This window comes from Durio zibethinus, chromosome 28 (assembly GCF_047325235.1).
Source record: "Durio zibethinus cultivar Kanyao isolate XHJ-2024 chromosome 28, ASM4732523v1, whole genome shotgun sequence".
Classification (NCBI taxonomy): domain Eukaryota; kingdom Viridiplantae; phylum Streptophyta; class Magnoliopsida; order Malvales; family Malvaceae; genus Durio; species Durio zibethinus.
Window position 1 is genome coordinate 6,864,844 of NC_143189.1, and position 144,179 is coordinate 7,009,022.

General features: G+C 30.4%; 4 protein-coding genes, 1 long non-coding RNA gene and 6 pseudogenes across 11 annotated transcripts; 7 read left to right on the plus strand and 4 right to left on the minus strand.

Moving 5' to 3' along the window:
* The first annotated feature begins 43,042 nt into the window (after positions 1-43,042).
* On the plus strand, positions 43,043-45,149 carry LOC111281339 (uncharacterized). The gene is made up of 2 exons (XM_022869070.2): positions 43,043-43,684; positions 43,798-45,149. The coding sequence occupies exons 1-2, from the start codon at positions 43,172-43,174 to the stop codon at positions 43,954-43,956; spliced, it is 672 nt and encodes a 223-aa protein (XP_022724805.2). The 5' UTR covers positions 43,043-43,171; the 3' UTR covers positions 43,957-45,149.
* Positions 45,150-46,411: 1,262 nt separating this feature from the next.
* Positions 46,412-47,355, plus strand: LOC149510694 (uncharacterized). The gene is made up of 2 exons (XR_016335121.1): positions 46,412-46,920; positions 47,009-47,355. It is a non-coding gene; the product is annotated as an uncharacterized LOC149510694 (long non-coding RNA).
* Positions 47,356-50,070: 2,715 nt separating this feature from the next.
* Positions 50,071-51,933, plus strand: LOC111280597 (uncharacterized; annotated as a pseudogene).
* Positions 51,934-52,253: 320 nt separating this feature from the next.
* LOC111280598 (sulfite exporter TauE/SafE family protein 3-like) lies at positions 52,254-67,249 on the minus strand. 3 transcript variants are annotated; one of them, XR_016335170.1, is made up of 5 exons: positions 66,972-67,249; positions 61,631-61,974; positions 61,184-61,343; positions 53,479-53,792; positions 52,259-52,389 (listed from the first exon to the last, which is right to left on the minus strand). XR_016335170.1 is itself a non-coding variant. In XM_089757353.1 (4 exons), exons 2-4 carry the CDS (start codon positions 61,841-61,843, stop codon positions 52,379-52,381), a joined length of 384 nt encoding a protein of 127 aa, XP_089613479.1. In that variant the 5' UTR covers positions 61,844-61,974; positions 66,972-67,245; the 3' UTR covers positions 52,254-52,378. The 3 variants fall into 3 exon arrangements, 2 of the variants coding, with proteins under 2 accessions (XP_089613479.1, XP_089613478.1); XM_089757353.1 differs by lacking the exon at positions 53,479-53,792 and having other exon boundaries at positions 52,254-52,389; positions 66,972-67,245; XM_089757352.1 differs by lacking the exon at positions 52,259-52,389 and having other exon boundaries at positions 53,401-53,792.
* Positions 67,250-71,256: 4,007 nt separating this feature from the next.
* LOC111280258 (uncharacterized) lies at positions 71,257-79,419 on the plus strand (annotated as a pseudogene). Its single transcript, XR_016335168.1, has 15 exons — positions 71,257-71,498; positions 72,842-73,232; positions 73,952-74,129; positions 74,257-74,396; positions 74,475-75,717; positions 75,811-75,914; positions 76,103-76,247; positions 76,527-76,595; positions 76,735-76,780; positions 76,887-77,260; positions 77,448-77,527; positions 77,649-77,784; positions 78,333-78,522; positions 78,643-78,725; positions 79,039-79,419. The product of XR_016335168.1 is annotated as an uncharacterized LOC111280258 (transcript).
* A 909-nt stretch (positions 79,420-80,328) lies between these two features.
* Positions 80,329-81,740, minus strand: LOC111280698 (large ribosomal subunit protein eL37x-like). The gene is made up of 4 exons (XM_022868105.2): positions 81,607-81,740; positions 81,399-81,534; positions 80,720-80,821; positions 80,329-80,583 (listed from the first exon to the last, which is right to left on the minus strand). Exons 1-4 carry the CDS (start codon positions 81,607-81,609, stop codon positions 80,540-80,542), a joined length of 285 nt encoding a protein of 94 aa, XP_022723840.1. The 5' UTR covers positions 81,610-81,740; the 3' UTR covers positions 80,329-80,539.
* Positions 81,741-89,460: 7,720 nt separating this feature from the next.
* LOC111281100 (kinesin-like protein KIN-13B) lies at positions 89,461-95,839 on the minus strand (annotated as a pseudogene). Its single transcript, XR_016335020.1, has 13 exons — positions 95,295-95,839; position 94,848; positions 94,466-94,702; positions 93,865-94,052; positions 93,625-93,726; positions 92,736-92,813; positions 92,540-92,621; positions 92,034-92,192; positions 91,654-91,956; positions 90,914-91,132; positions 90,439-90,792; positions 90,289-90,354; positions 89,461-90,052 (listed from the first exon to the last, which is right to left on the minus strand). The product of XR_016335020.1 is annotated as a kinesin-like protein KIN-13B (transcript).
* Positions 95,840-101,701: 5,862 nt separating this feature from the next.
* LOC111281001 (pyridoxal 5'-phosphate synthase-like subunit PDX1.2 pseudogene) lies at positions 101,702-102,966 on the plus strand (annotated as a pseudogene).
* Positions 102,967-104,350: 1,384 nt separating this feature from the next.
* LOC111281307 (mitochondrial arginine transporter BAC2-like) lies at positions 104,351-106,898 on the minus strand. Its single transcript, XM_022869029.2, has 2 exons — positions 106,407-106,898; positions 104,351-105,139 (listed from the first exon to the last, which is right to left on the minus strand). The coding sequence occupies exons 1-2, from the start codon at positions 106,638-106,640 to the stop codon at positions 104,435-104,437; spliced, it is 939 nt and encodes a 312-aa protein (XP_022724764.2). The 5' UTR covers positions 106,641-106,898; the 3' UTR covers positions 104,351-104,434.
* Positions 106,899-128,661: 21,763 nt separating this feature from the next.
* LOC111281214 (uncharacterized) lies at positions 128,662-130,408 on the plus strand (annotated as a pseudogene). The gene is made up of 2 exons (XR_016335106.1): positions 128,662-128,808; positions 129,925-130,408. The product of XR_016335106.1 is annotated as an uncharacterized LOC111281214 (transcript).
* Positions 130,409-138,920: 8,512 nt separating this feature from the next.
* On the plus strand, positions 138,921-142,363 carry LOC111281042 (uncharacterized; annotated as a pseudogene). Its single transcript, XR_016335201.1, has 6 exons — positions 138,921-139,106; positions 139,254-139,386; positions 140,494-140,597; positions 140,900-141,044; positions 141,145-141,285; positions 141,737-142,363. The product of XR_016335201.1 is annotated as an uncharacterized LOC111281042 (transcript).
* The last annotated feature ends 1,816 nt before the right edge of the window (positions 142,364-144,179 follow it).

Here is a 144,179-nt window from a genome sequence, read left to right on the forward strand (position 1 = left end):
TCTTATTAAACTTTATTTTGGAAAAAAATGAATGCTTTCGATTTTTCTATGAAATTTTATCTCGATGCATTTGTTTGAATAGCAGTCATCCATAATTAATTTTTTAAAAATCATAAAATGAAAAGCACTTTGGCAAAAAAGGAAGAAAATGAAAAAAAAATGATTCACAATAAAGTATCATATAAACATTTTTTAGATCCTTAAAATTTTTTTGGAAAAAAATAAGCCTTTTCAAAGGGAAATATACGTTTTCTAAATGGCAAGAATCTCGAAGTAATTGGTGATTACTATGAAAAAAAAAAAAAACTTATCCAATACCTTAACACTTTTCCTTGGCCATTCTTATGTTTTAACCCTTTTGAATAATTTCACTCACCAGTAATAATCCTTCAAAGGGGCATGAGTTTCAACTTACGAACCTTGTCATCATTTGATATATTAAAACCATAACATTTTTTTGGGCAATGAACGAAAGAGGCCAATTTTGAAGCAAGATATTCTTTTAAATTTTTAATTGGTAATTCAATGTGTGTCAATTTTTGCCAATATAGTTGAAACATCTAAATTCTTTCGATGACCATAGACACCATAAATGCCTAAAACTTTTCTTAAGTAGCACTTGTTTCATGTCTTAAGACACATTGACCAAAAAAAATAAAATTCTTTCTCACCTAAGATAATTTGTTTCATACATTAATACATTTTCCCTTCATTTTACCAAAATGCCAGATAGTCTGGAACCAAAATGAGCCTTGTTATGAACTATGTGATTAAATTGGGATATCTCATACAATCTAATTTTTACCATCATAAAAACCTGAAGTAAAAAAAGAAAACAAAATGGGGCATCAGTTATGTAAAAACAATTGATGACAATAACACAAAAATAAAGGAAAAACACACAAAAAAAAAACTTTTCATCTACTTTTTCAAATAACTTGCTCTTCTAACTAAATGATCATGTTTGAAATGATGAATGACCATTTTTTTCTATCTTTCGCATATAAAAAATTTATTCGTTTACTATCCATTTAAGCCTATTAAATTTTTGTTCCAAAATAAACCATGGCCAAGGATCGTCTTTTACACTATAGGGTAAAATAAAGATATTTTCAAGAAATCAACTTCAAATAAAGTGTTTTAGAAAAATTATCTCTTTTGTAAGCCCAATAGAAACCCTTGTTACGCCTTCATTAAAATATACCTATCAATAGAAAATTTGAATTATCAATCACACAATCCACAAATATTTCAAATAGTAATCATTAAGCCTTCTGTGAAATGTGCCCACCTATGAAAAGATTGAATTGCCAATCATAACATCCATAAGCATTCCAAATAGTAATCATCAATTTACAAGAGATTTGAAAGTTATGTAGTTTAGTTTTTCTAATTGATTATGAAAACACTTTATATAAGATAATTTTTTGATTACTTTAGAAAAGTTTGAAGATTAGTTGAGCTTTTTTATACAAGATATTGAGATCATTTTTGGTGCAGAGTGAACCTTGAAATTTTGAACAAAGATTTTTTGAAAAAAAAAAGAAAAAAAAAGTCTTTGAATTTGCATCAATTACAAAATACATTTAATTTGCATGTTGCAAAACCAAAAAAGAGTCTTTTGTATTTGCATCACTTGCATTCACATTTGTATCATGAGAAGGTTGTTTGATATGCATACTACAAAAAAAACAAAAATAAAAAAAAGGCATTCGCATTTGCATCATTAGTATTTGTACTTACATGTGCATCATGAAAAAGCCACTTGCATTCACATTTGCATCACAAAAAAAGAACATTCGCATTTGCATTAATTGCATCTACATCATAAAAAAATGCATTCGTATTTGCATCACTTGCATTCGTACTTTAATGTATGTAATAAAAAAACATTTACATTCACATCTGTATCACAAAAATGACATTCATATTTGCATCACTTGTATTCACACTTGCATGTGCATCATGAGAAAAATATTTACATTCACATCTGCATCACAAAAAAAAGACATTCATATTTGCATCACTCACATTCGTACTTGCATGTGTATCATGAGAAAGACATTTGCATTCACATTATCATAAAAAAAAAAGACATTTGTATTTGCATCGCTTACATTTGCATTATAGGAAAGACATTCACATTTGCATCACTTGCATTTACACTTGTACAAGACATTTACATTTGCACCACATGGCATTTACATCCTAAGGAAAGGTATTTGTAGGGGCATTTACATGAGAGGAACATTATCATTTGAATTGTGAAAAAGTTAAATGTATTCACATCAAGCATTCACATTCTTGCATTTACAATGACATTTGCATTGGCATCCACATTTTCATAGCATCATTTGATTAGAATAAATGTTTATATCATGATTGCATTTATCAAGTTTGTAAATATTAGAAAAAAAAAGAAGAAAAAAAAAGTCTATCATGAAAATATGAGAAAAAAATAGTTTGAAAGAAGATCAAAATATCAAAAAAGTTTGAAAAGTTGAAAGGAAAATTATCTACAGAAAGCGAAAAGATTGTTGAAAAAAATGAGAAGAAGAGATTTAATACAAGATAAGACTTGAGTCCAGATGATTTTGAAGACTTCCAAGCACAATCTTTAAGACCTCTGGGTAAAACATTTTAAATTTTTAAAGTTTTAATGCCTCTAATGTATGAGAAATTCAAAGATGTTGAAATCTTTAAGACCTCCAAGCACAATTTTTAAGACCTCTGAGTGAGACATTTTAAATTTTCAAGTTTCAATGCCTCTAATGTTTGAGGAGCATTCAAAGATTTTGAAATCCTTAAAATTTACGGGCACAATTTTTAAGACCTTCGGGCAAAAAATTTTAAATTTTTAAAAGTTTCAATGCCTCTAATGTATGAGGAGCATTCAAAGATTTTGAAATCCTTAAGACCTCTAGACACAATTTTTAAGACTTATGAGCAAAATATTTTAAATTTTTAAAGTTTTAATACCTCTAATGTATGAGGAGCATTCAAAGATTTTGATATTTGTAAGATCTTCAAGCATAATCTCTAAGACCTTTGAGCAAAATCCTTAAGACCTCTATGCAAAAATTCTAAATTTTTAAGGTTTCAATACCTCTAATGTATGAGAAGCATTTAAAGATTTAAAGATTTATAAGACTTTCTAAGCATGATTTCTTGTTTTATTTTCAAAAGTTATTGAGTTTTTGTTTAAATTTATTTTCAAATGGTCAAGTTTATTAATTTACAAAAATTAAAAAAAAAACACAAAAACATAAAAAAAACAAGGGTTTTTTCACTCGGAAGCATTATCCAAACAAAATTATCGTCTATGTCTTTGCATTACTTCTGATCCTTAGAAATATACAAAGAAGAGCAACTATAGACATTGAATTTTATCCAAAATATTTTCAACATGATTGACCTAGGGCTCATTTATAAACATAGGCTAGACAATTTAAGACCCATAAAGAATTCACAAATTTGCCTATTAGGAAATCCAAAGCTAACTTGGGTCAAATATGATCAAATAAAGTCAAAATTATAGAAAAAATTGGTCAAAATGGATAAAGCCTAGGTCAATTCTAAAAATTCAAAACCTAATTGAAACCAATGTAGTTTAAAATTAAATTTGGGATTTTTTGAAATACTAAAATTTTCATTATACCTTAATAAGGGTAAAATTACCAAAATACCCTTCTTAGGGTATTTTTGTAATTGGACTTTTTCAAACTCAAATTTTTGTGAAACTTTTTAGATCTCAATTTTATAAAATTTCATAATTTTTGGTTCATTTGAAATCACAACAGTACCCTAGAAAGTGTAAAATTACAAAAATACCCTTATAAAGGTATTTATGTAATTTAGCCTTTTTGAGCTCATATTTTCATGAAACTTTATAGATCTTAATTTCATAATATTTTATGATTTTTGGTGTTTTAAAATACCAAAAAATGATCATGAAAACATTGATTTTTAAAAAAATAGCCTAAATATTAAAAACTTTGTACTATGGGTAAAATGGTATTTTTATGGGTTTAGAAGCTAAAAATCCAACATTTGCAAGGAATAATGTGAAAAATTGGATCTCCTTTGAATTTTGATCCAATGGTTAAAGCTTGCTCCTTGAAAAAAAAAAGAAAGAAACTTTAGCCTTTGGATATAACTTAATCCGATGGCCTACATTCATCAAGAAACGAAGTTTTTTTTTTTTTTTGAAACAAAAAGGCAAGTATGGTGAACATCCAATGGGGAACAAGCTAATGGGTTGAAGTGGAGGAATGACACCTGCAATAAATGACAAGAGACATGGTTAATGGAACAAGAAAAAGAAACAAACTTTGAAGTCTTAAGAAGGAAGGCTATGAAGCTTTAAAAAAAAGTTTTTTAGAGTTTAAGAGGAAGAGTCAAAAACCACAAAAAAAGAGAGAGTTTTTAGGATAGGAATAGGAAAAAAAAGAGACTATAATAGAAAAAAGACAAAAAAAAAAAAGAGGTGGCTAGTTGAGGATGGCATGAATAAAAAAAATAAAGCAAAAATATATATAATAAGCATACAAGCAACAAGCAAAACAAAAGAAGAGGAAGAAGAAGAGGCAAAGCTATTTGTACAAAGCAAAAATGAGAAAGGTAATGGACCAAGTTTACTTCTCAGCATTTTTTTTTTTAATTTTGTATTTGTTGTTGTTTGCATAGGTATGCTTAATGTGTATTGTTTGTTTGTCCTATTAGGTTTATTAGTTGGTGTGCTTGCTTTCTTACTTTGCCACTCCATTGTATGGAAATTATAAGAGTATGACTAGGAAAAGTTATTAGAGCCAAGTTTCATTTTATTTTTGTTTGTCAAAAAGAATCCAACGCGACTTATGTTCATGGCCATTTGGTTAACATGGAGAAAGTTTTAAATAGTAAAAATTAAAACCTAAAAATAGAAGATAATGATGTTTTGTATAGGGAGAAATTCTAGCTTGTTTTTCTTTCCTTTCTCATGCTAACAGCTAGCAAATGGTGGGCAACTTTAAACCCTTTCTTGTTTATTATTATTATTATTATTTTAGTTGCTAAGCTTTCTTTTATTACATGTGGAAGAAAAGTTCAAAGTTTGAGTTTGTTTCTCTTCCAACTTCTTATTTCACATGGGGGGAATTATTGCAGAAGCTTTCAAGCTTCAATCTTCCCATGTCCATCCTAGTATGTGGTCTGTGTTGATTTGTTGGGTGGACTTTATTTGTAAAAGTGTAAAAGGCTATGGGTTGTATGATTGTAGGTTGAAAAAAAATACCAAACAAAGAAAGCCATTGATAACTATTAAAAGCTATGGCATGGGGATCATGACTGTGGGTTTGCACATTTTCTCTTTGGCTTACTTTGGGTTGAGCTAGAATGGGAGAGTGTTAGTTAAAAAAATAATAATAAACTTGCATTGAAAAGCCAAGATGTAGGGCCTTTTTTTTTTTTCACTTACATTTGCCTTGTTTTCAATTGCATTTCATGGTGCTAGCAGTGAAAAGATGGGGTTCTTTGATATAAAAAATAATGTATAAACATACAAAAAAGCCCAAAATGTGGGGACCATGGATGAAGCTATTGGAGTTTATGTTTCTTTTTTTGATCTTGACATGAATAACAAAAGAGGTAGAATACTAGTTTAGGCAATCACTTTAATTGGAATATTGTGGCAAAATAATTTTTAAAGTATAAAACCTAAGCTTGTTTTCAATAAAGTTTACTTTTTTATGTGTTTGATTTTAATTATACTCATGCAATTTCTTTATGATTGCCTAAATTTAATTACAAGCTTACTTTTATGCATTGCTTTTTTTTTTTGGATTCTCATGCCCGTTTTAATTTAATCTTTCATGCCTAAATTTATATTTGGTATATTTTATTTATACTAGCAATAATACTAATAATAATAATTGTAGACACCCCATTTTGTGTAAGAATATTTTTTCGGTATAAGGCTTTAATCGTAATTAAGAGATTTTTAGGATTTAATTTAAGAATCAATTGGCATTAAAAATAGTGTAGAGAGATTGTCAGGATTTAATTCCATAATCAATTCACATTAAATTGATAGGGAGAGATTTTGGGATTTAATTTTAAAATCAATTCTCATTAAAATGAAAATCAAATAAAATCATAGATTAAGGGGGAATTGATTGAGCATGAATTCCTATATAAATTTGTGATCAAAGCAAAGCGGAAGAAAAAAAATATGCAGAAACTCTTGAGAGAATAAGAGAGAAATTTGTTTAGTAACCAAGTAGTTTTAAGTTCTAGGTTTGGTTTGTTTAGATTTTTTAGAATTGGGATTTGGCCTTTTTGGGTTTGAATTCTTGTAGGGTTTTGCATTCTAGGGATTCTTAGGTTTAGCTTTCTAGACAATTTGTTGGGTTTTTGAAAATTCTCTGTCAGCTTTTGGGATTTATTCGTCAATTTTTAGAAATCAGTTAGAGAAAAGACAAAAGAATAACCATTTTAGAAAGAGAGATATACCCAAACACTTTTGAAGAAAAGCTTGAAATTTGAGGCATCTAATTCTATATATTTTACTATGCACAACTCGACCCGATCGCAGGTATTCTCTTTTCCTTTTCCATTTCATTTTCTATTTTGATTCTATTTTTCTTATTTTGTTTATTTTTATTTGCTTGTATTATTTCTTATTTTAAATAAAAAATACATTACTTATTATTATGATTTTTTTTGTACTTATTTATGAAATAAATAAAAAAACCTTTTTCAAATAAGTTTAAAAGAATAAATAAAAAAATCTTTTTTTCAAATAAAAATCCTTGCAAAGTAACTTCATTAATTCTATCAAACTATTAGAGAATTTTCATAGACTTAATTTTTAGAATGAAACCACCAAATTAATAGGAAATTTCATAAATCAATTTTTTTTAAAAATAAAAAAATAAAAAAAAATTTAATCCTCTAAACTATTGGAGGATTACTTCATAAATTAAGTCTTACCAAACTATTAGGAGACTTAATGAAATTCTTAAAAATTTTTACAAATCTTTTGGTAATAAAATCTCATCAAACTATTGAGAGATCTACTTTAAAGTAAGTATTACCAAACTATTGGGAGACTTTACTGAGTTTCTTGAATAAAATATTATAATAAATCCGACGACGAAGCCTCTTCAAAGTGGGACACTAGTCTTCATGAATATTCCTGAGATGAAAAAATTATCTTAAATTGTTACCAAACTATTGAGATAATTTTAAGATTGATTTTCAATATTAATTAATTTGATAAATTACAAATACGATCAAGGCTTGGATGATTTGAAATGAAACAGGTATCATCCTTCGGATGGGTATTATAGGGTTGCTATAACCTTTCCTATACGTAACTGACTCTTGAACTTAATATCTGGTTTCGTGGATCAGAATATGTTTCGGGTGGCCAATCACACCTAAACAAAAAGAGATTGGTGGTGACTCCTCTAATCCATATTTAGTGGTAAGTCTACGATCTATATGTTATAACAGTTTGGCGACTCCATTGAAGACATCGAGAGTCAGGCCAGTGAACGATTTCTTATTATCCAAGCCTTGCCTAATAAAATTTGGATTTTTTTCTCTTTTTTATTTATTTTTTATTGCTTATATTTGTTAGTTATTCATTTATTTACTGTTTATATCTGTCATTCATTTGCATGTACATAATATAAGCCCTTTACCTGGACTCTACCTTTAGGAGGGAGTGAAGTACCTATGCCCTCGTGAGATTTCATGTCTCCGCATGGGCCTGCGAAGCACTCTTACTCAGATTCAACCCTATAATGGGTGAAGATCGGGGTGCCTTACTAGTCTATGACAGACTATGATATAAGGAACAATTTGGAAACCTTTAGAAATGATCTGAATTGCATATAGTTAACTTTAAGAGCCTAACCATAGATAGAGCCATGTCTTTTCACCCTTTATAGTTAACCTAAAATTTAGGGCATGTTGTTATTTTACTTGCTTTATAGTGTTTATTCTTTATTTTTTATTGAGGTTACTAACTGATCTTTTTGTTTTCTTTTTATTTCTTTTTTTTTGTGCATATTCCTAAACATGAATACAGATTACATATTATGCTTACCAACCCTTTTTTTTATTATGTATGCATACATTCATGTATCATTGTATTTATCCTTGTGCATAATCTGATAGGTCCATAAACATCATTTTAAATTTGCACCATAATTAGAGGAAATCAAGGTTTGAGGATAGTTCAACACTAATACTACACTTAGGCCAGAGCTAAAAAGATGAAGCAAGATAATGCGGATCAATTTGAGAGGTTAAAAAAGGCCCAAGAGATACTTGAAGGAAAATTAAGCAAGATTTCGGATGCTCTTGAAAAGATAAACAAAGGAAAAGAGGTGAAAAAAGATGGTTCGCATGAAGTTACTGAATCACTATACCCACCAAGTTTTGGTCCATATCATACCCCAACCACTTTAAGTCTTTAACCACAGTAGGCCATATTTTTGAATTACAGAATGCCTCACACACCTAATCAAGGGAATGTGTAAAGCTATACCAATGTTGTTTTAGCTGAAAAGACAAATGAGCCCATTAAAATGGATGAGACTAAAGAAGAAGTGAAATTACATATGACTACATCTTTGGAAGATTTAAAGGCTGATCAAGCCATGAGTATGATTGAGGAAAGATTACAAGCTATAGAAGGCATTGATTTCTATGAATCCATGGATGCTACTAACTTTTGTCTGGTTTCAGATGCTATAATTTCTCTAAAATTTAAAGTACAAGTATGATAGTACTAAGTGCTCTGTTACACATATCATAATGTACTATCTTAAGATGGTAGCACATTTTAGCAATGAAAAACTATGAATGCATGTATTCTAAGACAGCTTAACTAGGTTTGCTGTAAGGTGGTATGTTCAATCAGATAGAACTTACATTAAGTCATGAAAGATTTAACTCGATCTTTTATCAACCAATACTATCACATCACATATATGGCCTCTAATCACCTTTCATTATAAGGTATGAAGAAAAAAACATATAAGTCTTTCAAAGAATATGCCTAAAGGTAGTGAGATATAGCTATTCAGGTCTAGCCACCCTTAATTGAAAATGAAATGACGGTTTTGTTTGTAAGTATTTTGAAATCACATTATTATGAAAAAATTATAGGGAATACAACAAAGAACTTTAGTGAGATATAGCTATTCAGGTCTAGCCACCCTTAATTGAAAATGAAATGACGGTTTTGTTTGTAAGTATTTTGAAATCACATTATTATGAAAAAATGATAGGGAATACAACAAAGAACTTTATTGATATGGTGATCTCAAGAGAAATTATTGAAAATACCATCAAGAGTCATAAGCTTAAGGAAAAAAACATCGATAGTGCCAAAAAAGGTAGGATGCCTAAGAGAGAAGAGGATGAAGCTTAAGCGATGAGTTTTGAGGGGTAGCAATCCATAAGTTACACTCCATATCCATTATATGTTCATCTTGTTTACTATCCAATAGTCAATAATGTTATGCAAGTTCCTTACTAACCTATTTCCCAACCATGAACAACATCGCTCTAAACCCTTATCAATCAGCTTTTCAAGCACCTGTAGATGGGCTCAATCTTGTTACTACACTAGTTTTAAGGCCTAACAATCAAGCAAGTAATTTAACAAGATTCAGGGGCAATCAAGTGAGAGCTCGTATTGATCATATTTTCATAACCTGTACTGAGCTATTCCTAAAATTTGTCAAGAATGATCTAGTATTCCAAATGGTACAATGTTAATGCTACATGTGACTACCATAATGGGAATGTTGGTCACTATATAAAAACTTACCCTACTTTCAAACATAAGGTGCGAAGTTTGATTCAAGTAGGCTCGATAAGCTTCAATGAATCAGGATAGCTAAATATTCACTAAGACTCTTTGCCCAATCATCCAAGAGCATGATTTGGGGAAGGCTGATTGAAATTGATTATCATCTTATGATTTTTTAAGAATATAAATTTTTTTTTATGTGCTTGGATTTTATTTTATTTTTTTCATTTAATAACAGTTACGATTTGATGCCCTTTCATGACATTTTTTATATGAATAGCTATTATTTGCTTTTACCATCTCATATCCTTTTTTGTACCCATTTTTTAACTCTGAATAATGAATGTTTAGACAATTGTGATGATAATTCAGGATTTTACTTTGGAAACACCATTCACGATGTTTTGATTGATAAATTTAAGATTGTTAGGACTACTGAATAAGAATACAAATCTGGTAAAGAATTTTGAAAGTGATATAATATATGATCTTTGCAATTATTCATTCACAAGTCTGCTCTTAGTCAATGAATGTTTTTCATTGAAAATATTCATGTTCGAAATGAGAAATGGCCATCTTTCTTCTATCCTTCCAACAAAAAAAGAAAAAAAATCCTTTGCTACCCCATTTGAGCCAATTGAAATTTTTTTTAAAAAAATTCTAACCAATGATCACCCTCACATCGGGGGACAAAGTCAAAAAATCTGTTGACCTTTAATAATTTTATGAACAAAGCCCTTTTATTAAAAAAAAAAATTAATGGGGCAAAATGTTAATATACTCAACCAAAAAAAATAAAAAAAATGAAAAAAAAATTGATGGGGCAAAATGTCAAAATGCTCCACATGAAATAATGATCCTTGGTTTAATTACCCTTTTAAATACAATTTAGGCCTATTTTATCTATTTCTTTGGTACCCTTTACCCTAGCCTATGTTATGTCCCTTAAAAGTCTATTTTGATTAAATGTGAATACTTGATTTGAAAAATCATGAATTGAATTAGGGCAGGTTTGCCATTAGATTGTGTGAAGCTTTGATCAAAGTGTCATTGATGAATAAAGGGAGAATGAGAAATGAAAGAATGAGAAAAAGGCATGCAAAAAAAAAAAAAAAAAAAGGAAAAGCAAACAAAAAATTGTAAAAAAAAAAACAAAAAAAGAGAAGCCAAGAGAAAGAAAAAGATAAAAAAGAGGAAAAAAGAAAGACTTAGACTGAAAACTCAAAAAGACGATTTAAGTGAAGATGAAAACTTGAAAAAAAAAAAACTTTATGTGAAGATTCCATGAATAAGGATAATGATTGGCTCAAAGATGAAAGATATTAATGGAATGTCTTTTTTAAATATGATCCTAAGTTTAAGTTCAAAATTGTCTGAGCAATCATTATTTTGGATGTTAACGTCCTATTTGAATAAATCATAGCATGTTGCCTTTATTCACGATTGGGTTATTCTTAACCCTACCTTTTGTTCTTCCAATACTCATGATATTTTTTTCTTACCCTTCACTAAATGAACATTCCTCGAAGGAACCAAAAAAATTTATCATGTCGTCACTGATTTGAATGATGGCAAATAAATGGATGATATTTTTCATAAAGAGTTTTCCATTCTTTTGAAAGAAATTCAGGATGAGACAAATGAAAAGACGGATGAGAAAATGATTTACAAAATAGCAACACAAGATGACTTGATGATAAATTCAGTAATAGATTGGTTGACATAACTTGTGGGTTATAACCGAATGAGAAGAAGGACATAGATCAGTTAACAGAAATTGTCTTGAAATTATAGAGAAGCTAAGAAAGACTAGTGAAGTCTTGAAAACCTTGTCATCACAATTAAAATTTTATGACATCAACTCTACATACATTCTATTTGCATAGGGTATGCATTTGCATTATTCTGTTATCACTCATCCGATCTTGGCTTAGTCTAGATCATTTCTTATGACTCGTGATTTCATCCCGATCATTCATTTTTAACCTCGACTTGGTCCTAGTCGTCTTCTTTTTTGACTCATGGTTTCGTCTCAGTCACTCAATCTTGGCTCAATCAAATCATTATTATGACTTGTGGTTTCATTTTGGTCATTTATTTTTGACCTCGACTTGATCTTGGTCACCTCATTTTTTGACTCGTGATTTCATCATGACCATTTATTTTCGACCTTGACTCGGTTCTGGTCACTTCATTTTTTGACTCGTGATTTTATCTCGATCATTCAATTTTGGCTCAATCTAGATCATTTTTTTAACCTTTGTGAAACTTGGAATCTTGTAAATCTTTCTTTCTTGGGAATCTGAAAATCCTTACATTTTTATGAATCAAAACCTTTGTGAAACTTGAAATCTTGTGAAATTGTCTTTGTGAATCTAGAACCTTTACAAAACTTGAAATCTTGCGAATTTGTCTTTATCGAGAATCTAAAAGTCTCTATGAATTTGAAATCTTTGCAAATTTAGAACCTTCACAAAACTTGAAATCTTGCGAATCTATCTTTCTTGCAAATCTCAAAGTCTTTGTGAACTTGGAATCTTTACGAATCTAGAACCTTTGCAAAACTTAAAATCTTGCGAATCTATCTTTCTTATGAATTTGAAAGTCTTTGTGAACCTAGAATCTTTACGAATCTAGAACCTCTATGAATTTTCCGTTCTTGCAAATCTGAAAACCTTTATGAATCTTGAATCTTTACGATTTCGTTAAACTTGGAATATTGGGCCTTTCAACTTATATTATGAAACCCCACAAATTTTTTGAATGTCCAAATTATGAATCTTTGGATTTAAAGTTGAAATTGTGAACTTTATTTTTTTGGCCTGTGGTTCAATCCTAGTCACTCATTTTGATCTCAGCTTAGTTCAGATCATTTTATTTTTCTAACTCGCGGTTCAATCCCGATCACCTATTTTGATCTCGATTTAGTCTAAATTATTTTATTTCTCGTTGTGCAATTTAATTCGATCATTCTAGCATACTTTGATCACTTTTTAAATCTCAACTTTTAGACCCGAACAAAATGGATGTCTTTTGTCTTTGTGCAATTATTGTTCTACAAAAAATGCATAAAAATAGGTAGTTGTAGACACCCCATTTTGTCTGAGAATATTTTTTTAGAATTAGGCTTCAACCGCAATTGAGATATTTTTGAAATTTAATTCCAGAATCAATTGGCATTAGAAATGATGTGGAGAGATTGTCAGGATTTAATTTCATAATCAATTCACATTAAATTGATAGGGATAGATTTTAGGATTTGATTTCAGAATCAATTCTCATTAAAACAGAAATCAAATAAAATCATAGATTTAAGGGGAATTGATTGAGCATGAATTCCTATATAAATCTGTGATCAAAGTAAAGGGGAAAAAAAGATTATGCAGAAACTCTTGAAAGAAAAATAGAGAAATTTGTTTAGCAACCAAGTGGTTTTAAGTTATGGGTTTGGTTTGTTTAGATTTTCTAGAATTGTGATTCGGTGTTTTTGGGTTTGAATTTCTATAGGGATTTGCATTCTTGGGATTCCTGAGTTTGGCTTTCTAGATAATTTATTGGGTTTTTGAAAATTCTCTATCAGCTTTTGAGATTTATTTGTCAATTTTTGGAAATCAATTAAAGAGAAGACAGAAAAATAACCATTTTAGAAAGAGAGACACACCCAAACACTTCTAAAAAAAAGCCTGAAATTTGAGGTATCCAAATCTATGTGTTTTACTATGCACAACCCGACCTAATCGCAGGTATTGTCTTTCTTTTTTTCACTCCATTTTCTATTTTGATTCTATTTTTCTTGTTTTGTTTATTTTTATTTACTTTTATTATTTCTTATTTTAAATAAAAAAAATACATTACTTATGATTATGATTTTTTTTGTACTTATTTATGAAATAAATAAAAAAACTTTTTTCAAATAAGTTTAAAAGAATAAATAAAAAAATATTTTTTTCAAATAGAAATACTTGCAAAGTAAATTCATGAATTCTACCAAATTATTGAAGAATTTTCATAGACTTAATTTTTAGAATGGAATCTACCAAACTATAGGGAAATTTCATAAATCAATTTTCAAATAAAAAATAAAAAAATAAAAAAAAATTTATCTTCTAAACTATTAAAGGATTGCTTCATAAATTAAGTCATACCAAACTATTATGAGACTTAATGAAATATTTAAAAATTTTTACAAATCTTTGGGTAATAAAATCTCACCAAACTATTGGGAGATATACTTCAAAGTAAGTCTTACCAAACTATTGAGAGACTTTACTGAGTTTTTTGAATAAAATATTATAATAAATCTGATGACAGAGCCTCTTCAGAGTAGGACACTAGTCCTCATGAATACTCTTGAGGTGAGAGAATTATCTTAAATTGCTACCAAACTATTGAGACAATTTTAAGATTGATTTTCAATATTAAATTAATTTGATAAATTATAAATACGATCAAGGCTTGGATAATTTGAAATTAAATTGGTACCATCATTTGAATGGGCGTTGTGGGGGTGTTATAACCTTTCCCATGTGTAACCGACTCCCGAACTTAATATTTGGTTTTGTGGATCAGAATATGTTTCAGGTGGCCAATCACACCTAAACAAAAAAAGATTAGTGGCAACTCCTCTAATCCATGTTTAGCGGTAGGTCCACAGATCTATATATTATGACAACAACAACAATGATAATAATAATAATTTTAAAGAAAGTAAGAAATATATGTGAAACATATAAGAATATAAAAAAAGTTTCATTTTTAGAAGAATTATGAAAAAGAACTTGCCTCGAAAGTTTAGCTAGCTGTTGAAGACTTTTAGAGAGGTTTGTAAATTCTTAAAAATTTAAACCTAAATCTACTCGTTTTAAATTTATAAGGATTTCTATGAAAACCTTTTATGAAGTAATTTGTTCTCGAATGTCGCCTAAATGTTGGGGTATTTAGGAAATTTTATTCTATTAAGAATTTTTATACATTTTCACAACTCAAAATAATTTTGTTAAATAAATAAATGTAAAATATAAAAAATAATAGGATGAAATTTTAAATATAAAAATTCGCACCCAAATTTTGCCTAGATGTTGAAGAGTCAAAGTGGCCTCTTTATATTTAAACTCGATTCCTAAATTCGTACTTGATTATCATTTTTGCATATGTTTCATTTTCAAATTAGTGTCCTCATTTATGCTGCGTATAAGTGTTTGCTCTAGTTATGGTCGTTAATATTAATTATATTATTATATTCCATTTTCACTGTACAAAAGGTTTTTTTTCCTAAAATTGTTGATTTTGAATAAATGAAATTAAAATAGCATTTTATGAAATATAATTGACTGGTACTCTACCTAGATGTTAGAAAGTCATCGATAATTATCATTTACAAAGAATGTTATTTTAGTATTTTTAGAAAGAATGTTATGGTAAATATTAAATGGAAAGACTATCTTCAACTTCCACCTTTATTGTCGAGAACTTTGAAGATATTGTTTTAATTTGAAGATTCTCATAACATTCCTAAATAAAGATTTTTTAAAAAACTAATTTTATTTTTTACAAACAAAGGGAATTATGATTAAATTTCATATAGAAAACCATTTTTATTCAAAATTACAATAGTGCATAATTAATTGGTACCAATTTTGTAGGCATTGTGGGGTGTTAATCATTCCCCACATGTAAACAACTCCCAAACCCAATCTTGTTTTCGCAGACCAAAATTATCTTTTTAATAATGCTTTAAATCTGTTTTATTATTTTATTAAAAAAGATTGATAGCCACTCTCCGTATTTTATCATGATTTTTAAATATTTTACATCTAGCGATCGAGTTTCTGGATCAATACATTACGACAAGGAGTAAAGCAAACACTTAGCACATAATGTATCTAAATTGGAATTCTAACTTAGATGGTCAAAGAATTTGGTTGGATTCACTTTCAAATTTCTCTATGTTATCATAATGCTATATGATTCTAAATGCCATAATCTTATTGATATTGGCAGTAATCACTTAAGGTAAAATGTAAATTGAAATAGTTGACGAATAAATAAATTGGAAGTAATGGTCATTTAATATTATGTTAAAACACGTTAAAGAAAGATAACAATAAAATTGCATTTATTTTATTATTTTCAAATTATAAAAAGTCTTTCTTTGACTAATATATCATGCTAATCAAATACTTTTTATATAGGATGCTATTCAAATAATGAATCGGTAATAAATATGTTTCAATACATTATTTTTTAATTAATGGCAATTGATATGCATCATTTAATAAGTTAACATGTTCAAAAATTATGCATCTTTCTCAGTTTTACTTAAGCTCCAAAATGATATGGAAATAAGATAATTGATTTAAAAAGAACCATTCAATTGGATATGCAAATATGAAAAGAAGATATTTGAAATGAAATTGGTTTTTAAAATAAATTTTAAAATTTAAATATAAATTAATTACAGACACATTTCAATTTTTTAAAAAATGTCTATATGTCAAAATATTATATTATCCACATAGGACATTTTTTTTTTGTTAAAAGTTTTGGTTTTTATATATTTGTATATACTTGATGATTTGTATATTCAAGTACTGTAAAATATTAAATTTTGTGTATTTATATCGTGTTTTACACAAAAATTACATATCACAATTCATATTGACACGTAACATAAAATATATTTTTTTAGTTTTGTTAAATATATATTTATATATATGTATAGTCATTACTAAAATTTTAAGTCATTTCATTTTTGTATCTTATTTTTGTATTGTATTCATATTATGTCACCGTATCATATTTTAGATTATCAGATATATATTTATATAAGATAAAACATATTATAATTATGTATTATTTTAAAAATTATTTTTTTATCACTATATGCAATCGTGCATTACCCAAGATTAAAACTAGTTATAAATTTATAACTAATTCATCAATAATTCACTAAAAAGTTATTAATGATTAACTAATTTACTACTAAATTATCAATGTAATTTACTATTGTATTATTAGTGATTTACTACTAAATTATCAATGATTTACTATTATATTTTTATATATGTACTATTATGTTGTCATTGATTTATTACTTAATTTTTGATTATTTACTATAAAATTATCATCTTTTTACCACTAAATTATCTATAATTTACTACTAAATTATTACTTATTTATATTAAATCATGCATGATTTATTATTAAGTTATTACTGATTAACTATTATGTTATCGATAATTTATTATTAAAATTTTAACGATTAACTACTAAATTATCAATTATTTTCTACTAATTTATCATTGACTTATTGCTAAGTTATTTATTATTTACTACATCAATTAATTACTATTAAATTGAAATTGATTTATTATTAATTTATTACAATTTACTATTAAGTTATCATTGATTTATTACTAAGTTATCAATAATTAACTACTAAATTATCACTTATTTTTTGTTAAGTTATCATTGATTTAGTACTATGCTATTATGCATTTACAACTATATATAATTGATTTATCATTAAGATATTATGTATATATTATTATATTATTGCTGATTTATTATTACTATTAAATTATTATTTATTTACTATTAAGTTATCACTAATTTAATATTAAGCTATCGATAATTACTATTAAGTTATACCAATTACATTTAAGTTTTTAATAATTAATTACTAAGTTATTAATTATCTATTAATATGTTATTATTGATTTGTGTATAGATAAAAAAAAGTAATCACAATGTATGCTGGATGGTATAATTTGCAAGGTAAAGTGAGAAAAAAAAAAGTTCAAGTTTAAATGACTTAAAATATGAGTAAACACTTTTACTTTACTACCCATAATTTAACACATCATAATAAGTTAAAATCATAACTTTTTATACTAATGCAAGTATTAAAACTAAATTAAATAAATATGTACAATATATATTAAGTCAAAATTTCTAAGATATTTTTCTAATTTTTTAGTTCATGATAATATAGTGCATATTAAAATAAGTTTTATTGATGATTTGATTGAATTATCAGTGTATATATTCTCATAACTATTAGCGAAGTACAATTGTATATAAAATATTGAAATTTTTAAAATGTTATGTTATCCATGGAAGTAATAAACTTTGCACTATATTACTATTTTTAGGTATACAATTTTAGGTCAAAATTTTGTTATATATATGATAAAAGTAATGAGAACTAATTTACTAAATAAAATTTATAAAATTAAGCAGACAATAATTTTAAAATACTGAATTCACATTAATTACCTTCGTATTCTCTATAAAAAATTTCTTTTATTCAATGAAAAATGATATATTTTTAATTGTTAATTCATTTTTGTCATCATGTAAAGATTCATGGACCTACCATTATACATGGATTAGAAGAGTCGCCACCAATTTTTTTTGTTTAGCTGCGATTAGCCACCTAATCAAATTTATCCCATTTAAAGAGGAATCCCAAGATTGACTTAGGTATATTTAAATAGTATATTTTTATCTAAAAAACTAGATTTTAGGTTCAAGAGTGCGATTACACATGAGAAATGTTATAGCACCCTCACAGTACTTATTCAAAGGATGATACTAGTTTGATTTTAGATTATCCAAGCCTTGAACATGTTTGTAATTTACCAAAATATTTAATATTGAAAATTAGTCTTAAAATTACCCAAATAGTTTGGCAGTAATTTAAAATAATTCTTTCACCTCATGAGTATTCATAAAGACTAATGTCTCACCCTGAAGAGGCTCAATCGTCAAATTTATTAATGTAATTTATTCAGAAAAATTAGTAAAATCTCTCAATAGTTTGGTAAGACTTACTTTAAGGTAAATCTCCCAATAGTTTAGTGAGATTTTATTTGAAAAGTATTTATAAAATTTTATTCTCTTGAGAAAATATATTAAATCTCCCAATAGTTTTGTAAGACTTAATTTAAAAAGCAATCCTCCAATAGTTTGGTAGGATAAAAATTATTTTTTTTATTTTTTGAAATTTGTTTATGGAATTTCTCAATAGTTTAGTAGATTCAATTTAAACTTAAATCCATGAAAATTCTCCAATAGTTTGATAGGATTCATGAATTTATTTGAAAATATTTATTTGTTATTTTTTTATATATTGTTTTCCAAAAATAAAATAATAGAAGGAATTTTTTAAAAATATTTAATAACGAATAAATTACTTAATAAAAATAAAAAAAATCAGTAAAATAAAATAAAATAAAATAATTAATAATAATAAAAACTTAAAATATAAAATAAATAAAAATAAAATCAAAAAATAAAAATAAAATGAAAAAAAAAAAACCTACAATCGAGTCGGTTTGAAGTGTGAATCTTTATGTGGGTCGTTGGGTTCAAGCAAAAGCTTCAAACTTCAATCGGAAAGTTCATGCACTAGTCCAATTGTGGAATAACTCTTACACAACTAACGGCTCGAGTTTGCATCAAGTTTTATGGATTTGCTACAAGAGTTGCTTGCCTTTTTGTTTTTTTTTCTATATGCTTTACTTTTTCTTAAACCAAGAACAAAACCACCTTTATTAATTTGCTTTTACTGCACAGACAAAAACTTGCTGGCCCCGCTAGCTCTTTCCAGAGCAACTTAAACTCCTTTGCTTTCAGATATTTTTTTTCAATTATTGATTGTTGACCTTTTTATTTACTGAATGGATCTACTTTTAGGAATTGAAAAATTGCTGAAAATTACTAAACGTTTATTCTACGTTGATTCTTGCTTCTAGCTTCTTTGATCCTTTTTCGATTGTTTCCCTATTGCTTGCTCCACTATTGTCCTCAATTGTCTATATCCTTCCTCTACTTTGATCATAGATTTATATAGAAATTCATGCTTAATCAATTCTCCTTAAATCTATAATTTTAATTGATTTGATTTTAGAATTAAATCCCAAAAATCTCTCTCTATCATTTTTAATGTGAATCGATTCTAGGATTAAATCCCAAAAATCTCTCAACATCATTTTAATGTGAATTGATTTTAGAATTAAATCTGAAAAATCTCTCAACATCATTTTAACCAGATTTCAATTTTGAAAAAATTTTTAGACAAAATGAGGTATCTACAGTTGTCCATCTTTGTGTATTTTCTATGGAACAAGAATTGCGCAAAGACAACAGACATTCATTTTGTTCAAGTTTGAAAGCCTAGGTTTAAAAAGTGATCTAAGTGTACCAAAATAGGAAAATGATCGAAACTAAACTATGAAATAAGAAATAAAATGATTTAAACTAAGTTAAGATCAAAACGGGTGACTCGGATTGAACCGTTAATCAAAAAAATAAAATGATCTGGACTGAGTCGAGATCAAAACAAGTAATTGAGACTGAACCGTAGGTTTGAAAAACTAACCTAGATTGAGTCGAGGTTGAATGACCAGGATTGAACCACAAGTTTGAAAAAAGATCTAGACGAAGCTGAGATCGGATGATCGAGATTAAACCGTAAGTCTGAAAAATTACTTAGACCAAGTCGATGTCAAACGATCGGGATTAAACTGCGAGTCAAGAAAATAATTTGGATGAAGCTAAAATCAGATGATCGAGATTAAACAGCAAGTCTGGATTGACCCAAATTGAATCGAGGTTAAACGATCGAGATTGAATCACAATCTAAAAAATGATCTGGATGAAATCGAGATCAGATGACCAGGATTGAATCACAAGTCATAAAGATAATCTGAATTGAGCCAAGATTAAAATAAGTGATGAATGGTAATGCAAGATGCAAATGCATGCCCTATCTAGGATGTAAATGAAACATTAATCGTGGTACTAAGGCTCTAACAGCTTTTTTTTGTATTCTGCATATTTCTTGCAAAGATATTACAAATCATCCTTTGTTGCTCATTATAAGCGTTTATCTTTGTCCCAAGAGAAGCTTTCAAAATTAGAAACTTTATCTTATTTTGAGGATTTCACCCTTGACTCTCATCCCTTTCAATTCTCTCAAAGTAATGCATAATCTCTTATGGCATTACTCAATTATTAATCATTATTTCAATTTCAAAATATAAGAGGCAAATTATGCACTTTTTTTATTCATGGCAAGGCAAAAAAAAAAAGACGAATATTGAAAGTGGGACATAAAGAAGACGGAATGTATATTATATATTTGAAGATGAAGCAAGTTACAAATGATGGCAAAAAAATAAGATAAAGGTGCATAAGGATAGCTTTTTAGGGTAACGATGCCTCAAGAAAAATAATCAAATAATCATGACAATAAATCTTGTAATTCTTTTAAAAACTCAACCATATAATGCCCTAGCACTTTAGATTCTTCAAAATTCACTAATTTTGGTGCACCTCTCAAGCGATGCCGTATGTTTCTTATCCAAGTCACCTTTGCATGTTTTTAACTTAGACAAACTCCATTCAATTCAAGCCGTCTTTTTGGATTTTCAACTTGAACTCTTTTTTTTTTCTTTTTTTTTGGCTCAAGCCATCCTTTTGGGTTTTAAACTTGAACTCTTTTTCCTTTTTCAAGCAAAGTATTTCTTCACAGCATCCGAATTTATGGGATTAGGAAGATCATCTCTATCCATCTTTGACAAAATTAAGGTTTCTTCTAAACAAGCCCTTTTTACCACATATGGTTCTTTCTAATTTGGAGTCCATTTCTTTTATCATCATGTTGACTTGGAAGAATTCTTTTTAGTACTAATTTTTCTTTTCGAAATTGATGAAGTTGAACCATTTTATCATGGGCCCTCATCAATTTTTTTTAGTATAATTGGCCATGACAGAGCACTGTTAATCTTTTTTCTTCAATGAAGTTTAACTATTCATAGTACTCTTGGACCCATTCAGCTTCATCAAACTCCACTTTTCATAAGACTCTCAAAGATGAGATTTTCACTTCTACTAGTAATATAGCTTTTATTCTATAAACCAAAGAAAATAGAGTTGCCTCGATGAAGGTACATATGGATGTTCTGTAGGCATGCAGAGCAAAAGGTAATTTTTTATACTAGTCCTTATATATCTGAGTCATCTTTTCCAGAATCTTTTTAACATTCTTATTAGCAGCCTTAACTGCTTCATTCATTTTTAGGTGATAAGGAGCCAATTATGGTGTTTGATCTTGATATACATATAGGGATTTCTGTATCATCTTACTATTCAAGTTTTTCATATTTGTAAGATAATTCTTTTCGAGAATCCATATCTGTATATTATTTTTCTCTTAATGAACTTGCAGACTATTGATCAAGTTTCAGTTGTGAAGGAAATGGCTTCCACGAATTTAGTAAAGTAATCAATAATCACAAAAGTGAATCTATTCCCATTGGATGCCTTCGGGGTGATGAGGCCAATGACATGCATTCCTAACATAAAAAATGGCTAAGATGGTGCCATAACATGTAAAGCGGTGGGTAAAGTATGAATCTTGTTAGCATAGATCTGGCATTTATGATATTTTCAAGCATAATTGATGCAATCTTTTCCTATTGTCAGCCAATAATAACTGACTCTTATAATCTATCTTACCATCATATGCCTATTTGTGTGTGCTTTATATATGTCATCATGCTCATCACTAATGATCTTATTAGCCTCAGAAGCACCTATACAACACAATAACACTTTATCTCTATTTCTCTTATACAAAACTTTTTCATCTAAAAAGAATCACATAACCAATCTCCTCAGGACTCTCTTATCACTCTCTATTGCTTAATGCAGGTACTACTGATCATTTAAATATCATATAATATCATAATACTAGGGATTTCCATCTTTTTTTTCCTTCAGAATGGCGTAATGCATCGGTATTTTCTTGACATCTAACTTGATGGGTTAAATTTCAACAATATTACCAATCTATACCATGACAGCCAAGGTGGCCAAAACATCCGCGATATGATTTTTTTTAAGAGGCAAGTGTTCAAACTGGATTGTCTCAAATTGTTTGCATAACTCTAAGATGTATTTATGATAAATGATGAGTTTTGAATCCTTTGTCTCTCATTCACCTTTTAATTGATAAATGACCAAGGCTGAATCCCCAAATACCTGTAATACCTAATTTTTTTTTGTCAAAAATAGCATGTAATCCCATGACATAAACCTTGTATTCAGCCACCTTGTTGGTGCAATTGAAGTTCAATCTTGCTGTAATAAGGTAATAATGTTCTTTAGAGATATTTGAACTGTTCCTATCTCATGCCTTATAATGTTGTAGCCCCATCAAAATACATTTTTCATGTTTTATCATCATCATTATCCTCTTTTAACCTTGAGATGGCCATTAATTCTTTATCTAAAAAATCAAGTTTTATGGGCTCATAATCTTTAATGGCTTGATTCACAAGAAATTTGGTAATGACACTTCTTTTGATCACCTTTTGGCTTATATAGACTATGTCATATTTTGAAAGCATCACTTTCCATCTTATAGTTTGGGTCTAGTTTGGCTATAAGCCAAGTTGTATGGTAGAGCATATATTGCCTAAGCCTTTTAGCTATTCAAGCCAAAGCATAGCACATATTTTATAATGATGAATACTTGAACTCATAGTCTGTAAATGTTTTACTCAAGTAGTAGATAGCTTTTTCCTTCTTGCTAGATTTGTTCTGCTGTTCCAGCACACATCCCATTGATTTCTCATGCACCACTATGTATAGAATCAATAGCTTTCTTGAAACATGTGGTGCTAAAATTAAAGGGCTTGATAGGTATTGTTTAACCTTATCAAAAGCTTTTTGACATTCCTCATTCCATTCACCAGGATTGTTCTTTCAGAGGAGCTTAAAGATGAGATCACATTTGAGAGTAAGTTATGATATGAATCATAAAATGTAGTTCAATTTACCTAACAAACCTTAAACTTTTTTTGGCATGTTTGGAGGAGATAAGTTCTGAATGGTTCGAATTTTATCATGGTCAACTTTTATGACTATAAATCCTAATAGTTTTCTTGACTTAGTTTTGAACGTGCATTTGGATAGATTTAGCTTGAGCTAAAATTTTCTTAACCTTTCAAATAATTTCCTGAAGTTAGCTACATGGTCTTTTTCTTTTCAAGATTTTGTAATCATGTCATCCACATATACCTCGATCTCTTTGTGCATCATATCATAGAAAAGTGTCACCATAGCCCTTTGATAAGTTGCACAAGCATTTTTTAGTCTAAAAGGCATGACCTTGTAACAAAAAGTTTCCTATATAGTGATGAATATGGTCTTTTCAATATCATCTTGGGCCATTTTTATCTAATTATAGCTAGAGAATCCATCCATAAAAGAGAACACCAAATGTTGGGTAATATTATCCACTAATGTATCTATGTAAGGCAAAGAAAAATTATCTTTCAAGTTAACTCTATTTAGATTTCGATAGTATATACACATTCATACTTTTTCATCCTTTTTTGGGACAGCACTATATTAGCCATCCGTTCAAGATAGTTGGCCACTTGCAAAAGCCCGTGTCAAATTACTTCTTTACTTTTGCTTTAATTTTCAATAACATATCTAGTTTTATTTTTCTCAATATTTGTTAGATCGACTTACATTCAAACTTTAGAGGTGATCTATGTTTTACTATCTTACTGTTAAACCCAGACATGTCTTGGTAGAACCAAGCAAACACATCTACAAATTCTCAAAGAAAATCCTATAATCGTTATCAATCAATTGTCGAAAGTGAGGTACCAACCTTGACTTTTTTTGGTTCTCGATATCATATAGATTGATAATTTTAATAACTTTCTAATGAGGCTCGATAGGTTTATTCTCTTGCTCAATTAATCTAATTAAATCTGAAGGTAAAATATATTTTTTAAAATGCTCTTCAATGTCGAGTTCATCAGTATTAATTAAGTTTTCAAAATTAAATTCTTGATCATTGTCATGATTACCTTCATATTCATTTGGGGATATAAAAAATAAATGAAATAGGAAATATTGGCAAGATGCTTTGATGAGAGAATGGATTGAATAAAATAAATGGATAAAATACGTGCTAATATTTTTTATTAAAATAATAAAAAATAAAAAGACCAAACATAAGAGATCATCATAATGCTTTTAGAAATAAGCAATTAGGAACTGTAATTATATTGAAAGAAAAGTAAAAATAGCAGGCATTTGGATGATGCTCTAACTTTTCAACTCAAAGTCTAATGGGCACAGGTAAACCAATGCTTCTTCATTTTGGCTATCTTTGCCTACCATATAAATGGTCAATTTGGCAAAAGTTTTTTCCCACTTGGTTCTTCACCTGTATTCTCTTCAGTTTTTGGGTATACGTATCATCTAAGAATAAAGGTCTCACTTAAATAAAGAACTACCATCAACCCATTTTGTACCATCTTACTGTTATCTTGCACTTCTTCCATCTCATAACCTAAACCCAATCTTATGTCGTTGTCTTCGATCCTCAGTGGCTCTTTAATCTTTTGTAGGCTTTTGCCAAATGAAACCCAATATTTTAACCCTTATTGATCATTTGATTAATCATAATCCTGCTAAACTTAAGCCCTTCACCTAATATGTTGATAGGTTCAAAAGATTGATAAGAGCATTCTAATGACTCTTCTATAGCTTCTATACATAGGGCATTTATAGGCTAAGTCACCAATAAGTCTTTTTCTCCAGCCACAATCACCAGTTGCCTTTTCACATTAAATTTGATTTTTTAATGCATTGAGAAAAGAACAGCACTTACCTTGTGAATCCATAGTTTTCCCAATAAGCAACTGTACGACGGAGATATATCCATGACCTAAAATTTTATGTTAAAAACAAATAGCCCAATTTGTATGGGTAATTCAATGTCTCTTAATATTTCACATCTGGTTCCATTAAATACCCAAACCACTATATAACTATTTTGGATGTAAGATCTATTGAAGGATAATCTTGTTAAGGTAGACATGTGCATGACATTGATAGCTGATCAATTATCAATAAGGACTTTGGCTATTATATGGCTTTTACATTTAACGACGATATGCAAAGCCTTGGTGCTTCCTCTACTTTTGGGCGAAATCTCATCATCACTAAAAAATATGGATGTGGTACCACAAGTTCCTTGTAAAGTGATTCACATATTCTATGAACACATTGTGTGCCACATAAGCTTGATTTAATAACTTTAATAAGGCATTATGATGTGGTTATGAGTTTAACAGAAGTGATAGCAAAAAGATTCTGGTTGACATCTTGTTCAATTGATCTACAATAGAGTATTTACTATGCTTTACTAGCTTTAAAAACTTGCAGACCTTTTTTTTTTGCATCGACTTTAGGACGTCTTTCTCTAGAATCACTTCTGGCTCAGTCTATTTTTTCATCCCCCTTATTGTTTTCTCTAAAGTCTTAGGAATACAACACATTTCACTTCTGGTCATGCTTCCTACACTTATTATGTTGACAGTTTTAGATTTTGGCATAACTTTTTCTTGCCTCTGGATTGTTACCTTACAACCATATTTTCATGGTACAACCTTTTTATCTTTGTAGAAAAACGGACTTAGGACCTTGAAGGTGACTAGTTTGGGAACAAACTTAATCCCAACTGATTTTAGTTTCTCATTGTAGTGGATGGTAATGGGTTTTGGTACCCATTTGTCTATCATGGCCACTTCAGCATTTTTTAAGGCCTCTGACTCCTCATATGACTCTATCTAGTAGGAATCCATCAATTACTGTACCTCATTATGAAACTATAGGCATGCCTTAATGGAATGGCTCAAAACCTTATTATGATACTTGTATCTTTGGTTCAGGACACCTCACTCATGATAGGTATATAAGGCTATTGGCTATATTAATTCAACCTCATATAGTTGCTCGAATGACATGTTGATCTCTTCCACTTTTCTTTTTATATACCTTTTATCTTTATTCAAGGCATTGATTACATGATTAGGTAGTGGATTCTCGTTGACAATAGGTGCTAAGTTCTACTGGTATCAAAGCTTATCAGCCCTTTCTTAACTAAGTTTTACACCCTATGCTTTAAAGAGTTATAATTTTCAATAGAATTGTCAGCCACTCCATAATGGTAGTCACAATAGGTAAAAAAATTATACCATTTACGATAAAGATGTTCAAGCTATTTATTAAGAATAGGGGCAATCAAGTGGTTTTTGTAGAGCTCTTAGTATAGCTGAGTATAGCTTATAAGAATGGGATCTAATGTTAGTATTTCTCAAGTTCGTGATTCCCAAACACTACTTGTTATGTTGGCTAAGTAATTAGGGGATCTTGGTATGGTTGGATAAGAAGGTCATGAAGTTGGATGATAAGGTGAAGTAGAAGCATAATTTACAGTGTAGTGATATATATGATAGGTTGGTTGAGGGTAATTTTTAAATTGTTATCCTTTAACACTCACAACTTAAGCTTTATTTTCTTTTTTCTTGGATACTTTTTTAGCAACAGATGATTTACCCCGTCATGTGCTACTATCTTACAACAGTACATTGTGACATATGTAATAGAGCATTTAGTACTATCATATTTTTCAAAATTTGACATTTTAAAGTTAGGTGGAATCATCACTTTTGGTACCAAATAAAGCCCTATGGCATCCATGGATCCATAAAAATTGATACATTTCATAGCTCGTAATCTTTCCTTAATCATGCTCATGGCTTGATAGATTTTAGAGTCTTCTAAGGGTGTAGCTATTTGCAACTTTACTTTTTCTTTTGTCTCATCCAAATTAGGGATTTGGATGGGTTCAACCACCTTCTTAATGAAAACAAGATTATTATAACTCTATACATTCTCTTGACTGGGTGCATAAAAATTTCTAGGTAATTGTAGTTCGAGAACATGGCTTGTTGTGACTAAAAGCTTGAAGTGGTTTGGGTCTAATGTGGACCAAAACCGGAAGGATACAGGGACTTAGTAACTTTATGTGCAACATCCTCTTTTATTACTTTCCCTTTGTTTATTTTCTCTATAGCTTCCAAAATCTTGCTCAATTTCCCCTCAATTATCTCTTAGGCCTTTTCTAACCTTTTGAAACGTATGTTTTATTCTACTCCATCTTCTTAGCTCTAGCCCGAGTGTTATATGAATGTGTAACTATTCTTGTACCTTAGTACTACAATTTAAAATTAGTAATGATGATATGATAATGAATGAACGAGATGCAATGCATGAAAAAAAAATATTGGCCTTTTTAGAGATTTTAACAAAAGTGAACTTTCATTTATTGCACAAGAGTCTGTTTTATATCAAATACAATGCTTTCCCTCTATAAAAATACCTAACTGGCTCATTTAATCCTTAACTTTCTCAATGAAGTTCAATAATCGCTATCCATATTCCTCTACGACTATGACCAAAGCTTTCAATGACTCTACATCTTTTGCCATTTCTTCTACCTTAACCACTGCTTCATCTATCTGAGTTGTAAGATGCTCTATATACCTTTATCTTTCCAGTCATTCTCTTTTGTCAAACGACACCTGATAGGATAATTCCTTATGTTTTTTTATAAGTGCCATGATATGATTTCTCTGTTCATTCAGCTTATGTTTCAATGTTTGTATGTATTCTTTGAGCATTTCATTTTCATGCTAAACTTTGACATAATCATCTTCCATTTTGGAGTATTCTTTTTTTAGCTTTTCATTCTCATAAGCCAAATCTGTGTTGTTTATTTCTTTGGCTTACACTTGTATGTGCAACCTCTTGTATTCTCACAGTAGCTCCATAAACTCCTTAAGGGCATCATCTCATTCTCTAATAACCTTTAGAGATTTGTTGCATTCTTTGGAAATCTTGTGAAGTTGAACTTCTAATTTTTTTCTGTTTATTTTTCCACTGTCTTTTTTCTTCTCGAAGTCTTAGGATTTTTTGATTCAATTTCTTTTTCTCCACTTCACGTTCTTTCCTTATAAGTTTTGACTCCAAAGGTGCCTTACCCATTTCTTGGTTTACTGTCTGGTAATCATCCTTAATCATAGTTGTGATTCTTTAGCTTTTTTTGCTCTCTAAATTAGATATCCCTGAGTGGCTTTATCAGTAAATATTCTAAGGCTCAACCTCTTAGGCTTTTTTTAGGCTTTGATTATGCTATCAATCCACTAAAAAGTTTTAGTCTCCCTATAAGAACAAGTAAACTGGCTAAGTTTGTATGTTATAAGAATAAACTGTTTAGTTCTATACTGTTTCCTTACTATCAATGGTGCATAGCTTGTTGATCCTTATAGACCTAAGAGTGGAACCCCTATTTTATCTTTACATTGATACAACAAAGGTTCTTAATTCATCCATGGAGCTAACCATTTTACTTGACAAGCTATGAGCCTTTATAGTAAACACTCACATTCTTTTTGGGTATTTACTTCTAGCCAATTACTCTGACAGAATTTCTTAACTGGAATTCGACTACTAAAATAAAACTTAGAGAAAGCACTCTTCTTGCATTCAAAATGGCTCTTCATTTATAGATACAATAGTGGAATGCAACCCATAAAACATGTTTTGCCATTCTGTCTACAAAAGCTTAGAGACCTAATGGTTTCTACCAATATAGCTGGTGAAAGATTACACCTATTTTTCAATCTATTCAAATAGATCCACCACTTTTATCTTGACGTAGCCTAAGACCTTGGAAAAAATAACCATCCTATATATGGCTAGAACAAACACCCTTATTCCCTAATTATCATTTGGATGTTTGATGATGAAATCTCAAAAAATCTCTCATGGAATACCTTTATGCTCTCATTTTTCTTAGATTTATGAATCTATGAGCTACTTTTTCACTCTTAAAATTGAACTAGCTTCTTGTGATTCCCTGATTTATGCTTCTTCACATACACTCTATTTGGAGACCAAAGATGCATACCCATTAAAGTTAAATACTCTTCTATTGTTGGCACCAAGTCAACCTCATTGAAGATGAAACAACAATAGGAAGGATCCTAAAATCGTATTATTACCTTAAGGAGTGAGTTATCAACCTTCATTGATAAAAGATATCAATATGCTAGAACTTCTGACAAAAAGCTTGATGTCTCTAAGGAGCCATACTATTCTATATATTTGATAGGCTTTTCAAGTCATTCTATTTGAGGAGCAAACACACTTCTTTTGGTAATGTAGAGATGTAACCAAGTAGTAAACAATCTTTTTCTTCTTGTTGCCCTTTTTCTGACTTTATCTTCACTTATGTGGGCAAATCAAATTTGAAAAGTATAGATAAAGTGCAAACCTAACATTATGTGGATTCCATGAAAGCTTTTATTGAAAATACTTTTAGGGTAGGAATAATATGCAATCAGCATATATGTTTATGAATATGAACAAAAGGAAAAGCAATAAAAGAAGACAAAAAAATTAGTTAGTCACCTCAATAAAAAATACAAAATAAACACCATAAAGCAAGTAAAATAACAACATGACCATAAATTTTGTATTAACTATAAAGGGTGAAAAGATATTGCTCTACCTATGGTTAGGCTCTTAAAGTTAATTATATATGGTTTGGATTATTCTAAAAGGTCCTTAATCGTTCCTTACATCATTATCCATTATAAATTAGTAAGGTATCCCGATCTTCACCCATCATAGGCTACAAGCGGAAAAAGTTCAATTTGAGTGAAAGTCTTTCGTAGGCTCATGCGAAAACATGAAATCTCACGAAGGTATAAGTATTTCACCCCTTTTAAAGGTAGAGCTTGGGTGGATAGCCTTATGTTATGCATATGCAGATGAATGACATTTATATACAATAAATAGATGAATAGCTAAACAAATATAAGTAATGAAAAAAAGTAAATAGGAAAGAAGAAAAATAATCCTAAATTTATTAAGCAAGGCTTGGATATTAAGAAATCATTTACTGGCTTAACTTTGATGTCTCCAGCGAGTCGCCAAACTGTCATCACTTATAGATCCATGGACCTACTGCTAGACATGGATTAAAGGAGTTACCACCAATCTTTTTGGTTTAGGTGCAATTGGTCACCTAATCAAATTTATCCCATTTAAAGAGGAATCTTAAGATTGACTTAGGTATCTTTAAATAGTAAATTCTGATCCACGAAATGAAATTTTAGGTTTGAAAGTACGATTACTTATGAGAAAAGGTATAGCACCTCACAGCACCATCTAAAGGATGGTACCAATTTGATTTCAGATTATTCAAGCCTTAAACATGTTTGTAATTTACCAAATATTTAATATTGAAAATTAGTCTTAAAATTGTCCAATTATTTTGGTAGCAATTTAAGATAATTCTCTCACTTTAAGAGTATTTATGGAGATTAATGTCCTTCCTTGAAAAGACTCCGTTGTCAGATTTATTGATGCATTTTATTCAAAAAGATCAGTAAAGTCTCCCTATAGTTTGGTCATATTTACTTTTAAGCAGATCTTACAATAGTTTGATAAGATTTTATTTGACAAGTATTTATAAAATTTTATTCTCTTGAGAAAGTGTATTAAATCTTCTAATAGTTTGATAATACTTAATTTAAAAAGCAATCCTCCAATAGTTTTACAAGATAAAAATTATTTATTTATTTTTTAAAATTTATTTATGAAATTTTTCAATAGTTTGGTGGATTTCATTTAAACTTAAATCCAAAAAAGTTCTCCAATAGTTTGGTAGGATTCATAAATTTATTTGTTATTTTTTTATATATTATTTTCAAAAAATAAAATAATACAAGGAATTTTTACAAAATATTTAATAAATAATAAATCACTGAAAAAATAATAAAATAGTAAAATAAAATAAAATAAATAATAATAAAAACTTAAAATATAAAATAAATCAAATCAAATCAAAAAATAAAAATAAAATAAAATAAAAACCTACAATCAGGTTGACTTGAAGTGTGAATCTTCATGCGGGTTGCTGGGTTCAAGTAGAAACTTCAAACTTCAATTGGAAAGTTCATCCACTAGTCCAAATGTGGAATAACTCTTACAAAACTAACGGCCTAAGTTTGTGTCAGGTTTTATGGATTTGCTACTGAAAGTTGCTTGCCTTGTTCTTTTTCTGTATACTTTACTTTTCATTAAACTAATAACAAAACCACCTTTATTAATTTATTTTTACTGCATAAACAAAAACTTGTTGGCCTCGCTAGCTCTTTCTATAAACTTCTTTACTTTTAGATTTTTTTTCAATTCTTGATCGTTGACCTTTGTATTTGCCAAATGGATCTATTTTTAACAACTGAGAAATTGTTGAAAATTACTAATTGCTTTTTCTACGTTGATTCTTGCTTTTAGCTTCTTTAATCCTTTCTCAATTGCTTCCCTATTGCTTGCTCCACTACTGTCATTAGTTATCTATATCCTCTCCCTACTTTGATCACATATTTATATAGAAATTCATGCTCAATCAATTCTCCTTAAATCTATGATTTTATTTGATTTGATTCTGAAATTAAATCCTAAAAATCTCTCCCCATCATTTTTCATGTGAATTGATTCTAGGATTAAATCTCAAAAATCTTTGAATATTATTTTAACCAGATTTCAATTCTAAAAATAATTTTGGACAAAATGGGATATTTACAATTCTTATTGCCATCTTTCAAAAAATTTTTTTTGATATTTTGATACTAATTAACTTCTCTATTAAAAAAAAGTAAAGAATATTTTGCATTCTTCATAAAAAATTTCTTCTACAATACAAAAAGATGGTATATTTTTAATTGTTGCTTCATTCTTACTACTATCATTCATATTAGCTTTTTTTATATTTTAATGCCAGTTAACTTCTCTATTTGGAAAAAGTAAAGAATATTATAAGAGGTCATAACATTCCAAAGAATATTTAATTTTTGTTGTCTTCATGAATGAGTTTAAACAATAATGTGATCTCTTTTAAATGAAATGTTAAATTGTTTTCCTCAACCCATATAGCAGCAATTTGATTAACAAATGAACGATTATAAACTCATTGATCTAAATTAACATTTTCACAATATGAATTTCAAAATTCTAAAAAAAACAAAAATCCTTTAACTTCTACAAAACTTAGGCATAAGGATTTTTTTCTCAAATTATCATTAGTATATCTCCATCACTTTTGTACTTAAATAAAGTAAAGTTAAATTAATATGGATTAACCAACTCAAATTGAGTATAGATAAAATTTTTTCTCATTTTAAATTTTAATTTAATTAAAAATAATATAATGCATATAATTATAAAAATGAACTAATTTGACTCGATTTCAATTGATTTTAAGAAGTAATAACTTAATAGTTATTTAAAATTTGAAATGATTAAATATAGCCAAAATATTATTTGAAATATTAACTCAATCAAAATCCAATATTAGTTATTATTCTTCTGTAACAATTTAAAAGTTCTTTATTTATGTTTTTTCCCTTCACTTTCACTGTTTTATTTTTATTGTTTTGTGATTGAATTAGTTAATTAATTTAAAGAGTATTTCTAAAGTGAAATTTTAATTATAAGCAATTGAGCATAATTTTTTTATTTGAATTTAGGATGATTTGATCCAACTTTTTAAACAAGGAGAAGCATGTACCAATTATTAAATCAAAATTATTCAGGTGTACAAGTGAATAATTGAGCACACTATGAATAAAAGTAAATGATAAAACTTGAATCAACCTAATTGGTCAGTCATCTTAAGTTTAAAATTCAACATGAAATTATAAAAAATCAAAATTCAAATGGATTGAAATACTAAATACATAATTAAATAAAGATTATCAAATAAATTTTGTTAACGAATGCCTTTAAATCACTTTTAAGTTTAGTTAAATTATAATTTATAATAATTTTTTTTCTTTTATGTGTAAAGTAATAATTAATTTGATAAATTTCAATTCTTTTGAACAAATATTACCTAATATAACAACCTTAAAATTTTTGATACAACAATGAATATTCTTGAACTAATAATAAAGAGAAAGTGAATGAGCATACAATATATTTCCAAATAAAAGAGTTTCATATTAATCTTTAAAAAATTTGAAATTAATACACGTATATATTTTTCATTGAAATATTATATATCACTAAATTTTTTTGTCATATGAAAAAGATAAAGTTATGTATAACTAATCAATTTTTCATCTCATTTTTTTGTTTAGAATAATCTTCCATTAGTGCTTCCACCAATTGAATATAATTGTACATTCTATCCATTAAAAACTTAATTTTTTATTCAAAAAATGTTATTCTACATAAATTTTTATTATATAAAAATATTAAAACAAATAATTTTAAAAAATAATATAAAAATAAATTCATAACCTTGGTACTTGTTATGTTTTCTTAAGAAAATTCCAATTTTAAGAATAACAAACTTGTTATATAATACCTATATAATTTATAATAATTTCATTTTCAGCATTAACAAAATAAATTTTCATGAATGAATGTAATTTTGATATAAACACATTCAAAAAGATAATTTCAATGAATTTTATCACACCATTAATGAAATCATCAAAAATAATTTATTTTATTTTATTTGATAATTTTTTACTTTGAATAATTCACATTGTCTCATTCAATTATCTAGATGACAAAAAAAGCAAGTAATTTAATATAATTGAGAAAAATTAAATAATATTGAAATATAAATTAATCATATATATATATATACATATTAAGATAAAAGTTAGCAGACAATTAACTTAATTATTGATTCAATCAATGTGAATAATTTTTATGGCCATTTGATCGGATTCAGTCCTGAGCTACTAGTAGCTTGATTTCCTCCTAAATCATCTAATTGTATAAGGGAAAAATTCAATTAAAGTATTCAATGAATCATATACTGGTAATTATTGGCGGAATTGATGTAATTGACTTGCATTTGATTTGATATTAGTTTTTGTTAATAAAAATAGCAATTATAAAATTTTAGAGAAAAAAATATTAAAAAAATTAATTATAAAGGTTAGACTAAACTGTAAGAATAATATAGTAAAAAATTATTCAAGAAACTAAAAGATTAATTTGTTATCAATAATCAAATAATCAACTTATAAAATATATAAATAAAAAATCATTAACATATATATATTTAAAATATTAAAACAAAAAATTGAAAGACCAAAAATAAAAAAAAATAAATATGCTTCAATAACTTAATTATAGTTATCTTTAATAAATTTATCTATCGACATAAACTATATAAATAATTATTTTTGCAACAACTAAATAAACAAATTTCATATAATTGTTTTATTTTTATGCATATTATGCTTTGCTCTCATTCTATTTGTATTTTCATTTGCTGTGAAAAATCATTTTACTTATAAAAAAAGGGGGTCTAATAATAAAAAAATTCATTTAAATTAAAATTTATAAAAAATTACTAATGGTATTTTAGTCAAATCACTTTTAACATTTTGGAAATTAAAATTTTATTAAGGGAATTTTAGTTACTCATTTTTAGCATTTTTTAGTCTAATTATTCAAACGAGTCTAATGATAAAAAATTTCATTTAAATTAAAATTTATAAAACATTTACTAAGTATATTTTAGTCAATCACTTTCAATACTTTCAATAATCGAATTTGTCATATTTAAAAAGGAATCTTAATATTGACTTAGGTATCTTTGAATAATAGATTCTTATCTACAAAATCAAATTTTAGGTTTGGAAGTGCAGTTACGTATGAGGAAATGTATAGCACCCTCACAGCACCATCTAAAGGATGGTAGCAATTTGATTTCAAATTATTCAAGCGTCAAACATGTTTGTAATTTACCAAAATATTTGATATTAAAAATTAGTCTTAAAATTATCCCAATAGTTTGGTAGCAATTTAAGATAATTGTCTCACCTTAAGAGTATTCATGGAGATTAGTGTCCCTCCTTGAAAAGACTCCGTTGTCAGATTTATTGATGCATTTTATTCAAAAGATCAATAAAATCTCCTTATATTTTGGTCGGATTTACTTTTAAGCAGATCTTCTAATAGTTTGATGAGATTTTATTTGGTAAGTATTTATAAAATTTTATTCTCTTGAGAAAATATATTAACTCTTCCAATAGTTTGGTAAGACTTAATTTAAAAAGCAATCCTCCAATAATTTGGCTGGATAAAAATTATTTATTTATTTTTTAAATTTATTTATGGAATTTTTCAATAGTTTTGTGGATTCCATTTAAACTTAAATCTATAAAAATTCTGCAATAGTTTGGTATGATTCATGAATTTATTTGAAAATATTTATTTGTTATTTTTTTTATATATTGTTTTCAAAAAATAAAATAATACAAGAAATTTTTACAAAATATTTAATAAATAATAAATCACTCAAAAAATCAAAAAAATAGTAAAATAAAATAAATAATAATAATAATAATAATAATAATAATAATTGAAAATATAAAATAAATCAAATCAAATCAAAAAATAAAAATAAAAATAAAATCGAAAAAAAAAACCTACAATCAGGGCAGCTTGAAGTGTGAATCTTCACGCGGGTTGTTGGGTTCAAGTAGAAACTTCAAACTTCAATTGGAAAGTTTATCCACTAGTCCAAAGGTGGAATAACTCTTACATAACTAACGGCCTAAGTTTGTGTCAGGTTTTATGGATTTGCTACTAGGAGTTGCTTGTCTTCTTGTTCTTTTTCTGTATACTTTACTTTTCATTAAACTAAAAACAAAACCACCTTTATTAATTTGCTTTTACTACATAGACAAAAACTTGTTGGCCTCGCTATCTCTTTCTATAGCAGCTTAAACTCCTTTACTTTTAGTTATTTTTTTCAATTCTTGATCGTTGACCTTTGTATTTGCCAAATGGATCTATTTTTAGCAACTGAGAAATTGCTGAAAATTACTAATTGCTTCTTCTACGTTGATTCTTTCTTTTAGCTATTTGATCCTTTTTCAATTGCTTCCCTATTGCTTGCTCCACTACTGTCGTCAGTTATCTATATCCTCCCCCTACTTTGATCACAGATTTATATAGAAATTCATGCTCAATCAATTTTCCTTAAATCTATGATTTTATTTGATTTGATTCTAGAATTAAATCCTAAAAATCTCTCCCCATCATTTTAATGTGAATTGATTCTGGGATTAAATCTAAAAAATCTTTGAATATTATTTTAACTAGAATTCAATTCCAAAAAAATTTTCGCACAAAATAAGGTATCTACATTTCTTATTGCCATCTTTCAAACAATATTTTTCAAATTTTGATACTAATTAACTTCTTTATTAAGAAAAAGTAAAGAATATTTTGCATTCTTCATAAAAAATTCCTTTTACTATACAAAAAGATGGTATATTTTTAATTGTTGCTTCATTCTTACTACTATCATTCATATTAGCTTTTTTTATATTTTAATGCCAGTTATCTTCTCTATTTGGAAAAGGTAAAGAATATTATAAAAGATTATAACATTCCAAAGAATATTTAATTTTTGTTGTCTTCATGAATGAGTTTAAACAATAATGTGATCTCTTTTAAATGAAATGTTGAATTGTTTCCCTCAACCCATATATCAGCAACTTGATTAACAAATGAACGATTATAAACTCATTGATCTAAATTAATATTTTCACAATATTAATTTCAAAATTCTAAAAAAAAACAAAAATCTTTTAACTTCTGCAAAACTTAGGCATAAGGATCTTTTTCTAAAATTATCATTAGTAGATCTCCATCACTTTTGTACTTAAATAAAGTATAGTTAAATTAATATGGATTAACCAACTCAAATTGAGTATAGATAAAATTTTTACTCATTTTAAATTTTAATTTAATTAAAAATAATATAATGTATATAATTATAAAAATGAACTAATTTGACTCGATTTCAATTGATTTTAAGAAGTAATAACTTAATAGTTATTTAAAATTTGAAATGATTAAATATAGCCAAAATCCTATTTGAAATATTAACTCAATCAAAATCCAATATTAGTTATTATTCTTCTGTAGCAATTTAAAAGTTCTTTATTTATGTTTTTTCCCTTCACCTTCAATGTTTTATTTTTATTGTTTTGTGATTGAATTAGTTAATTAATTTAAAAAGTATTTCTAAAGTGAAATTTTAATTATAAGCAATTGAGCATAATTTTTTTATTTGAATTTAGGATGATTTGATCCAACTTTTTAAACAAGGTGAAGCATGTACCAATTATTAAATCAAAATTATTCAGGTGCATAAGTGAATAATTGAGTACACTATGAATAAAAATAAATGATAAAACTTGAATCAACCTAATTGGTCACTCATCTTAAGTTTAAAGTTCTACTTGAAATTATAAAAAATCAAAATTCAAATGGATTGAAATACTAAATACATAATTAAATAAAGATTATCAAATAAATTTTGTTAACGAATGCCTTTAAATCACTTTTAAGTTTAGTTAAATTATAATTTATAATAATTTTTTTATTTTATATGTAAAGTAATAATTAATTTGATAAATTTCAATTCTTTTGAACAAATATTACCTAATATAACAACCTTAAAATTTTTTATACAACAATGAATATTCTTGAACTAATATAAAAGAGAAAATGAATGAGTATACAATATATTTCCAAATAAAAAAGTTTCATATTAATCTTTAAAAAATTTGAAATTAATACACGTATATATTTTTCATTGAAATATTATATATCACTAACCTTTTTTGTCATATGAAAAAGATAAAGTTATGTATAACTAATCAATTTTTCATCTCATTTTTTTGTTTAGAATAATCTTCCATTAGTGCTTCCACCAATTGAATATAATTGTACATTCTATCCACTAAAAGCTTAATTTTTTATTCAAAAAATGTTATTCTACATAAATTTTTATTATATAAAAATATTAAAACATATAATTTTAAAAAATAATATAAAAAATAAATTCATAACCTTGGTACTTGTCATGTTTACTTAAGAAAATTACAATTTTAAGAATAACAAACTTGTTATATAATACCTATATAATTTATAATAATTTCATTTTCAGCATTAACAAAATAAATTTTCATGAATGAACGTAATTTTGATATAAACACATTCAAAAAGATAATTTCAATGAATTTTATCACACCATTAATGAAATCATAAAAAATAATTTATTTTATTTTATTTGATAATTTTTTACTTTGAATAATTCACATTATCTCATTCAATTATTTGGATGACAAAAAAAGCAAGTAATTTAATATAATTGAGAAAAATTAAATAATATTGAAATATAAATTAATCATATATATATATATATACATATTAAGATAAAAGCTAGCAGACAATTAACTTAATTATTGATTCAATCAATGTGAATAATTTTTATGGCAATTTGATGGGATTCAATCCTGAGCTCCTAGTAGCTTGATTACCTCATAAATCATCTAATTGTATAAGTGAAAAATTCAATTAAAGTGTTCAATGAATCATACACTGGTAATTATTGGTGGAATGGATGTAATTGATTTGCATTTGATTTGATATTACTTTTTGTTAATAAAAATGACAATTATAAAATTTTAGAGAAAAGAATATTAAAAAAATTAATTATAAAGGTTAGACTAAACTGTAAGAATAATATAGTAAAAAATTATTCAAGGAACTAAAAGATTAATTTGTTACCAATAATCAAATAATCAACTTATAAAATATATAAATAATAAATCATTAACATATATATATATTTAATATATTAAAACAAAAAATTGAAAGACCAAAAATAAAAAAAATAAATATGCTTCAATAACTTAATTATAGTTATCTTTAATAAATTTATTTATTGACATAAACTATATAAATAATTATTTTTGCAACAATTAAATAAACAAATTTCATATAATTGTTTTATTTTTATGCATATTATGCTTTGCTCTCATTCTATTTGTATTTTCATTTGCTGTGAAAAATCATTTTACTTATAAAAAAAGGGTCTAATAATAAAAAAAATCATTTAAATTTAAATTTATAAAAAATTACTAATGGTATTTTAGTCAAATCACTTTTAACATTTTGGAAATTAAAATTTTATTAAGGGAATTTTAGTTAGTCATTTTTAGCACTTTTTAGTCTAATTATTCAAAAGAGTCTAATAATAAAAAAATTCATTTAAATTAAAATTTATAAAACATTTACTAGTCAATCACTTTTAATACTTTTAGAATTAAAATTTTTTAAAATTTTAAACAGTTTAATTTCACATAAATTCTATTTTTAGTTTATATAAATTAAACTTAAATAAATTAATAAAAATTATATATTTAAGGATAAATTTGTTAATTTAAAAATTTATAAAAGTATTTATGTCGATCACTATTAACACTTAAATGAATCATATAGTGGTAATTGTTAGTGGAGGGAATGTAATTGATTTGCATTTGATTTAATATTAGTTTTTGTTTATGAGAATAACAATTATTAAATTTTTGAAGAAAAATATAAAAGAGTTAATTGTTGAGGTTAGACTAAACTGTAAGAATGATATATTAAATAATTATTTTAAGAAACTAAAAGGATTAATTATGTTATCAATGATCAAATAATCAATTTGTAAAATATATAAATAATAAAATCATTAAGATATATATATTTAATATATTAAAACAAAAAATTAAAAGACAAAAAATAAAAAAAAAACAAATATGCTACAATAACTTAATTATGGTTATCTTTAATAAATTTATCTATCGACGTAAACTACATATGTGATTATTTTTGCAACAACTAAACAAAAAACTCTATATAATTGTTTTATTTTTATGCACATTAAGTTTTCATTTCATTTTACTTGTATTTTTATTTGATGTAAAAAATCATTTTACATATATAAAAAAAGAGTCTAATAATAAAAAATTATTTAAATTATAAAAATTACTAATGGTATTTTAATAATTCACTTTTAACATTTTTAAAATTAAAATTTTATTAATGATATTTTAGTTAATTATTTTTGACACTTTTTTAGTCTATTTATAAAAAAGAGTGTAGCAATAAAAAATTCATTTAAATTAAAATTTATAAAATCATTTGCCAACTATATTTTAGCCGGTCACTTTTACTATGTTTAGAATTAAAATTTAAAAATTTAAATAGTTTAATTTCACATAAACTCTATTTTTAGTTGATTTAAATTAAACTTAAATAAATTAAGAAAAGTTATATATTTAAGGATAAATTTGCTAATTAAAAAATTTATAAAAATATTTAGGTTGATCACTATTAACTCTTCATTGAATTATATAGTAGTAATACTTGATTTGTATTTGATATTAATTTTTGTTAATGAGAATAACAATTATAAAATTTTAAAGGAAAAAATACAAAAAAAAATTAATTATAGATGTTAAACTAAACTGTAAGAATGATATATTAAATAATTATTTTAATGAACTAAAAAATTAATTATGTTACCAATAGTCAAATGATTAACTTATAAAATATATAAATAATAAAATTATTAAATATATATTTAATTTATTAAAACAAAAAATTGAAAGACAAAAAATAAAAGAAAAAACAAATATGCTTCAATGATTTTATTATGGTTATCTTTAATAAATTTATTTATTGACATAAACTACATATAAAATTATTTTTGCAACAACTAAATAAACAAACTCCGTATAATTGTTTTATTTTTATACACATTAAGCTTTGATCTTGTTCTATTTGTATTTTCATTTGATGTGAAAAATTATTTTACTTATAAAAAAAAAGAATTTAATAATAAAAAATATCATTTAAATTAAATTTGTAAAAAATTTCTAATAGTATTATGGTCAATAACTTTTATCAGTTTTGAAATAAAAAAAATTGAAAGACAAAATATAAAAGAAAAAAAAATATGCCTCAATAATTTAACTATAGTTATCTTTAATAAATTTATTTATCGATATAAACTACATGTACATTATTTTTGCAATAATTAAATAAACAAACTCCACATGATTTTTTTATTCTTATGCATATTAAGTTTTGATACCGTTCCATTTGTATTTTCATTTGATCGAAAAAATCATGTTACTTATAAACAATAGTTTAATAATTTAAAAAATCATTTAAATTAAAATTTATAAAAAAATTAGTAATAGTATTTTAGTGAATCACTTTTAATATTTTGAAAATTAAAATTTTAGTAAGGGTTAATAATAATTTTTAGCATTTTTTTAGTCTAATTATAAAAAAGAGTTTAATAATAAAAAATTCATTTAAATTAAAATTTATAAAAATATTTACTAAGTATATTTTAGCCAATTACTTTTAATACTTATAGAATTAAAATTTTAAAATTTTAAGTAGTCTAATTTCAATTAAACTCTATTTTTAGTTGATTTAAATTAAACTTAAATAAATTAATAAAAGTTATATATTTCAAAATAAATTTATTAATTTAAAAATTTATAAGGATATTTAAGTTGATCAGTATTAAAACTTTTAGAGTCCACACTTTTTTATATAGCCAATTACTTTTAATATTTATAAAATTAAAATTTTAAAATTTTAAGTAGTTTAATTTCAAATAAAACTCTATTTTTAGTTGATTTAAATTAAACTTAAATAAAATTAATAAATTTTATATATTTAAAAATAAATTTGTTAATTTAAAAATTTATAAGAGTATTTAAATTGATCATTATTAACACTTTTGGAGTTCACACTTTTATATATAAATTATAAAATATTAAAATTCATATATGATAAAATATAAAATATATTTTTTATTTTGTTAAACTCATATATAATTATTATTAAAATTTTAAATTGTGTCATCGTCATATTTTTTTTATTATGCTTATGCGTATCACTATATCATATTTTACATTATTAAATCAATCCACCCATTGGGATAAAGTTGGTAATGACTCTTACTAAGTTTTAAGATAAAATTGTAAGCATCAAAATTAGATATGATAATTTAAAACATTATAGTGATATTATATGAATGCAATACGAATAAAAGATATGAATGTATATGATTTTAAAATTTTAATAATAATTATATTTTGGTTTAAAAAAAATTTTCTTGTTTTCACATCGATATAAATTATAATATGTAATTTTTGTATAAAATACATATAAATTTTAATATTTTATACGACACAAATATAAGATTGAATCTACTCTAAATAAAGTTGTAATAAAATCAACTAAGCCTTATATTTTATCTACTCGAGATAAAGTTGTAATGACATCAACTAAGCCTTATATTTGAATAGTATAACCTAAATGGTGCCTAAAAAACCAATTTCCGCAGCCAGGAATTTCATGATTGAAATTTAAGCACCGTGCGACTGCGGAATTTTTGATATGTGGGGCATCTGGATTTATTTAGTCAATTATTTTAGGGCTTAACTCTAACAACAGAGTTGTAGACTGTGGTTATACCTTTTATTTCAGCCCAACCAAAGGCCGAACTGAGCAATGCTCAACCTGGCAGAAGCGTACAGCATACGCACACCGTCTGCTGTTTCCCTCCAAAAATCCATTTTTAACCTCCAAAAAAATTTATTCGAAATTTCCCGACATCCCTCCCAAATGGACCAACCGTCTTCACCTCAAACAGCCAATGCCGCCAACGAGTGGGAGCTCTGCAACGAAAACGGCTTCATCTACAAACGCAAGAAGCGACGCCGCGTACTTATCGAACCAGCACCGTTACCGGCGGATCCCGAGGAAGAGGAGAAACGAAGGAGAGAGTGGAAGAGGAATAATCTTCTTAGAGTGAAAGAGAAATACAAGAAAGAGATCGAGGAGTGGGAGATTTTGTCGAAAACTTTGAAGGTAATGCAAGAGAAGGCTTTAGGGTTTCAATTTCAACAGCAAGAAAGAGAGAAATTAGGGGAGACAGAAGAGAAGCAGAGAATGGCGTCCTTTTCAGGGTCTGAGAACAAAGATAACGCCTCTGACTTTTTGGTTGATGAGCTTCTTTTGCAGGTAAATTATGAAATAATTCTTTTAAATTTTTACTTAATTAAGTCATTAAAATTTATATCAATGCTGTCTTCTATTTCTAAGCTTGAGTTTTCTTTTTAACATTTGAAACGCAGGCAGAGACTCGAGAGATGACAATTCGTGATGTTTCCAATTTGTGTGATATGGCAGAAGCAATGTGCAATGCACAAGAGGAGCGATTGAAGCAATCTTATTTTGATCTGCCAATTTGGGCATCGCTGCCTGACCTAATGGCATCGTTTTGTGATGAGTAAGTATCTTTTCAGATTGTTCTTGGCTATCAAAAGGAACAAGATTGAACCTGGGGTGGACTCTTGCTGTAATTTATGTATAACCTGTTATGTTCATAGATAGTAATGCTCCAAAAATGGCTCATTCTAACATGGTGTTGTGCAAAACTCTGCATTTGTCAGTATAGTTGAAATTTTCTTGGCTTAAAAGTAGTTTATCACGTAATTTTGATAGGTAGTATTATCATCGATCTGACCTTTTGATGCGGTGGAAATATGTTTTGCCCTTACCCAAGTAATTTTTGTGCTAGAGCTAGAGTATTGAAATAGCTCGTTTGTATAGCGTGGGTTTCGATCCTTCTACTTTTATAGCTGCTGTGGAGTGGAGTCTTATTCAAATAAATTTCTAGAAAATGACTTATACGCAATCCAGGGCTGGAGGAAGCCAAATTAACGTACATAGAAATAAAAAAGGGTTCATGAGCTGTCTTTCTTTACGTAGGGCAAGAAATTGTGCAAGGTGTAGTTTGAAGTTTGAAAATTAGAAATTTTAGTTGGATAATATCTTTTCAAGGTGAGTATAAGCCTTCTTATTTTATGTGAATAGTATGAAAGGCTTTATTTGTTAGTTTGGGATGTTGCCATACAGTAATATGGCTATGGTTTATATGTGTGAGAAATTTGTGTTTTTATGTAACTTTTCCAGGTAAACATTCTCAGATTGTTGTGTAGGATACAAGATAAATCCATTTCCGGTTCAAAATTTTGCTAAATAGATTCAACAGTATGCTTGAACTTGGCTCATGAAGGATGATGTTGAAAATGTTTGAATTTTCTTTTGTAAAATAGGCTTTGCAACATTTGCAACCATGTATTTTATGAACTACAGTCTACAAGTGATGCCACTGTACAGTCTGCTGGAAATTTTATCTTTCTTTATCTTACAATATCTAACATAGCTGGTTGTGCTGCGATTTAACGGTATCCTTTATGAGAAAACAGAAGGTAGGGAATGTTTCAGTTTTATATTTTTCCTTTCCCGTGGATTTGGAGCAACCCATGGCAGAATTGTTTTGCTGGAGGCACATTCTCTATTCATTTACTTGTCCTAAGATTTGCAAATGTTATAGGTATATTCATGTATGTTTTATCTATTTTACTTTAACCTATAAAATTTTCACAATAAAGATGTGCAGAACTTCATCCGCGGTGAGGATTTGAACCTGAAATTTCAAAGAGAATCATAATTTAACAAATGTGCTACATTCTTGCAAGTTATATTGAAATTTCCTTTTATATAGAATTTCGAAAGAAAAATGTGAAAATCTTCTAGCCACCTGAGTTTGAATCTGGAACTTCAGAGACAATGTAACTTATGCATGTTTAACACAAGATATATATATATATATATATGCAATGTGCAAATTTCCATTATATGGTTAATGTAAAACATTCAAAAAATATTTGTAAATGGGTTTTCCGCTGCCAGGATTCGAACCTGGAATTTCAGAGAATTGAAATTTAACCAATGTGCTACAGCGGAATTCTTATTATGGTTTCCAAATATTTTTATATAATCTTGCATACAAGTTAAACATAAATTTCCTCTTATATAGAAATAAAAAAAAAAAAAAATTGAAAATCGTTTCGCTGCCAGAGTTTGTATATGGAATCTACAAAAATGCAACACAAGATTTGCATTATTATGTACAATGATTCTTTAGTCATAACTAGAGAAAAGAAGAAAGTAGTACCACAAGTTATTATTGTTTTATTAAGAGGTCACAACTTAGGATCGACAATATTTGTATAGCTTTAGTGAACACAACTTTCATTGCAGTCTTCATCAAATGTGGCACTTAAAAATTAAAATGATAATCAGAGCTAGTGTTCTTGTTTGAATATATTGATTTATTGTGAGTTTTATATATATATATATATATATATATATTATTAATAGAGTTTTGAAACTTTACATTAAAATTTTGGTCAACAAAATTTTCACATTAAAATTAATTATATTAATTAATTATTATTTTAACATATATTATAAAATATATTAATTAGTTATTGATTTACTCTTAATTTTGTATTTAATTCGATTTTTTAATTTATTTTGACAATAATTTAGTTTGTTTTGTTGTTAAGACTTGAAAAATTATAAAATATTTATAAATTATGATATTATATAAAATACTTATAAAAAAATTATCTTTATAAAAAGTATTAATTATATAATTAAATCTAATGTCATAATAAAAATATAAATATAATAATTTTTTAATAAAATTAAATTTTTTTTATTTTTTTAAAACTTTTTCTCTCAAATTGAAATATTAAAAAAGTGATGATTATGAGAGAAATCAAATGTTATTAGCTTTTTACATTTTTTTTCTTTTAATTAAAAATTTATCTAAATAAAAAAAATATTATTTTATTTTCCTTTATTGTTTTTCTCTCAATCAGTGGAAAAACTCACCACATATAGGGATGAATAAAAGTTGATCCAAATCGAATTGAAACCTATCAAATTCGATTAATTCAGTTTGATTTATTTGATTTTGGATATAATTGATTTAACTGATAAAATTGATCAGTTTTCAATGTTTGAAATTAATTATGGAATCGACCGATTTAACCGATCCCTTTAATATGTTTTAACCTAATGGCAAATATGTAATTTCTCCATGCCTAGAAACTTCTAACCGTTGAAGACTGAAGGGCCAATAACTCCGACCCCCAAATCTGAAATTCCCCATTTTCCACCAGCCCCAGACCTGAAATAGTGAAATCCTCTAGTCTCTAATCATTCTGCTCTTCGATCAGATTTAATCTCATTTTCGACCCTCAATTTCTCATCCCATATCTGCCTCCCTCGTACCCGTTTCTGGCCTGTTGTTTTGCGTCTCGGGCGTCTACTGCTTCTTTGATGAGATCGACGAGAGTCACAGCCCAACAAGACAGCGATTGACGACACCAACAGCCACCGTAAGTCCTTAATGACCTTCATCATTTCCTTTATCATTTTCATGCTAAAAGCGAAGTGTTATTGATATTCTACTTGCGGATATGTTAGAGAAAAACAACTCTGCGACTTGAAAGTGGCCTTCAGCTTGCTTTGCTGCAATTTTGATTGCTGCTACTAATATTTTATCATGATGTTCTTCATCGTCTTCATTCAAAGAAAGATGAGCATGTAGTTGGGGTTTTGCGACCAGATGACTTCCTGGACCATTTGTCTGCAATTAATAACCTCGTTCTTTTGTTCAATGGGTTCTCTCCCTTCTGCAGATCTTTCACTAAGCTTAATATCTGAGATTCGCAAATTACTTTGATTTTCCCTACTTTGTTTGTTATTTGATATGTTGGAGTAATAGTTTTTAGAATTTATTAAAAAATTCGATTATTTAATCGAATTGACTGTATCGAGTTGATTTTGACGGGTTTGATTATAATGGGGTATTTAAAATTTTTCGATCAATGTAATTATTTGTAAAATGAAAATAGATTAATTTTATTATTGATTTTTTTAAATTGAACCAATCGAACGGCCAATTGCACGCCCCCAACCACGCATTACACATTTAAAAAAAAAATAACCTTGCTTTTTTCTTTTTAACCCTTAAAACTAAAATGCAGGGACTAAAATGTATCTACAACTTAAACTTTTTTTCTCCATTCTTCTTTTTGTTTTTTTTTTTTTTTTTTTTTCATTTTGATATTTTTATTTAAAAATTTTTAAATAACCTTATTAATTTAATATAATAAATAAAATTGTATATTTATACAATAAAAATAATTAAAAATAATTAAAAATAAATAAATAATAAATTTAATATTCAAATAAATATCTTTGTAATTGTTATTTTAATTAATTTAATATATGTTAATATTTTAATTAAAGATTTTAAATATTAAATAATATTAAAATATACATAAAAATAATTTATTACTGTACTTTTAGATTAATATTTTTAATTGTTATTATTTTCTTATTATAACTCAATGCATCATCACTGATATTTTTACATTTAAATTCATATCTCATTTTTATAATAATCAATCTCATTACTTAAATAATTAATTTTATTTTTATCATTATTTTTAATTTCATTAAAACCAAACTTATTGTCCATCTAAATGGATATTAAATTTGACTTAATGGTGGCTATTATTGACGATGGCATTAAGAATTTTGACTCGGTTTTAACATTATTGTCCAATCATATAGAAGTAATAACATTCAAATTGGATTGAATTCAATTTTATTTTATGGATAATATATATAATTATTAATTTTTAAAATTTAATTCGAGTTTGAATTAAATTTTTATACGATCAAATTTGATTTAAATAAAATTTTTTCGATTTAATTTAATTTATTAATTTATTAATTTTTTAAATGTAAATTTTTTTTTGCTCTTTATATATTATTTTAATATAATTTTTAATATATTTAAATAAAATTTGGCATAAAATAATTATTTTTATTTTATAAAAATTAATAAAAATATATAATTGAATTTTTTTAATTTTTTAATTTAAATTTAGTATATACATTTAATATTTAAATTTAACTTATCAAAAAATTTGATCCAAATCAAAAGTTTTAATTTTGTACCAACATTTTATTTTATTAATTTTTTTTCTCGCCCCTCCAACCATATAAGTAAAGCTTGGGATCGGTGGTTTTGAAGTGTACGTGGTGTTATATAAAATATGTTACAATCATTTAATTTTGTTGTTTTTTTTTTTTTTGAAGAAATCTAATCTTGTTGATGATTTAACGGTATATGATATAATTATTTATTTATTTATTGATTTTTCAAAATTTCTTTTATTTAACATTAATTACATAAAAATGTAAATTTGAAAACAATAGTTGTCTTTTGCATCCAAATTATATTTTTAAGAGTTTTAATTATATCAAAGAAGCATGTAAATTTCTTTTAAAAGTACTTTTAAATGCAATTATGCCAAAAAAAAAACCCTTTAAACAGAGGAAAATAAAGGCATTGATCTCAAAATGTCACCCAAAACTTTCTAGTGGGTCATGATTCTTTTGAAGATTATAATACTAATATAATCCAAATAAAATTAATTAGTAAAGCAACCATACCAACAAAATATAATTAAAAAAATGAAAAATTAAAAATTAAAAAGAAAGGATAATGGCAATCATTTGCCCCAATCTAGAACAAGAAAAGACAATAAAAAAAATAGTGAAGGAATCGAATCTGAATTAGGTCGTTTCTAAAAAAACACCAAATTATTATGTACACCCCATTGATTTTTTATTAAATTATGAGAATGGTTTTTGTGCTCTAATGAAATTTAAAATTTAATCATTCTATTATAATTTATAAAATATATTTATAAAAATTAAAAATTATTTTTAAAAAAATTAAAATATGATTTTTTAAAGATGAAAATATTATTTTTTAGAAAATTAAAATATTAAAAAAAATAAATTTCATATTTTAAAAATTAAGAAAAATTCTAAATAATTCATAAATTTAAGTTTTTTTTTTAAGTAAAACCTTATTTTTTTAAAAAATCAATAAATGTTGTCTTTTAAAAAATTTAAATATTTCAAAAAAATCATATTTCTTTTACTTTTTTATCATTTTTAAATTTTCAGATATTTTCTTCTGGTATTTTTAAAAATTTTTAATTTTTAAATTTTTTTAAAAAAATTAACAGTTATGTCAATGAAATTAAAATAAAGTAATTGATTGCATTAATAAATTAATATTATTAAATTTAATTTGTACAAAAAATTTTTTTTTTTATAAATTATACTAAAGAGACAAAAATTTAAATTCTATATGATTATAAATACTATTTACATAATTTAATAATTAATTTCATTCATTAATGTTATCACGTTAATAAAAATCAACATCACATTGACAGAATTAATGTTATATCAACAAGGTTAATGTTTATATTATAAAGTTAATAGTTATGACGAAATTTTAATAATCTCAATGATTAAATTAAAATTATCAAATAAAAAAAACATAAAATAATATTTATATGAATTATAGCTTATGGATTAAATTTCGAATTTCCTTACGTGCATGGTCTATTGTTATAATTTGACCCCAATTTTTTAATTAAATTTAATTTTTTGAAAATATAGAATTATTTGCTGCCGACACTTATACCCGAACAAACCGCTCAGGCGAAGACATCTTATATTATATAATCCCTTAACTCTCTTCTAGTACCGTGTCTGTATGCAAACAGAGAAAGACATATAGTGAACTAAATTGTTGCTTTTTGATGATTCTATCATCTTCTTCATCAATATCTCTAGATATTGTTCTTGTTCAGTTACTATAACTGAATGCTTCGTATGTTTTGGTTCTTATCTTAGTATTTTAAACGAGAAATTTCTAGTGTCCAAGCTCAATTCTGAGAAGAATTTGTAACAAATGATGCTGTCAACGAAGTCTGAATCGGATATCAGTAGCCTTGCTCCATCATCACTTCAAGGTCTCCCAAACGTCCTGCATACTACGTTCAGAGTCCTTCTCGTGACTCTCATGATGGAGACAAGTCATCTTCCAGGCAACTAAGTCCCATGGAGCCACCTTCATACCCTTCCTCCTTTGGACGCCATTAAAGGAACTTTACAGGTAGCCGGTTTTCGGGGATTTTCAGGTCGTCTTTTGGGAGGAAAGGGAGCAGGAAGAGGAATGATAAAGGCTTGCCTGACTGTAATGTGATTATGGAAGAAGGGTCCTATGATGAGTTTGAGGATAAGGTGTTTACTAGGCGTTTTCAGGCCTTGATTGCTGTGTATAATTTTTTTGTTTTGTTCACAGTGTTTTGCTTGATTATTTGGGGTGCTAGCAGGCCTTTCAAAGCTGAAATCACAGTTAAGGTGTGCCAATTTTATCCAATTTGTATATTTGCTAATATATTTATTTTTTATTTTTTACAGAAGAGAGCACGGTCCGGTTAGAGGAAAAAGTTGTTAGATGTTGAAATTTGAACCTAAACTTGTTGGATGACATCTATTAAGGACAATCGCATGAACCAATTAAACTAAGCTTGTGGTTCATTTGCTAATAGTTTTGAATCAAACCACTAACTCTATAGGCATTAATCTCAAAATTTTGTAAATAGAGTCTAGTCTATTACTTCACAACTGTATCAAAGTTCAAAGTCTCCAACATTCAACTTTGTTACAGTTGACCGTAACCTTAGAGCAATAGCAATTATCTTCAGTCATATGTAAATGCGATGCACATTCGTCACTTGTTTTATACGTTGAATTCGTTTTCTCGAGAAGAAAGTGACTCTGGTAGAGCTTGGCAGTGCTCAACTTTTATGCTGGGGAAGGTTCAGATTTCTCTGGGGTCCCAACAAATGCTGACATTGAATGGCTTGTTGAAGCTGAGCGTATACAATCCTGCTACAATATTTGGCATTCATGTTAGTTCTAACCCCATCAATCTCATACACTCGGATATTCCTATAGCAAGTGGTCAGGTAAGATTCTGTCCGTACAATTTCCATTTATTGGAAATTGTTAATGATTCATGAAATCCCAGCCATGTTTGGTTTTACGCAATGAAGTGAAAGTCTTATGAAATATATATGATTGCAGCTGAAGAAATATTAGCAGCCAAAAAAGAGCCGTTGAACTGTAACTGTGGTGTTGGAAGGGACAAAGTTCCACTTTATGTGGCTGGATCAAGCTTAACATTTACACAAAATGGTGTCGAAATTTCATTGGTACTGAAGTTTGAAGTCCACTCAAGAGGAAATGCGGTTGGAAAGCTTGTGAGAACAAAGCACCGAGTCAAATTTCCTGCCCTTTGGTCATTGATTCAACAAGAACCAATCCCATTAAATTCAAGGACACATGCACATATGAACAGAGTCTTTTCTATATGGTGATTTGTATCATTGAATCTCCTGCAGTTTGATCAGTGGCTGACCATTGAAACAATTTGTACCAAAAATTTCTCCTTTTACTCTTCTTAAGAGAGAAAAGATCCTTGCTGCTAACCCTGGTATCAGCAATCATTTGTCACTTATGGCCAATATTGAGCATTATTTGAAACATAAAAAGGTATCAGAATAAATATAACCTGACAACTCCATCTAATATCATTCAAGGCAGTCATAGACAATGAATATCCTGTGATACAACTAGTAGATAAATAGGGCTTTACTGGCAAGCATTTTTGCCACTTGATTGGTGAGCTTTGGGCAGCAAATCCGTTGAAGCTCCTTTTATGACTTCTGATTTAAGGATTTGCAACAGAGCCGCACAAACAGAAAGACAGATTAAATAAATGAAAACGATCAAGAAAGGCTAATCTAAAAAGAAAAAGCAAAGAATAATATCTGAACAACTTCTTCAAGCATACTAAGATGGTGAGATGATAATGGTAAGTATTCCACTTCAGGAAGTGATCCCATGCACTCAATGTAGGCCTGCATTATCACCATGTCAACTGTTAATTCATTATCCTCATCATGGTAAACATCATGCAGCCACTAGCTACCGTTAAGAGGTGGCAGGTTCAAATTCCGATGAATACAACCTCTTCTCTCATCTCTCATACTACCATCTCTTTTGTACTAAAAAATATATATAAATCTGATTAACAGGCCATCCGATTCTGATAAGTAAATCAACCAATGCAAATTGTGGCCAATCTCGGCACTCTTTGAAAGTTCATTATTAAGCTACAATGAAAAAAGCATGCCTTTCTATCTTCCTTGGCAACTACAAACCATAAGATCAAGCTAAGCATGAGAATGAAGGAAATTCCAGAAAACGGTAGGAACCCAGACTTTGCCATTAATTGTTATATATTGATGGTATTTTATATCCAAATCAGCACAGAAAGGAAGGCAAAAGTCCTTTCATAGGTAAATAATAAAAAGGGAAACATGCATTGAATTCAGCTCTACCAAGTTTGCCATAACAAAGACCAAATGGTCTGCTTCTGGTTTCTCCTTCATGCGAAAGTATGCATTAATTGTTGGTAGGAAAGGTCAGGTTAATTCATTTTTTTGCTCCCTTCTATTAACATCGATTTGGTACCAGAAAATTAATCACTATAGGTTCTGCTCTATTTGCGAGAAAAGTAAGTCTGTCGTTTGCTGAATTCATAAATCAGTACGAGTTAATTTTGAGTAGATTTCAATGATTTTTTTTCTTTTTTGTGAAACATATATATGATTTTATAAGTGTTTTATATCAATAAAATTTAAAAGGGAAAGAACACAAAGTTAAAAAAATAAATTCTATTAATATTAGTGTAATTAATGATAGTTTTAATTTATAAAATAAAATTGACGAAATATTCAACATTTTTTGTTGCAAATATTAGTGATTTTCAAGATGGATAACCATACACATACTAAAAAAATAATATTGACTTTATATGATTTTTTCTCTTATATATATATTTTTCGAATATAGATTCAACTGCTACAAACATCATACTTCACATTTCAATAATTACTTGTAAACAATAAAAAACCAGTCCATTAAAAAAAAATGAAATAGTTTACCTCTAAAATTTCATTTGAATGCATGGTGAGAGGAATTTTCGTTCTGTTGCAACTGTGTTTTATAACTTGTGTTCAATCATAAAACGATACTCACCCATCGCAATCAGACTCTTTAAGACATAATTAATGTGTAATGGGTGGCTTGAATGTCTCCCTGTTTTGACTATTAAGTTAGGGACGGGGGATTTGTACTTCCCCCTCCCTTTTTGGATACTCTTCCTATTGCTGCTAAGGCTGATACAAGCAAATATCATCAAATCCCATATACTCGTTCCTTTCAATCCTTTTGATCATCTTAACAATGCCTAACCCACCTGTTTCATTTAAATAAATTTGTCAGTCAATAATAATATCATAGTTGAAGATATAAGCATTTTTATTCAAGAGTTTCAATCTGTGAAAAACCATAGTTAGTAAATGTTTGTATTCCCAATTGGATATAAAATACCTAGTGAAATCGCACTCCCAAAGATCATCCCAGTTAGAATGAAGATAATTATAGATGCTCTCCCTAGCATTTTGACGACTTTTCCCACTACATGTTGCCCAACAAATGCAGCAATTGTGGCAACAACAGCTAGTGAAAGAGCTGTTGAACAATGACAGTGAACAAGTATCTCTCTGAGTTTATCTAGGACTGACTTTGGCTTATTCCCATAATGAATCGTCACCGGCTTTGGAAACAGCTTTGCAGGTTTATCTGTCATGGATATTTCAACACTTTTTGAAACTTCTCCCTCTTCATAGACTTCCAACTGGTATGAATCCAAGTGCTTTTGCACCTCTTGGTGAAATTGCTCACAAGCTTCGATAGAGTGACCCATTGCCCCACTATGATATTTACAACTAGTGCCTACTATATATACTCTATGATAGCTGTGCGGACTCACTGGTTGTATCATGTCAGCTTTTCATAAAATATCAAACAGCTGACTAAGAGGTGTCATAATATCTGCCACTTCTTTCTTCAAATGGCACTCCTGTTCCTCACTCAAAGCATTCACATTATGATTAGGCAAAGGATTGCCACTAACATTTGGTGCAGTCACCCTTCCTATATCAAAGCTAATCATTCCATCATTGATCAATCGTTGTACTTTGTGTTTCAAAGCAGTGCAATTTTCAGTGGAGTGACCAGCAATCCCATAATGATAGTCACAATGGGCTGTGGGATCATACCATTTAGGGTAAGGTGGCTTAAGGGGCTCTAATTTACTAGGAGCAATCAGATGACTGTCGTAAAGCTCAAGATATAATTCTGTATAGGTCATTGGGATTAGGTCAAATATAGGCTTTTCACGAGTGGTTCGTTGCTCCCAAGAACCTCTCATTGGGCTGGCTAGACGGGTTTGAGATTTTGAGGTAGGTTGAGTGTTAGGACTATATGTGGCATTCTGAGGTTTGAAAAAATGTTGATTTGTTTGAGGGTAGGATGGTTGTGGGAATGGTTGGTATGGGTAAGGGGAAGTGTTATTTACAGTAGGATGTTATGGAAGGTATCCTTGTGGTGAGTAGGTTTGATAGCCCCCAAATTGCTGTCTATCAAAGCTTATAACCTGAGCTTCAGTCTCTTTCTTCTTTGGAGCTTTTTTGTTGGATGCTTCACCTCCTTCTAACTTACCATCCTTGATGGCACTCTTAATAATTTCTTCCAAAATTACCATATCAGTAAAATTTTTGATTGCATTCCCTATCATCTTTTCATAATAAGAAGATTTCAAGGTGCTAACAAATAGTACTGTAATCTTTTTTTTTTCAGTTAGAGGAGGTTGTACCTGAGAAACTACATCCCTCAATCTCTGGACGTATTCTTTAAAAGACTCATTTGCCTTTTTTTTTTCAAGTTTTGTAAAGACAGCTACATCTATAACATGTCGATATTGACTGATGAAATCATGAGCCATATCTCTCCAAGAATGAATGCAAGTTCTGTCCAGCTGGACATACCACATGGCAGCAGAGCCTGTAAGGCTATCTTAAAAAACATGCATTAGTAATTTTTTATTATAGGCATGGGCTGCCATCTTCTGATAATACATGGTGATATGAGTTTTTGGGTACTTCGTACCATCATATTTCTCAAATTTTAGTACATTAAATTTTGGTGGGATGACTATATCTGGGATTAAGCACAGCCCAGCAGCATCAACAGAACTATAAAATTCAATCCCTTCTACGGCCCGTAATTTTTGTTCAAGCATACTAATCTTTGGATCTTCTTGAGACTCTATCATCTTTGTTTTTTTTTGCTCCTTCTTTTTTAAGTCATCTAAATCAGGAATCGGTTCTACTATCTTTTCAATAAAGATATGATTTACATAGCTATGGTAATGCCCTGGATTCGAAGCTGATGATATTTCGGGGTATACAGGATATGAAAACTGTTGTGGCAGAATATCCTGTGTGGGTTGAGCTTGTTGTGGATCAAAACTTAGAGAATACAAAGGGTTAGCCACTTCTTGTGATGGGAGGCCTTGTTGGCTTGTGTTTTTTTCTATTCTTTTTCCCTTGTTCAGCCTATTAAGAGTATCTAAAATCTTGCTTAACTCATTTTTAATCTTTTCCTGTGCTTTCTCTAACTTTTCAAATCTGTAAAAATTTTCTTGTTCCATTTATCTGGCTCTGGCTCCTGTGTTATATCGATGGATAAGATTCTCGCTAGATGAAGCTATCCTTGAACCTTGAATACCATATCTTAGAATTAGCAAATTTATATGACTATCTTATGGTTACTTTGTTAAGTGTAATGAGTGAGAATGCGATGAATGAAAATACATGTGTGCAAAGAACACTTACCTTAAGACGGTGCTTAACTAAAAGATTTCATTTATTTCAAAGAACTTTTATTTACATTGAGTTTATCATCCTAGAGTTATAATTATAAAATCATTTGATCTGCTCATATTCAGCCTTGGCTTCTTCGATGAAGTTCAATAGACGCTGCTCATGTTCTTCTACTGGGGCCACCACTTGTTTCAATCCCTCTGCCTCTTCTACCATCTCTCTTGCCTTGCATACCCTTTTATAAATTTAGGTTGCTAGGTGTTCAATGTACTTTTATCTTCTTAAGTTCTCTATTTTATCACATCAGACTTGGTATGATAACTCTCTATGTGCTCTAACCAATGCAGTAATATGGTTTTCTTGTTCATTCAACTTTTGTCTCAACCTGCTTAGGTAGCTATTCAACATGTTATTCTCTGTCTGTACTTAGGTACTTTTTTCTTTTCAGTATATTCTTATTTCAATCTTGCATTCTCTTCAGTCAGCTTAACAATTGTTATCTCTTTAGCCTTTTCTCTCACACATAACCTCTTATGTTCTTGGTGTAGCTTTGCTAGGTCTTCAATAGGTGTATCACGTTTTCTAACAATCTTGTACACTCTGGCTTCATGTCTTTCAGCTCTATCTTTCCACTGATATTTTTTTTCTCGAAGCTTCTGGATTTCTTGCTTTAACTTATCTTTTTCAAACTCAAACTCTTTTGTCATAAGCTCTAATTCTGATGATGTCACTTCAAGCTTTCCTCCTGTTGGCGGTTGAAAGCTTTCATAAATGAATACCATTTCTTGTCTTTATTTTACTTTCCAAGGCAAATACCCTAGAGTGACTTTATCAGTAAACGGTCCAGGGCTCATTCTTTGAGGGTTTTTCCATGCTTTAATCATCTCATTCATCCTCTGAAATGCTTTTAGCTCGCTGTAAGAAAAATCTAATTGATGAGGCCCATACGTTATAGAATAACTGTTTTACCCTGAACTACCTTCTCACTAGAAGAGGTGCATAATTTGTCGCTCCCCATAAACCCAAAAGTGGGATCACTGTATTATCCCCACACTAATACAACATAGGTTCACGATTCATCCACGAGACTAACCATCTTACTTCGGTATTGATCAAGTTTTATAGAAAAACTATCCATTTCTTTTTAGAGTTTTATTCTGACCACCCACTTTCACAGAATTTTTTGATCGAAGCTCGATTACATACATAAAGCTTTGAGAAAGCACATTTTCTCCATTCGAAGTGGTTTTTCATCTATAAGTATAATAACTATATGCAGCCTATAAAATGCCATTCATTTTGACGACAATAACTCAAAGATCTGATAGTCTCTGTTAATAATACCGTTGAATGGTTACAGCCATTGATCACACTCTTGAAGAAGTCAGCCACCGCTATTTCAATATAACCTAAAACTTTTGAAAATATCACCATTTCGTATATGGCTAAGGCAAATACATCTAACCATTGTTCTTCGTTGGCATGTTACATTAGAAACTCATGAAAAAACTTTCAAGGTAGGCAAACCTGTTCTTGTTTCTTCTTTGTATGAAAATTCATAACTTTTTTGTCTATCCCCATGAGTCGAGCCAAACCCTTACGAAATCCTAACTTGTGTTTTTTGACATATATCTTATCAGAAGCCTTGAGGTGCAAACCCAACAAAGTCAAATATTCTTCGATGGTTGGATCATGTTAGCTTCATTGAAGATGAAATACTTGTATGTAAGATCTCAGAATTACGTTGTAGCTCTGATTAGTTGATCGTCGATAACTATTACGAGAAGGTGTGCTATATACCCGTGTCTCTGGTAAAATTGTTCTTATTTTGACGGACTCATCTTCTTCCATATATCAACCAAGTCTTCTAAATTATTTTGTTTGAGAATGATAGATGTTTCTTGAGACAAGATAGAATCATATCCGATTGGTAAGCAATCACCTATCTTCAGTTGAATTTTTTCTAACTGGACCTTTACTTCGTTGGGTGACTCGCAAGGAGCTAATACAGATGAAAAATAAACTAGTCGTTCTATGGAGTTCATGAAAAATTTATGTTGAAGACCGTCTTTCAAGCAAATGTTCTTTATGCAACTTTATGATATGAGCATGAACCAATGCAAAAGAATAAGAAAAAATGTTAGTATGCCCAGAAAAAAAGGAATAAATAAATAACTAAGTAAATTAAAACATTACACAGAATAAAAGGAATGAACCCTATGCTTTTGGTCAATTCTAAAAAGGAAGGCTGATGGCTCTATCTATAGGTTAGGCATTTTTAAGGTTCACTATATGTGGTTTAAAGTTAAAGTCTAAAGGTTTTCAAATTGCTCCTTACATTATGTCCATCACAGACTAGTAAGGTACCCTAATCCTTACCCATTACAGGCTACAAGCGAAAAATATTCAATTTGAGTGAGAGTATTTCGCTAGCCATTACGAAGGCATTAAACCTCACGAAAGCAATAGGTACTTTACTTTCTCTTAGAGGGACGGAGCTCGGGTATAGAGCTCATGTTATGCATATGCATATGAATGACATAATTAATAAAGTAAATAAACATGAATGAATAAAAGAATCTATACAAAAGGTTCAATTTTATTAGGCTTTCGGATAACACAAATTTATTTGCTGGCCTAACTCTCAAACGTCTTCAGTGGAGTCGTCAAACTGTCATAACGTTTAAATTCGGAGATCTATTGCTAGACATTGACTTGAAGAAGTTACCACCATTCTTTTTTATCTAGTTGCGATTGGTCACCTAAGGAATCTATCCTTTTAAGGAACACCTAAACTAAAGGTCCCCAAAAGAATAGGTTCAGGTCTAATAACCAGAACAGGGTTCGAGAGTATGATTACGTGTGAAAAAGGTTGTAGCACCCTCATAACGCCTATCGAAATATGGTACCCGCTTAATTTTATATTATTCAATAAGCCTTACAAATTTATCAAATAATTAATTATTAAAAATTATTCTCAATTAACTCTAATACTTTTAGCAAAAAATTGAAAAAATTTTCTCACCTTAAGAGTATGTAAGGAGACTACTGTTTCACTTGTAGAGGCTCTATCGTCGGATTATTTAACATTAAAGAAAATTCAAGAAACAAAAATAAAAAAATGATTCAGCTTTAGGTATAAATCCTTTTCTCTTCAAAAACTCATTGCTTTTGTACAAGAAAAATTGATACTTTCAACTTTTCCTCAAAAACCTTTTTTAGAAAATTATTTTCAAAGAAAATTGATATTTTCAACTTTTCTTTTTAGAAAACTTATTTTCAAGAAAAATTGATACTTTCAACTTTTCTTCAAAAATATTTTTTAAAAAACTTATTTTCAAGAAAAATTGATACTTTCAACTTTTCCTCAAAAATATTTTTTAGAAAACTTATTTTCAAGAAAAATTGATACTTTTAACTTCTCCTCAAAAATATATTTTTTAGAATTTTTATTTAAAGAAAAATCAATAAATAAAATAAAATAAAAATAAAAATAGAATAAATAAAATAAAATAAGAAATACTAAATAATTCAAATCTAATCAATAAATAATAATAAAAATAAATAAATAAATAAATAATAATAAAAATAAAAAACCTTGGAACGGCTCGGCTCGGCTCGACTTAGCGGCTCGGGAGTATGCGGTTCGGGGACGACTCGGCTTCGACTTGGTTCCAACCTAGGTGAAGAAACGGGTCGCTAGATCGAGTGCGCTACGGGTTAGGTCTTCCGAATGGGAATGCGTGGATTCTAAGGTTTTCTTAAGCGCAAAACGACATCATTTTAACATGGTATAAAAGGTTCTAACCTCAATTTTTTCAACAGATCTCCCATTTCCTCTCTCTCCCTTCCCTTTCTTTCCTCCTCCCTCTCTCTACCCGAACCAAGAACTCCGGTTGAATCTCATCAGATTCTAAAAAATATCATTAAAATCTAAGTTTTTTACTGAAAGTTCACTGAAAAGTTGATCGGTTTTTGAAAATAGTACGTCGAAAACTGGGTAGCTGGCTGAAAAATTCAACCGGTGCCTGAAAAACCATCGAAAAATTTAAACTTTATCGAAAAATTTAAACTTTATCGAAAAATTCACCGGAATTTGAAAATTTTTCAGAAATTTCCAAAAAATTTTGTCTAAAAATCCTCCAAAATCTCTAAAAAAACTCATAAAATTGCTTCTGATCCTTTTGAATGCCTCTTTTTCTTTCTTTTTTCGCTCTCTCTCTGTGTTTTCTGTGTTTGTTCCGGCACCTAATTATAGGGATTGATCAGAAGAGTTTCTGATCAATCCCAATTCCCTCTGGGATTTGGATTCAATCTTTGAATCAAATCTCAACTCTGTCAGCCTCAAATTCAGGCCAAAATTTCAGTTTTTTTCTGATCCTAATCCTAATAGAAAATCAATCAAGAAAAAAAAATAAAAAAATATATTAATAGATAAATAATAATATATGAATAGATAAATAATAAAAAAAAATTAACAGATAAATAATAAAATATGTTAATAGATAAATAATAATAATAAAATTATATATTAATAAATAATAATAGTAATAATAAATAAATAAAAATAAAAAATAAAAAAAAATAAATTTACAAATGAGCTTATCAATTTGGACCAGGCCCAATTAATTCGAACCTGGATCAAATTGAGTGTCTACAAATATAATTTTCTATTTATTAGTGTTTGGTTGGAAAGATTAAAAAAATTAAGAAAAAAAAAATCTTCTTTCATCTATTGCTTGGTAGAGTGGAAAAATGAAAAAAAAAAAAAAAGTTATATTATTTTATCATTATAATGTTTTAAAATTAAGATAAAAAAAATTTAATACAATGAACAATTTGTAGATATGTAACAAACACCTTTACGAAGAAGTTGAAAAATACTAGATGTTGTCAACGGTGGAAATTGGATTATTCTTACATTTTGATATTGCTGTAGATGATTTGGGATCAGACCCAATAACCAAGGCAAGCATGGGAACAAATATACCGCCTCCACCTACACCCCCAACACTCCCAAACGCTGCACCAAGGAATCCAAGTATTGAACCCACCACAATTTTCCAGCCAAATCTCAGGTCCTGTATTAAAATATTTCACAAATCATAATTACTCAAAATATCTCCGAGTCAACAGACAATTATTTAAAGCCAAAGAAAAAGAGAGAGGGAGGGAGGAGAAGGCAAAAACAAAGAGAAAAAGGCAAAATGACATTGTAGACTTAGGCTTACAAAAGTCTTAGAAACACAATAATTTTGTTTTCTCAAATTATTAATATTGAAAAAATAAATCAGATGTTTAAAAGATTGCAAACATGGGGAAACTCCAAAAAGTGTTAAATCAGGAACAACATAAAAATTGGACTTACAGGCCATTCATGTTCATAACGCGGTTTATTGTTCTGCTCTAACAACTTCAATGATTTCCGAACATAGTTGTTCTCTTGAGTCTCATTATAACCTGAAACTTCATTTCTCAGACTTAGTTCTGCTGTAACAAGCACTAAATCCACAGCAAGAAAACCAATCAATGTTATTTCTGTCAATATCAACCGCCATCCTTTTGACCGAGCAGCCATCATATCCAATTTTCTCAAACTAAAGATGAATCCGAAGCATAAAACAGACAGGACATATGCTGGGAACTCAAGCTTCGTCCAAAGTCCAGTTTTCAGACATAATTATGCCCGATGTTAAGTACAATCTATACAAACTTTAATAATTCTTTTGTCAGTTTTTAAAATTGCAGCCTCTATAGTTCACATTCAAAACTATTCCAAGTAGACATTTTTGGAAGCTGCAGGCATGATTATAGACAAACAAATATACACAGCTTGTTCTTGACTGCTTTTGTTTCTAGCTGGTTACTGATGTATGATCACAAAGCAAACGAACAAAGCAGATGCATGGGAACTGAGAAGAAAACAAAACAGGGGAAAGGAGGGAATTCTGCTGTCGATTTGAAATTGTCATTCAAGGAACTGTTGCGGCTTTTTTTTAAACTTGGATTGACAGTCACATTTAAGCCATACATGTGTACAACTTATTGCCCAGGCAGCAATAACAGAAGCTAACTCAACTACCAATAACCTCAAGTCAAAACTAAACTTAACTAAAGTTAGCAGTGAAGACTGAGGAGAGAACAGAAACGTAAGTTCTGCACAGCATATTAAGCACGCTGCCGTCCTTACTTTTCTGCTCTTGAATCCAAGATGATATCCCTAAAATGATGCAGTTTTTCTTGGAAAGTGATTCTCGAGATTTTATATATTTAGTAATAGTTTCGTCTGGTGGTCGTAGTGTTCACATGATTTTTCAGTGAGGATTGTATAAATAGATTGAACCAACAGTAATGCCAACTGAAGATATGTCCATTTGTGTGATTTGGGGTTCATTTTTAGAGCTTCAAACACGTTTTTACAATTTCCTTTTAGCATAAAATGTTAGTTAAAGGGATTTTTTTCCCTAATTGCACAAAATTGCATTCTAAAAGTGATTTATTCAAAGATTCATTAATTTTTTTTCTATTTGAATTTATCAAATTTATATCTTATCACTAAAATTAAAAATTCAGTACTTCATAAATACATCACGTAATTATTGACAAGGTTCATTCATGTTGCATCTAATCCTTTATCATTTATTTTTGGTACATACGACGTAACCTAAGTCTAATTATCAAAACCTAGGACCTCAGCTACGAAATCCTGTTTGCTTATATACTCTGTGAAAACGTGCGTTAAAAGGTATGAATATACATATTTCGATCCGATTCTTTATCTGCTTCATTTAAAAAAGAAATTATAATTTGTGAAGAATTTATATATGATGAATTATCTGTGTATAAATTTTATATATTATCAGTGAATTTAATGATATCATCTAATTAGTAAAATAAATCAGATGATGTTATTTTATTAAAAAATAAATTTTTTAAAAAATATTAATTTTTGTATATTTATTTTAAAAATTGATATTTATTCATTAATAAAGTGATATCATTTTATTTATTGATAATGTATAAAATCTATACATTAATAGTATATTAAATATAAATTCATTTGTGAATTCAAAATTTGAGTAGCTGAAATTTGCATTTAATTATGCATGTACGTCGCTTTACAAACTAATTAATTCGGTTGCTTAATTTCTGTTTCTAGAATTTTGTTTATGAATTGCCAAGAAAATGGGAATATTCATTCAAATGTATTTGACATGTTAGTATAATTTTATAATTTTACAAACAAAATTAAAAAATTGACGCATATTTTACTTTTTAATTAATTTTTTATATATCATTTTATTAATCCAGTTTAAAAAGTCTATTACCAATATATGAAATAAAATTTTACCTTTTAGCTTAAAAATTAAAAAAAAATTATTAAATAAAATTTTATTAAAATTTTTTAACTTCATAAGCGATATTAACATAATGACACATATTTCCTTAATATAAAAAAAAACCTAATAAAAAAAGTGACACATATATCATTCTATTAATCTCAATTGTGAAATTAAAAAACTCTATCTACAATATATCAAATAAATTCTAAAAAACGAAAGGTAAGCATTTTTTTTTTTTTTTTGTTCTCTCTAGCTGCAAGTGATCACCAACATTTTTCTGGCCTTTGCCAATTTATATTATAACCCTGGAAACATTTGGCAAAAAAAAAAAAAAGACAGTTCTCATTCACATTTAGAGTGTGGCAACCAAAGTGCTAGCTATTAATAGTTTGATGGAGATTGAAGAGCTTACAAGAAAATAATTCAAAATTTTCGATTATTAGGGGAGGCATGTGAAGATATTGTAGATTTCAAATCATTTTCTGGTCCATGTCATGCATTAGTTGTTTTTGATTTTGAGTTACAATGAAGTTTTTTTGGGAACATGACCAATCTATAGTTTTGCGAGAGCAAAATAATAATTTGAATATGACACTTCAAATTCCAATAGGAAGAACAAGGTAGATTAATGCATCATCAAGGACAAAAATCTTCAACATTAAGATTGAAGACAATGTGATATATATGGATGGGTAGAATCTGACAACTTTATAGTGATTAATTTGATGAATTTCATTTGTTTATTATTAGGTATAGAAATCATTAAAGACAGGTTTTTCATGTGATGTTTCATTTCAATATTCATTTCAAAGATAAGGATAAATCTAGTAAAGGGCATCCTCAGGTATAGATATATCAAAAACAAAACAAAACATTTACTTTTAATTTATATTCAGACAAATACACGTCATTTTCAACAAAAGAGTTGTCAAATAAAAAAAAAAAAAAGAAATTATTAGATAGGAGCAGCTTGAGGTAGAACAATATCTATGAACATGAAATACTTGTACATTAGAGAAGCTACTTCTTTTCTAGCTTGGAAAATAGTTGAGCTTGTGAACATGTACACCTATAAATATAGTCGTCAAACCTTTAAAACTGCGAATATATATATACTAAGTTTATTATTTTTAAGAATTTTATATAATATTTTTATAAAAGAGATAACAAATTAAAAATATTAAAATTTAAATTTCAGATTCGATAATAACATTAATTTGTCAACCACAAGAATTCAAGCATTGATGATGAGTGACCTGCTATTATTTGAACCAAACACTTAATTGTACTCTTTCTGTAGCTACTAACTAAAATTTCTATTTTAATTTAAGTTGTTAAGTCAAAAACCTCCCCATCATCAATTAGATAATCAAACAAGCGAAAGCACAAAAAACAATCAATTATTTACACAAAAGATAATATTTTAACTCAACTTGAAGTGATTTATATCCACAAATGAAATAAAAGATCTACTAATTACAAAGAATTATAAACAATCAAATAATTATTTATAATTAATACTCATGAACATTTTCCTTTAGTTCTACAAAATATTCTCAATCCAAATAAATATTCATTACATACCTATCTATATGGATCATCTCATTCTTTTTTAATCTATTTACAAATATTTAAATGTACACACTCATTCTCATTTAATTCACTTACAAATATTCAAACATATACACTCATACAAGTTGTCTTAAAAATCTTACTTTCTTGTATTTTTCTCTCATACCTAATTTCATTAAAACTTTTACTATTTATAAATATGCTAATTTAACTATTAAGAATTTCTTTTAATTTTTTTTGTAAATTTTTTTTCCATCAAATAATATCTAACTAATCTTGAAAAAGTTCCAAATAAATCTTGTATGGAGTTAAGTTACTATTACTAACAATTTCATTAGTTTTTTTACCTCTTGTTTTGACATTAGGTATAGAATATGAAAAAAGGAAAATATGTATAGGACTTGTAAGTTTTCGTATCTCAAATAGAATCAGATTTTAAGTACTTATCAAACCAAGCTTAAATAAATATATATATATATATACGTAAGTTTTTATGGATGATTTTGAAATTCGAGTTTTGGATGTTTTCAATTTTAATTTTAAAAAATTGAACCTCAAATGCCAAAAATGCCTTGGCTAATGCTAAAGTGAAACACTCTCTTTTCCATTTTTTTTTTTCTCAACATTATTAAACAATTTGTTGACAAAAATTGAGGCAATCGACACTGTTTGGTATATATTGTTGGACTGCAATCAAATTCCATTGTAAATACATACAGGTACTTAAGCACTTAATTCACTCAACAAATTGACTGCATATCGTTTAATTGTGATGTATTCTTAGAATTTTGGTTTTTTATTGCACAAGAATAATTTTAATATATGATTATCATAACTATAAATTTATAATAAAAAAATAATAAGTTTTTAAATTATGATTTGATAATTTTCAATTAATTAACATTTGAAATATAACAAATTAATTTCCATATATCAATCTTCAAGATCAAGATTGAACAATATTTGACTAAAATCTAAAACATTTAGAATGTAATATGACTTTGTATGCACAGAGAGAACCTCTGTTTGTTGAAATGAAATTGATAGATAAAGCATCAATGATAGAAATAGCTAGCTTTATAAGTTCTTTCCAATTTATTTATATTTGAGACTATTAAGATTTAAATTTGATTATTAAAATTAAAAATTCAATACTCAATTCAGAGACTATTGATATGACCAACTACCAAAAGAGCATTGTCATTATGTCATCCATATAATTTGAGGATTATTTTTATTCAATTAAACAAATTAATATGATCCATGCTTTCAATAAAAGTCTCCGAAAAAGAGAAATTATTAGATAGGAACATCTTATTAGGTAAGATTCTTATTAGGTAAAAATATTATGAATTAATATTTTTTAAAAAAAATTTAAAAATAAATATTTTTTAACTTATTTTACAATTATTATAACTATTAGTATATAACATATTTATACTAACAAATATTTATATATCATCAAAAAAAATTTACTAATAATACTAATTTTATAAAATATTGATATAAGCACTGTTTATACTGACAATAATAAAAATTCGTTAATATAAATATTTTTCACTTAAATAATTTGACTATTAATATATATAAGTGTTAATATATAACATATTTATATCCACGAATAGTTATATATTATCAGAAAAATTTATTTATATTGATGACTTTATAAAAATATTAATAAATATATAGTATATTCTGACAATATTAAAAATCTGTTAATAAAATTTTTTTTATATATAATTTGATTGTAAATATAATCAAACGATAGAATATTAAAAAAAATTTGTAGTGTACCTTGGTAGAAAAGATGGGTTCCAAACCAGCTTTTCAGGTGCCGGCAGTCATGGGCTCAAGGACGGCACGAGCTAGCGGCAAGAAGAGGGCGGCATGTGCTGACGATGTGGAAAGGGTGCCATGGGCTGGTGGCAAAAAGCGAAAAGAAAAGAGGAGATGAGAGAGAAGAAAGAAGAAGAAAAAGAAGAAAAGAGAGAAATTGATGAATTAGGGATTTTAGTCAGCGAAGAAAGGAAAGGGGGAAAGGAATTTTTACATTTAATTGACTTTTAGCAAAGGATTACTGACGAATTTTCCGTCGATAATTCAAAATTTTTTCAACTTTTAGTGACGGGTTACCAACGTCGATATTTCTAACTTTTAGCAATGAAATCCATCTCTAATTAAATTTTTTTTTTCCTAATTTAATTAAAAAATATTTTTATTATTTCAAATAAAATTTTTTTTATCAATGGAAAATATTTATCTGTAAAGAACATGCCAAATCCTCATTTTCTCATGGCAACTTCACCTACAAAATACTAAACGGATTATTTTTTGTTGCAAAAAAAATTCTAATTTTTTAAAAAAATTTTTTGTCAATAAATCATTGAAAATCCATCAATAATTACTAACGAAAAAATTTCGTCGATATTAAAGAGATTTCTAGTAGTGTCTTAAGAGTTGTATAATATTTGCCCAATTGCTTTCTTTCCTTTTATTTCCATTTCGTTGTGAGAAATCGTTTTCTTCACATTTCTTGTTGGGGGTGTTCTACAAAGGAAAATGATCAGTTGAAGTAGGAAAGAAATGGTGGCTTGGGTTGAAGGAACAAAGTTCAAGAATACCAAAGCAGAAGCATAACTGGTCAAAGACAATACCAAAGCAATCCTAAAGAATGAAACTCGTAAAAAATGAACCTTAAGATCCAGATGTCCCAATGAATTATTGGCATGGATAATAAAAAAAAATTGTTGAAGAAAAATCAGCTAAAGAACTGTTTTACAGAAAAATGAATCAAGGATGAGAAGTATGATCCAAGGGGTGGCAAGTTGTGGCACAAGATTTGGAGAGCAAGGGTTTCTAACAAAATTTAAGATTTTTGGTTCGAGGTTGTGTCATGACCTCCCCCCTCTCTGTGGGAACTTGTGGAAGAAGAGGAGACAATGATAGATGTAGTCAAGGAGTGTTTATTTGCTAATGAGAGGCAATTCAAACCAACTTAGAGGAGGCTTGGGCGAGTATTGGTGTTTCCACTGCTTATAATTGGTTTTCTGTTGTGGCAACCCAAGTAGACCAGAAGAATTTTGGCAGAGGTCTTGTTATAAGTCACTTGTAATAACCTGGGCTGTTTGCAAAAATCGGAATACTGAGGTAAAGAACCATGAGAAGAGAAGTCCAAACATCGCTGCTAGTTTTGCTATGAATTAGCTGGAACAACATCATAAGGCTCAAGGAACCAATGATAGCAGACCCTCTCGAGCTAAAGCTAAACGGCAGAAACCACCTTTGGATTTTGTCAAAATCAAATTTGCTGGTGCTGTTATATACTGATGAAGCGTTGGGAGGTATTGGTGCAGTGATCAGGGGTGTGGATGGGAACGTTCTTGGTGCGTGCTCCACTACACATGTAGCAGTTTTAATTGGATGATTAATATATTTTACTCCTTTAATCTTAGGTAACTTGTCCAACATGCAATTTATGCAATAAGAATATGGGGCGGCCAAATTGATTTGAACCACAATCACTGGTACTCATTTCAGTGGCTTTTTTAAATGAAAAGGTGAGAGGCAGAATTAATCTAAAATTTTGGAAACCAAAGAAATGATAGAGGGTCAAAAAAAAAAAAAAGAAGCAGAGCATGGGTTCTGTCTGGCTGGTCCCACGTCTTCTTCAATGCTGAAGTGAGGCCAATTAGGCAGATCCATGGGGATGGGCTCGAAGCCAGCATTAAAAAAGGAAGGATTGGGCTTGGCCAGCGAGTTTAATCATGCTTCTCACTTTTCACTTGACACTACAGTGTCGGAAAGATATTAAATTTTTAAAATTCAAAATTTTAATACTAAACACAACATGACTCACTCTAAACAAATAGTTTACATGCTCAAAATACTCACTTCCTTTGTCAGGTTTTAATATGGAAATAGCATATGTTAAGCTTCAACCACTTATAGATGTATACAAGTCACAAATTTTCAATTTTCTTTTCAGTGGTTATCAAGATTATAGGTTAGCCCAGACCTATTGAGATCAGAGGTAGAAAATCTATGTACACCGCTACCTGGAAGCACAAAGGAGAGAAACCAAGTGGCTTTCATTGTAGCATGTTTCATTTTCCTAGTCTGGCGACCACACCCACATTGGTTTGATGCTTTGCCAACTTGGTTTTGTGAGCACAATCTGACTTTCCATGTTCAGTAAAGCAGAACTGCAGGCTTGTCAGTCATCAATTGCCATACATGGAAAAAGCTTGTAGTACTTCAACATGTGCATTAAGGATTCAATGCATCTCAAAGCACAAAAAAATTTATGAAAGTACAGAAGGAAAGCTGAAAGTAATCATGGAACTTTGTTTTTCCAGTTTGTGTAGAATTAGCTGCAACAAAAAAATTGCCAGTCATAAGTCACCATCGCAAACCACTTCATTCTCCTTTTCTTTTCTTTTTTTTTCTTTTTTTTTTTTTAATTTTCGTCAATTTAAGACTCAAAGCAACATCAAATTTGACGGCTTCAATGTCCTGAAGATTGAAAAAATGCAGGCTATTTTCTTCTGTAATATCTTTCGGACTGCATTTTCAGAACTTATAAAAAAAACAATTTAAAACAACAGATCAGATTTGTAATCTTGTAAAGGGAGTTGTTCATTTGGATGCATCGAAACTTTCATTTTAAAAGTTCCAAGAAGTAAGACAACAAACAACATTTAACTACCTAACTCTTTTTAAATTCAATTATTATAGCATTAAAAATATGCGCCAAAAAAATTTGATTTAATAATATATGAATGATTTTTTCTCAAAGATAAAAAGTTTGAATTTCTGTTTCCAAATAAATAATAATAATTCACATCTATGTAAGAATTAAGCAATATGTCTATTTCAACTAATATTTTTTTATAATTAATATTATTAAAAATTAATTTTAATCATTAAAACTAAATATTTAATGTTTTATAACTAGATTTTATAACTGGTGGCGTTTACTTCAACTCATATGCTATTAATAATACAAAGTATCTACTTTGAGCTGTTAGTTACTGACTAGATATAATTTGGTGGAATTAAAGGGGTTGAAAATCAAAAGGGGAATTACCCTTCACCAACATAAGTCCAAAAGATACAACAACAACTATAATAACAATAATAATAATAATAAATCTCAACCATTTCCAAACTTGTCATAAAATTATTTATGAAATTAATGTCAACATGAATTGCTATGTGAAATTCTTTAAACATTCTATTCACTGCATTTTCTAAAATTATTCTACTGATTTGTCGCATAATATAATTATCATCGTACACACTGTTCTTACACAAATAACAAATATAAAATTGCGATGTAATTTAAGTGGTAATCACATTTCTTCTTATTAAAAAGTTCATTCAAAGTGTTAAAAAGGCTATTTTATTTCTTGTAAAGTAATACAAGTATTCTATTAATTTTGAGGAAAGAAAAAAAATACATTATTTTAATTAAAAATACAAAAATTAAAGACGTGAATCATATAATAAATATGTATAAAATATAAAAATTATAATTTTATAATAAAATTAATATATCAAATATAAAATATATATTTTTATTTTTATTAAATTTATATATAAATTTTATTAATTTTAAATCATGTGATTTTTAAATTTTATGTTTGTTTTATTTTTTTTATCATGTTTAAAATTATCCTTATCAAAAACTTTCCGATAACCAAAAGATTAACGCAAGCTAAATATTGGGAAAAACACACAATCTAAATAAAAAAATAAAAAACAAAAGAAGAAAAACTACTTGATTTATCAAATCCGGGAAAATCAAACCCCAAATCTGAATCAGCGAAGATGAGAGATTATAACAGAAAAAATAATGAACGCTATAGAAAATATAAACACATAGCCCCAAAACAAAACCTAACGGTCCTAGCGTTGAAATTTCCCCCTTCTTTTTATCTCCAAAATTCCATTTTTTTTTCTTTCCCTTTCTCACTCATTTTTCTTTCTTGCCAAACACCACCTTTCCTTTTGGTTCCTTATATTCTTTTAACTTTTCAGTTCACATTCTTTGATTCTTTCTTCCCCTATTTGCTTTCCCACTAACTGATATATGATTTTTGTTATGGTGTTGATTTACAGTTGCCATGAGAAAGAGAGATTAAAAACACAATGAGTCTTCGATTGAGAGATTTATTTTTTATTTGATTTGTTATTTTGATTTGGCCGGAAAAAAAATGAACAGGCCAAAGCAGGTGACGGTTCGTGACTTGGTGGAGGAAGCCAAGAAGCGAATTGTAATTTTAGCTATATGCGTCGTCGGATTGTCCTATCTCATGTCACGTTAAGTTCTCAAATCCTCTTTTATGTATTTTTCATCTAATTGCTACTGAATTTACTGCATAATTCCGATTGCTTAATTATTCTTCTTGATCTTCGATTTATTGATGAATGCTTTTATTTATTTTCTTGCTGTTTGAGTTCAGTTAGGGTTTTGACTGTGTTCAATTAGTGTTTAAAAAGAAAACTTATGTGCGATTTTGTTTTTAGGGGCTTTAATTTTTTCTAACTCTCGTCAATTACTTTTTATGATGGAATTGAAATGCTCATTGTTTTGTAGCCTGCAGGTTGCAGTTTATTGGAGTTTTAAGAAAAATAAAAATTTGGCTGTTTAGAATTTTGGATTTAAGTTTTAGTTGGCACCGGGTTTTGGTGTTAGGTTTCGTATATTGACTGGAATAATGGTTCTGTATACTACCATAGTTTAGTCAGTCCTGCATTTGACTGTCTAGGTGATAAATGTCCAGTGACAACGTCTAAATGTTTTAACTATTATAGTCCACCAGGTGGCACGGTTCTCTGAAACTAAAATTTTGAATTAACATTACTAACTTGATTAATAGATTTGAATTTAACGGTTCTTCACTTCAGTGTGCAAAGATAGATATGGATTCCTTTTCCTTTGTACTTATTACCTATAAGTATGGTATAATGCTATCAACTAATGATGTTGCTTCATACAAAATAATAGTAATTGTTTTCTGTATTGTTACAATGAGGTAAAAAAAAAACTGCTCAGAAATCTCTTTGCTGGCAACTTAATATAATGCAGTTAGTGGATTCTTTCATGGCAAAGTGAGGTGTATGATTAAGAATGATGTTTTCAATTCTGTTCTGTTTCAGTTGTTTGGTGTTTAATTTGTTAATAATATTTTTATCTTCTCTTGGGACCAAGACTAAACTCATGTGCCTGTCCTGGCTTTGTTAAGTCATTTCTTCTTTATGAACACTTTGAATTAACATTGTAGTGCAGGGAGGATATAGCCTTACAGATGAGTATTGCATGAAAAAGTTCATATATCAATGAGTATTTTTAGAAATGGGCAGTGCAAGAAGTTTCAAAACTACAACCTGACATGATTCCTTTTTTGGCCTTTCATAAAGCAGACCCCAGAGTTATGGGATATAAGATTTAGTTTTTTGTTGTTGTTGTTGACCTTAATTAGGTGGGAGTATGTTTATGTAACCACAAGAAATTGAAATTTATCGAATTCATACCTTAAATTTTACTAAATTTGGACTTGGAGTTTAAGGTTTTTAAATAGAAATTCTCATTTACATGGTTTCCATTAATTGGTTGCAACTTTTTAAATTGATACTTAGTCTTTTCTTGTGTCTTATATCAGTGACAAGCTCCTCGGTTTTGGTTAATTTGCCTGCTGCTGCCTCCTTAATCATTCTACTTCGGTATTTTTCACTAGATTATGAAATGCGGAGGAAAGCTGCTGTACACAACAGCAAACGTGCATCTACAAATGCATTGACTCTAAAGCAACCACTAGAATGTCCTAAAGTTGTTGAATCTGATTGGAGAAGGAAAGTAAATTCTCCTGTCATCGAGGATGCAATAGATCACTTCACTAGACATCTTATTTCTGAGTGGGTGACAGATCTATGGTATTCTCGTTTAACACCTGATAGGGAAGGCCCAGAAGAACTGGTGCAGATCATAAATGGTGTTCTTGGGGAGTTTTCAGATCGCATGAGAAATATAAATCTCATCAATTTACTCACAAGGTATAAGTCCATTCCACCTCTGTTTTTGTCATTATTTTAATTTAGAACTGATTAAGAGGGAACTAATCTACTTCTAGGATGATCCAGGTGTCACGGACTTAAGTAAGAGTCCTGAATCCCACATTGAACATAATAGGAGGGTCCCTGGGGTATAAAAGGGTTCACACCACCTCCGCCTTGTGAGGCGTCTTTTGTAGGACAAAACCGTGAAGCCAGGGGGTCAGAGCAGACAATACCTCACAAGGGTGTGAACCGTGGCAGGTAGGCTGATCTGGGACGCCGGAAGGGTGAATGCCCGGGTCCCAAAGCCGCGCGGGTTCGGAGCTTAAGTCTCGACCCGTGACAAGTGGTATCAGAGTCAACCCTAAACCGTTCGATCCATGCCATGCACCTCAAAGAGAGGCAGGCAGGGTGGCTAGCCTCCGTGACGAGGGCATCACGAGGTTGGGTGCGGGAGAATGTCACGGACCTAAGGAGGAGTCCTGAATCCTACATTGAACATAATAGGAGGGCATTGAGGTATAAAAGGGTTTACACCATCTCTTCCTTGTGAGGCGCCTTTTGTAGGACAAAACTGTGAGGCCAGGGGGGCCAGAGCGGACAATACCTCACAAGGGTGTGAACCGTGGCAGTCAGGCTGATCCGGGACTCTGGATGAGTGGATGCTCGGGTCCCGGAGTCGCGCAGGTTCGGAGCTTAAGTCTCGACCTGTGATACAGGGACCTTATTAATCTCATTTGTTCACCCTTGGAGCTTTTTCGTATCAATAAAGCAAAAATTGAAAAGCAGCAATCTGAACCACTTACTATTGAACATCGTGATACTGAAATAAGACGTGTCCTGGTTGCGGAGAACAAACTGCACCCAGCTTTATTCTCTGCTGAAGCTGAGCACAAGGTTGTTGAGTTTTTACATTGACCTCCCAATTATGCCAAAGTAGTCAATCTATCCAACATTCCTGCAAGAGTTATTATTCCTTGATTATATCTTCTACTAACAGTGCCTTGTGCCCTATTTATTTCAGGCGTTGCAACATTTGATGGATGGTCTCATTTCTTTCACATTCAGGCCTGAAGATTTGCAGTTCTCTCTCTTTCGTTATATTGTCAGGGAGCTTCAGACTTGTGCAGTAATGCGACGAGTCTTAAACTTAGTGAGTCCAAGGTGATCTGTCTTTCTGTTTTTCTTAACTTCACTCAATATGTTGCTACTGTTCTCAACCATCTTGAACTTTGGTGACAGGTTTATAAATGAGAGGATCGAATCTGCTGTTATATCTATGACAAAGGCTAAAGGAGGATTTAATGCTGCACAGGATGCATCTCAATACAAACCAAATGGCTCTTCAAGGATCTCATCTGATCACTTTTCTAAGTTTCTAGATCCTTCTGTTACTGGTGTTGAACTTGTACAATTAAAAACTGATCAACATGGAGCTGCTGGAGGCACCACTGCAACTGACAACCTAAATGGAACACATCTTTCGAAGGATCCATTGCTTTCCATGGATACTCGATCTTCCTATTCATGGAGTTCTGTGCCCTTGAACTCTCAAACCGGTGTTGGAAAAGGTATTGAACGACATCCTTCGAGAGGAGAATGGGTTGATATGTTAGATCTCATTTCACGTAGAAAGAATGAGGCCCTTGCTCCAGAAAATTTTGAGAACATGTGGACAAAAGGGAGAAACTACAAAAAGAAGGAAGGTGAAAAACGATTAATTGAGTAAGTTCCACAATGTTCCTCTGTTGGGATCCATTCTACAGTGAATCATTCAAAAGCAATTTCTAATACCAGAGAGAAGTATCCAACCAAGCTTAACTCTTCTGAGAGTCATGCTGGTCAATCTGCATTAACTGATCAGTGCAAAATAGAAAAATCATTCCCACATGAAGCTAGGAATGTATCATACAGCTCTTCAGTTGTATCTTATCAGGTAGATGATGAACGTGACCTTGTTGATTTGGAGGAGGTTGAATCAGAAAGCAGTGATTCTTTTACTTCCGAAAAAAAAGAAGAAACAGGAAATGTAACAGGTCTTGGTTCTCCTGGAACTAAAGTTTGGGATGGTAAGAGTAACAGAAATTTGACTGTTTCTTACATTCATCATCCACTTGAAAATCTTGAGGGTCGTATGGTGAAGAGGGCTGGTGGAAGGCATGTTCATTATGGAAGATTAACCAGAATCCCTTCCACCAGGAAAAGATCTAGATTGACCAGCCAGAAGCTGCCTATCTGGCAAGAGGTTGAGAGGACAAGCTTCTTATCAGGGGATGGACAGGACATACTTAATTCACCAAATGGACATGGAAAAGCTGATGATTCCAGTGATGATTCTGAGACTGAATTCTTTCATAGACTTCACAGTGGAGCAACTGCTACTTCATCTGCTGCTTCTATCTCTATTTCCAAAAGTCGTAATTTGACTACTAATTCCTTGCAAAATTCATTGGTGGTGGATTCTTTCTTTAAATTGAGATGTGAGGTACTGATGATCAGGATTGGCTTCATGCCTATGCTAGAATTTCTTATTCCTCTACTATTTACATGATTATTGCTGGATTATTTTCTATCACAGGTTTTGGGTGCAAATATTGTGAAGAGTAGCTCTAGAACATTTGCTGTTTATTCCATATCTGTTGCAGATGTAAATAACAATAATAGTTGGTCAATCAAGAGAAGGTGCGTAGAATGTGCTTTATATTTTTTGGTCTTGCCCTCCCATGATGCCATCTATAGCATTCATTCTTCATTGCATAGGCATCTCAGTTGGATTCATTTATTCATTCTAAAATGTCAAGCCAGTTATGCTTATATAGTTATATTCACCTCTATCACTGTTGCTAATATTTTTAATTGTTTTCCTTCATGTTCCGACATTTTGAGGAGCTGCATCAGCGCCTTAAACAATTTCCAGTGTATAAACTTCACTTGCCACCAAAGCAATTTCTCTCGACAGGTTTAGATGTTCCTATAATACAAGAACGTTGTAAATTGCTTGACGGATATTTAAAGGTTAAACACTTGAACTCACATATCGTTTTTCTTTGTCCATGTGGGTATATCTGTTGAACTGAAGTTACTTGAATTGATATTTTACTTCTATATTGAGGTTTCTTCCTAAAATATTTTTATTGGACTGTTTGATTGCTACTACTTCCTTCTATCCAAAGTGCCATTATGAGTTCTATCTGTAGTTTATATATGAGAAATAACTGCAGTATATGCTTTATATACTAGTTTTGCTTAACTTTCTTTTTTTTTTGGGAATTAATAATATTTTGCCTTCTTCAGAAGCTCCTGCAGCTTCCTACCATTTCAGGATCAATTGAAGTCTGGGACTTCCTAAGTGTTGATTCCCAGGTAGACTTCTATTTTCTTCTTATATGGAAAAAAAAGGATATTCTTTTATTTTTTTTCTGGGAAGAGAAAGGGGGGGGGGGAATCTCGGATTTTGTCCTTTTTAAACAGAATCTCTTATCATATGCATTTTGTAATGCAGACATATGTATTCTCAAATCCTTTTTCTATTGTCGAAACATTGTCAGGTAATTTAGATTTAATTTAGTAGACTGTGTGCATAGTTTTCTTTTTTTTTTTTCTTAACCTGTTTTTGGCTGATTCTATTTTTTTGGTTGCTTGGAAACTTTCTAGTTGACCTTCATAATAATCCATCTGACAAGAGCAAAAAGGCCTCAAATGTTCTGGGTCCTCTGATGGGTTCCTTGTCTACCAGGAGGGAACAGTTAGACACTAAAAGCAAGGAATCTGCATTGCAAATGAAGCCTAATCTTGCAACAGATGGATCAAGAAATGCAAAAGATGTGTCTTATTCTCCATCAAAAAGTCCCACTAAAGAACAGGGCAAGTCCTTTGAAGATTCAGGCAATGATTCTGATACTAGAATGCAAAATAATTCGTTTGTAAGAAACACGGGGAAGAATGTTAAAGGAAGACAGAATGACAGAATGGAAGATGCTTCTGAGTTGCTTTTTGATACTGCTATGCAGTCAACCCTTCCTATAGAGGTAATCAGTTTAAGGTCAAATATTTTCTTTCCTCTATCAATATTTATAGAACTAATGTGGCTGTCATAACCTTGCTTAATGGAATGTAAAGCTTTCATGTGTCATATTTAGTATTTGCAAAGCAATTTGAAATTATGAGGCTTCTAACGCCCCTCAGAGGTTTTTAATGGACACATATTCTGTGCAGTGGGTGCCACCATATTTAAGTGTCCCCATATTAGATTTGGTGGATGTCATTTTCCAGCTCCAGGATGGTGGGTGGATCAGGTACATAAATGACTATAGAGCTATGAACTTATGTCAGCATTATAATTGATCTTCAGCTTAGCATTGTCTATCTAGTTCTAAATAGATACACGTTTTACCTTTCTTTGCATGTGCCTTTCAGGCGGAAGGCTTTTTGGGTGGCCAAACAAATTCTACAACTTGGTATTGGTGATGCTTTTGATGATTGGCTGATAGAAAAGATCCAGCTGCTGTGCAAGGGCTCAGTTGTTGCTTCTGGAATCAAGCGGATTGCGCAGGTAGTCATTTGATCTCATAAATGATGAAGAAATGATCTTTCTTTTGAAAAGTGTAGCAAATGTAACTGGTGGTAAAATCTTTTAATTGTATCAGAGACCTAAAAACAAATATTGTCCTGACCAAGTTTGCAATAGGATTTAATAGAACGGGCAGACTACCCCCCCCCCCCCCCCCAATGATATTAACTCAACCTTTGTGCTGGAACAAACGTTCTTTCTGGTGGAATTTTCGATACAGTTTAGTCTAGATCGTCATTAAAATACTTTTAAAACCCTCTTTAGGAGGGTTAAGAACAAGATCAACTAGGATTCTGTTTGATGTCTTATCTGGCTTAAATTTATATTTTACAACTTCTATTTTATCTGTCGGTGCCATGTTGGACCAGTTTTTCTTTGTATTTCTTTGTTTTTCTTGACATTACTACTTTAGGTCTTGTTTTCTGGGACTGCAAGTGGTTTGTCTTAAAATGTTTAGAACTTTTAAAAAAGAGCACCTATTATATGCTTGTAGACAGTTCTAATATAGATCAGCTGCAACTGTCATGCAGATACTTTGGCCTGATGGAATATTCATAACCAAACATCCAAGGAAACAACGTCCAGCATCAGTCAGTAGCCCATCCCAGGCTTCACCTCATGGTCCACAGTGTCCTGAAATATCTTCACCTAGATTGAGTGATGAGCAGCAACAACTGGAAGCAAAACGTCGTGCAAAATTCGTTTATGAGCTGATGATTGGTAGTTTAGATTATCATGAATGTTTCTTGTTAATAATCTGCATTTTTAGAGGATTATGTTATTAAAATGAATCTTTTCAACCTTAAGAAAGCCAATGAACTCAATTTTTTCTCGATACAGACAATGCACCTGGTGCTATTGTGGGCCTTGTTGGTCGCAAGGAGTATGAACAATGCGCTAAAGATCTCTATTTCTTTGTTCAGGTAATTTAGGAGATACGAGACTTTATTTTCATTCTTTTAATGCAGAACATGGTCTTCTTTTCAGAAATAGCACTTAAATTAATCATAGGCAATTTATATGTGCTAGGTACTTTAGATCTGGTTTACTGCTGTGAGAAGTGAGGGATAGGTTATTAGAGGTAGAATATGATTGGTGCAAGTTGTTAGTGGCAGGATACTTGGTTTTCCTATTGTTGGGCCCAAATTGAAACTTTAGTGCGATTGTTACACCTCAAAACTCATTACAGTTATGATAGCTCATTCTTGACAGTTTTGCCATGCTCTCTTGTTGCAGTCTAGTGTTTGTTTGAAGCTGCTGGCATATGACCTTGTTGAGCTCTTGCTGTTGTCTGCATTTCCGGAGATGGATTTTGTATTCAAGCAGTTGCAGGAAGAAAAGCATAAGTTCGGTGAATTTAAAGCAAACTAGTCACATTTCAGATATGAGTTGAATTATAAAGATCAAACGGATAAAGTCTGGCCTGGTACTTTCCCTCTCTGGTACAATGTTTAGATTCACGTCTGCTGTTGGCCTTTGATTCATTGCATCTATAGAAGATATACTTAATTCATATTCCACAGTGTCAACATCATCCATTTGAGTTTGGTCAAAAATATATAATGGAAAGCTTGTCTTCCACCCAATTTTAACTCTACTGTTAGTTCTTTTTCCTTATCTGTTCTCTTTTTTTTTTTTTTAAATATAAGGCTTATCTTTCCCCTTTTAAACATACATGTTTTGGTTTAGATTCAAATTTTGATTATTAATTTATAAATAAAATTTTTGTTAAAATTTTTAGTAAAATATCTATCTAAAAAATAAATTAATATTGACAGTTTTTAATTTATCAATATAAAAATTTATTTTGATCTTTACAATAAAATTTCACAAGATTCGTTTAAATCTTACTCCATGCTAAAGGGAGTGCCTAATGGAGACACAATATCCTCTCTGTTGCCTTAAATTATAGAAGATATATGTGGGATTGGCAAAAATCACTGGACTTGAATAAAACAGTCCTCAAAGAAAGTAAAAAAAAAAAAGGATCCTAATTTTTTCAATTTGTTATTGACCTAATGGCTAAGTGACTTTAATGAAGGCATGTGGTCGTAAGTTCTAATCTCGTCATCCCTTTTCCCCACATTGTAAAGGTTGTCTTCCTATGAACAAAAAAAAAAAAGAAAAAAAAAGAAAAAACACAGGAATGACGGATCAACAACGTGATACTTGCCGACTGGTTATTGACCCAAGAAGTAATTTTATCAGCAACAAGCACAGAATGTAAGAGGCCTCAAAGAAAAACACAGAATAACTATTGATAAATACTACTGATAACTCAGATCTTAATGGCCTCCGCTCTCTATGTTGTATGGTAGACAGAACCAAGAGTATCTACACTTTAGTATCAACTGAAAACAGATTGTATCAAACTCTTCAACCATCTCATCTAAGATTAGGATGACCCAATGAACCCATATTCAAGCAACAATTCCGATGATGATGATGATGATACGAAAACACCATGTCTAAAAATTTTCAATTATCTTGGACAAGACTAAGGGCATCATAACCAAAACAAGAACATGACTAAACATCATCAAAAAAATTCTTCAGGTAATCAAGGGTCAAACAACAATGGCCTAATCCATCCTTGTTCAAAATTTAAAGCAACTACATAAAAAAAGAAACTAAAAACAACAAAAGCTTCCAATGTACTAATGACACTCCTCAAGTAATGTTCCCGTAAAACTTTTCCTAACAAAGAAAGAATCAACCAAAACAACCTCATAACACCTTATGCAGAAGCTGCTGCGACCTTCCTCGGTGCTGCTTGAGTACCTAGATCATGATTAAACACAAAATTGAAAATAAGAACAAAATTTTATAAAAAAATCTTTAATTAGAACAGAATATGTTCACACCCTAAGAAAAAAAATTTAAACCAAAGTGCATAAGGAAATTAGGACTGTGTTACCTTCTCTGAAGCCACTCTTGAACCTACGAGGGACATGGCGGAGGTACCTCATCCTACCGGTTCCAGTGGTCTTTCTACGGATTGCCTTCACACTCCAGTTATCTGAATTCCACAATAAAAATATTCCCCTTATATTTAACATTTAACATCTAATTACAATCCATTCAAACACATTTAACATCTAATCAGATTCCGCTCGCACATATTCGTTCAAGTACATGACACCCCATGGTAATTCCCACTCGAGTATCGCTACGACTATAAGCCCATTTCATGCAACATTAAAACTAATCGATACTAAAACCATAAACATAACTACGGGAATTACTATACAAGTTAATATTTTAGAAAGAAACAGATTCACACTCCTGTAAGTATACAAGCTCATGCTTTTATAAAGAAACAAAATCACATCAGCCCCTTTTTTCATTAAATTCAGGAAAATGAATTCTTATCATTCAAGGGAAAAACGCGAGAGAAAACTACAAACCCAGATACATACTCTGATCAAAGAGATAAACTTAAATAAATCGAGTACATTATAAAGAAACAAACCCAGAGAATCAACTAAACAAAAAGAAAACCAGATGCGGAAGGAGACTGAATGACACAGTAAGCAACAAAACAAAAACAAAAATCAATGTTTAGACATAAAAGAAAGAGGAGGGTGGGTCCTCACATTTCCTCTTACGGGCAGCAGGGAAACCACAGGCAGCGCAACGGCTCTTCTGGAGATGGAAGCTACGGCGGCCACATCTCACGCAGAGAGTGTGGGTTTTGTTCCTTCTTTTACCAAAACTCCCTGTTCCCTTTCCCTGCACATTACAATATCCATTTCATTTTCAAATATACAACCAGATCAAGAACATAAAAAGAAAGAACTTTACCATTGCAGCTGACGCAGGAGAGACCCTAAGATATGGTGCTTTAGGCTCTGAAGAAGAAACAGAGCGGCGGAGAGAAGATGGTTTATGCTAGGAGACCAATTGGAAGAAACTAATATGACGCCAACAAGGCTTTTTTAGGGTTGAGACGTGGCACAATTGGAACGGTTTGATTACTCGGATGGGCCTATCTCTTGGTTTTTATTGATACATTTGGGCTAATGCCAGAGCCCAAAATCAAACTTGGGTTGGGCCAAGAAATTTATCTATGTATTTACTATAATATAAAAATGTTCTTTTTAATTGGAATAGTAGTTTTGGGCATTCTACTAGCTTTTTTATTCTTTCTTTTCTCTACGACACTTTTTCCCGATGTGTAGCTAATGCAATCCAAAAACTGAAAGTACATGATTCTCCTGAATAGAACAGGACCTGAAACTCATCAGAAACCTACCATAAATCATAATGCAATTTCAAGTCCATTACGAGTAATGATGTGCACTGGTTTCAATCTACAAATTAAGTAGTATTCAAAATGTGATTATAACCAGACAACCAATCTATCAAAATAGCATATTATTTCAAAACTCAAAAGCAGCAGACCAAGTTCATCCAACCATACCATTGATGGTTATTTCCACGTATAATATACTTATTGACGTACCCAGAGAGCAGATCGAACTATGATAGTTTAAAAACTTGAATGCTGATGTTGGAAGAAATGATTCCTTCATATATTTGTGCATTACTTATACTTGACCTAACTATATGGGATTTGAAAATCCTCCCACGGCATTTGGAGATTTTGAAGAGACACTATTTATTCTTTGAAATTATGACAATATTTCTCCCTATTTGATATCTTTGTTGGTGTCGAGCTCCTGTCTGAAAGTATTCCTGTGAATACAAAAAAGAAAAATAATTAGAGACAAAGGCATGAGTATTCTTTATATTTACATTCTGCCGTGTAAGTCAGTAAAAATCAAGTTAACAAAAAAAATATAAAGCAAAGAAAAAAGTAAATGGGATGAATCTACTTTCATGGTGCCCGAATCTTTATATTTATAAGTTAAAGGAAACCATAAGGGGACAATTAGGACAAGATCGAGTTAAGGTGGTATTGACCATGTCAAGTCGACTTGACATGTTAAGATTAGCACAAATAAAAAAGATATCATTGGTTGTCTGCTGAAGGCTTTGAGAGGAAAAAATATCATTATATTTTTTTTACCATCAAATGTCCCTAACATTCTGTCCCCCCATCAAGCAAACTGAGTATTGGAACGTTAAATTTATTACCAACATCCCCAATGTGGGACAGATTGGCTGAAAAAAGAGATTAGCAGCTTGGTTCGTCGAAGGCCGACATTGTAAGATGAGGTTAGTTTTGGACGATGACTAGCTTTGAGCCACAGTCCGACCTATCAGTTATTCGATCTCATGTGTGTTTAGGATTGAATGCATAATTAGTTTAAAAGTTGTCGAGGTGATAATTATTTAGGGCGATTCGAGATTAGTACTAGAGTTCGTCTGGCCATGGTGAGACTTTTATTTTTATTCGAAAATTTGGATTTGAGCCTCTATTTTGGACCTTGGAGGTGAATCGGGCTCTTGGTTTATCTTTGAAAGTTGTCCAATTTAGATGGTTTGACCTAAAGTTTATCCAGTTAGGTCGATCTGACAATATTAAATAAGGAAAAAAGTGTTTTGAGCGAGAAAATTTAAAGCAAAAAGACAAAAAAAAGTCTTCCAGTTCATGCTCCGACACATGGCACGGAACATGTTGTTCATCTGGTTTGCGATGCGTCTATATAAAAGGCTGATAGGGTTTTGATTTTCCACCTTTTGCTTTCTTTACTCTTAAACCGACTTAAAATTTTTCTAGCCTTCAAAGTTTTTTCTACACCCATTTCGGTACGTATTTCTAACTATGTCCTCTAGTATAAGTTTTAAAGAGGTAAGAGTTATAGGGTCAAGCCAAATGGAGGTCAGCGAGGGTAACAAGATGACGACCTGATCCCCTATATTATTAGGGGTCGCAACTATGGAAAAACGGCTTATTAGTTCAACTCAATGTCTAATGAAGGACAGCGACACAAATGAAAAAAATGCTCGGGCAAGAGACAAGCAAGTTTTGAGCACGAAAGAGCTGTGTGCTCAAATCAACTTCAAACTTCAATATCCACCTATTTTCCTCGTCTTTTAGGTTGATCCATCTTCTATGTTAGACCTTTTTGCCTCTTCGATCGTTCCCCCTTTTGGGGTTCGATATTCTCCACCTCATACCATTTTTACTCTATTTTTTCAATCAATTTTTTTAGATATCTCGTCCTCTCTTGAAGGGTCTCCATCTCATCTTTTTTCCTTCGAGATCAAGCTATTTTCATCCACTGCTCTTCCATGGGATTTGTCTCCCACCTAAAAGTTAGATTCTTCTGACGATGGGGGTTTCGAGGAGGAACAAAAATAAGGGAGCACCTTGATCGAAGAAAATGACGACGAGGGGAAAAGTCTTATGGTGAAAGATGAACTCACCGAGGTCCTTGTATATACTCTTGTGACCTTAGCGTGATCCCTAAAAACGTGATAAGCGAGCTAAAGAGCAAGAAAATCCAAAAGACTGTCTTAACATGTGCTCGGCACATCACGTTTGTGCTTTGAGTGCTATTTTATTTTTTTCTAAAGAGGGGTACAATATAATAACATCAAACTCCTCAAATTGGGTCACTAATAGACTAGAGCCACATCGAAGTTTCTAAATAAAGAAAGAAATAGTATTATGCAAATTTATCTTGCATCAATTTTTTTGTTTGCACAATAATTTCTTGATTGATTTTTTAAAATATTTTCTTTGGCAGAAAAATAGTAGCTTTTTCAAATAATAAAACTTTGTTTAGTTTTACTATCTGAGGAAAGTTTTTATGATTGAAATATTCAAAAAGTTCTAAGAAATTGTTTATTTTTTTAACATTGTTTGGTTTTCTTGAATAGCAAAAAAGTTAATATCTTGTTGTTTTAGCAAGTATGAAGAACAGAGATTGTTGAAAACTAATTCATCAAATTGTTATCTTTCTTTAGTTTGGTTAACTAAAAATTTAGCAAGTTTGGTCATCCCTTTTTTAAAATCAGATTTATTTTTTGAAATGTGGGATTTCCAAATATGATTAAGTAACCCATAGATTTCTGGATTGAATCCTAGATTATAGAAATCTTTAACCTCAAAACTCCTTTTAAGTTTTTCAATTTTTTATAGAATTTGAGAGTAAGAAAAAGGTGTCCATTGATTTGGATCTTGAGCCATTTAAAAAAAAGCTTGCATTACTGATTGTAAATAAGTTTGTTTTTTAAAAACATGAAATGGCCTTTGTGGGAAAAGATGAGGAAGATAACCTCGTAGAGGATATGGCAAAGGTATTAATCTTGGGTTAAGATTTTGAAAAGATGATGGAGATGAAGAAAAAGAAGAATTAACTTTTTTGGTATTTTTCTTTTGGATAATTCTCCATCCTTCATATTGTTGAAGAGGTTTTTTACCTCTATCCATCTGGTCAGTTAAGGAAATCTATAAGAAAATTATTGTTACCATTAATAAATTCAATAATAAAATTATATTGGCATAAAGAATTATACTATCTTATTCTCTTGGGATTATCAGATAATTTAATTGAAAACTTTAAGCAAAAAATGAATCAGACTACGGACTCTAAACAAAGGGTCAAATATCTTCAAGCAATTAAAAATCTTTATGAAACACATAAAGATATTTTTAAAAAAATATAGTTATCACTACATGCTAAACAATGACACAACCAGTGAAAATAGTGATGAAGAAGCTGTAGATGATAATTTTGACATTCTTACAACTATTCCAATTGTAAAGAATGAAGAAGCATCTAAAGATGAAACAACATTCGAAAATAAAAAAAAAAATTTCCCCTCTACAAAAAGTAGATCGAGGAAAAAGAAAAGTAGGTAAAGTCCTAATCCAAAGGTTGATGATTTATTAAGTTTTTCAAATTGTCAAGAACATCCAGAGTTACAAAAATATAAAAACAAAACAAAGAGAAAGAAGGAATACAAAGAAATATATAGCTATTTTAGATGACTAGGTAAGTAGAAATAATGGAAAGAGAGAAGACAGTAAGAAAGAGGAAAGAAAAAGTAGTAGTAGTGTCTAAAATTGTTAGAAGACACTTCTCTATTTATAGACTAATGTAACCCTGGTTAGGTTAGATGAATAGTAGTTTACCAGAGATATCTTTTACTATTAGTTACTATAAAAGATTGAAATTTGTCGGCTATTGTGACATGCTACAATGATGGATGTCAGCTGGTGCCTAGAACTTGTAAACAACTTGTTTTTATCTGTCAGCAGGTTTTGTTGGCTTATCCCTAATTGAAATAGCTCGTTTTTATCCTTCTTGGATGTTGTCCAAGTTAAATGCTTCTTTATCTTCTAGATTAAAAGATTGAGGAGAATTTGTCCATGATTTATTCCACACTTGCCACCATTTTTTATATTGGCCCTTTTGCTTTTGAAAAAAACCAATATAATGTTCAAGAAAAAAACAATTTTTTAGAACTTTTTAAATATTTCAATCACAAAAGCTCTCCTCATATAGTAAAACTAAACAGAGTTTTATTATTTGAAAAAGTTGTTATTTTTTCGCCAAAGGAAATATTTTAAAAATTCAATCAAGAAATTATCATGCAAACAAAAAAAACTATTGCAAAATACAATTTCTCTTTTTATTTAGAAACTTTGGCTTTAGGAGAAAAACTCCCTAAAATCAAATTCAAATTGGATCGTGACACCTTTGATATAAAAAGCATCGAAATGGGTCTAGTTGGATAAGTTATAGTTCAAAACTTTTCTTTCTAACATATCTTTAATTTCCCAACCTTCTTAAAATCTCAATTTCATCAATATGTAAAAGACGATCAATTTTTTTTCTATATTCATTTCAGAATTCATAGCTTAATAGGATGCTTTCAAAGAGAAAAACTCTATCAGCCATACCAAATCTCTGGGAAGTTGAAAAATTAGTTTCTGACCCCCTATTGAACAAAATAGAAGCCATTGAAAATCTTGATCTGTTAAACCAAATGATTCATAAATATTCCAATTCATCTCCATATTATTTCCAAATAGGAATAAATATGATGGAACTCAGTAAAAATATTCTTCAAAAAACTCTTTGTTTTTCCTTCTCAAAATATTCCCTTCAAACAGATGGTCGAAGAATTTGGGCAAGAAAAGTATATTCTAAGATAGAACTACAAACATTTCAACAGAACCAGAAGCAGTAGATCTACTCAGAAGACTTTCTAAAATAAAATATATAGATCACCCCTAGCATCTTCAATATCAATATCAATAAGGGTGGCAAATATGAAATAAATCCAAGACAAATTCTTCTCATTCTTTTAATCCAGAAGATGAAGAAGCATTTAACTTGGACAACATCTAAGAAGGATAAAAAAAAAGCTATTCCAATTAGGGATAAGTCAACAGGATCCACTGATAGATAAAAACAAGCTATTTACAAGGCTTAGGCATAGCATACATCTATAACTATAACATGTCACTGTAGCCGACAAATTTCAATCTTCTACAGTAACCAATAGTAAAAGATATCTTTGGTTAACTAATATTCATCCATCCTAACCTGGGTTACATTAGTCCATAAATAAATGAGTGTTTTTCAATAGTCTCAAACACTATTACTACTACTACTTCTTCTTTTCTCTTTCTTACCATCTTTTATCCTTCCATTACTTCTACTAACCTAGTCACTTAAAATAGCTATATAATTCTTTGTATTCTTTCTTCTGCTTTGTTTAACCCTCTACAGCTAGTGTACTCCTCTCAAGTGATGAGTTCTGTATTCTCATAAATCTTTCGTTCTCACATAATAGGATAATCACATCATCCAACTTCAAAGTAGACCTATTCACTAACGAAATTTGAACTAAAAGCTTATAAGACTTGGGCAACGATGACAACAAAATTAAAGCTTTATCTTCAGCTTCTAACTCATTAACAAAAAATGTTAACAATTGAGAAATCAATCTATTAAACTCATTCAAGTGATTATGAAGATTGATACCTTCTTTTATCTTCAGATAATATAGATCCATATTCAAACATAATCTATTAGTCAATGATTTCGATACGTAAATACCCTTAAGCTTAAGTACTCTCAGTTAATACACTATATTTTATCTTTGAGGCTAATGTCAATTTCCAAGTACTAACAGCTTTCTTTTGAATTCTATTCCAATTACTGTCAAACATTCATTCAAGCTTAACCTTCATATAGAAACACTTGCTTCACGATCTATTGGGCTGCTTTTTCTTCTCACAACCTTATTTTGATACCACTTGTTAGGAAATCAACACGTATATGCAGCATACACGCACAAAATAGTAATCTCAAATTAAGAATAAAAACACACAAATATATTTATTCGACCTAATTAAAAAATGATCTACTTCAAACACAATCCACTAACAAATAAATCTTTACAACTATGAGATTTTTAGAATGAGAAAAGTCGTAAAAATCTCCTTGCTCAAAACTTAACCCAAAACTTAATTGCACTCTTTAATAGTATACTCACTTAGCTATTCTTTTAGTGTCTAACTATTTAATATATCAAATTAAAACCAAAATATTTTATTTATAAGAGTGAAATCTTTTATACATTTATTAAACTTTCGATGTAAAATACAAGATAAACTCAAACTTTTATAACTTCACTTAATTTTTTATGTGAGATTATGAAATTTAATGCAAATCCCAACACCAACTCTAAGAATAATATGCAAAAAAGTACTTCAACATGCAAATCAAATAAGCGACAGAACCCAGATCAAAGATTCACAAAAGAAACGAGACACCATTCTTTAAAAGGCCCAAGAAAGAATGAGAGAGAGATAAAGATCACCACCTCCATGAAGCAATCATGGAAAGCAAGACGCAAGAGAGCCAGAGCCACGGCAGCCTTGATCTTAAACAGTTGATGAACCTTGGCTCGGATGATCTTCTTAGCCTCAGGGCAAGTTACCCGATAAAAATCATACTCTAGTGACCGAGCAGCAACCTCACTATCTTCAAAGGCCTCGCTGGCCAACAGTATATCATGTAAAATCCAAGAGGAATTCGATTTCAGTGAAGGAGATGGAGAAAAAGAAGAATTGTTGGAGTGACTGAGATTCTTGAAAGAGATCCAAACGGCCAAAAGGAATACGAAAAAGCTCAGTTTTCTCATGATAGCTGATTCAAAGATTGGCATTGACATCTTTTTTTATTTTTTTATTTTTCACTTTTCTTGGTTTCCTTGCAGGGTTATAATAACAGCGGAGATCAAAATGGAGGGAAAGGAATTAACAGAATGACGAAACTACCCTTCTTGACTGAAAATTCGTTGTGACTGTTATAATTCACTCTGTTGATACGGAATTTGGAATGCTCAGATGATGATAGTCATCGGTTTCGTTGACCATCAAAATTTTAGGACCAACATGTATTTTTTAAGGGACAAGTTTTTGACCAATTACTAAAAGGATTTAAAAATAGAGTAAAAATCAATTAATTATTACTCATAAAAAGAGATTCATCCACACCAACATAAGTTTTATCTTTTTTGTTTCAATTTTTGGATCAGAATGATTAAGAATAAAAAAAATATTATTTTGATCAAAATTAATGTTGAATTTAATTCTCCTCTGAAGAAGGATATTTAGTGAATTCCTAGTCATTATTTTTAATGATAGAGAAGAAACAATAATGATAAAAGGGGTAATAATATAAGCAGTGCTTTCTTTAAAAAAAAAAAAAAAAACATGAAACATGTAATAACTAGACTAGGACTGGAATAATGAAACCAATTACAATGCTGCAGAACTTTACAATAGAATAGCGTGCCAAAAGGCACGTAATTCGATTGTTTTTTTTTTTTTTTTTAACAAAATAGACTACAGCATGAAGATAAATAAAAAAATTTGCAAATGTTAAAATTTAAATTCAAAACCTGCTAAATACCACATCTTAAAACTGGGTTTTAATCCCAGCAACGACTTTCATGATAACTAGTGAATCATCCAGCACACTGCTGAGAAACCAAAATTTAAATGTACTCTCCCTTAAAAATCACCCAAAAAAAAAACGAATGAAAACTTAACCTGACCCATGATTAGGCCGATCTAGCAATGTATATCTGAGAAGTCAAATTAATAGCTTGCCTTCTATTTTCAACCCCGTAATCAACAGCCAGAAGAAGATACTAAATCGTTATGCTCCTTCAGCCGCTTCTGGAAATAAGCCAAACGAGTTTGTAACTGCAGGATGCCCGCAGCCTGCTGACAAAGAATAGCATTCAATCTAGATACATAATCGTCCAGTTGGTCCCCAGGTTGGTCTGGTTCAACCAGCAGGTTCATCTCCTGTAGATGTGCAATGTTGAATGCACATTTAATAAAACTTCAAAATCTAAGAACATGCATGTCTCCAATATAGTGAAAGCAGCAACTCAAACAAAGATAATAAGCTTGCCGAAGATAACTACTGCATTATGAATAAAGATTATAGCAAACCAATGAGGAAAAGAATGTGTTTCGGAACTCAGATTCTAGCAGGGTGAAAAACAAAAACATAAAAATGAAATGATCTAATTGTTTACCTCTTTGACAATATTCATAGTCTCCTCCTCTTGTTTTCTATGAGCATTTACAAGATCCTCCTCTTCCTCGGTAAAAGCAACACAGGTTTTAACATATAAACAAATTACTTTTCATGTCTCTAACAATAATCATTCTCTTACAAAAAGTACCTGTAGGAGGGCATTCAAATCATCATCTGATTTTGATTGCTTAAAATCAGATCTTGGTAGTTTCTTCCATTTTGCTTGACCAATAGGCTTTCATAACTTGTCCTGTGAAGGAGAGAAACTATATTGCTGTGGCTTCCCATTTTTCTTCCACATCAGCATCTCTTGCTCATAGGAATCTTCCGATGCATCAAAATCATCTCTTTCATGTTGGTCAGTCCATGTATCATTAACATCATCCTCAAAGGTTGAGACGGTAAAACCGAAGATAAGGGCTAAGCAGTTGATTCTTTCAGGTTTAGGGTTGAAGATAATACATCCTTCTTAGGATTTCCCTCTTTTGAAAGGCTCTTCACCCTGGATGTAGTTTTACATCGAATAGAAGTCAAATACGTGAAAGAAAAAGCAACTAAAACCAAAGCAGAATAACTTTAAAACAGATGCTGAAACAATATTTATAATCAAATATCTTATTCACCTATCAGCATATCTTAAGGTGTTCAGAGTGTGTTCACATGACCCTGAACTTGGTGAAATGCAAGATATCATAACAGTACGTGAATTGCCCATAAATGAATCCCTTAGAACCTCTGTAAGTTTACTGCCTCTGAAAGGAATGTGACCCTGATTATTGTCAAGAGCCCGTATGCACTCCTTCAAAGCAAGCAAGCTCTTTTTGATCTCTGCACCTTCCATTCTGCACCACAAATAAAAATGGCTAAATCAAACAAGCACATCCAGCAAAACTAATTAAGTACATATCTAAATTTTGTCACACATGAAGGAAAAGATATATCGGATGCTAGAGCTGAACATCATGAATTGAAACCAAATTTTATCTGCAAAAAAATCAACTCCAGGTGTGTTCAGACTTCTTAAACACCCTTGTACTTTGAAATGTTTGACTTGATAATAAATCGTTAAGTAAAATAAAGAGCCCTTTGAAGCTAAGACACCTACATGACTTGGAAAAGCTGAGATGATCCAGAAACTCTGGACTATTTGGCATTAACTTTTTGTCTCTGATATTTTCTGTTAGACAAATTTAGCATCTATCCTGTTACAATGCATTGTAATCTAACTTTAATTCAGCCACTAATAAAATTTCTTCTTTATTTCAACTATTGCCTCCCATAATACATCAAATATCAAGCTCAGTAACTCAATCTGCTCTATATCCATGTCATATCATTTTGCAATTGAAAGAGTGCACTGTACCTTGTCTGCTTATCATTATCAGTAGTATCTGCACCTCGTTCACTTCCAGCCAGATCTATAAAGGACAGCTTGCCAACAACACGGGGAGGCTTCAACTCACTGCCATCAACAGATCTCTTGATAACAAGCTGAAGTATGCCATGAGAACGGGATGATTCCTCATTTGCACCTGTTGTACCAGTACTTCTTGTGGCATTTCCTTTCTCAATAAGCTCCTTAATGGTCTCTACATCTGATACTCTATACTCTTGCAGACCCACAATGCAAACTTTCTGCTTACCATCCTCACGCATGCAAAGTTTTCTGCATAAAGAAGGCATTCAGCGAATTTAGAAACTAATAGCACTGACTACATAAAGAGAATGCTTATAACAACTTACTTCCTATCACTGAGGAGATCAAATAATTTTCCTCATATATCTCAAAGAAGCTCACAAACAACTGAAAACCTTGGCTCCTGTAGGTATGATGCATCAACCTCAAGATATCCCAAGAAGCTTTAAGGGGAAGTGGCTTTATAGTATAGGTTTTTTCGCCTCCTGAACAAGAGAAAGACCTATAAGCGCAAGATAGCTTAAAGCTGTAATTCAAAAATAAGAGATGACTTGATGCAGAAGGTAAATTTTAGTGTTGAAGAAGAAAAACCGCAGTAAAAAAAAAATAAAGGCATCCTTCAACTTTTCCAAATTTAGGCATATAAGAAGAAAAAGCTAGTGACCAACCATAGAGATAACACATTTATCCTCATAAATAACTAAAAGGTTCAACATATCCAGAATGGTTTAAAATTATACAAATATTACACTGAAAATGAATAAATTCAAATTGAGGTCATGCATAACCAACTCCACCATATTTGCCCAAGATTTTGGTGACAGCTATTTACCTGTTTGACCATATGCAAAACAAGTCGCTTTAGTGTGCTGAAAAATTATAGGAACTATGGGCCCCACAGTCTTATGATAGACCTACAGAAAATAAATGAGACCAATATAGGCTGAGAAAAACAATCATTCTAGGAAACCCATGTCTTGTAATATATTCTTCCTTTATCCACTAATAAATTTAGATCATTTACTCACCTCATCATTTGAGACCTCCTCATTCAGCACTGCATCAAAAACAAATTTATGCTTCTCCACATATTCTGTCAGATCAACCTACATAATATGAAGAATTAAATGTGTCAAAACATATAGTATGAGGAAAATTAATACTCAAAAATCTACATATGCTACTATGCTAGATGAGTAATCATAAAGCCAAGTGATTTCTTTTTTTTTTTTTTTTGGAAAAGAAAAGTAATTTTATTGATAAATGAAGTTGAAATACAAACTTCAACAAGAATCCCAAAGCATAACCAGAATGAACGAACCCAGAAAAGACAAGTACTCTAATTCTGGTACCCCAAACCTTACAACCGAGAAGCTAATTCATGTCTAATGAGGCTAAAACAATATGGTAACAAAAAGATAGCCCATCATAGACGTTCTGTCAAGCATCCTTAAAGCATTAACAACAAATCATTAAAAAGGCTCATATATGCAGCCATTCCCCAGACACCAACCAAATTCACCATTCAATATCATTAAAAAGGCCCATATTTGCAGCCATTCCCCAAAAAACAAAGTGATAAATGAACACATAAAATGCTGTTATTTGTTTAATATACTAGGGTGTGGCATGACAAACATACAATGTTTCTTGCAAGAAAGACTAAAACAATCATTTGACACACAAGCTCCGAAACCTCCCTCGAAATTGCTGAATATTGCATGTAACTGCTTCTTAAAATAATTAAATGTGAAAACTGCATGTTGTTAATTGCATTTGCAATTTTTTTTAATCACCTCAGGGCATAAAATTGGTATAAGCCATTGGAGATTCTCTGGATTCATTTTGGATCCCTATGTTCTTATTTCCCCTTTGTAGTATGGTACAATGTAGAGGATAAAACAATGTTGTTGTTACCTTAAGTTTAGTCTCATGGACTACTAGGGAATTGGAAAGTGTCTCTATAATATCTTCCTCATTCTTTGCTAACTCCTTTTTATTGAGAGGTCTTTTACGCACCTGCAGTCAAAGACCCATAGAAACTCTGAGTCACGGTGATACAAGCTATAAACCACAGGCATTGCATTTCCTTTAGGTTGAAAACAGAGAAAATTAAGAAGAGATGGTCAAAGGTAAATCAGCAGAAGGAAAACATACCACGACTTTGATCTTTCCAACTGAATTAGCCTTCTCTTTGTCTGCAGCAAAGCTTTCCTGGAGGCTATTATCTGAAACAACACGAGTTCTGCCTGTTTGTTTGTTGTTTAAAATATAGGTTCAGAGTCATCAAAACTTCTGCCTCATACAGGATTAAAGAGACCATCATACAGGTTGGGAACCAGCATCTGTCACCAATAAGCAAAAAGCATTACCATAACTAAACATGAAAAACTAATTACTCCTGTTCTGAATTTTTAATTTTCCAGTCCCTTGGCAAAAGCAAAAATGAATCTATCCAAAACAAATGCAACACATTTTATGTCATTCAGCATCATATCCACAAGCCAAAATACTCAAACAATTGAATCTCGAAAGTTTAACCAGCATACTTCTAGGGGGAACAAAAGTACCAATATTTTTCAAGTTCATTGATTCTTCATATTTGATGGATAGAAGTATGATTTGGCTATACAAAATTTAACTATAAACACAATGCCTATCAAACACATAAATATAAGCCGTTAACCATAAATGGTACATGTAAAATCTACATTCGCTAAATGACTGTAACTCTTAGAACAAATGACAAGTGACCAACCTCAGGCAGAAGCTTCGTATCAAAAGAATGCAGATCTAAGAGACCACGACTGAACTCAGTGGGCAAATCATCACCATTCTTCCTCTGGCTAGACAGCCATGAACTAACTGGAGGAGTTGTAGGCTCCATGAAAAAGTCATTCCCCGTATTAAAACCCCTCTGCACATTCCTGTACATTCTAGACCCTTGTCCTCCTCCTCCTCCTCCTCCTCCTCCATCACCATAAAAGGCATAATCCTGCTTTCAATTCAAGCGGCAAAGTAGCATAATCAAGCATTCGATAACGACATTGTCTTGAATATTGATCCATAAAGATCCAAAAGCTAACTATTTAATGAAAACCTTCTCTTTCCTGATTTCCTTTTTCAGCATTTATTTTTACTCTTCAAGCAGTAGAACGTCAATAGAGCATCCAAATTTTAACAAATTAATTATAAAATTTTTCCAAAGTGATTTTAGATCTACAAAGGGAATTAAGAATTTATCCATAAAGGGGGAAAAAACCCCATTGTGCTCCACTAAAATGGCATATAAAAAACCACATTTCAATTTTTTCTTTTAATACCAGAAAATTTTAAAATAAAAAACTTAGAGAGTTAACGCAGCCGGCTTTCTCAAAGTTTTCCTTTTCCAGGTAACGAAATAAAAGGTTAAACTTCAAACTATATTATTAGGTCTACAAAAATCCACACATTATCAGTTTATTCTTACTAAAAATAGAATTTTAAAAAATTTATTTCTATTTTCATTTTATTCTTCTGCAGTAATTGTTGTCCGAAACCAAACATACAACAAAAAGTTTATAAAGAAAAAAAAAAGTGTGATTAACTGAAGAGGAGGAATAGAGTTGTTAGAAGAGTGAAGATGCTGAAGTCCAGCAGACTGAAGCCATCTAACGTTCGACGTCGTTTCCAAGAAGTTATCTGAGTATTGTCTCTGATGGTGCATCTGCACCCCTGCCGAACTAGATCTTTGCCCCTGTCTCCCCATTCCGCTCATTTCCCAACCCTCTCCCCCTCCCAATTATTTATACTGTAATCAAATTTAAAAACAAAAAAAAAAAACTTCGATGCTTCTGTCCAAAGCTCCCCTTTCTCTGTCCCCTCTTGAAATGAAACGATAAAAAATAAAATGGATGCACCTGATCGCCCGATTAACACTTCATCGGATCTTAATCGGGTTTTTAAAAAAAAGACAAAAAGAGAAGCGCCTTTTTTTTCTTTAGCTTTGGTTGCAGACCAGATTCAAAGGAAGAGTAGAAGAGAAGACGACTCTGTCAACGAGAGAAGAAGACGGAGGAGAGAAAAATTTTTATATTTGAATTTGAGGACAGTTTGGAGACCCTTGCGGCACGTGCAGTGGGGTGAAAGGATGGAGGGTTAAAACGACGATTCATTGATTCTTGAACTCCAGTGGGCCGGAGAGGGTTTGTTATTAATTTTGGTTAAATTGGATTTTTTTTGGAGGTTGGCCTACAACAACCACCGGCCCACATGGTGGGGCGCGGAAAAATTAATCAGTTGCGCGCTTTTGAGTCTTTTCATTCAAAACCCCCACTTTGGAGGGTTCCATCCGAGAGTTTTTCATCACGCAATTAAAGGACTCGAATTTTATTGTGGATGGAAACCGATCAGGAGGAGACCAGTTTTCACTCATTTTTACTCATTTTGATTCTAATTCGATCATTTAATATTTACATTTAATTTTGATTTAATATTAAAATATTATTTTTATATCAATTAAATATGTAAATTTATGAATCACAATCGATTGGTTTTAAATTAATAATCTTAATTTAATATAATATTTATAAATATTTTTTATGTAAATTATATTTAATTATACATAAATATAATATTTTTATTAAATTAATATCTTAAATTAAATTATTAAATGATAATTTTATTAAGATAATATATATAATTAAATAAATAATAAAAATACTTTTTATATACATACTTAATTGAATTGAGGTAAATTTTGAGATAAATCAAAATTCAACAAGAACGAATTATTTTATCCTCTTAGATATAATTAACCACAATTTGTTTTCTTTTAAAGAAAAAACCATAATTTGCTCTCCCTCAATGATTAGTAGTTTTATTTATGTTCTTAGTTTGCACAAAGTCACATCCTTTTGTTTTGTTGCTTTTTGTATTTTCCCACTTGAACATATTTATAAATTATTTTTTTTAATATTAAAATCAAAAGGTATTGTAAAAAACACTATTAATGTCATTAAATTAGTTAATTTTGTAAGCTTATGTTAAGAACATTTAATGATCAAAAAGACATAGTGGTCTTTTCCACCTTAAGCTTTCAACAAATAACTAGGGATATTTTTGTTATTTGTGCTAACTTGATATATCATGTCAGCTTGACATGATGATCAGTGCCACTTCAACTCAATACTGTCCTAATTATTCCTTTATGATCCCCTCAGCTTACTTATAAATATGGAGACTCCGATATTAAAAAGCTAAATCCATCATATTCATCTATTTCTTTTTCATGCTTTCTAACTTTCAATCAACCTGATCTTTAATAACTTACCTGTCAGAGTGAAAACGTAGGAAACACCCCCTACTTTTACCTCTAACCATCTTTCTCTTCTGCATTTACAAAGATACCCTCAGGTCAGAGCTCGACACCAACATTTGGCATGTTAGAGCTTATCTTTAAGCTCTTCCCCCCAATCCGAACTTAGTACAAACAAATGACGCGCTAGATTGGGATTTTTCTCAACTAATTTCGAAATCACATTACAAAAAAATAGAAGAGTTCAAACCTAGTTCGATCAATGAGCTTGAGCCCAGCTCAGCCAAAGAGCTCAAACCTAACGCGACTAAAGAGTTTAGACTTACCTCGACTAAAAGAGTTTGAATTTACAAAATGCTTTCATAAAAGACCCAATTCAATAAAACAACTCGACCAAAGAACTCAAACTCAACTTGGTCAAAAGAGTTCGGATATACAAAATGCTTTCATAAAGGCCCAATTCGATAAAATAGCTTGGTCAAAGAGCTCGGACTCAGCTCAATAAAAAAGGCTTAGATTTACAAAATGTTTCATAAAGACTCAATTCGACAAAGTAACTTGACCAAAGAGCGCGGACTTAGTTCGATCAAAAGAACTTGAATCTTCAAAATACTTTTATAAAAGCCTAACTCGACAAAATAGCTTGGCCAAAAAGCTCAGATTCAGCTTAGTCAAAAGAGCTTGGATTTACAAAATGCCTTTATAAAGGCCCAACTAGACAAAATAGCTTGATCAAAGAGCTCGGACTTAGCTAAGCCAAAAGAGCTTAGATCTCTAAAACGTCTTCATAAAGGTCTAACTCGATAAAACAAGTCTGTCAAAGAGTTTAGACTCAACTCAACCAAAAAAGCTCGGATCTACAAAATACATTTATAAAGGCCTAATTCAACAAAACAGCTCAGCCAAAAGAGCTTACCTCGGACAAAGTGATCAATTTGGCTAAAAGAGCTCAGTTTGGCCAAAAGAGCTCACTTCGTTTAAAAGAGCTCATTGATCACCTCGGTCAAAAAGCCCATCTTGATAAATTACTTTCATAAGGTTTAATTAGGCTATTCGATCGAAAGAGCTCAGTTTTACCAAAAAAGCTCACTTCAAACAAAGTGATCAGTTTGGCCAAAAGAGCTCACTTTGGTCAATAGAGCTCATATTGGCCAACTTGATTAAAGAGCTTATCTTGGTAAATTACCTTTATAAAAGCTTAGTTGGGTCACTTAGTCAGAAGAGCTCACTTCGGCTAAAAAAGCTCAACTTAGCCAAAAGAGTTTACCTTAGACAAAGTGATCAGCTTGGCCAAAAAAATTTAGCTTGATCAAAAAAGCTCACCTTGATCAAAAGAGCTCATCTCAGCCCCCTCGATCAAAGAGCTCATCTTGGTAAATTACATTTATAAAGGCTTAACTGGGTTGCCTTTGCCAAAAGAGCTCACCTTGATCTAAAGAGCTTATCTCGATCACCTTAGCTAAAAAGTTTATCTTAGTAAATTGACTTCATAAAGGTTTAGTTGGGCCACTTCGACTAAAAGAGCTTAGCTCGATCAAAAGAGCTCACATTAGACAAAGTGATTAGCTTAGCCAAAAGAGCTCACCTCAATCAAAAGAGCTCATCTTAATCATCTTGACCAAAGAGCTTATTTTGGTAAATTACATTCATAAAGGCTTAGTTGAGCCACCTCAACTAAAATAGCTTAGCTCAACTAAAAGAGCTCATCTCGACCAAAAGAGTTCACCTCTAACAAAGTGTTCAACTTAGCCAAAATAGCTCACCTCAGACAAAGTGATCAATTTGGCTAAAAAAGCTTAGCTTGGCTAAAAAAGCTTATTTCAGTCAAAAGAGCTCATCTCAACCACATCAACTAAAGAGCTTATCTTGGTAAATTACTATCATAAAGGCTTAGTTGGACCACCTTAACTAAAAATAGCTTAACTTGACCAAAAAAGCTTACCTTAATCAAAAGAGCTCATCTCGATCGCATCGATCAAAAAGCTCATTTTGATAAATTATCTTCATAAAAGCTTAGCTAGGTCATCTTAGCTAGAAGAGCTCAACTTAGTAAAAAAAGTTCACTTTAGTCAAAAGAGCTCACTTTGGACAAAGTGATTAGCTTGACCAAAAGAGCTCACCTTGACCAAAAGAGCTCACCTTGGACTAAGTGATTAGTTTGGCCAAAAGAGCTTCCTTCGGCCATTTTGGCCAAATAGCTCATATTGGTGAATTGCCTTTACAAAAACTTAGCTGAACCATCTCAGCTAAAAGAGCTTAGCTTGGTCAAAATAGCTAAACACGACTAAAAAAGTTCAACTCGACCAAAAAAGCTCATCTTGGTAACCTTTAAACCGATTATGCACTTAATCTAGAACACACGTGCAAAATCGAATAACCATCAGGTCAGACCGTGGCTCAAAGCTAGTCATCATAAAAAATCGACCTTCCCCTACAACGTCGACCTTTGATGAACCAAACTATCAATCTATTCTTTCAGCCAATCTATCCCACACCAAGAGACATTGGTAATAAATTTGATGATCTGATACTCAAACTGCCTGATAAGAGGATAGAGTGTTAGGAGCATTTGATGGGTAAAAAGGTATAGTAGTCTTTTTTTCCTTTCAAAGCCTTCAGCAGACAATTAGAAGTATCTTTGTCATTTGTGCTGACCTGACAAATCAAGTCAACCTAACATGGTTAGTGCCACCTTAGCTTGGCCTTATCTTAATTATCCTTTTATGGTCCCCTCAGCTTACTTATAAATATAGATACCCTCAAGTCAAAGCTTGGTACTAACATTTGACGCATCAGAGTTTATGTCTGAGCTGTTCTCCCCAATCCAAATTAGTACAAATAGCTTAGTTGATTAAAAATGGGGAAAAGAAGAAAAAGATAGATACTTCGAAACAAAAATTTTAAAATATGAAATTTATAAAGTGGTTACCAAAAATAATAACATTTTGAAATCAAGCGTGAGATCATATGGTATAGTACCTCAAATGTCTAAAATTCACATAGATCATACAACTTACATTCATTGGTTTTTTTTTTTTTTTTTTATGGATCCCTCTTCCTTTATTAGGAAAATCTTTTAGAATATGTTTGGTTAAAAGAAATTCATAAATTTTTTCTTAAAATTTTGATAGTGGGTATTTGTTTTTCATATTTAGTTTAGGGTAATCTGATTATAAGGAAAAATGTCAAATTTTTAAGAATATCTGAAATTTCAGAATCATAAAACCTACATCTCTTTATGGTATTTTAGAAAAGTTATCTTATTTTTAAATTTGACCTAAATAAAAAATTAATGTACCCATTACCTTTTAAAAAATAAATCTGAAAGTGACTAGAATGCAGTTGTAAGTTTTTTATAAATAATTTAAATTTTTTTAATTTATGTTGTAATTAAAATGTTTTAAGAAAAAAACATGAACACCTTAATTAATACTTTTAACGCCTTAATTGATTTATTTTAAAATTTATAAAATAAATAAATTAAAATATTTTTGAACCCGAACGCCTTAATTGATTCTTTTAAAATTTATAAAATAGATCAATTAAGACATTTGTGAATAAAAATGCCTTAATTAATTTGTTTTAAAAATTATAAAACAAATCAATTAAGGTATTTTTCAACACAAACATCTTAATTGATCTATTTTATAACTTTTAAAACAAATCAATTAATACGTTCAAAGTACCAAACACCTTAATTGATCTTTTTTTAAATAATATTTCATCCTATCAATTAAGCCATTCATATTTACAAATACTTTAATTAATTATATTTAATAAATTAAAATAACCAGTCAATTAAATATTTATTTTTGAATTGCTAATGATATCATTTATTGTTTGATATTTATTATTAATAAAATAAAATAAAATGTTACCATAAGCTTGTCAAGGAGATTATAATAATTATATAAGAATTAATATGCATGAATTTCTTTAAATCAAACGAATGAATTTAAATACGAGATATCTTAAAATGAAAAAAAAAAAACTTTAAACATTGCATTTATTTTAATATCACATTTTCTTTCAAAATTCAAGATTTTACAAACCAAATGCTCCTTAATACATCCCAATTACTAACCTAGTCAGGCCCCAATAATTACAATAATTTTATTACATTTTCTATAATTTTTTTTTTAAAATTACATTTTTTATCATTATTCAATCAAAATTAAGGATTGTATCAACATTTTATCACATTTTCTATAAAGTTTTTTGAGAATTTTATTTTTTATAATTATTCAATCCATATGATTAAATAATTTTTTTATATTTAAAATTATAAAAATTAAATTATGATAACTAATAATTTTTAGTAATGAACATAATTAATATCATAGATGTTATCCTATTAATAGGATATCAAGTTAGAATGAATCAAAATAATAAAAAATTTAAATCCAATTATAATTTTTACAAAATCCAAACATAGATTGGAGTATTCTTTTTTTCTGAATTTGAACTCAACTCGAAAGAATTGTGATTAAGTTTCTTGAGTTCAACATTCTATATTATTTTTTTCCTTTTTTGACCAACATATTTGTCCTTATTATTTATGCATAAAAGATATACAGCATATAATTTTTATATTACGGATCATTTTTTTAAATTGGCTTGTCTGAACCTTGTAGCGTGGGACCAGAACTGGAAGAGAGGTTTCTATGAATTTCCTTCCCCAAAAACTACACCCACAGCTTCGAATCTTACTTCATCGAAACTTCTCGTACTAACCCAACACCCACAGCCATCCTTCTGTTTTATTCCCTTCCACCCTCCAATCAATCCGCAAAACTCAAACTAACGAAACCGAAATACGATTCCATTGAACCAAATCCACATGGATCTGCCAGCCATGGCAGAAGACGCAGCCGTAACACTCTACAACAACACGGCCATCACGGACGCCAAGAAAAACCCATTCTCAATCAAAGTGGGCCTGGCCCAAATGCTACGTGGCGCCGCCATTGTCGAAGTCTCAACCCCCAACCACTCCAAGATCGCCGAAGAAGCAGGCGCCCGTTGTTTAGTCCTCATGGAACCGAACTGCCAAGGCATTTCACGCATGCCGGATCCTCCTCTCATCAAACAAATTAAGCGTGCCGTTTCAATCCCCGTCATGGCTCCTTCCCGCATCTCGGCCATTTCGTTGAAGCCCAGATACTCGAACGAGTCGGAGTCGATCACATTGACGAAAGCGAGGTTTTAGCTATAGCTGATGAAGATAATTTTATTAACAGGCATAATTTTAGATGCCCTTTTGTTTGCGGCTGTAAAAACCTCTGCGAAGCGTTAAGGAGAGTGAAGGGAGGAGCTGCCATGATTAGAAAGCAAGAGGACTTGTTAGGGACTGGTAACATTGTTGAAACGGTTAAAAACGTCAGGTCTCTGATGGGTGAAATTAGGATTTTAAATAACATGGATGAAGATGAAGTTTTCGCGTTTTCAAAGAAAATTGCTGCCCCTTACGATTTGGTTGCTCAAACTAAGCAAATGGGGAGACTGCCAATGGTGCATTTTGCTGCTGGTGGAATGGTGACTCCCGCAGATGCTGCATTGATGATGCAATTAGGGTGTGATGGTCTTTTTGTGGGATCAGAAGTGTTTGATAACTGTTTGGATCAGTATAAGCGTGTTCGGGGAATCGTAGAGGCGGTTATTACAATGATCCTCATGTTTTGGTCGAGAACAGTTGTGGATTGGAGGAGGAAATGGCGGGGCTTAATGTTAGTGAAGAAAGGATGGAACAGTTTGAAAAAAGAGGAGCTTGATCAAGTAATGTTTTTGTTTGTTTGTTTGTTTGTTGTTGTTGTTGAGAATACGAGTCTGTTTGTTTTTTTTTCCTTGCGGCTGTTGTTGTTTTAGTTTTGCTAAGGTTATGATTTAGATATGCTGTTTTTTGTATGTTGAACTCTTTGAGGATATAATACAGAAATGAAGTAGAATAAGTTGTTTAATCAGTCATTCAGTCCGTCAAACTGTTTATGTAATTACTTTGATTTTTTTTTTTTCTCACTACTTATAGTTGTCGATGAGATTGATTTAGTGGTTATTTGCTATTGAGTGATTACAGATTTACAGTGTAGCCATACTGGTGACTGCCTGATTAAGAAGTTTATTTGTTTTGTGTAATTAAACATTTGTTCTTCTTTTCACCTAGGCTAACATGATAGAATTTCTGCTCTGTGTTGTATTTTCGTTTATGATTTGTTTAATTCTTACACATTAACATTTCTGAGCTAATATAGAGAGGAGAATCACTGTTGTAGTATTAGTTCTGTGTTTACAGTACTATCATATACCTGGTAGGAGCATGCTGTTCTGAACGAAAATACACAGCTATTGCTTAGCAGAGCACTTAGTTACCTAATTCAGTTCTGATCCTATAGCCAATGCAACTGACCATGGTTAATTTGTCCATAGTCTTTGTGTGTGCTAATTTTATAGTTTACCAGCCTGGTCGATGTTTTTTCGTCAATGCAAATGATGCATGCTAATGCCTTAGAGGTGCTGCAATTATGGAATATGATTTTGAAAGTAATTGCTATTTCACATTTATGGTTGTACATGTAACCCATTAATGCATCATATTATCAGCATTTGTTAAAAAAAAGTGTTTGAATGTCATCTGTATTAATAACAGGCATAAAGATTGCACTAGCATGCTGTGAACATCTCATTTTGGAGGAAGTGAGTTGTTGAGGATATAAGTCTAACAAAATAAGAGTATAAAATCATGTAGATGTATCTTTTATTTCAGTTTGTAATGAAATCCAGATCCAAGTGGTCTCAAGCAATACAATGCTCCAAGCTTATTTAAAAGGGTCCACTTAGTCTCTCTATAATTTATGCTTTACTTGTTGGTTGCCCTGTTTTTACCGTTTCTGAAACTTGTGGAATTCACAAAAAAGTTTACCTTCGTTCCTTGTTCCTAGTTTCCCTAGCTTATTAAACACACTAGATGATTTGGAAGCAAAGGATGGAAGCGAATGAATGTGTTCATTTTATAATGCATTAGATAAGGGTTCTGGCTGTTTGTTGCTGGACATACAATCTATTTCTCCATTGTTTCTGATTGTATAGTCCTGAAGAAATAATGTAGAATAAATTGGTCAATTAATCTTGTGACTTCTTGCATAGAGGTAATCTATTCCTCGTGGTACAATTTCTTAAGCTTGATCAGATTCTAGACGTTGAAGTTGCAATGTGAAGTCTTCTCAGCTGCTGAAAGGGTAAATAGATTACAATGATTTTTTTTTTTTCAATTTTTTCCCTTTCTAGAAACATTTATATAATCTAATGGTCTTTCAACATCATGGCATATCATACATGATTCTTGGCCTGCTCTTAGAAGCTATAAATAAATTTTTATTGAATTATCATCATATGGTCTATATCATTGAGCCTTTCAACTCTTAAGCTCAGTTTATTCTAGATTGTGTTCTCTGTCTGAATGTTTCCATTGTTGAATAAACACCTCAATGCAATCTCGTAAGCAGAAAATATAGCCCCATTGACTACAAAAGCTCTAGCAACAGCAGTTGCTAGCCCTCTCCATAGCACCCGATATCCCTCCTGTTTTACACTTTTGTGGAGGCAATCAATGATGCCATTGTACTTTTGTGGGGACGTCGGTGGGGACGTCGGTGACTGAGCCTGCAGTCGTGTCTTTATAACATCTAGGGGATAGCAGCAAACCCAGCTAGCAACCCCTGCTAAACCTCCTGCTATCAGCATTGTTCTCAGGCTTTCTTGGCCACTCTTTCTGCATCCTGGGTGAAGCTGTTCTCGCGTATACTCATACGTCCAAAAGTAGAATCCATGAGCAGGTGCATCTCTAAGGGCAGTGATAGCAAAACCCCGGTATAGTCCTCTTAAACCTTCTGTTTTCAGTATGCCTTTAGCAACACTAATTGGCCCTGTGTGAGCACTTGCTGATTGGATAGTTGCGTAACTTGTACTCTGCAATTGCAACCGGATTTTTACTAGTTCTACTGGAGAGAGCATCACGCTCTGTAGGGCGCCAGTTCCAACTCCTCCCAGAGCAACACCTTTGTAGGAAGGGGGGTCGGTGGCAGAAACAGCTGAGTCAAATGCTCGTGAAAGAATGGCGTATATCTGGAAAACCATAGCATTCTGCAATGCGCAAATCTTTCTGTCAGCACTACTCTTATCCATCTTGGAAACAATACAAAGAAAATGCATCAAATATCAATGCACGCCTGTCAGTTCACCCTTCCAGGGCTTTACGTTTAAGCAATTAGCAGTCTAATTCTAATATACCTATAAGGCCCTATTTCGATTATTTTACAAACAACTGATATTTTCAATGTTTGTAATGCACATTGTTGAATGCATGATAACTCAGATTCAGATAAGATTACTGCAAACCAAGTAAGAATGTTCCAGGAATATCTTTTCAATTTTCTGTTACATCGAATGGCTAAGCATACAGGTACATAAGGGGAAAAAAAAACCAGCTTAGTGAAATGAACTAAAGTATAACCTTTTTAAACTCTTAAAATTTGAGCAGCAGGGCAAAAGCACCACAGGAGAATGCTGCCATTGCTGTTAAGTTAACCTTGGTAATTTTAAGATTATCCGGACTGGAAAATTTTCATTTGCGAGTTCCTTCTGTTTTCTCTCTCTTTTCTTTTTGTTGATCAATAGGATCAATAAGATGATCCAGGCAAAGTAATTTTTTTTCTTATAGAAAAGGAGGTACCATTTATTAGATAATATGGACCTTATTACAATTAAAATATTGGATCATCAGCAATGCATGGACTATGGAGGAAGGAAGGAAATATCAGGTCTCAGAAAAATCAAAATCCTTTAAAAATTTAAAAGAATAAGACCCAATTCCTATCATAAATTTTCAGCAGCATATACTTCCTAATAAATGTATGGGGCCGGACAACATTATCAGAAATTGTAACAGTGATAAGCTATAGGCATCAGGCCAAATTCCTAGACAATGACCTTAACCATATATCAAAGCCTAGTCACCATCCCCTGTTTGTAATAATAGAATGTGATTAATACCAAAATGCAAAGTGACATCAGTGGAAGCAAAAAATGGCTAATCAGCCAAACTACGGTCCAAAGCACCAGCTTCAACAAACATTAAAAAAAAAAAAAGGAGAAAAATTGTTGGGGGACCAAACAAGATTGATAAGTGCACTTGGTTAATAACATTTCATCAGCTAGATCCTGATAAGGTTGTAAAAACCCTCCATGTGATCCATTTAAATGCAATTTTAAACAAGTTTTTACTGCAGTAGGATGTCTTAGACTCAAAGCATAAAAAAATCACAACTAACTTGTGATCTACAAAAAGAAACTTTAGATTGAAAAAATCGATTGATAAGTAATTGGTAAAATGAAGAGATGAGAAAAGAACCTGAAAGGTAACTGATGCTAATGGTGCACCCATGCCTCTATAGAGTGCAGCAGGTCCTTCCGTGGCAACAACCCGGCGTAGGATGCTAAGGGAAGACCCTGAATTTGTGCTTTGTTGCCGGATTCTGAGGGTGTCAAGTGGATAGCCAGAGATGATACCAGCAATGCCACCAAAACCACCAGCCACAAATTCTCTTCCCCAGCTACTTGCAAGAAACTCTGGCCAGAAATCCATTATGCTTCAAATCTCATTATCCAGAACAACAGAAATATTAAGGTTTCTTGTTTATAACCAGAACCCCAACTCTTTTCCTTTTCCGTTTCCTACTTTTATACACAAAAAAAGGCAAGCAGCATCAACAGGACACGTTTAGTCTTTTTTTCTTGCACGGCTTTGAATCTTCTTCCTCCTTCCCTGCTCAAACTAGAAACGGATTTTTACCCTTTCTTCCTTACCAAAATGCTTTAAAACATCTTAAAAACTCTTCACTCTGCCTCTATCTGTCCCTTCAACCTTTTATCTGATTTCTTGCAAATGAAAAAAAAAAACGTCCTTTTCTGTCTCCCTGTCTCTACCACTCAAAGACCCTGTTTCTACAGTAACTTATTTCAATAAGATTTTGGTACAGTAACTTTTTTTTGGCTAAAAAAGTGGATCAATGATTTGTTTAATAATTTTACAAAAATTTATGATGTAGAGAATCTATAATACTGTGACAACTGCAGAACATACTCAACTTGTATCACTGTAAATCATGAAATAGAAGAAGAATATCTGAATTTGAGTTGGATTAATGAAGAAGAAGGAAAGAAGTACCAAAAGAGAAGACATGTTTTAACCAAACATATTTTATAAGAATACTTTCTTACAAAGGAAAACTTTTTAGGGAAGTTGTTTATATATTCTTTCTGAGAGAAAGAACACACAATTGACACAAAGAAAAAGTAAACAAATAGTAACCTAATAGGACTAAGTCATGATTATGGTTCATGATAGACTTGACATAAAGTGACTTTAATAAAGTTATTTTAGTAAAGTAGCATGACTTAAAGTAGATATAAAGTTGACATAAAGTAGACTTGATATAAAACTAATGTAGAGTTTGTAAGGCATCAACATCAACTTTGGAGGAAAGCTAGAAAGCATCTGAAAATTATCACATATAATTATACATAATTGGATTGGAATAGAAAATTCTTCTGTAGTACCATGAGTGAATTTTTGACATGATCAACATCATTTGCATGATTTATGGGTGTGTTCTGGAGAAAGGTTGAGGTGGGAATTGTCGGTACCTGGAGTGAAATCATAACCCAAATTTTTTAACCATTAATGTCGATTAAAATCATCATATGGGTCCTATGAGTCTTGCCATTCTATTTCTTTGAGAACATTAGGGGGTTTCCAATAAGGATTTCATTCTACTGGTCCTGTATGGTCAAGTTCATATCTTGTAGTTTCATAGAGAGTTTCTATCCATGCATCATCAAATCTGGTCTCATAAATCTTTTTATCAATTTTGAGGTGATAATTGTACTCTAGAGGGTAGTTTCCCCATGAAACATCATCTAGGAGTTCTAGCCAATTTTGCTTAGGAATTTTGTGATTCATTTCACAAATCTATCTCTGAAATTTTATGTACTCAGCAGAGTGATTAAAAAGTGATTGTAACAATGAATAACTTTGTGAGCTATAAATTACCATATATAAAAAATACTGAGGTTCTTTTGCTAAATAACTGCATGACCTATAAAAAATTAGAATAATGTGAGGATTAGGGAAGACATTTGTGTATCTCTCATAAGTGTGTATCCATTGGATCCAAATTGGGATGGGTCTAAACCATTAGAAGAACATTTTGAGGGGTTAATGATTGAGGTCCATCTAGTGTCTTTTTAGGTTAATGGTTGATTGTTAAAAAGAAAGATAAGTGTTTTGAGTCTTGAAAGTGAAAATTCTATAGCAATGTAGTACATGTGACAAAGGTACCACATAAAACAAATTGTTAATTTTTGAAAACAAAGTGGATCAGGAATCTGAAAAGATGGATGAAGGGGTATTCAAGATGTATACCGAAAGATTGGATAGAGGTGTCCTTAAATCTTTTAAGTATTTTGGATTAGTATTTGAACAGGAGGTGAGGGGCTTTTTGGTCAAGGGTTTTGGTTTTAATTAGTTTGGTAATTCTAGAGGAAGACTTTTAAATGAGAGATTAAGAAATTCATCAGGTAAGTCAAATTCATCATCAAGGTGAGATGTTGTAAAAGAGATAACAAAAGTATTTTTTGAAGATGAAGCTTGAGAGGAAGAGGGTGAAGGATTCATCATGAAGATTACTGGAATAATTTGCAAAGTATTAAAAAGAGGTTTTAGAGGAGGTCTGGTTAACATGTCTGGGAGAATGTTCTCTGCCTTTTATATGTGCGGTGGTGAAGGAGTATTTCGAGAACCATTGAGAAAGTCTGAGCAATTGTGCATTTGGCATTTGCTTTTTCTTGAAATTAAGCATCTGATAAAAAACTGACATATGCAATTCCACGAAAAAATGGTATCCAATAAGGTGAAATTCAAATCTTTGGATCCTATACTTTATAGCTAAAATTTCTTTTAGTGTAGAGTGATAATAGAGTTCCAAAACTTTGAATCTGCCACTTTTGTAACCATATATCTATCTGGTTCCATCTTTTTCTTCTAAAAGGATTGTTAACTAAAATTTATCGTTTGCGTCTATCAGTAATATCCTTTTTCCATATGAGAGAATCTTTAAAGTGAGAAGTGATTACGTTTTTATCTTCAGTGTCTGTATTGCTTTTTTTTGCATTTGGGACCACTTGAGAGTTTCTTTCTTTAACATTTGTCTGAGAGGATGAGTTAACTATACAAGATCTGAAAGAAATTCACTCATGTAGTTTATTATACCTAGAAATTATTGTACTTGCTTTTTTGAAAGATTTTCATTAAAAAAATTTGTAAAGGTTTGAGCAATGTGAGGTTGAGCTATGTATTGTCCATCTTTCAAATGCATGCCTAAGAAATCGATTTACGAGGCACCAATGATCATTTTTTTCTTTGAGAGCATTATCCTATACTATTGAATAATCTACTAGAACTTATTCAATAACTGTGTGTGGGATGTGACATCTAAAGAGAATAGTAAGATATCATCAACATAAATCAATGCATTATCAAGAATGAGAGTAAATATCTTCGTCATTGCTTTCTGAAATAGGGAAAAAGCAACTTTTAATCCAAAAGGTATAATTGTTCACTGAAAATTGAGTTGAGGGATGCAAAATACTATTTTGTATCTGTCATGTGGATGCATACCTAATTGCCAGAATCTTGCTTACAGGTCAAACTTAGAGAAAACTTTTGCATTTGCCAAATTTGTAAACAAAGTTTTTTTTGTCTAAAAGGGGAACCCTGTTTCAGATCCCTCACACAGCAAGATTATTTAAAGAAGCTTTGGTCCTCTTATGCTATTTATCCTAACTCTATGCCATTGCTATTGAGTTTAACTCATTTGAACTCAATTTTGCAATTATGACCTTAGCCAATAATGATTTCCTCTATGAAACAGACATTCATCTAGGAAATTTGTTGAAATGGTATCAGAGCACAGTTCTGAGTAGAAAAAAGATATTCTGTTTGCTTCTTAATTATTGAGTTGTATAGGAAGAGCCAAAAGAGAGTTTTATTTTCATAGATCTCTTCACTACTACTAGTTCTAGTTCTTAACCTTTCACTTCTAAAGCTTCATTTAGTTTTTCTTCTTCCCCTTCTCTTGTACTTAAAAAATCTTCTTCTTCTAAGTTAAATTTTTTTTATGAAATAGATTATATCTCAGAAGAAAAGAAAATTCAACAAACAGTTCTTTCCCTTATAAATCCCAATATAGCTTTTTCAAACTCTTCTATTTCCCTTATCAGATCTATAAAAACCCTTTTAAAACCAAAATATCAAGCTCTAAAAAAATAAGTTCAAGTCACAAACTTTAATAAATGTATTCTTTTAGCAGGAACTCAAGAGCACTTTATTACTCTTCAGATTCCAAAAAAATTTTCTTAACAGTAGTTAGAACAAGGTTACACTTATCTTTACTTTGGTGCAATCAGAGTAGCTTTGACCTTTTATGACATATATGGTATTCTTATATGTACCAGAATGGCTTTATTGGACATAAGATTTAAAGAATACAAGCATGTAGTACTTGACATAGTTGAGACGACACTTAATAAAGAAATTATCTTTTTCACAGTCTTCCAAATTATAATATGTCTCTCCATGATTTGACATTATTAGATGCTCTAAAAGTTCAAGTCCAAATTGTAGCCACTGAAATGAAAGGATTCTAAGCAACATTTCACTACCAAATGGTATACAGAATTTAAGACCATGCCATTAACTTGCCTTTTCCTCACTATGATGATGTTATCTTTGTAAAGATGGAAGCAGTAGACAAAAATCTTAGATATGCTCATATTTCAAAATAGATCTCTAATGAAGAACTTACCAAACTTTTTCCAAAGTCATGGACAACAAGTTATCAAAAGATTTGGAAAAAAGATGAACCAATTCATCATTTTAATCCAACATACAAGACAAATCTAGATGGCACTGTGACAATTACGTTTGATCACAATAAAGGAAAAGATGTTCCTCTTCTAACAATTTTTTCAACACAGTTCATGATACAAAGATGTCAAGCTGAGCCAAATGTTATAGTCACACACTTTCAGTTTGACGAAAAACCTATATATGCATATAGATCTCCAAAAAGATGTTGTTATCGGGACATTGATTGCAAATGTAAAGAATGTCAAAAGGACACATACAAAAGCTTCCTTGATGATATGATGATACTCCAAAAAAGCAAAAAAAAAAAAAAACTTCTCAACAAAAGCTCAAAGAGAGATATGAGAATGGAGATCCTGAAGTTAATCTCTTTGGAAAACTCTCAGGAAAGTTTAACTACTATATTATCTATCTTAAGAAATAAAAATAACTTCTCAAAATTTGCAAAACCCAAGCTTCACAAAACTCAAATCCAAAACAACTTTTACCTTAGATATGTATCATGCAACCAGGTTACCCAGGATCAGATTTTCTTCTTTTCTAAGAATTTAAAAAAACACCAATGCAAACACATCTAAAAAATCCCAAACCCCACTAATAGAGATGAATATGAAACTAGAAAAGTGTTTTTCAAGTTGAAGTAATTTTAAATTGCTAAATAAAAAATTCTCTCTAGTAGAATGCATGCTTGTACAAAATTGAAAACAAGTTAGACCAAGTCAATCATATCTTTAATTAGAGCTTTGTCAATCTTCAAAAAATTATTTTTGAAATCTAATCAAGGATAATAACTTTAGACCAAGAACTCAGATACATGGTTGAAACCAACACCGAATTCATTTATGCTTTCATTGAAAGAGAGAAAGAAATGAAAAGTCTTAAGATTCAACTTGTAGATCTCAAGAGTCAACTTTGTCAGAAACAACAACAACAAGTAGCATTTAGTTATAGTATTTTCACTTCCCTCAATATTGGAATGCATGATACCCCTTACCAAGCTTATACTTTTTTTTTTTTACCAACCACACAATCTTTCAACCTCACCCCCAAAACCTTTTTTCAAATCTTTTTAATATAAACCACCTTTTACAACAACATCCTCATAACCAAGAAAATATTTCACTCCCATATCAAACCAACAAGAAAAACCTCCCTTTGGTACAACTAAAAAATGGATTCACAATTTAGAAAAAAACAACCAGTTGATCCAAAACCCAAAAGAGTTGTAGAACAACTACTTCCTCAACCTCCAAAACCAAACCAAGCTCAAGTTCTACACCTTCAAACTTTACACCTCAAACGGACTAAAAACCTGTACAACTTATGATCTCTCCTACATAAACCCTTTCAAAAATGATTCATCAAATAGCATAAGAAAATCTCCCTTAATTTTTTATTAAAGATATCTTTCCTTCTACTTTTGAAACAAATTCTCAAATGGAAACCATTAAGTTAGATGATACATTTGATACTAATGATTCAGATGAGTCAAAATTTCCTTGAATTTTTAAAACAGAAACAATAATTGAAGTTCCAAAAAAAAATCTAGTACTACACAACCCTGATGCAATGAATATTGATTAACACCTTCCTTTATAATAAACACATGCTCTTTCTTCTACATCAAAGTTCTCAATTTTTACAATTGATGATATTCCTCCTTCAAAATGGCCTTCAAGGTTCCAAGAATTACTAGCATAGGGATTAGTTGAATTAAACTCCAATCCCATTGTTACGATGAACACAGTCTTAATCAAATTTGTTTTCAGATTACTTGAAACTCTAAAAAACTTTTGGGATAATATTAGTGAATACATACAATTATAGTTTCTACAATGCCCAACAATCATAGAAGCTGTATCTCAATTTGCAGTAATATTCTACAGTCAAGATACTCACTGATTGGAAAAAAATTAGAAAATAATTCTTCAAGTTAAAATGCTATTCCTTACATTTAAAAGACCTTAACGAACACTATCAACAATTCTTTTAGTATTTTTACATACTTGATGGATTTGATGATGTCAACCTGAAACAAACTTTTCTAAACTCTATTCTAGAAGAACTTACACAGTAGATAAGGACATAGCTAAACCTCAAATCCTTGATGTCAAAACCACAAACCTTGGTGATATCTACAAGATGATACTAAAAGCCCTTGACAAGATTTGTAAAGAGTATAGATATATTGCAAACTTGGTAAGCAACTCCAAAAAGTTAGAAAAGCCATGTTCCTATTCTTCCTCTGGACTCCAAATTAAATATTTTTCCAAGGACTCTACATGTCTTTGTAATCACATAAAAAAAAGCACATTAGAAGAATTAGACTAATCTCTCACTTTTCCAGAAATAAAAAGCTGTTCAAAAGATTATAAAAGCCTAAAAGATTCTAAAAATTTAAATTTGTAAGAAAAAAAGCAACCCAAAAATGAAAAGTGAAATATGTTTCTCTGTAGAAAACAAGGACTTTTTGCAAAGAACTGCCCAAAGTCAGACAAAAGATCAATAAAGATGATACAAGATATTATAAATATCTCTGGTATTAATCTTTCAAATAATGACCATGAATTAGTCTTTTCCCTTGATGATGAACAGAATAAAAGATCACTATTTATAATCAAGTAGTTTGATGATGATACTTTAGATTTAGATTCAAACTCAGATTATTCTTTAAATGATCACTGTTTTGAGTACACGTTAGTCCAAGAACTCTAAAAAATTCAAACCCTTCAACCTCAAAAATTACCCTTAGCCCTAGTTCAAATCTTCTCTCACAAACACTCTCCTTCCATAATAGTTACCATATTCTTTGACATTAGTGCAATCCAAACCATAGCCAATCCCATTATGTTACTTAAAACTTTTCGAAAAAAACAAAAAACTTTTTTCAAGACCATTGATGAGAATGTATTTTTTTATAGATTTTATCAGTAATCTTGTTACCTTTAAGATCTTTCCAAGTTGTCAAATAACTCAAAAGATTTTAGGATCTCTACTTTCTCATAAAGATCTTGTTATTTTTTTTGATGTCATAACTAGTATACCAAATTTAAGATTTAATGGAAAATGTATAAAGTTTGAAAATTATTTTAGACCTTAAAAAAAACCTTCCAAACCTTTTCACCTTGATTGTTCAACCATATGTTTTCTAAGAATTTAGACAAAAGTTCATTCAGATTTCATGTGCAGATACTCATTCAAAATTCCTTCATAAATGTGACCACCCTTTTTAAAAAAATTCTAAATTTTTCATTACCCTTCCCTTTAAAAAAGATGAAAATGTCAATCTAACAAAAACTAGTCATTCAAGATGAACACAAATCATTTCAAACTAGCAACCCAAGAATGTTCTATTCTCTAGGCTTAAGGTTGAATTGAACCAACCTCTTTTCCATGGTATGTGAAGCATTTTATGTCAATAAACATTTAAAATAAGTTCGTGAAAAATTAAGATTGATGATTAATTACAAGCCTTTTAACAATTTTCTTGTAGATGATAAGTTTTTTTTTACAGATAGAAAAACTTTGTTTGCAAATCTGGCAAATGCAAAAGTCTTCTCCAAGTTTAACTTGAAAACAAGATTATGATAATTAGGTGTACATCCATAGGACAGATACAAAATAGTGTTTTACATCTCTCAACACCATTTTCATTAGATGGTTATGCCTTTTAAATTAAAAGTTACTCCTTTTCTATTCCAAAAAATGATGATGAAGATATTTGCTCCCATTCTTGATAATACATTAATTTATATTGATGATATCTTACTATTCTTTTCAGATGTAATATCCCATACATAGTTATTGGATAAGTTTTAGCAGATTATTCAATAGTATGAGATAATGCTCTCAGATAAAAAAAAATCATTGACGCCTCAAAAATTGATTTCTTAAACATGCATTTGAAAAGATGGACAGTATATAGCTTAACCTTATATTGCTCAAACCTTTGCAGAATTCTTTAATGAAAATCTTTCTAAAAAGTAAGTACAATAATTCTTTGGCATAATAAACTATATGAGTGAATTTCTCTTAGATTTTGCACAGTTAACTCATCATCTCAGATAGATGTTAAAGAAAAAACCTTTTAAATGGTCCTAAATGTAAACAAAAGTAGTTCAAACATTGAAGATAAGAGTTTAGTCACTTTTCACTTTAAAGATTCTCTCATATGCGAAAAAGATACTGCAGATAGTCGTAAGTGACAAATTTTGGTTGACAATCCTTTTAGAAGAAAAAGTAAGAACCAGACAGATATGTGATTATAAAAGTGGTAGATTCAAAGTTTCAAAACTCCATTATCATTCTACACGAAAAAAAATTTTAGCTGTAAAGTATGAAATCCAAATGTTTGAATTTCACTTCATTAGATACTACTTTCTCATGAAATTGGATATCAGATGCTTAATTTAAAAAAAAAATAGATGTCAAATGCACAGTTGCTTAGACTTTCATAGTGGTTCTCGAAATACTCCTTCATCACCGCATATATAAAAGGCAAAGACATGTTAACCAGATCTCCTCTAAAACTTTCTTTAAATACCTTGTAGATTATTCTAGTAATCTCCATGATGAATCCTTCACCCTTTTCCTTCCAAGCTTCATCTTCAAAAAATACTTTTGTTATCTCTTCTACAACACCTCACCTTGATGATGAATTTGACTTATCTGATGAATTTTTTAATCTCTCAGTTGAAAGTTTTTCTCTAGAATTACCAAAACTAATTAAAACTAAGACCCTTGACCAAAAAGCCCCTCACCACATGTTAAAATACTAATCCAAAATACTCATAAGACTTGAAAACACCTTCATCCAATCTATTGGTATACATCTTGAATACCCTTTCATCTATCCTTTCAAATTCCTTAACCCACTTTATTTTCCAAAAGTAACAATTTATTTTATGTGGTACCTTTGTCACTTTTGTTATATTGCTATAGAATTTCCACTTCTAAGACTCAAAACACTCTTTCACCTTTTCAACAATCAAGCATTAACCAAAAAGAACCCAGATGGATCCCAATCACAGCACCTCAAGATGTTCTTCCAATGGTTCAGACCCATTCCAATTTGGATCAAATGGATAAACACTTATGAGAGATATATAAAAGTCTTCCCTAATCCTTACATTATTTTGATTTTTCATAGGTCATGCAGTTATTTAGCAGAAGAATCTAAGTCTTTTCCATATGCAGTAATTTATAGCTCACAAGGTTATTCATTGTCATAATCACTTTTTGGTCACTTTGCTGAATACACACAATTTCATGGACAAATTTGTGAAATGAATCATAAAATTCCTAAACAGAATTGGCCAGAACTCCAAGATGATGTTCCATGGGGAAACTACCCTTTAGAGTACAATTATCAGCTCAAAATTGATAAAAAGATTTATGAGACCAGATTTGATGATGTATAGATAGAACCTCTCCTTGAAACTATATGATATGAACTTGACTATGCACGACCAGTAGAATAGAATCTTTATTGGAAACCCTTTGATGTTCTCAAATAAATGGAATGGCAAGACTTAGAGGACCTATATGATGATTTTGATCCAGATCAATAGCTAAAATATTTGGGTTATGATTTCAATTCAGGTGCAGACAATTCCTACTTCAACCTCTTTCCATAACACACCTATAGCTCACATAAATGATGATGACCATGTTAGAAATCCACTTATGGTGCTACAAAAAAATTCTCTATTCTAGTCCAATTATGTATAAGTATATGTGATGATTTTCAGATGCTTTCCAGCTTTTCTCCAAAGTTGATGTTAACGCTTTACCAAACTCTACATCAGCTTTATGCCAAGTTTACTTTATGTAAACTTTATGTCTACTTTTTTAAAGCTACTTTACTAAAGTAACTTTATAAAAGTCACTTTATGTCAAGTTTGTCAAGAACCATAATCATGACTTAGTCTTATTAGGTTACTATTTGTTTACTTTTTCTTCGTATAAATTATGTGCTCTTTTTTTTAAAAGAAATATTGAAAAAACTTCCCTAAAAAGTTCTCTTTTGTAAGAAAATATTCTTATAAAATATGTTTGGTTAAAACCTCTCTTTTCTTTTGGTGCTTCATTCTTCTTTCTTCATTAATATAGTTCAGATTTCGATATTCTTCTTCTATTCCATGGTTTGCAATGACATAAGTTGAGTATGCTCTGCAGTTACTACAGTATTATGGATTTTCTGTATAAAAATCCTTGTAAAATTGTCAAATAGATCATTGATCCACTTTTTCAGCTAAAGAAAAGTTACTGTACCAAGATTTTACTAAAATAAGCTACTATAATGAAAGACATATCTTCATAAAAATTATGCCACTAGTTTGACGTTAAGCTAAAAGACGCTAGAGTCTTGAACATCGATTAAAACACCTTGGTTATATGTCTGATCTATAGACTGCTTATGTTTGATATTATCTGGTTAAGACAATCGATCCAGCATTGTGTTATAGGTAGTTTTATTAAAACTTTACCCTTGGAGAGCTCGAAGTAGAAATATATTAGTTACTCGAGTCTAAGACATCTTTACCATATATTTAGAAATGGTATCAAAGTTACAGGTAGTTTTGTTAGGACTCTACGATTGCTGTATTGCAGGTATGTTTGTTAAGATTCTATTTTTGGAGAGCTCGAAACTGAAATTTGTCAGTTACCTAAGTCTAGGACATCTCTACCCTGTATTTAGAACCAGAATTGAAATTCGTCAGTTACCCAAGTCTAGGATATCTCTACCCTATATAACTTTAGACCAAGAACTCAGATACATGACTGAAACCAACATTGGATTCACTTATGCTTTCATTGAAAGAGAGAGTAATAAAAAGTCTTAATATTTAACTTGTAGATCTTCAAAATTAGCTAATAACAACAAAAAGTAGTCTTCAGTTACAATATTTCCACTCTCCTCAATACTGGAATGCATGATACCCTTTACCAAACCTATACTCCTCATTCTTATCAACTATACAACCCTTCAATCTCACCTTTAAAACTTTTTTTCACACATTTTCAGTATAAAGCACCTCCTACACTATCATTCTCACAACCAAGACAATATTTCACTCTCATATCAGACCAACCAGAACAACCTTCCTTTGATACAACTGAAAAATGGATTTACAAATTTTTTAAAAAATAACCAGTTGATCCAAAACCCAAAATAGTTGTAGAAAAACCACTTCTTCAATCTTTAAAACTAAAACCAAGCTCAAGTTCTATACCTTCAAACCTTACACTTCAAACAAACTAAAAACTTGTACAACTTATAATCTCTCATACATAAAACTTTTTAAAAATAATTCATCAGATAGCATAAGAAAATTTCTCTTAATTTTTCATTGAAGATATCTTTCTCTTTACTTTTGAAATAGATTATCAAATAAAAATCATTAAGTCAGATGATACAATTGATATTGATGATTCAAATGAGTCAAAACTTTCTTAGATTTTCATGATAGAACCAACAATTAAAGTTCTAGAAAAAAATTCAGAAGTACACAACCCTGATGCAATGAACATTGAACAACACCTTCATCTATAACAAACACATGTTTTTCCCTCTACATCAAAGTTCTTAGTTTTTACAATTGATGACATTCTTCCTTCAAAATGGCCCTCAAGGTTCCAAGAATTCCTAGCATAAGGGTTAGTTGAATTAAACTCCAATTCCAATATTACGATGAACATAGTCATGATCAGATTTGTTTTTAGATTAGTTGAAACTTTAAAAAATTTTTGAGACAATATTGATGAATACAGACAATTACAATTTTTTCAATGCCCAACAATCATAAAAGTTATATCTTAGTTTTCAACAATATTCTATGACCAAAACACTCACAGATTGGAAAAGATAAGAGAACAATTCTTTAAGCTAAAATGTTGTTCCCTATATCCAAAAGACCTTAACAAACACTATCAAAAGTTCTCATAATATTTTTACATACTTGGTGGATTTGATGATGTCAACCTGAAGCAAGCTTTTCTAAACTCTGTTCTAAAAGAACTTGCACAGCAAACAAAGACACAACTGAACCTTAAATCTTTTGATCTCAAAATTATAAACCTTGGTGATATCTATAAGATGATGCTAAAACCCCTTAACAAGATTTGCAAAAAGCACAAATACATTGCAAACTTGGTAAACAATTCTAGAAAGTTAAAAAAACCTTATTCATATTCTTTCTCTGGACTCTAAATCAAATGTTTTTTCAAGGACTCCACATGTCTTTGCAATCACAGAAAAAAAAAAAGGCACATAAGAAGAATTAGACTAAACTTCCATTTTTTCAAAAATAAGAAGTTAATAAAAAGATCAAAAAAGCCTAGAAGATTTCAAAGATTCAAATTTACAAGAAAGAAAAGCAACCCAAAAATGAAAAGTGAAAAATGTTTTCTCTGTGGAAAACAATGACATTTTGCAAAAAACTACCCAAAGTCAGACAAGAGATCAGTAAAGATGATACAAGAACTTTTAAAAAATTCAAACCCTTCAACCTTAAAACTTACCTTTAGCTTAAATTTTGATCTTCCCTCACAAACACTCTCATTCTATAATAGTTATCACATTCTTTGACACTGGTATAGTTCAAACCATAACCAATCGCATTGTGTTACCCAAAACCCTTTGGAAAAAATAGAAAACCTTCTTCAAGACTGTTGATAAGAATGTATTTTATATAGACTTTATCAGTAATCATGTTACCTTTCAGATCTTCCCAAGTTGTCAAATAACTCAAAAGATTTTAGGATCTTCACTTCCTAAAAAAGACCTTGTTATTAGTTTTGATGTCATAACCAGTATACCATGTTTAAAACTTAGTGAAAATGGTATAAAGTTTAAAGTTATTTTAAACTTTGGAAAAATCTTCCAAACCTTTTCACCTTTACCGTTCAACCAAATGTCTTCTAAGAATTTAGACAAAAGTTTATTCAGATTTTATGTGCAAAAACTCATTCAAAATTCTTTCATAAATGTGACCACCCTATTTGGAAAAACCTTGAATTTTTCATTACCCTTCTCTTTGAAAAAGATGAAAATGCCAACTTAATAAAAGCTAGTCATTCGGGTATGAACCCAGATCATTTCAAACTAGCAATCCAAGAATGTTCCCTTTTCCAAGCTTAAGGTTTAATTGAACCAACTTGTTCTCCATGGGCATGTAAAGTAATTTATGTCAATAAACGTTCAAAACAAGTTTATGAAAAATTAAGATTGGTGATTAATTATAAACCTCTTAACAATTTTCTTGCAGATGATAAGTTTTTCCTTTCAGATAGAAAAACTTTGTTTACAAATTTGGCAAATACAAAAGTCTTCTCCAAGTTTGACCTGAAAACAAGATTTTAGCAATTACATGTACATCCAAAAGACAGTTACAAAATGGTATTTTGCATCCTTCAACACCATTTTTAGTGGACAATTATGCCTTTTGGACTAAAAGTTACCCCTTCCCTATTTCAGAAAGTAATGACAAAGATATTTACTTCTATTCTTGACAATATAGTGATTTACATTAATAATATCTTACTACTTTCTTTAGATGTCACATCTCACACATAATTATTAGATAAGTTTCAGCAGATTATTTAACAGTATGAGATAATATTTTTAGAGAAAAAATGATCATTGGTACCTCAAAAATTGATTTCTTAAGCATGCATTTGAAAGATAGATAGTGCATAGCTCAATCTCACATTGTTTAAACCCTTACAGATTTTTCTGATGAAAATTTTTTTAAAAAACAAATACAGTAATTTTTTGATATAGTAAACTACATAAGTGAATTCTTCTCAGATCTTATACAGTTAACTCATCCTCTCAGACAAATGTTAAAGAAAAAACCTCTTAAGTGATCCCAGATGTCGACAAAAGTAGTACAAACACTAAAGATAAAAGCATAATTACTTCTTACTTTAAAGATTCTTTCAGATGGAAAAAAAGATATTGCAGACAGATGCAAGCGACAAATTTTGGTTGACTATCCTTTTAGAAGAAAAAAATGAAACCAAACATATATGTGGTTACAAAAATGGCAAATTCAAAGTTTCGAAAGTCCATTATCACTCTACACTAAAAAAAATTTTAGCTATAAAGTATAAATTTTAAAGATTTAAATTTTACCTCATTGGATGCCACTTTTTGTTGGAATTGGATATGTTAGCTTTTGATCAGGTGCTTAATTTCAAGAAAAAATAGATGTCAAATGCATAGTTGCTCAAACTTTCTCAGTGGTTTTCGAAATACTCCTTCACTATCGCATATATAAAAGGTAAAGACAACATTTTTCCAAACATGTTAATCAGATCTCCTCCAAACCTTTTTTAAATACCCTGCAGATTATTTCAGTAATCTTCATGATGAATCCTTCACCCTCTTTCTCCCAAGCTTCATCTTTAAAAATACTTTTGTTATCTTTGCTATAACACCTCACGTTGATGATGAATTTGACTTACCTGATGAATTTTTTAATCTTTTAATTGAAAGTCTTTCTTCAGAATTACCAAAACTAATTAAAACCAAAACCTTTGACCAAAAAACCCTTTACCTCTTATTCAAATACCAATCCAAAATACTCAGAAGATTTGGAGACACCTCTATCGAATCTATTAGTATACATCCTGAATACCTCTTTATCCATCTTTTTAGATTTTCTGACCTGTTTTGTTTTTCAAAAATAATAATTTATTTTATATGGTATCTTTGTCATCTTTACTACATTGCTATGGAATTTCCACTTTCAAGACTCATAACACTCTTCCACCTTTTTCAACAGTCAAACATTAACCCAAAAAGGCACTAGATGGACCCCAATCACTAGCACCTCAAAATGTTCTTCCAATGGTTCAAACCCATCCCTATTTGGATCAAATGGATAGACACTTATGAGAGATACACAAAATTCTTCCCTGATCCTCACATTATTCTAATTTTTCACAAGTCATGTAGTTATTTAGCAAAAGAACCTCAGTATTTTTCATATGCGGTAATTTATAGCCATAAGGTTATTCATTGTCATAATCACTTTTTGATCATTCTATTGAATACACAAAATTTCAAAGATAGATTTGTGAAATGAATCACAAAATTCTCAAGTAGAATTAGCTAGAACTCCAAAATGATGTTCCATGGAAAAACTATCCTTCAGAGTACAATTATCATATCAAAATTGAAAAAAAAATTTATGATACCAGATTTGATGATGCATGGACAGAACCTTTCCCTAAAATTATAAGATATGAACTTGACCATGTAGGACCGGTAGAATGGAATCATTATTGAAAACCCTCTGATGTTTTTAAAGAAATGGAATGGCAAGACTTATAGGACCCATGTGATGATTTTGATCCGAATCAATGGCTAAAAGATTTGGGTTATGATTTCACTCTAGGTGCAGATAATTCCCACCTTAACCTCTCTCCATAAAACACCACAACTCACGCAAATGATGATGATCATGTCAAAAATCCAATCATGACGCTACAAAAGAATATCATATTCTAGTCCAATTATGTATAATTATGTGTGATGATTTTTAGATGTTTTTCAGCTTTTCTCCAAAGTTGATGTTGACGCCTCACCAAACTTTACATCAGCTTTATGTCAAGTTTACTTTATGTTAGCTTTATGTCTATTTTAAGTTATGTCTACTTTTCTAATGCTACTTTACTAAAATAACCTTATTAAAGTCACTTTATATCAAGTCCCTCATGAACCATAATCATGACTTAGTCCAATTAGGTTACTATTTGTTTACTTTTTCTCTATATAAATTGTGTGCTTCTTTTCCCATAAGGAATATAGAAAAAACTTCCCTAAGAAGTTATCTTTTGTAAGAAAATATTTTTATAAAATATGTTTGGCTAAAACTTCTCTTCTCTTTTGATACTTTTTTTTCTTTTTTTTTATTAGTCCAGCTTAGATTTAGATATTCTTATTTTATTTCATAGTTTGCAATGATACAAGTTGAGTATGCTCTGTAGTTGTCACAGTATTATAGATTTTTACATAAAAAATTTTTGTAAAATTATCAAATAGATCATTAATCCATTTTCTCAACCAAGCAAAGTTACTGTACCAAGATTTTACTGAAATAAGTTATTGTAGTGAAAGATATATTTCTATAAAAGTTAGACCACCAGTTTGACATTAAGCCAGGAGGACGCCAGAGTCTTGAATATTAGTTAGAATACTTTAGTTATATGTCTGATCTATAGACTGCTTATGTTTGGTATTATCTTGTTAAGACAATCGATATGTCATTGTGTTATAAGTAGTTTTGTTAGGACTCTACCCTCGAAGAGCCCAGAACTGAAATCCGTCAGTTACTCGAGTCTAGGACATCTCTACCCTGTATTTAGAAATGGTATCAAAGCACAGTTCTAAATAGAAAAAAGATATTCTGTTATGCTTTTTAATTATTGAGATGGATAGAAAAAGTCAAAAGAGAGTTTTATTTTCATGGATCTCTCTACTATTACTAGTTTTAATTCTTAACCTTTCACTTTTAGATATTCTTTTAGTTTGTATTTTTCCTCTTCTCTTGTACTTAAAAAATCTTCTTCTTCTAAGTTAAAATTTCTTTATAAAATAGATTATATCCTAGAAGAAAAGAAATTTCAATAAACAATTCTTGTAAAATCTTTATACAACTTTCTCAAACTCTTTTATTTTCCTTACTAGATCTATAAAAACCCTTTTAAAACCAAAATATCAAGCTCTAAAGAACATGTTGAAGCCACAAACTTTGATCAATGTATTCTTTCAGTAAAAACTCAAGAGCACTTTGTTACTCTTTAGATTTTAAAAGAAATTTCTCAACAGTGGTTAAAACAAGGATATACTCATCTCTACTTTGGTGCAATCAGAGTAGCTTTAACTTTTTATGACATATATGATATTCTTATATGTACCAGAATGGCTTTATTGGATACAAGATTTAAAGAATACAAGCATGCAATACTTGGCATAGTTAAGACGACGCTTAATGCAAGAACTATCTTTTTCATAGTTTTTTCAAATTATAATATGTCTCTCCATGATCCGACACTGTTAGATGCTCTAAAAGTTCAAGTCGAGATTGTAGGCATTGAAATGAAAAAACTCCAAGCAACCCTTCACTATCAGATGGCATACAAAATTCAAGACCATGCCATTAACTTGACTCTTTCTCACTCTGATGATGCTGTTTTTGTAAAGATGAAAGTGGCAGAAAAAAATCCCAGGCATGTTCACATTCCAAAATAGATATCTAATGAAGAACTTGCCAAACTTCTCCCAAAGTTGTGGATAACAAATTATCAAAAGATTTGGAAAAAAGATGAACCAATTCAACATTTTGATACAACCTACAAGACAAATCAAGATGGCACTATGACAATTGAGTTTGATCACAACAAAGGAAAATATGTTCCTCTTCTAACATTTTTTCCAACATATTTTATGATGTAAAAATATCAAGCTGAGCTAAATATTTCAGTCACACACTTCCAGTCTGATGGAAAACTTGTATATGCATACAAATCTCCAAAATGACATTGTTATTAGGACATTAATTGTAGATGCCAAAAATGTCAAAAGGACACATACAGAAGCTTCTTTGATGATGATGATGATACTTCAAAGAAACAAAAGAAAAAGTCTTCCTAGCAAAAGCTTAAAAAAAGATATGATAATGGAGACCCTGAAGTTGATTTCCTTAGTGAATCCTCAGGAAAGTTTGACTATTATGTCATCTATCTTAAGAAAGAAAAACAACTTCCCAAAATCTGCAAAACCCAAGCTTCACAAAACTCAAATCCAAAATAACCTTTACCTCAGATATGTATGATGCAACCAGATTACCCAGGATCAGATTTTCCTTGTTTCCAAGAATTCCAAAAAAACCAATACAAACTCATCCCAAAAATCTCAAACCCTACTGACAGAGATGAATATGGAAATAAAAAAAGTGTTTCTCGAGTTGGAGCAGTTTTAAATTGGTAAACTAAAAATTCTCTCCAATAGAATACATACCTATATAGAATTGAAAACATGTAGGACCAAATCAGTCATCACTTTGATAAGAGCTTTGTCAATCTTCAAAACATTATTCTTGAAATCCAATCAAGGATAATAACTTTAGACCAAACAGATTTCAATTCCGGGCTCTCCAAGGGTAAAGCCATAACAATACTACTCATAACACAGCGGCGGATTGGTTGTCCTAACAAGATTACCAAATATAAATAGTTTATAGATCAGATATATAATCAATGTATTCTAATCGATGTTCAAGATTTTGGGATTTTGGGATTTTGGCGCCTTCCTAGCTTAACATCGAATTGGTGGCCTAATTTTGATGGAGATATGTCTTTCACTACAGTAACTTATTTCAATAAGATCTTGGTACAATAAGTTTCCTTTGGTTGAGAAAATTTGTGGAGTTATTGCAACTTGCAAGTTGTATGGGGCAGATTTGTTTTTGAAAATTATGTTGTAGACGATTGTTAGGCAAGGCAAGATATTTTTAAAGTTATTTTTAAATAAAATTATTTAATATATTTTTTCATAGCTCTTTAACTGTTTCTAAATTCATAAACTTCTAAAAATCTATATCTAAAAATTTTTTAAAGTTTAAAATTTTTTATAAAGTTTTTCCGGTTACTTTTTTCCAAATCTAAATATAATTTTTTTAATTATTGGATATGAAGATTCAATCAATTATGTAATTTACTAAAATATATATTCTAAAGTTTTAAAATTTAAATAAAAAAATAAATGTGAAGGGCAAAAAAAAAAAAAAAAAAGGTATTTAAAAGCTCAGGTTTGGCAGAAGAGATATCTTGATTGGATGTGGAAGGCAGGCCACTCACAGGGAACGACCGTCTCGAGTGGGCCAAGTCAGAAAGAGGCTGTGTGGAAAACATGTGACTAATACGTGCAACGGTGTCAGGATGTTGCATGGGATAAGTTGTCCGAGAGGTTTACATATCATTGGATTTGGATCTCAACTTGTTGACGATTTTTGTACTTGAAAGCGGTGGAGCCTGGAGGAGCTGACAATTTGCAGCAGTCCAAGTTCCTCAAAAACTTTATAACAAGTAGCCCCTGCTGCCTGCAAAAGTGCCTTGGTCACGAGACAAAAGAAAAATAACAAAATGACAAAACACTTGATAAAATCATACTTCTCCTTAAATGAATATGTTAGAAACAACATTTTATGTGCATGTGATTCATAAGGCGTGTTGATACCTATTTTCGAATGGAGAGTACTTGTTTGGAATTATCAAAATTCTGTCTCATCGTAGCATTTATACAATTAAATAAAACATGTGAATTTGATGCTACACACTTGTTCAATTGTCACTAGTCGCTTTACTATTGATAACTACTACTATTTTAACTTTATGATTGTGTGGTAGTAAAATTGAAAAGCTATATCATATGCACTATTACAAATAGATTTTGCATATAAATGAATAGAATATAAATTAATTTTTATTATGTTCAAAATTTATTCATTTAATTCATAAAAAAATAAATAAAAATTGAGTCTATTTATAAATTATTTGTCAAACACTCTATTTATTTTTACATCTAAACATTTGATTAAATGGTTAATGCATGAGCTTTTACTTTAAAAAAAGGTTTAATTCTTTTTCTCTTAAAAAAAATCATAGTAGATTATGATGCATTTTAAAATTAAATTTATATTTGATATACTTTCAATTTATAAAATTTATATATTATTAATAAATCAAATGATGTTAACTCATTAATAAGATTTTTTAAAATTAAGTTTTTGTGTATTTATTTTGAAGACTAATAAAAATTTATTTTTGAACATATATGAGAGAATATCATCTAATTTATTGATATTAAATAAAATATATGCATTGATAATATATTAAATATAAACTCGATCATTCTAAATTCAACACAAATTTTCATTTGATAAGTAATTTCTTCTCGTCACATTCCACAAATATCAAGCACTCCACCATTCTAACTCCTCTCTTTATTAGCAATATTCAAAGCCAAGTCTTGTAATAAGCTTCAACAACCAAATGCTAAACCATTACCATTCAAGGTTCTGTTTGGCAAAATTTGATTTTTAAAAAAATATTCTTTAAAAAATATTTATATTTTTTGAAAAATTATAATTTTTTTTATTATTTGAATAAATTAAAGAAAAATATTTTTTTATTTAATTATTTTTTGAAAAATCTGATATTTTGAAATAATATTAACATAACTATTAAAATATTAAAAATTATTTATTATTAAAATATATTAAAAATTTTTAATATTATATAATATTAAACACTTAAAAATAAAGTATTCATTATTAATTACATTAATATTTTAAAATATTTAGATAGTATTATTATTCTTAAGATATTATTTTTAGTAATTTAATAAATATTAAAAATAATAATATTTATGATTAAAATATTAAAAATATTTATACTATTAAAATAGTTATATTTTATATTGAAAGCATCTATTATTAAATCATAACAAATATATTATTTACTTATATTTATTATTAAAATAATAATATAAATACAATAGTCAATAAAATATAAAATAATATATTTTAAATTGAAAAAGATTTAAGATGATTAAAATATTTGTTTAATTAAAATAATATTATTAATTATTAAAATAATAAAAATATTATTTACTAAATTAATATTTATTATTAAAATAATAATATAATATTATTAATTATTGATATATTAAAAATATTTATGTTTAATAAAATACAATAGAGAAATATTAAAGTTAAAATATCAAAAGATTTTTAATATTAATATTTTAAATTTTAATTAAAATTAAATGCAAATATTTTTTCATTAATTTAATAATATTTGGGTCAGATAAAGTTAAATTCAAATTTAAATATAATGTCCAAAGTGTATCTTGAGTAAAATTATAAAATATTTAAAATTAAAATATTAGAAGACCTTTAATAATAATTTTTAAAACTTTTTAAAATAAAATTAAATAAAAATATGTTTTATTAATATAATAATATTTTAAGACAAATCAAATTAAATCCAAACTTAAAAAATTATGTCTAAAGTTGGATTTGAATAAAATTATACTCATAAGTTTAATAAATATTTCTATTTATAGATAGTTTTTTTATCAAAAATTATCTTCTCTTTCTTAAAAGGGAAGGCAATTTAAAAAATATATAGCATAATTTTTTATCGATCAGTTTTAATTTTTTATTGACAAATAAAATTTTTTATAAAATAAATATAAAAATATAAAAATCTTTCGGTGAAACAAAAAGACCCAAGATTCAAGAAAACTAAATCATGTTTATCTTTCTCTAATCCTCTCTAATTCCACTCTTTTTTCCTTCTGGTAGATCATCAAGTTTCCACCATGGGCTTTTTCAAAATCCAATGCCAAGGCTTAATCTCAAAATCCAACCTGTTTCCCATTCCCATGATTTATCAACCCAACGTGGGTTTCTTTCAAAATAATTTCAACCAAGAGAAAAAAATAAAGGAGAGACAACAATAGCAGAGATAAGAGCGGCAACACCGGGATGATGGCGTTGCTAACAACAGCTGCATTAACAAAATCCTCTTTGGTTTCTTCCTCTTCGTTTCCTTGTTCTAATTCTACTTCAACATCAAGATCTTCCATCAAATTTTAACTTCAGACCCGTAGTTTTACTTGTCTGTATGTCTGGCTGCCTCGTGCTTTTCGTCGAAATTCTCGTTTGAGTTACAGCGTATTGAAGAGGCATGTTGTCTGCATGGCTCCCGAGGAAGAGAAAATGACTCGTCGTCCCCTCTCGATTTCCCCATAGTAATTATTTTGCAAATCTTTTCGTTTTCTTCTTTCTTTAAATTCTATTTTTTTGAAGTTTTGGATTTTTATTTCTTTTTTCACCATCTTTGGTAGGAATGAAAGAAAAGAAAACAGGTCTAATCATGTAGCTAAATGGATGAACCAATGTTCAATTAGAATGTCTTAGAAGTTGGGTCTTATTAGATCAGCACAAAAGTTCATATTGGAGCTTTTCGAACAAAGAATTTTGAAGCCTAACGCCGGAATATGAATCTCTTAGGTTGATGGGCAATTTGATTGTGTACCAACTTATCCATGTTTTCGTAACATGTTTAGTACCATATGAAGTAGGATAGCTATGCTTAAGAATTTGACGAAGGTACCACTTAATATGATGGGCACCCTTCATTTTTATTACACTGGAGAGTGGGGAAGCGATTGAGCTTTGTTTTGATTTTTACTCATGACAGTGATATACTACCTTTTTTCTGCAAATTCCAACATTTGATACGGAAATATTTTTTCCTTCTCACTATGACCTTGCAAATGTAATTTTATAGGGCTTCTTCTACTCCTTAGGTCATCATTCATCAAAGAAATACTTTTGTCTCGTCTTGACATATGATTTATGCTGACATAACAAATGTTATATATATATATATATATATATATATATATATTTTAAATGTAATTCTAACCAATGGATGCATTCTTCTAGCTTGTTTATTATTGGAAAAGTGAATTCAATATTACACAACAATAAAGTCGTGGTGATCCTGGACTCTGAGCTTGCGTGGTTGTCCAATCACAAAATTTAAAGGATTCTGTGGCATGTCAGTTGAATGGAGTATATAATTTGCCTAAAGAAGACCTGTGTATGATTCATCATTCAGATCTTAAGTTTATCAGGCATGATGTTGTCCAAACTTTCCTTCATAGAAAAAAATATCACAAGACACAGGTCTTCAATTGGGATTCCCAGTGCTTTCCTCTTTCTTGAAATTCTTATGAGTTGATATTGCTGTTTTGGGATACTTTAATTTCATTTTATATAGAAAGTCTTTTAGTTAGATTTAGACAATTCTTTTACCATTGCCATTTTGATTATCCTGTGTGCATGACTGGATGTTGAAGATATGGGAGAGGCCCAAACTTGGGCGGAGGCCAGATATTTTTCCCCAATTCAGCCCAATGAAAACACCATTACCTCCACCAATGCCAGCTGATCCTCCCGAAGAAGAGGAGGAAGATGACGAAAAGAAAGAGGAAGAAGAAGAAGACCCTCAAAGGAAGAAGAACCGGAAAAGGTAGAGAAGCTATAACGGAGGAATTCGAGTTCCTTGACTGCCTTAAAATCTTGCTATAACAAATCCAACAGTTGGTACTGCCGATATCTAAGCATTTAGACCCTAATATGGAAAAGTGGACTATTGCTGCAGCTCAAAATGTGATGTGATTTTGATCTTTCTGGCTTGATAAATGAATTTTGAAAATTTTGGGGTACTTGATTTGGAATCCAGTTTTGTTAGATAAAGAAGATTAGATATGGTTTCATTTTGGTGAACAAACCTGGTCTTGTGGAATTCATTTTAATGAGTATAAATTCCATTCATTCAATTTCTGTCCTACTTTTACCCTCTGAATGAGAGAAACAGCCATTTTGTTCAATCTTGAGGCATTAACTACACTTGATTATATAGTTCGTTATCCAAAAAATAATGTTGAAATGACGGATGGCGAGGAAGAACCAACATTGAATTATATTGTGATAATATATGGGAGAAACAATCAGTTTCAAATTTCACCGAAGATAAGCTAAAGGCTAGGCATATTTAAGATCTAAACGCTCATTTAATGGGTGTACAAAATTGCAATGTTATTGAATTAAAAGTCTATAGTTAGTTGAGCGGACTTAGAGTCCATCTGATCATCCATGATTGATGATCACATCAGGCATAAAATCAGCACCTATCATTCTATCAAAGATGAAAGACCGTCAAATGAAAATTCATGATGCATAAAAGGCAAGAACTTATTGTCATCAGATTCACAACTGTTATATTTGATAAGCCAAAGCCAAATCCAGGCATTAGCAAATCAAAACTATAGCAGATTTAAGAACACAAACATAAGCACAAACGTAGAACTTTAAATTTATTTTTACAAACATTCCACACATGGCTTTGCAGCAAATTGCCAAATTCAGTATGACACTAGAGAATCAAATCATCCCAAAAGATATCATCTTAATAGAAATTGTAATCACAACACAAGACTCAATAGTTTTTTTGGTTTAGCTTGATTTTTAGACCCTCATTTCTTCCCACTCTTCTTGAGGCCAGCACCACCAAATGTGCCCTTTTCTTGAGCCTTTGCTCTCAGCTCTTTAAGTGCCTGCTCACCACAAAGAACAAATCAGATTAGTGATTCGCAAAACATCAGTACAAGGAGAACAAAGAGCTAAGGGGAAAAACAAAAATGCACGAGTCTGAAAACCAACATCTCACCTTCTCTCCTTCCTTCTTTTTCTGAAGGTTAGCCATATCATGCTGCACAATAACAAATAAATTGAGATTGACAAAATGCCTCCAAATAGAATTAGTTTATCAACAAGATTCTTTGGGAAGATACAATCTTGGCACATGAAAATAGACCATGTATATTCAGAAATTTTTTTGGCCAGTAGAATATACAGAATTTAACCTTAACAATTTTGCACAATTTTGCCCATAATGTCAGCAAAAACAATTGAATTCTAAGATTGAACAATTGCAATTCACAATATACCATCACAAATTCCAGAAGGTTAACATGATTTACTTTCACTTCTATATCAAAGTTCTATTAAGTTTACTAATTTCAAAAAATTAAACAAAATACAAATTTAAATAACAATGCTGCGGAATTAACAGGAAATCAAATCTTGTGACAAAGTAATATTTGTCTAAAGCCACACACAGAAAAAAAAAAGATTATGATCTTCCACGATACGCAAAAATAATTTTCTTTTTGGTTTACAAGATAGATCGATTCAAATAATATAAACAATTGTAATACCTCATCGTATTCTTTCTTATCGGATTTGGGTTGCTTCAAAGGCTTCAATTTTCCACCTAAAAAGAGCCCCAGAAAAATACAAGAAGAAATAAAATCTTTTAAAATAACAGGAAGAGAAAAAACAAAGTCCTACTAAGAAATTTGAATCATCAAAATTAACCAAGTCGAGATCTTTGAATGTGTAAAAGACAGTACCTTGCTTTGACGACATAGTTGGGAGCCTAGGGTTAGGGCTTGCGTCTGAAATTCGAAGAGATCAGAGAAATAGAGAGACGGAGAAAAACAAAGCCCCAACCCTAAAAGACAAACAATTATTTGGAATTTGGAGATCTCCTAAAATGCCTATATAAATAGAGAAGGTAAATTGACACGCGTTTAGCGCGTGATCAATTGCTGCCTCAAACAAAAAGAAGCAGCTACCACCAAACCGCCTGACAACTTGTTTTTCTTTATGAAAAAGATAAATTTCTTTTTAAAATGTTTGGCAATTTTCAACATTTTTAATAGTACTAGAATGGTATCTGTTTTGTCAGAGAATTTTTTAGAATTTATTTGTAAAAATTTAAATTAAAAATATGATAACTAATAATATTTAAAGAAAAAAATTAACAGTGCTAATGCTAAAATAAAGAAAATTATTTTAGTTTTAAAATTAAAATAATAATTTAAAAAATGAATAAATTTATTACTTTAAAATTTTATTTGAAATTAAGTATTATTATAGACTATAATCTTTATTTATGCAATTTTTTTTAATATGAATCGTATGCAAAGTTTAATATAATAGAAATTCAGAATTAGAATCTTGCCCGGGTCAACCTCCTCGCCGCCAGAAAACCAGTTGGTTTGTACGATTGGGATCCATACCAACCGTAAAAAACTTAGGCGTATTAGGTAAATCTTATAATTATATCATGTAAAATATTATATTTATATAATATTTTTTATAAAAATTATATATTATAAATTTAAATTTATATAAAAATATAAAATATAATTTTTTAAATTTTATTAAATTTTAAATTATATTATTTTAAAATTTTTTATTTATATGATTTTCCTACCATAATATCATATTTCAAATTAACAGATTTACCTGCGGCTGCTGGTGTATAACGTCTCCATGATGTGAGATATCAGCCGAATCCGGTTTTGAAGTTAATCCCCAATATCACTCCTGACAGAAGCGTATCTGTTGGGCGATCAAAACTTTGCCACGAAAACCTGCTTTACGGTTCCACCTGGATTCAGTTCGTTTACCACGACATTACCATCATCATTTGGATTGCTGGTTGAGCTGAATACAAGGCAATTGAGTTCGCTCCCATCACACAGAATTTTCAGGCTACCATCTCTATCTATTCCAGAACTAAAGAACTGATATCAAGGATATGGGTTGTTTCTGTTTGCAACCAACCCACGCTGGGTTCAAGATTTTTGAGCCATATTAAAGTGCATCGTTGTACCATATTCCTAAGTAACACTAAGTCAAATTCCGAAGTAGTTACTAAAGAAACCTAACTTACGATCCCAGAGAATGATACCAGCCGCAGCCCGAATGCGAGCTGTTGGCCTTGTTCTGGACTGTGACTGTCTGTGCAGGAAGAGGAAGGATCAGTGAGAAGTAGCAAACAGGAAACACTCAGAAGTAGTTTTCTTGCTCCTCTTGGCATGACTTTACATTTTAGAGCTAAGTAACAGTCCTTTCTGCTCCATAGGAACAATCCAGGGACAATTCTCATTGATTTTCCTTGGATTCTCAGAACACTAAACTGCCTTTTTTATTTATTTTTGTTCTAAATTTTCTGTGATATGATATGCGCCTTGAACCAATACCCACTTAAAAACTTAAAAGGGTTATTCACTCGTATAGCCACTTCAATGAAAGGGTTAATCAAGCTATTCATTACTCCCAATTCTTCTTTTACTAAAGCCAAGAAATAAAAGCAAATCTACTCAAAAATCAAGGTTGGTAAGAACTAAAACCAAGTGTTAGCCCCCTGTTTAAGGGGGATTTAATCATTCCTGCCTTAGGAAGTTGGTACAATGACCTCGACAAGAATGTCAAGTTAGTCTATTTTTTATGCTTAGGAAATCGAAAAAGCCCTCTAGCAACAGACATATACATAAACATCGAGGCCCCTATCATTTGTTGTCACTTACCAAGAAATTAGTGGGATTGACGGACTACCACAGTTTGGGCTTCTATTAAATCCATTGGCGTGGGTTTCTCAGTCATTGTATCAGCAATTTTAACAGTCTTGCAGCGGTTGACTTTGTGCGTAAGGTTGGCATGAACATTAGCTGAAGATTGGCAGCCAGGAAAATATATTTTGAAAGAATTCAGTTGCTTATCAACCAACTATTTCCCTGTCTCTCCTCCTCACCTCCTGGATTAACTACATTTCCAGCAAGATTTCTCTTCAATCAACTCATCTTCAAAGGGTAACAACCATCAGATCAAATTTATTTTGTTCGTCATAGTACATCATGTTATGCACTCTTCCTCGCATTTTTGTACCTATGTTTAGTGGGAATTTTCTTAAACCTTCACTGCACTAGCAAATGTATATGGTATTCTCTTATGCCATCTAAACTCATATCGAGAACAAAATCTGTTTGACTTGATCTTGTAACAAAATCCTCCATCGATGATTTTAGGGATATTTTTACCGTCTCTCATGCCACTGATGGCCCGCTCACTAGCAAGGCTAGTAACAGCGCTAGTGGCTCAGCCAGCAGCCTCTGTCACAACGTTGCTTTTACAACAATCTTCTACCGCGAAACCTCAACTTAGAGAGATTGGTTCGACGTGAACTGGTTGATCGAGAAAACTATTTGTTCCATTTTCTAATCAACCTCTTGAGATGTTTGTGGTAGTAGCAAGGCAGCCTCTGTTGATATTCTTCAAATATATAGGACCACTAACGGGGGTAATGGTAACATTACTTTACAACCATTTTTGTTTTTCATCCCGAGCTTGGATCACTTTGTTGGGATCGTATCCATCAATGGATCTGTTGACTTTTATTTAGGCATAGGTTTTATATTTGAAGAGAGCTCCAAGATTAATGAGTAGAATTATGACTTGAAGTGTCATTGTATAATAAGGTTTTTGATTGTATGAAATTCCAATATCAGATTTTTTTTTCTTTTTTTCTTTTTTTCCCCCTTGTGTCTATTGAGGTTTTTTCACATTTTTTGGGAATGAATCAGAGTTCTCCATGTGAACGGTGAAGTGTCCTAGTTTGCCCAGAATCCTGAACCTATGGAGGCACATAGATTGACTCTTTGGATATATGCTCCACAGCTAAGAAAGTTTTGATGATGGGCCTAAGCCAAAGCCCGTTCAAACTCACATCGCCACCACCCAGACCATATTATGGACCGGAACATCCGTTTACCAACCCAATTAAAATTTGACCCTACCCCGGAAATAAAAACCAACTAATAATAAATGAGTTACTGGGTCCACAATGAAAGGGCTCGGAAGCCCAAAGTTATGGGCTTGGTGTGAGAACCCTCTATTCTGGTGCGAAGGATCAGCAATCGTTACTGCTTAGCCCTTACGTGCTATGCTTGGGTTGAGGGTAGGTGATGGGAAAAAATTAAAAGAAAAATAGAAAAAGTTAGAAAAATTTTATTTTATTTGATTTATCATTTACATTTTGATAAAAGAAAATAAAGAAAATTGAGTATCCTTCCTTTTCTTTCAAAAGCTCCAAGTTTTAGCTACCCCAAATTAGGGTTAACACAAAGAAAAGAAAAAGATTAAAAATTTTTAAATATAAAATAATTTTATGTTCTTATTATATTTTATCATTTTTTAAAGAACCCTATTATAATTTTCAAGTTTAATCATTGATGTTAATTATTAAGGTTGCCTTTAAAATTTTTTGTAATTCATTTCTCAACTGTTTTTTTTTGTCAATAGCTTCAAATTCTATATATTATTAATTTATGCTTAGGTCTTAATTTTTTTTTTTTCATTTTGTTATCACTTTACAAATTCTAAACAATAAAAAAAAAATGATGAAACATGTACAATGCAGGAAAATACTAATACTTAAACAAATTTATGATTAGTTTTAACTTAACAATAAACATTTAAGTTTTTATTTTTCTTATTTATGGATTAATTTTGAAAAAAATATTGTAATATAAAACAATTCTAAACATACATTTTTATGAATTAATTATTATTAATATTCTCTTTAATTGAAATTATTTTTATTAATTTTCAAAATTAATTAAAATAATTAATATCAAAATTATTCACATGATAAAAAATATTTTATTTTAAAAGGAGATAATTAGATCCATATAATATAATATAATATCTTTTTTTTTTTTTCGTTTCGCAACTTAACCAAACAAAAATTGTGATAAATCCATTTTTTTTATTCATTTTAACTATCCAAATAAAGAATAAACTATCATTTCTTTTATTTTAAAAACTTTTTTTTTCCTTTCATTTAAAAACTTCAATCCAAACATAAGTATAATTCGTTTTCTCTAGAGGGTGGCGGGGAGTTAGTATTAGGCATTGGGGTCATGCGCTTGGGGCTGAGGGATAAGGACGGGATCAAATTTTTTTTTTTTTTTTTTTTAGTTTACAGGCGGAAACTTTGCCTTCCCTTTGTTATTAACGTGAAATGTGAAACATGACAAATTCGATGAGCAATATTGGACATGAGACAAATAATAATCCTACATGTAGTTTTCCTGTGACTTGCTGCTGCAGTAGTATATATTTCACCGCATATCTGGGTCGCAATGTAACCTTAATTTCAGCTGATATGATATCAGGAAATCTTCATTCTTGTCTCGACCCAAGAGTTTGATAACGACTTAACTCCACTAAAGCAAACCATAACCAGATCACTTACTCATCATGCATTTTTCCCATCTCATTGCTAGCCAGCTGTCTTCGGACCATTAGTTTCCCTTCAATTCATGCATGAACTTTCTAAAATGGTAAACCTTTATTTCAGATATATACCATTGCCACATTTGCCTTGACTCTCTTTCTATCATCGTCATCAACTCCACTTTCAATTCATCCACATTTGCCTTTTCTTTTCTTTTTTTTTTTTTTTTCCCATTTTTTCACTCTTTTTTTTGGAGAGAATTATCAGATATTGTGAAATCTGCAACTGAAAACTAGGCTAGAATCATGGCTTTGATGCAAACCAGGAATTAAGGCTTTTGGTTTTAGAAATTTTGGATTTTCGATTTTTTGTTGGAAGATGAATGACAATTTACCATGCCTAAATGAGCATTTTTGGATAAAGGGACGTTCTAAGGACTGTTTTCCTTATCATTTCTTTCTTTTTCTCCTTTTACACACTAACAGGTAGTATTTTCATCATCATATATTCATAGTCACACCTTTTTTTTTTAATCTATCACATGGAATTAATGTTAATGATAATTAAAAGGTCTTTTCACCATCTTCTCTTCAAAATTTTTTCATGCAAGCTATTTGGTAATAAGTATTGGATTAATGTTGTCAATGATTTTAAATTATAATAAAATGTTTATTACAATATTTGAATTTAAAAATTTTTTAATGTGGTACTGAACTATAAATCTTTTAATTATTGTGATACTTAAAAAATTATTTATTTATCATATGTTATTATTTGAAACTGATCACATTAATAATGAGTATGATATTAATTAATAAATTTACAATTTATATATTGTATTAAAAATTTTTAAACTTTAAATATCACATTAAATATTTAATTATAATTAAAAAATTATTTATGACATTAACCCATTAATATTTTCTAATCTATTTGTGGGGATTATTAATTACATAACTTTTTAATCTGCAATCTGATAAAATGCGAATTTTCCTAGCAAAAACGAAAAAAAAAAAGGAATATTGATCTTTTATAATTATGTAAGCTAAGAAAATTGGCCACAAATTAAAAACAGCTAATACTTATGAAAGAAGGTTATGAAAGAAATGATCCAAGTAAAGCATTAAAGTGAAACAACTTTTTCAAAAACTTAATAGAGAGATGAATGAACTTGGCCAACAAGTAGTATTGAACTAGTTGCTAAAATCTTGCTGAAAAGTTGAAGCACTTTTTTTTTTTTCTTTCAAATTACAATTTAAACAACAGGCGTATAGAACAATTTTTTAAAGAAAGAAAAATAAGAAAATGGGTATTTTTTTAAGTACTTGGCATGGAAGTAAGGACATTAGGAATCTTTCCAACGAGATCACAGCTGTATTACAGAGACATGGAAACCCAGTTTTTCCACTCAATCATGCTTTGCTTTGGACTTGCTTTGTCTTTGAATATTCAATGGGTCGTTGAAACGTGGGTGTGAATTTGCATGGGCTTTTTGCCTTTATTCCCGGTTCGAGTAGACGCGAACTCATTGACAATTCATCACCATTTTTATTCTTCAATAATTTGTTACACTTCCAGGAAATGACCTGGTAGCTAAAGGTGATAATTGAACCAGTAACAATTGGTTGGATCGGTTTGATTTAAGAAATTTTTTTATTTTTTAAAATTTAAGATATTATATATTAATTAAAAAAATCAAACTAAATTTCATTGAATTTCGATTCATTATCATCTTACTTTTTAGTTACATTAAAATACCCAGATGCCTTCATAATAATTCAACTAATTGTTGGTAATTAAAAAAATAAAAAAGCGCGCAAATAATTTTTTTTCTAGCGGGAGAATAATAGAGTCAAACGGGTCAATGATTTCTCCACATATTCAAAATTTTTCTTTCTTTATTTTTTCTTCTTTGCTTTTTCAGCTGTATATCTGCTTGATTTAATCCTTCCTGCAATTCAAAGATTCTTTAAACTGAAAGTTTTCCTTCTCTTCTTTGAAACCCCTCAAATTCCTTGCGTTTCAGCTTCTTTCCTTTGCTATTAATAGACATCCATTTTAGCTCTCTCCTTGTTCTTTGCTGCCTCTTTCTTTCTTTTTTCTTTAACTGAAAAACTTCTGAAAACAAATTATCTGAAATCCCTGCTTATTCCCTCAAAAAAAAAAAAAAATACATCTTCTTTTCTTTGCTTCTTTGGGTTTTTGACTGCAGATTCTCGGTGTTACTTGAAAGAGAAACTTTCATTTATATGTTTTTATATAGCCCTGATCACAAATATTTTCATTCTTCAAAAAAAAAAAAAAAAAAAAAGAGAAAAACGCCTGCCTTTCAATTTTGATTCACAAGATGTTCGACTTGCTGTTGAAGCCGAAGTTCTATGCAAAATGGTTAGACATACAAACCCCATAATTTTTTCTTGCTTCTTTTTCTTCTTTTTTTTTTTGCATTAAATTTTGGTGCTTTGGATCTTTTTTGTTCATTGTATTTATTGTTTGATTGGATTTTTCATTTTTCATTTTTTTTTTTTGGTTTAGTAAATCGGCAATAAGGATGACTAAGGTGAGACTTGAGACTATAAAGAAGAGGAGAAATGCGGTAGAGAAGTATTTGAAGAATGATATTGCTGAGCTTCTCAAGAACGGTCTTGATTACAATGCTTATGAAAGGGTAACTACTTTTATATCAATTTGCCCTTTTTTTGTTTCTCTTTTTTCTGAATGATTTCTACGTTAATTTTTTTTTTTTTTTTCTAAAAAAAGGCCTGAAACTTGTGTTTGATAATTGCCGTTGATGATGTTGTGGCCTATATTGCCAAGAACAACAACTAGTCTTCGTTTTCTTAATGCCCTGCTTCACGTACAACAAAAATACACTATCTAATGTTTATTTTTTCCCATTTGTTGTTTGTCTTTAAGCATCTGTTTCATGGAATCCTTTCATTGTTTGCTTCTCCTGAGATTCTTTGCATCCTGACAAGTTTTGAATTTCATTAGTTTCACTGCCTTGTTTCTTGCTTCATAATCCTTGATATAAACCCTCGCCCCTAGGCTTTAGGAAATATTTTTCCACAAATATGCACTCAAAAAAAAAAAAAAAAAGTGAAGCAGAAATGGGTAGAGAAATTGGGAGAATGGGAACACATTATGGACCAGGTGTTGGCACTGCCACTGTTGATTCACATGTTCCTACCATAACATGCATGGGACAGAACTTTAATATCCCCATCTTTCATGTGCTATGTTGTCTTCAATTCTCATCCTACTTGTTTTGGCAAAAAGTGTTTCTTTCTAGTTAGGAGGTTTAATGAACTGTAATAAATGATTGCGGCTTGTCAACTGAGCACCAGAAGATTACAACTGTTCAGGTTTTTTTTTTTTTTTTTTTTTTTTCTGGTTACAATTATCCGCATAACTCATGACATGAGCTGCTACATTATCTGTATTTGTTTGGCATGCATCAGGAATTGATTTTTTATTCTGTTCCCATGAATGTCTACATTGCTAACGTTTGCTTTAGGAATAGGATCATCAGGCGGTCCAAGGACCAAAAATTCCCAACTTTAACCAATCTTGTGTGATTAATATGCATACTGTGCACACATCTATTTACATGTAATTTAATATAAGCTGTAATTATTTGGCTCGCTGTGCAACCAAGTTCGAAATTATGCATGGCATATGGCATATGTATATGTGTAGACAAATTAGCAGATAGCGCTTCTGAATTATCTTAGATCAGTTAAAGGTTCTAATTTCTTTGTGGGTGGTAATGCAGGCTGAAGGTCTTCTGATTGAGCAAAACAGAACAGCCTGTTACAATTTCATAGAGCAGTTTTTGGAGTGTATCTCAAAGCATGACTCAGTCATGCAAAAGCAGAGGTATGTTGAGACTCTTGAATTTGTACTACTCTATTTCTATTTACGACATTGATACCTTATCAAGTGCTTAAATCAAACATTTTCCCGGCTTTTCCACTTCTCAAGCATAAGGATATAGAAAGAGGCTTGCATTTTACCCAAAATTTCCCTATTGCTTGACAGAGAAGATTTTTTATATTTTATTGATTTTGATTTTTCTATTTGATAGTAATGCGAGGCACCAGCTACATTCTTTTGTTTGGCCGTTTTATAATTCTCTAGTCATTAGTTTTAGTAATACATCTACTTCTCTTCCCATACAGTGAGTGTCCTGAGGAATGTAGAGAAGCTATACCATCACTAATATACGCTGCAGCCAGATTTGCGGATTTGCCAGAACTACGTGACCTCAGAACTCTATTTACTGAAAGATATGGGAATTCCCTAGAATCTTTTTTAAACCAAGAGGTAATAAATGGATGGCTTGCTGTCTTATAAGATGTTGTGTTCTTCTATTCTTAGTAAATTGTCTCTTTAAGTACTAACCTAGATAATTGCTTATATACAGTTTGTGCAGAAGCTGAGGGCAGAGCCTCCTATAAAGGAGAAGAAGCTTCAATTGATGCACGACATAGCACAAGAATTTTCTATTGAATGGGACTCCAAGGCTTTGGATCAGAAACTGTTTAAGCCAGCTCCATCAGAGCAAGTAAGCCTCCATGTCTAGAACCATGTAAATTTCTGCATCTTATTGAAACAGGAGCGGAAAACAACTTTGAAAGGTTTAATGTTACACAATACTATTTTTTACTTCATACAGTAGGTCTATTTGCTTTCTTATACGGCTGAATCTGTATGGGAGGTTCTAATGATTTCCTGACCCTGATTTTCTGACTAAGAAACAGCTATAACAGATTTGCGGAATGTACATTTTTGTACAGTTGGGAGGTTCTAGAGACAAAGAAAGGCCAAATGTACAAAATTGATTTTCTGACCCTGATTTTATGGCTTTTAATATAACAACTTAGAGGACAGACTTTCTTTTCATCCTGCATCTAGCTAGATGCAAAATGTTTCATTACACGAAATAGTCGTTTATTTGAAGATCTCTTCTAAAGTTGATGCTCGTAGTAACATGTTGAATATGGCTTTTCTTGCAGAATGAGGCCCAGAACAAGTCTTTAAATGAAGCTGATGGTGATGGATACAAGTTGTACAGAAGCAAGAATGATAGCTTCCAGAAAAGCAACATTCATGGTGATGAGAATGGATTGAGTAACATGCACGAGTACAGGAGGCTAAAAATAAATGAAACAGATCACCACACTTACCCTAGGAGAAAGGATGACACTGGTGATAAATACGAGCTGTGTAGCAGCAGTGAAGGTGTAGTGACCGATCAAGATATCCCAATGACTACTACTTCGGATGAAAGTGTTACTGAGGATGGTATAGAAAACAGGAAGCCCTTTTACGGCAAATTTATTCCTCCTCCCTATGTCAGGCCATCCCTGGGCAAAGAAAATAGCAGCACGGAAGAGCCCACAACACCAAGTGATAATATTGATAACGAGAAAAACAACAAATGGAATGATTCAGCTGGTGAAATTAAGCCAAAACCAAGATCAGTTAGGAGGAGACCTTTGAAACCACCACTAGGTCGTGAAGGTTTAAGCAGTTTTGGAAATGATGGGGCTGCAAATATTAGTCCAACTACAGTGAATCACAAAGAAGCAAGAAAGGGTTTGGCATCCATACAAATGGAACAAAGTGATAAAAGAGACGAAGAGGAGAAAACAATGGATGGGCTTTTGATGCATAACAGTAAGAAAAAGTCGCCTTATGAATGGGTATGCAAATGGAAAGCAAATCTAACACCTCCCCCTGGAAGACAAACAGCTGAAGACACCAATGAAGGCTCAAGCTTCCAAAGCAATACATCTGATCCAAGTTCTCTTCTGAGCAGGGTTGCATCTTTTCCCAAAGAAGCAACAAGTCCAATGGAGACAGCAGGAAGGCACAACCGAGCCTCCTCATTCCAGCCAGGCATGTTTGCTGCGCATGTGCATCCCAAGCTACCAGAATATGATGATTTGGCAACTCGGCTCACAGCTATACGAAGGGGATAAAAGAAAATAGCAATAGGAGAGTCTAGATATTACCTTATATTCATTCTAATTCTTTATAGCATCTTCACATTTGAAAGGCCTCTATAGGAAATTAGTTTGTTGGTTCATTCATTCACAATAAATAGCTCCACATTTTATTGTGAAAAAAACTTTGCATGGTCATTCAAGAAAGCAGAAAAAAAAAAAAAAAGCTTGTAAAAATAGATATGGATATGTATAGATGACAGTGTTACATGTTTATTACGTAGAGATTTTGGCTATTTTTTTGTCAATGATTATATTGGGAATATTGACTCAAATCTCATAAGAGATTTGTTGGAGATTTGTCAGATATTACTTGATGGACAAGAAGACTTGCAAAAGAAGAATTCTAAGAGAAAGATGATTCTTAATAGGTAAGTTTGACTTGCAAGAGAAGAATTCTAAAAGGAAAGAGATTCTTAATAGACAAGTTTGACTTACAGGAGAAGAATTTTAAGAGAAAAATGATTCTTAATGAGCAAGTTTATATGGTTATAAATAGGTGAAGTCTCTACAAGATTAGATATGAGAAAAAGATGTAAAAGAGTTGTAGGATTTTGTGGGATAGATACCTCATAGGAGTATTAGGGCTCTACTTCTTATGGGTGTGTATGCTTGTTTGTGAATGGAATAAAGGAGACTGAGAGGGTCCACATAGGTATGGTGTATGAGAGCATATGGGTATGTGTTTGGTTATGTTGAAAGGGTGCACAACGGTTTGAGTTTGTGTTTGTTTGGGTTGAGAATATTCCATAGGACTAGAGGAGATTGAGAGTGTCTTATGAGTATTGATTGTTGAGTGAGGTTGATGATTTGATGTAAGTTTATAATTCTCTACAACTAGTGGATCTTGTTTTTCATCCGTGGATGTAGGTCAGTTGGACCGAACCACGTTAAATTATTGTCTCTTGTGTGTTTGATTTATTGTTTGATTTCGCTTCCGTTGGTGTGATTGGATTAGAGGCTTTTAGCCCAACAAATGGTATCAGAGCTGCGGTGTTTCCAATAAATAGTATCAGAGCTGTGGTGTTTCCCAACAGATTAGTACTTGGAAGATGAATTGCAATAAATCTTCATTAACGGGTTTTCAATCAACGTACGAAGTTGTTGTCTGCTTCAGATTTTGTGCCAATTATTGGAGAGAAAGGAAGTTTGAAAACTTCAACAGATGGAGATGGCAATTGGCAAAACTACATAATCTGGAATTTTATACTTTGGTTTAAATTTAAACTCTTTTACTAGTCAGATATTGTAAGTGTTGAGTGAGCATTGTTATAAGCCAAAAGATTGTTCTCAATATTCTATCAATGTTATCTAAAAGAATTGTATTATGTCTGAATTATGAAAAGAATCATTGGATTTATCTGTATGATTCATGTTTAGCTGTTTAATTTGTATTATACACAGTGAATATGGTTTTTAAACTTCATGAGCAAAATTCCTTTTTTTTTTT

Bases quoted from the DNA above. Each gene is read 5' to 3' on its own strand.
- LOC111281307 (XM_022869029.2), bottom strand. From the start codon at position 106,640: ATGGATTTCTGGCCAGAGTTTCTTGCAAGTAGCTGGGGAAGAGAATTT. The intron at 105,140-106,406 runs GTTCTTTTCTCA...TGCGCATTGCAG, and splicing joins TAGCATCAGTTACCTTTCAG to AATGCTATGGTTTTCCAGAT.
- LOC111280698 (XM_022868105.2), bottom strand. The intron at 80,822-81,398 runs GTGAGGACCCAC...TGTGGAATTCAG, and splicing joins TGCTGCCCGTAAGAGGAAAT to ATAACTGGAGTGTGAAGGCA. The intron at 80,584-80,719 runs GTAACACAGTCC...ATCATGATCTAG, and splicing joins CAAGAGTGGCTTCAGAGAAG to GTACTCAAGCAGCACCGAGG.
- LOC111281339 (XM_022869070.2), top strand. From the start codon at position 43,172: ATGCTCAACCTGGCAGAAGCGTACAGCATACGCACACCGTCTGCTGTT. The intron at 43,685-43,797 runs GTAAATTATGAA...TTTGAAACGCAG, and splicing joins TTGATGAGCTTCTTTTGCAG to GCAGAGACTCGAGAGATGAC.
- LOC111280598 (XM_089757352.1), bottom strand. From the start codon at position 61,843: ATGATGGCTGCTCGGTCAAAAGGATGGCGGTTGATATTGACAGAAATA. The intron at 61,344-61,630 runs GTAAGTCCAATT...ATTTTAATACAG, and splicing joins GTTATGAACATGAATGGCCT to GACCTGAGATTTGGCTGGAA. The intron at 53,793-61,183 runs GTAAGAATAATC...TAAATGAAACAG, and splicing joins ATCTACAGCAATATCAAAAT to GTGGGTTAGGCATTGTTAAG.